This window comes from Acipenser ruthenus, chromosome 3 (assembly GCF_902713425.1).
Source record: "Acipenser ruthenus chromosome 3, fAciRut3.2 maternal haplotype, whole genome shotgun sequence".
Classification (NCBI taxonomy): domain Eukaryota; kingdom Metazoa; phylum Chordata; class Actinopteri; order Acipenseriformes; family Acipenseridae; genus Acipenser; species Acipenser ruthenus.
Window position 1 is genome coordinate 10,630,135 of NC_081191.1, and position 144,179 is coordinate 10,774,313.

At 38.1% G+C, this 144,179-nt stretch overlaps 3 protein-coding genes and 1 pseudogene across 6 annotated transcripts; 2 read left to right on the plus strand and 2 right to left on the minus strand.

Moving 5' to 3' along the window:
* The first annotated feature begins 14,833 nt into the window (after window positions 1-14,833).
* LOC117435630 (collagen alpha-1(XXVIII) chain-like) lies at window positions 14,834-85,870 on the plus strand. Of its 4 annotated transcripts, none has more exons than XM_034058951.3 (36): window positions 14,834-14,950; window positions 16,592-16,746; window positions 18,013-18,581; window positions 20,439-20,459; window positions 20,579-20,641; window positions 24,524-24,568; window positions 36,095-36,139; window positions 36,697-36,723; window positions 37,057-37,101; window positions 37,784-37,828; window positions 39,841-39,894; window positions 43,389-43,457; window positions 43,884-43,952; window positions 48,965-49,033; window positions 49,314-49,382; window positions 49,480-49,548; window positions 50,294-50,362; window positions 54,435-54,503; window positions 55,200-55,271; window positions 68,397-68,465; window positions 70,580-70,651; window positions 73,504-73,572; window positions 73,783-73,851; window positions 74,125-74,193; window positions 74,666-74,734; window positions 75,162-75,230; window positions 75,999-76,067; window positions 77,012-77,080; window positions 77,507-77,587; window positions 77,683-77,718; window positions 77,848-77,884; window positions 78,422-78,976; window positions 79,274-79,452; window positions 80,535-80,679; window positions 80,931-81,106; window positions 83,071-85,870. In XM_034058951.3, the coding sequence occupies exons 2-36, from the start codon at window positions 16,620-16,622 to the stop codon at window positions 83,074-83,076; spliced, it is 3,435 nt and encodes a 1,144-aa protein (XP_033914842.3). In that variant the 5' UTR covers window positions 14,834-14,950; window positions 16,592-16,619; the 3' UTR covers window positions 83,077-85,870. The 4 variants fall into 4 exon arrangements, with proteins under 4 accessions (XP_033914842.3, XP_033914841.3, XP_058868170.1 ...); XM_034058950.3 differs by having other exon boundaries at window positions 14,834-14,938; XM_059012187.1 differs by lacking the exon at window positions 77,683-77,718.
* Window positions 85,871-90,754: 4,884 nt separating this feature from the next.
* Window positions 90,755-102,539, minus strand: c1galt1a (core 1 synthase, glycoprotein-N-acetylgalactosamine 3-beta-galactosyltransferase 1a). Its single transcript, XM_034059173.3, has 4 exons — window positions 102,032-102,539; window positions 100,548-100,780; window positions 92,934-93,598; window positions 90,755-91,456 (listed from the first exon to the last, which is right to left on the minus strand). The coding sequence occupies exons 1-4, from the start codon at window positions 102,061-102,063 to the stop codon at window positions 91,322-91,324; spliced, it is 1,065 nt and encodes a 354-aa protein (XP_033915064.1). The 5' UTR covers window positions 102,064-102,539; the 3' UTR covers window positions 90,755-91,321.
* Window positions 102,540-110,059: 7,520 nt separating this feature from the next.
* On the plus strand, window positions 110,060-125,235 carry LOC117435649 (asparagine synthetase [glutamine-hydrolyzing]-like; annotated as a pseudogene).
* Window positions 125,236-130,473: 5,238 nt separating this feature from the next.
* On the minus strand, window positions 130,474-138,528 carry LOC117435650 (protachykinin). Its single transcript, XM_034058987.3, has 5 exons — window positions 137,993-138,528; window positions 136,320-136,422; window positions 135,872-135,895; window positions 134,682-134,735; window positions 130,474-132,988 (listed from the first exon to the last, which is right to left on the minus strand). The coding sequence occupies exons 1-5, from the start codon at window positions 138,104-138,106 to the stop codon at window positions 132,942-132,944; spliced, it is 342 nt and encodes a 113-aa protein (XP_033914878.1). The 5' UTR covers window positions 138,107-138,528; the 3' UTR covers window positions 130,474-132,941.
* Between the last annotated feature and the right edge of the window lie 5,651 nt (window positions 138,529-144,179).

Consider the following 144,179-nt stretch of genomic DNA (forward strand, 5'->3'; position numbering starts at 1 on the left):
GGGGCCGGCACGCTGACTGCTTGTTAACAACCTAGGACTATATAAAGAAGGATAGGACATTCAATCCCGTGATGCAGTTCGGTACTCAATTACAGGCGCCATTTGTGGAGCCCACTGAGTACTGAATGCATTGCGGCGAAGCTCTGTTGTAGCGCCAGGATATACCGGTATTTTTTTTAATAACAGTACAAAATATCGTCAATATAAAGTGACTGACTGTTATTTATGCGAATTAATGCTTAATTTTGTCAAGAAACATTTTGCCAGGGCAAGCGCAAATACGTTAAATGCATTGCGAGTGCGCTGTTAAAGAGCTCTACGGGCTCCAGAAATGGCTCCACTGTTTACTAACTCCGCCCACTTGTGACATCATTTTCCTATCCTTCTTTATATAGTCCTAGGGGGTGTTCCATTTCAAAACCTAACCCCTACACCCTAGTACTTCCCTTCAAAGTGATCACTTCCAGGAGTGATCACTTCGAAGGGGAATAGGGCGCAGTGGTCGCAAAAGTGTTTAAGTTGAAACACACTTTAGCGTCATCATTCATAGCCAGGATAAGGCGTCATCATTAATCAGCACTGGAAATGTGTACAGACAAAAAGAAGATGTGAACTCGGGAGGTCATTGTCATTTTTGTTTGTTTATATATGTGTAAGAGATTAGCTGTTAGATATTGCTATGCTTAAAGTAGCTATCCATTTTAAAGCGCATGCTAATAAAACATTGACTTTTTGTGTTGTCTATAATATACCTGCATGTGTCTTTTTCTGGGGATGGCAAAGTGTGTGTGTGTTGTTTTTTTTTTGGGGGGGGGGGGGGGGGGGGTACTTGATTATTAGCAGAACTACAATAAAAAAAACGTTAGCTAGTTATTTATCAATTAAGTTATTTTTATTTTAATGTCCTCTGATCTCCAGAGTCTTGGCGCTCAAAATGAAATGCGAGCGTCGAGACACTAGAGTAGAGAAAAATTGAGATAATTGCTGTAGCCGCAATAGCCATCGCTATATTTTTAATAATAAATGAAAATCGGAATATGGGATCTGCAATCAGAAGGACAGCCCATCATCGTCGCCGTGCAGGGGCATTAATGAGGTTGGCCAGAGAAGTAAGTTGTAAAGTTAATAAATTAATTAAGTGTGATTTTATGAAGTGTTTATTATTATTATTATTATTATTATTATTTATGAACTTGAGGCAGCCCTATATACAAATGTACCATGGCTTGGTACTTGTGTACCACTGGATTTTGAAAACAAGCTAATACGATATAATGTTATCCGAGTGAAAGTACAATGGCACGGTATAATATATGTATATATCCTATACCATCAATGTACAATGCTGTATTGGTACTATCATTCAGTAGCACCATAATACATTAGCATTGTAGCCTACTTTTTATTTCTAAGATAAGATGGTATCAAGTACCATGGCACATGTTTCATAGGGGAGATAGTATCTATCCATCTAGTTTGGATCTTCACTACAAAAAAAGATACCAATAAATCATAAAGTAATATCATAATAATGAGTATTGTTATATGGTAAATAAATTCTCTGTATAATACTGTCTATTAAACCAGTCAGACGATATACATAATAAAAGAGAAATTCCAGGTGGAATTAACCCGCGTATAAAGAGTTAAAAATGTAATTCCGATAAGTATTCCTTTTTTGGGAGACTCAGCCAAGAAGGAGTCAATACAAACATACATGCTGAACAAAATACTAATTACTAATATTAACCAATACAACTGAGATATGTAAATATACATGTTGTCATTTAAGATAAACATAATAAAGTGAAAACAGTAAAACCAGGCGGAGTTAACCGACGTCGAGTGAAAAATGTAATTCCAATTCAAATTATTCAAATTATTCCTTTTCTTAAGGGAGACTCGGACAAGGCGGCAGTTACCGTCTGCATTCAATAACAGCAAAGTATGCATAAATACTAACCAATACAACTGACATATGTAAATATACAAATCAAATAATTAAAAGTGAATATAAATATTTTAAAAAATGTATTTAAAATTAAAACTAGAAGACAATTTAACCTAGAACATTAATTTATTTATATAATAAGAGTTATTTATATGACACAATAAACATTATAATATTGTTATATATTATATGATTGATAATTACATTTGTAAATATATTCGCTGACAAGCTCCATCTTCCTGCTCTGTCTTTAAACACGCAATGCTTGGTGGGTATTTTCTAAAAATAGAAAATCTCTTCCGCAGAAGTGTACACTTCGGGAACGCCCACTTGAAGGCCCCTTCGAAGGGAGCATTTTATGTTCACTAGGGATTGGAACACCCCTTAACACTTAACACTTCCGCCCTTCGATCTTCACTTCGTAGGGCGCATTTTCATGAATTCGAACACAGCCCTAGTTAACAACCCGGAAGAGTGCACACCCACGGGTGGGGGCGTGGTCAGCGCGCTGGAGTGAACGGGAGAGCTCAGGTACTTTTCCATCCAGCGAGGTTACCCGTGGTCAGCCTTTCACCTAGAGTATTCCGATCCCCAGAGTGAGGCACCTGGGCTGTATTTCCATACAGCTGTCATTCTAGAACCTTCCAGCAGGGTGAGGTATCCGTTCTGGATTGGTTGGAACGGGCACCCCCTCCCTCCAACTCTCCTATAAAAGGAGCTGAGAGCTGGATTCTGGGGTCGGACTGAGCTAAAGAGCTAGCCAACTTGTAGAAGCGTGAGCTGTGGCTGACACCAGCTTTGTTAAAGCGATTATTAAGGCTAAAACAAATACAAAGTTTAGCCTTGAAACCTTGTCTTGCGTCCTTCTTGACACCACCACATTGGTGTGAGAGTGGGATGTCGTGGGTGTTCAAGAAGGAACCAGAGTCGATCTTCTCTCTGCTGGCGGCATGGAGACAGGCGACTGAACGGGAGTTCGAGTGCGGGCTGTCAGGACCAAAAAGTCAGCTAGAGGAGGAAATGGAGGCAGCGGCTGTCCCGACACAACACAGCGGCAAGCAGAGTCGAGTCAAGACCCCCTGCTTCAATGGAAAGGTCAACTAGGACACTTTCCACGCTCAGTTCAACCTGGTGGCCTGACTCGAAGGATGGACTGGGGAGGAAAAAGGCCTCCAACTTGCCGGGTGTCTGGCAGATGACGCACTGCCCTGCCTACTGACCCTCACCCCAAAGCAGCAGGCTGACTACGCGGTGCTGAGTGAGGCCCTCCGGAGTCAGTTTGGGAGCAGCCAACAGCCAGGGCTGCTGCACATTGAACTCCGAGGTTGGACTAGGAGGGAAGGGGAGTCCCTCCGTGAGCTGGCGGCCGCCATAGAGATACCAACCCGGTGCGCATTTGTCCACATGCCTTCTGACGTACAGGAAGAGCTGGCCAGGGAACAGTTTGTGGAGGCTTTTGAGACCGGAGAACAGCAAGCACAGGTGCGTCTACTCTGGCCCCAGAGCCTCCGGGAGGCCGTGGAGCTAGCACATGAGAGGTCTGGGCTACGGAGCAACAGGGCTCGGTGGCATGAAGCTAACCAGTGAGGCGCCAACGGCATGGCTCCCAGATGTCATCACTCTTCTCACAGCGGTAGCAGCCCATGACCTGGGAGCCAGTCCATGGCAGCCTCTCCTTTGCTGCGGCTGTGGATGGCCTGATCTTTGCAGCGCTGAATGCCTGACGAGGTGCAGTCCTGAGGGAGGTAAGGACCCCCACCCGATGACAGAAAATTCCCAGGGGTCTGCTTGAACAGGGGAAAGCGGACCCTACAACATACCCCTGTCGCAGTGGAGCCGGTCAACCGGGTTATGGTGGTTGGGAGGACTTGTTCATGTTCCGATCCCTATCGAAGGGGTGCCCTGCTCCGCCCTGGTTGATACAGGCTCAACGGTCACCCTTGTGCAGCCGGACATCCTACAACAAAGCCAGTGGGGGCCTGCTCCAGTGGAGACAACCACTGCCCAGTTGTGCATGGTGATAGGGGAGCTGGCACCGGTGGGGGGGGGAAGGGGTAATCGGGGGACAGGTGTTGAAACACCCGTGTAGATTGCTCCAGTCCTAGACCCGTGCATTCATGGGCTGGATGAGGTGTCCGTTCTGGATTGGTTGGAACGGGCACCGCCTCCCTCCAACTCTCCTATAAAAGGAGCTGAAAGCTGGACCTCGGGGCCGGACTGAGAAAAGGAGAACAGAGTGAAGAGAGAAAGAGCTAGAGAGAGAATGAACTAAAGAGAAGAGAAAGCCAACTCGTAGAAGCGTAAGCTGTAGCTGACAGCAGCTTTGTTATTATTATTATTATTTTATTTCTTAGCAGACACCCTTATCCAGGGCGACTTACAATTGTTACAAGATATCACATTATTTTTACATATAATTACATTATTTTTACACATTATTTTTTACAAACAATTACCCATTTATACATTTTTTTTTTTTTTTACTGGAGCAATCTAGGTAAAGTACCTTGCTCAAGGGTACAGCAGCAGTGTCTCCCACCTGGGATTAAACCCACGACGAGGTCAAGAGTTCAGAACGCTAACCACTACTCCACACTGCTACCCTGAGAATCATTAGGTTCTCACTTGAGTACCTGTTAAGGCTTAGCTGTGAAAGAATCAGAAACCAATGGGCATATTAAAGTAAATAACTAAATAAATAAATAGTGTGCAGTCTAAAAACAGAATTGCCAGTGCAGGCTGAAGAAAAGTATGTTCCAGCCTGGTTACAGGGAGGTTGTTTTGACCCAATACATTTTTAATCTCCTATCTAAACACAGTGCTTTCTCTCACTGTTGCCCATTCCAGCCTCCTCAGTGCTCTAACAGAAAATACTACTTCAGCAAATGCAATGAATTCTGGAAGCATGCATTTGTTAAAGCGATTATTAAGGCTAAAACAAATACAAAGTTTAGCCTTGAAACCTTGTCTTGCGTCCTTCTTGACAGCGCCATAATATGATCTGATCAGCTGGGGGTTAAGGTTATGGTGAAGGATAAGACTACATCTCCATAAAAAATACTACTGATCTCAAGACTCCATTAGGTGGCGCCCAAATGAAGATTATGGGTATTAACCTCACACTCAGCTACAATGCAGTAATAGAAGTCCCCTTAATGCTATTTTATAAAAACTGTAAAAACTAAACAGGCCTCCTGGAATGCCTCTAAAAACAACCCTTAGCTAAAATATTCAGTCAGGATATTTGAAGTAGTATACTGTACCAAGCCTACCCTTTAGGTTTTCGTGATTAGCAGTATATAAAATTTGTTGTAAGCTGGATTCTTACCTTCAATCCATTGTTATAAATATGGAAATATGGATTCAGTAGATACGTGGCTTAAGATTAATATAGTTTCACTTGCCAAGAAGCTTTTGTCTGTATAAAGTAGTTCAATTATTAACCTGTTAATGCCCACTCACTAGCCTGTGCACTGAACAGGACAATCAATGTTTGTCTGTTTTTGTTTAGCACTTATACGCAGCTGATCTGTCAGCCTGGCCTGGGAAATAGCTCTTAAGTCTCTACATTGAATCCTTTTAGGACCAATAAAGTTACTCTTCTTGTGGTGAGTGGGTCGTTCAATGCCTTGGGTATTGGAATTCATTTATAATTTTAAATGCTTACAAATCATAAATTCTGATTTAAAAGTGTAAGTATGCAAGTAAAATATGTTAAATCAGCACAAGTGCATGTGTGAAGAGAGTGCTATTCTAAATGCCTAGATGTCTGTAATGCACTTCTCTCTGGTATCCCAAAAAACGAGGTGTCTCACTTACAGGTCGTTCAGAATACCACCGTTAGAATTGTGACTATAACCAGGAAAAGTGAACATAGTACCCCTGTTTTAGCCTCCTTACACTGGCTCCCTGTGCAGTATATAATTTTAATATTTTGCTGTTAACCTATAAAGCCCTACATGGAATAGCACCTAATTATTTGCAGGAGTTACTGACCCTGTATCATCCTGAACCGCACTCCTAGATCACAGGATGAGGGGCTACTGGTTATCCCTAGGGTCAACATATTTAACACAGGAGAGCCCCTAAATGATGGAATGCCCTCCCTTCTTTCATCAGGGAAGCTGAGACTGTTACAATGTAACTTTTAAATTGCTTTTTAACATGTTTTTATATATCACAATTCAGTGTTTTCAGTGTCTGAAACAATCCAGACCAGAAAAGTTTGGAACAGTTCCACAGAATTGTACTGTAAAGCAGATTAGGTCCTGAACCAATCCTTATTTTATAATTTCCATGTGAAAAAAAAGAAGTGGGTTGAACACTTGGTAGTTGCTTTGTTGCTTTTCTCCAGTGTGTTTATTGACTTCTAGTCCACAGTAATAGCACAGACCCAAAAAACAATGCAGAACAGGAATTTCACCAGGGCCTAGATTAAATCAAAATAATGGGTCTGCCATAATCATGGGTCTGCCATAACAATTCAAAAGTATAAATGTGGCAGGTTTATACGTGCTCTGTTTTAACTATTAAAATGCACAAGAATAAATAATGAGTTGTGATGAACAGATAATGAACTGCTAACATTTCAAAGCAGGGTACTGATTTTCATCCAAAGGTCATCAACACAGACAACATGTCACTTAAAAAAGTGACTGATTGTGGCAATGTGCCCCGCCCCTGTGTGCATTTGTGTGTTATATGTTGTATGTTGCGTGCGTGTGTTAATGTTGGTGTATAGAGATTGGTACACGGGATATAAACGGGTCTGTGTTTCACGTGTATTTAAAAAGTGTAGATTTATATTTAGGCACGAGGAGGGCACAAATCACTTCACGTGCTGGTTAAATGTAATATGTGAGCACGGGGTTGCACAGAATTAATTCACGTGCTGGGATTCAAGTGAATAATTAATTAGTAATCCGGGGTTAGGTGTTCGGTGAGTGGAGAACGGGAGAGAGAGAAGGAGCAAAGTAAATATAAAAGAACGTAAATATTAGTGTTATCTGCTCACCGTGTTTTGTTCGTCTGTTTATTTTGGCGCAAGTGCCGTGTCCAGTGTTTTTGTCTGTTCCAACCTTTTATTTTCTGTTCTGTTTATTAAATTCTGAGCGCGATCACACGCTCAGCCTCACCAAAACCCCAAGTCTCTGTTGTTTATTTCCTGCATCTGGTCTGACGCCACCCACTCCGGCCGTCTTTGTGACACTGATATACATAAAAATTGCTGAAAATCTGCCAAGCAACTCTTGAAATCTATTTATGAGTAGGGATTCTACTTTTTTTGGCATCCACCGCACTTGTCTAGGGAGTCTGAAGGCTCAAAATCCCTCTTCACTGCTAAGAGCATAATGGAATGAATTCATCACCCTTTGGCAAAGCACCTGGTGATCAAAAACCGAGGTCAGCAGGTGAAGTAGTCATTATTACTCTGGATACGATCAAGAAAGCTGTTAATGGAGACACACTTTATAACTAATCCCTTTTTTTCTATTCAGGTCCATATCACATTGGATACATGCACTGGATACAACATACAGTACATACATTCTTAAATAAGGTAACAATATTTTGCTTCAAGCAACACAGCTGCAATATTGTGACATGTCCAGACACATGATTTATAAATGCATATGTATTTACAAAGTACCAAAAATTTCCAAAATTCATTGGTTACAATGCTGTAATTGTATTGTGGATTGCAACACAACATACTCAGTACGTTTACTGGTCACTAGACAAAGCTACTACTGTCAACCGTCTATCAAAGACTGTCTGGTGACTGTCCTACCCATAGTAACTGAAACATACTTGCCTCAGGGAAATGCAGCTTTTATTGTATAATACATGTGAGGTGTTCCATTTTCAGTAGTCAGTCAAGCAAGGAACAGCCCACTTCAATACAACAGTGAGCTACATATGGTATGTATAATGCTATTTTAGAGAGTGGACTGAAGCAAAACACTGTGCAGAATGCTTTGTTTTTTTCAATAAGTAAGGTACCAGTATAAAATCATCCTGGTGTTCTCAGGACTGTCAATCTTTGCTGTTTTCTGTGATATAAAGTATAAACCATGTAAGAGAAACCAACCAATCACCATTATTAATTTGTCAAAATACCAGTATGTCTTATCATGTGTATAGATGCCACCCCTTCACAGAACAATTCTAAAGGGAATAAAGTAGCAGTTCCTGAGTACAGTCTTTGTTTGTGTGACTTAAAATAAGCTAATTGGTTGTGTGTAATGTGTATTGAAATAACAGAAATCCTTTTGCACTATCATAACAAGTATGCCAGTAACATACATGCCACAGCTGTCAATTCAGAATTAGAGCTAGCAGTATGGTTAAATAGTTGATGACCATGACTTATATCAACAGTTCATGAGATACTCCAGACAGATACAAAATGGTATTGTTACATACAGATGGATGAATGGACAGACAGACACCTCCCGATATCCCCAGAATATTCTCAATAACTTGAACTAAAAAATATTAATACCAAGTTTCATGACATTGGATAAGCGGTTCTCCAGAAATATGTGTGAAGTGTGACATGTTTCTGTGTGGATCACCTAAATATGAAGCCCTAAGGAACCATGTTTTCTATGACTGTTCTATTTAAACAATCAAATGACATACGTTCCTTTATAATTGGGTATGTACGACCGCCTCTACCATATCCCCTTCGCAGGGGGGTTCATTTCCGGTGGATATAACAGAAGACACCTTACACAATGTATTAACTTATATAGGCCTACAGATATAAATCGTCTTATATAATAAACTTATAATATTCTTTGTACAACCCCCCCCCCCCCCCCCCCCCAAAAAAAACCCCATAAAGACATAAAACTACAATAGCAAAGCTATTGTTGACTTAAACATCTATGCCGGACCAAGAGTCAGACAGAATTTCTCATTGCATCAGCTTTTATTATGCTTTGTACACAAGCCAAAAACAGAGTTGCTTTTAGATCAAAATTAGGACAACTCTGGCTTTTTGTGGTATCTTTTGTGGTCCAATTTCTTATGGTTTGTACAGAATACAAGAGTGACTTCAGCTTATAGTAAAATACATATACAGTGTATATATACTGTATATATCTCTCTTCTCTTGTTTATCAGATCAGCAGCTACAATGGGGACAATATATACATGTGAGTCTATTTTACTGACAAAGATCCAGATAGATTATCTTTTATTTTATAACAATCGAATCACTAAAACATATCATAACCTTATGCACATATTCTGGCATGCTTGTATTTTAAATATCAAATACAAATGTTCCACTACAGTTTTTTATTTTTTTATTTTTTTTAAAGCTGAATTCAATAAAGGCTTCAGAATACTCCACTTCCAGTTAATGTCAAGGGATGCAAATCCAGCAGTGGCATTCCATAAATCCTTTCTGGTAAGTCTGTCAAACAGGAGAATGTCTTGTTCGCCGCGGGGGGAAATAATTTGTGCTGTCTGTTGACATTTAACAAATGATCTTCACATATTGGGTTCTAAAAGATTTGAATATATCTTAAAGCTGTATGAGCTATAAGGCAAACACCATGACAACCCACACAGGAGTACCAGTCTGTTTGGTTCTCAGCTCAAGAACTGTAACATTACAAAACAAGTATTGCTTGTAAAATGTTCTCTGTTTCATAAATTCTGATTCTACTTTGGTACTTTTTTTGTCTGGATAATTTGATTATGAATTACGTGTGAAATTTACACAAGCAAAATTATTATATTTTAAATTGTGATAATTGTTCAAACATGTACCCACAATTACCATGGCTAGAATTACACATTGGAGCCAGTTAAACGTCAAATGAACCAAATGAGCTAACCAATTATCCAACTAATTTGCCAGTTGATCAGATCATTAACTATGTCATCAAATAATCAATAAATATTTCAAATAAAGACTACTCGATACATGTGAACAAAATGTCTGATTAATGACCTATTACAGTATAGGAAGCTGTGTGGTCCAGTGGTTAAAGAAAAGGGCGTAACCAGGAGATCCCTGGTTCAAATCCCACCTCAGCCACTGACTCATTGCGTGACTCTGAGCAAGTCACTTAACCTCCTTGTGCTCTGTCTTTCGGGTGAGACATAGTTGTAAGTGACTCTGCAGCTGATGCATAGTTCACACACCCTAGTCTCTGTAAGTCGCCTTGGATAAAGGCGTCTGCTAAATAAACAAATAATAATAATAATAATAATTCAAATGTGTTTTGTAATTTTTACACCAATGGAATTGCTCTATTTTATGGGATCAAAAATCCTACCCATCCTGGGTAAACAAGTATTTATGGGAGCTCCCTATAAAAGCTGAATCTCAAAACAATAATGGCGGGGCAGTTGAGCCTAAAGACTCAAGGACCCTGGGGAAGGGTGGAAGTACGCATGTAAATTATAAATGTTACCTTTGTTAATGTGTGTTGATTGGCCTGCATTAATGGAGTGTTCTGTGTTATAACAGGTAAAGCTCCACCCGTCGATCAGTATCCTGGACCCAAGCTGTGTCGAGAGGAGAGAGAGCATAAGAAAGAGACCAGAGTACTCCCCACTGCTAAGAGCAGAGTGCCAACCAGTGAGAGAGGTCACGAAATGGATAGGATCTGCTGGCGCTGCAGAGAGCCCGGTCATGTGATGACTGATTGCTGCCAGCTAGAAGCAAAACTGACCACACGCCAGCCATCGGGAAACGGAAGTGGTCCGTGTAGAAAGGGAGACACAGACCCTCTCACCCAATTCCCCCAACACAATGTCCACACCAACGCTTGCCATCGTGTACACCACCATCAAGACTGAAGGAGAACCGTGCCCAGCCCTTATCGGCACCAGCTCGTCCATTACGATCGTCTGCCCTTATGTAATAGGCGATGACAGAGTCCTCGCCTATTACAGCCGCACATTCAGTAATCTCGAACGCTGGTACTATGTTACCAGGAGGGAACTGCTTGCTGTCGTTGGTGCTTTGCGGCAATTCAAGGTTTACCTCTCCAGATGGCACTTCAACTTGAGAACCGACCACGCCTCTCTCCAGTGCTGGTCAGCTTCAAAGAGCCTAAGAGATAACTTGCATGCTGGCTGGAGCAGCTGTAAGGGTTCGACTTTGAAATACAGCACAGAGCCGGAAGGAAACACGGAAATGCAGATGCCCTGTCCCACCACCCTTGCACCCCGAAAGGATGCAGTTAATGTCTGCGGAGAAAGCAGCGAGACCAGCAGGAGGAAGATTGCGGTGAGTGCCTCATTCCCCTCCCCCGCTTGCGCCAAAATCTCCACTATGTCCCCCGCTGACTGGCGAGCGCAATAAGAACGGGACCCCGACTTGCAGCCCCTGTTTGTGTGGCTCCTTCAAGGCAACCAACTCCGCTGGGAGGACATTTCTGCATGCTCCCCCGCCACCAAGGTGCTATGGTCTCGCGCCAGGACTCTCCCTCTGAGACAGCGTTCTACAACGACGCTGGCTGGAGCCGGCTACACGAGCTGAGAGATGGCAGCTGGTGGTCCCCCGCTCCCTACAGCCCAACGTCCTGGCCGCTGTCCATGGGACGCCTGGCACTGGGCATTTTGGAGTGCACAAGACCCTTTGGCGGTTGCAGCAAAGCTACTACTGGGGACGTTGTAGACGTGGCACTGAAGACTATTGTCTGCGTTGTGATCACTGCGCAGCCCAGAAAGGTCCCCCAGGTCATGCAACAACGGCAAGCCAGGGCCCCCATGGAGCGGGTGGCCATTGATGTGTTGGGTCCCCTTCCCCTTACTGATTATGGGAATAAATATGTGCTGGTGGCGATAGACTACTTCAGCAAGTGGCCTGAAGCTTATACGCTCCCCAATCAGGATGCCACCACCATCGCCAATGCCCTACTTGAAGGTTTCTTTGCCCGATTTGGAATCCCCCAAGAGCTTGAGTGTTCACTGAGGTTTGTCAACGCTTCACCCACAGAGTGACGGCTTAGTGGAGCGTTTTAGTCGAACATTGGCTGTCCAACTTGCCATCACCACCAGCACACATCAAAAACACTGGGACCTCCAGCTGCCCCTCATCCTGCTTGCTTACTGGAGCGCAGTCCAGGAGTCGACGGGCTGCACTCCGGCCTTCCTTATGCTGGGGAGAGAGCTCCAGGCCCCTGCAGAGCTACTGTTTGGACGACCCCTTACTCGGCCCAGAGTATGCCCGCCAACTGCAAGACCGGCTGGACATGGCTCATCAGTTCGCCCATAGCCAGTTAGAGGCGGTAGGCATTAAACAAAAGAGGAACTACGATGTGCGAGAGAAGGGGCGACCTTTTGAACCAGGAGAGCAAGTATAGGTCTTTGGACCGAAGAGAAGAAGGGGACGCTCCCCCTAGAGAGCCCGTGGATGGGTCCTTGTTTAGTGTTAGAGTGAATGGGGGAGGTTGTGTATAGAGTGTAGCTGCCACCCCCTGGCCGCCGTGTTGTGTTACACCATGATTGCCTATCTCCCTATCAAGGCTGCCGTCAGACTGGTGAGTTCGGTCCCCCTTGACCGCCCCACCCTGCATCTCCCTCTACCGCTTTCTCTTCCTTATCGGAGCAGCACCATCACCGCCACCGCCGCCCATGGAATCCTGAGCCTGCTTTTAGTACACCACCAAACCCTCCATCTGGTTCCGCCACCAGGAACCGATCTCGCCTCCATCCTGTTGACTTGCCAGAGAGTTTCCCTGCACCCTTGATCCCTGTTTCCCCTTCACCTATTGCCATGCACCCCATCAACGTAAACGGACCCCGCATTGCGTTGCCCTCAAGCTCCATGCCAATACAACGGGACATCTGACCCAGTTCTGCTGGTAGGACTTGTCCATGCCGTCAGCATCAACTGCCACTGCAATACCAGACTCAAGTCAGTTCTTCCCAGGCCGGGAAGTGTTTAAGAGGGGGGGCATTTTAATGGCGTGGCAGTTGAGCTTGAAGATTATGGGGCTCTGGACTTTATGTTGGACTGTGGGGAAGGGTGGGAGTACTCATGTAAATTATAAATGTTTCCTTTGTTAATATGTGTTGATTGGCCTGCATGAATGGAGTGTCTCTCTTGAGCAGCATGCTCTGCATAGCTGTGCTGCTAATTCTCTCTCTTTTTAGTGTGTGTGGCGACTTTCCCTGCTAGTTCTCTCTCTCTCGTCTCTCTTGATTTACCCGCTCGGTGAGACTGTGTTGTGTTCCGATTGGTTGTTTGATTATTCATATTTGTAACCGTAAAAATGGTCCAATCAAGAGTGAGTGAGGGCTATAAAAAGCCACTGTGAGTAGAACACAAATGTGAGTGGAGTTCCAAGCTAAAAGAGTGTCCAGCAAATAAAACAACAGCCATTAAAAGAAAGATCCTGTTGTAGCATCTTCATTTCTTCCACTGCTGAGAACCCTCCGCGCCCCATTACAATAATACACTACAGTAATTGTTCCAGCTGTGTATAATGGTATTTAAAACAGGATTCATTTATCCACCTTTTTAAATATTCGCCCTTACTCTGGTCCCACCGCAGTCGGATACGCAACGGATTACTGTACTTTTTACGAGCCATCTTCATCTGATTAACTAGCTGCAAATGCTTTTATCGAATAATTCACCAACTCCACCTCAGACTGACATTACATTAAAAAAAGCTTTCTCAAGCAAAACATATTACCTTAATACTGATTCAGACCTGTATGAATGACAAACTGTGTTTAAATAGGTTTTTGTAGTGTTGCAACTAACAAAGTAATTTGTGTACATTTAATTTGAGTCCTACAACATGTGCAAAATCAATCTTAGGCTGCAGCAGACAAAATAACTCCCAATACAGCCATTGTCACATGTGATGCTTAGTGAACCCACGCTGTTTTTCCAGACCACATTCTGGTAAATATATATATGTGTGTGTGTGTGTGTGTGTGTGTGTGTGTGATGACTGATTGGTTTTATGTACATTATAAATTACATATCTTTAAGTGTTCTGACACAGAACTGACTAAATATACCCATGTTCATTTTAGATATCATTTCAGCCACATACTTAGAATTGGGTGTTCTTTATGTTTGTTGTAGAATTATATTAGTTCATATGTATTGTATTTAGGAGTAGAATGGTGTAAACACCAAACCAGTCAGTTTAACTTTAGGAAAAAAACAAACAAAAAAAAAAACACAGCCAGAAGCCTGCTGAACAAAGAAACACACTACAGCCACACCAAATTACATTATTAGAATTTATTTTAACATTTATCTTGTAGTCATAATACCAGCTCTGTAAGACCTCAAATAACATTGTTTCATTGAACCTGATAAGCACAAATATTGGACATTATAGTCTCAAAGCATACAAAATTATTGCCGGGAGATATAAATTGTTTCCTATATAATTTTGGTAACAAGAAAGGTATGAGAAAATAATGACAGAAAATATATTACAAGGATTGTCTTGCTAAATATTTGTTCAGCTTAATGACTTTTATAAAGGCCTGTGTTGTTTTTGTGCAGACATTATGTAGGTTAACATACTATTGTGTTTTTATCCTAATAGACTTAAGAGTTAAGACATCAGGTGTTTTTTTTTTTTTTAATATCTCGCTGTTAAACATGAATCAGTTTTAATAAACATACTACTTTATTGTGGGGGATTTTTAGGGACTTTCATTGGAAATAATATCACTTTTAATTTTAATTAAAATAAATTCATAGTTTACATTACAATATTATTTATTTGTTTATTAATTTGTAGCTAATCTAACGGGATGCATTTTTTTTTTTTTTAAATTCAGTAAGCATTTGACAATGAATATTCAGAGTGCAGTCCACCCCTTTTCTGGGGCGGCACTGATTAGAGCACTCTACAGTACAGTTCCACTTCTTTCAGTACGACAGGAACACATTTCTTGACACTGACATCAGAAAACTTTATCCTGATGAAAACAGAAGCATCGGAGTTTGACAGATCTTTTGAATAAATGAAATAAAATCCGGTAAGACTGAATGTATGTATCGATTTATAAAGCTTGTTTTTACAATAATAAGTTTATATAAACATTTTATGTAATTTATTATACAAAGAGCATAACGCTAATTATTATTATTATTATTATTATTATTATTATTATTATTATTATTATTATTATTATTATTAATTAGTTAATTAAATTACAACACAAGAAAGAAAAACACAAAAACACATAACAGATGGTGTTAGGATTTATTTATTTATAGTTATTTAAGATAGTAAGCCCTACTGCATTGTTTCGAATAAATAAAATGGTAATTAATTTAGATTCTTAATACGTTTTTGTGGATCATTTACATCACTAAAGCAGTGATGCAACCGAATAATGCTTTACATCGAAAGGAAAGAATTGCCAGTTATTAGCTACCACTTTATTAATAGGCATTTTTAATGTCTTATTTATAACGTGACACCCCATTTATCAAATTATACATATTGGGAACTGACAAATGCATGGGTGCTTGAAAATCACACATGAAGTAGCAGAAACGAAAGGTTCTGGAAATGATGTTGAGATTATTATACCGTAATTCAAATTAACACACAAGCATTTAGTAAAAATAATATTTTTTTTTTATAAAAACAAAAAGCAAAATGCACAATTTACAGTATTTTAACAAATAATATTTATCCAAAAAAACAACTTATTTAATTTAAAGTATTTGTTCATGACAAGGATTGGCACCCCTGCTTTAGTATTTCGTGTGTCCTCCTTTTGCTTTTATTACTGCTTTCAGACGTTGTGCACATTCTGTCTTACATATTTCCTTCAGCTCGAGTCCAATAAAGCAGAGCTTACCAGTAGTATCAGGTGGATACAGTAAAAAGAAAGCCCCATTCCTTTAACTTTTTGTTCCTATTCAAGAGGTTAAAAGGAAGAGACTCTTTCTGAGTGTTGCACCGCAATACTGCAAGTAAGGTCTCACGTGAACTGCTGTCAATTTCACTATTGACCCATCACTAATTAAATGAAAATATTTTATAAACTATATTTTCTTCTTCTTCTTCTTCTTCTTCTTCTTCTTCTTCTTCTTCTTCTTCTTCTTCTTCTTCTTATTATTATTATTATTATTATTATTATTATTATTATTATTAATTTGTCTTAACCTATACCAGGAAAAATGCTTTAGTATTACATTTTTAGATTGTTGTAACAGCCCATTTACCCAGGACACAAAACTACCAGATTCATATGTATCCCCCACTTTAGAAGGACCTTCTATATATCTAGAGAACTGCCTGTCCAATTGGGATGAAGCTTTCTTTATTACAAATTATTGAGAGGTGAGAATATTTTAGGGATATATTGTGTTTTTGGATGTTACTATAGTATTTTTTAATGGGTTTCTAGGACATTATTTAGCTATTAGGTTATTGAGTCTAGTCCTAATCATATATGCTCCACCTGTCTGTATGTGAAGCTTACTTTTTCACATTTGCACACAGTGAAGTGGGTCGTCATGGTGATCTTCTTTTTCATGTTGCTGTCACTGCAGCTCTCATTTTGTAATTCCAGGTGTGCTGGGAATGAATGCCACTGGCATGATTGATTACATATACAGTTGTGGTTCTGGCAGTAACAGAGACATTAATAATGACTTTGTTTTTCTTTTTGAAGGGAAATAGCTGTTGGATAAAAGGACAAAATGTGGAAAAGAGCTGCTGTTCTTTGGCTTTTGCTGTTGGCAGCGAACCCAGATGTAGCCCACGGACAGAACAGAAGAAAGACGGGTCGGAAACCAAGTAACCTTATACTAAGAGATGAAGGAAAGGGTATGGGTCTGTTTGTTACATTTTAAAGGAAGTCTAAAACAATTTACTTTATGAATTACAATCTCTAAAACAAATATGTTTCCCATATATGATGGAAGATAGTCACCTCTCACCATTAACATCTTGAAACTAGCAGTGTACTACACTTTATGATCAACAGGTGTTTATAAAATAGAATCCTTATGCTGTTTTGGCTGAAATCCCTAACAAGCTGCTACTTGTCTTTCCCATGACTTTTTTTTTGAGGAAAGAAAACGTGTGTTAATCAGACAACATATTAAAATGATAAGTGGTCTTTTGTTTACTTTTCTGTTTTGTTCTTTCTGTGTGCTCCTCCTACTCTGATCCTCATGGCCAGCTTCTGTAGGTTTTCCACACTGGTGATTGAACTTGATCTTTACATAGAGAAAAGCAACACTAAACAGCAGAGGCATCACTCTTTGTCACAAAAAGGGGCTTTTCTTCTTGTGTATACTGTAGAGTACCCCCCTGGTGGCTAGCTCTGAAAATTGCATGATTGATCATCACCATCTGCCGCATGGACTGACTTGAAAGCAGTTTAAAGTCAGTTAGTTTACAGATAGGATTACAGGGTGGCAGAACCTGATCTCTCCAACCTGCACTGATACAGGAAGTTACCAACGTGAAGGGATTTAAACCTTGAACTACAGAAATAATTTTAAAAAAAACTTGTAGGCAAAAATAGAAGGGTTGTGAATTATTATCAGGGAAATATTTGTATTAGGGGAAATAATTGTCATTATAAACAATGTGAAATGTATGTGTAATATTACAGATTAGATTGTAAAATGTAGAAAACAGTGGCAGCCCCAATTTGATATTGGAACGAGATGAGGTTTTTACAGACTAGTTTTAGGTTACAGATTGAAACATGGCACAATGAATTTCATTTTATTTATATAACCTTTAATTATCCAGAAAATCATTTAGTTAAAAAAAAAAAAATCATGTAATTTACCGGTCAAAAACAGTGACAGTGATGTTTTACACATTCTCACCTTAATAAAAACAGATAAATATATCCAAGAATTCAGCTATGGCGTATGGCTGGTTTCAGACCCCGTGGTACTCATTTCAGGATTTGATACCAAGTTCTTTTCTTATCTTTGACTCTTTGAAAGGATGCCTCAAACTGCCTTGTATGCAAATACTTAGAATTGTTTTCATCAACAGGACTTCGAGGACGTTGTCCATTTTATACAAAGTGATTTTCTGTTTTTAATGTATTTTTTGCCCTGTTTCCAGTGATGTCCTGTCCTTTAGACATTGCCTTCATCATGGATAGCTCTGAAAGTGCCAAAAATATCATGTTTGAGAGGGAGAAGGCTTTTGTTCAGGATTTCGGTGAAAGAGTAATGCAGATGACGTCACCTTCTGGCATAAAATTAAACATCAGTTTGGCAGCCCTACAGTACAGCAGCACTGTCAAGAAAGAGCACCCCTTCCGAGACTGGCAAAACATTGAAGTCTTCAAAAGCCGGGTCCGCTCAATGTCTTATATAGGGCATGGTACATATTCGTCCTATGCAATCACTAACACCACCCAGCTCTTTGAAGAGGAAACAAAGCCTGACGGTGTCAAAGTGGCATTACTGATGACTGATGGAGTGGACCACCCAAGGAACCCAGACATCTTGGGGGCAGCAACTATTGCTAAGAACTATGGCATCAAGCTCTTTACCATTGGGTTATCAGCCCTTGCTAATGAAAGCATCAATATTATCAAACTGCGCTCCATAGCTAGTGCCCCATCCGAACAATATGTGCATAGCCTGACTGATCCATACCTTGGAGATAAACTCCTTAATGAATTGGTGAGTAGCAGTTTATGTCAAATGTTTTGTTCTAGATTCACAAAAAGGTAAGTAAGCGGAGAACATATTGGTAAGAATCTGTTCAATACAGAGGGGAAACTATAAGAAAGAGAAGTAGTCAAACATTTTCATCCAGTGCAAGAATTCCTTAAATCTGTTACTGGCAGTAATCAAATGTAATTAAGCACACTCAGAACTCCACTGCATTCTTGCTGTTTTCCATTTTGCTGTCTGAAAGGAGCTACAAAAAACAAGTTGTGTGCCTCAGCTTCACAAACGATTGATAATGCGGCAGAGAAACACAGTGGTCATTTAAATGAGTATTGAGAACAGGCATTTCATCTAGATTTAATTGTGTACAGGCATGCTTTTTTCATAAGAATGTCATTAGAGTGATATTTTGCAAAATTATTGTAAACTAAAAAAATTACTTAATCATAGGAGTGTTACTTAAAATGAGGAACAAACATCTTCCCAGAACTGCATAACACTGTAGTAACATATCATACAAATAGACTGGAGTTGAGGTGTATAGTGGAAAACTGTTGTCCCTATAGTGTCTTGATCATCGACAGGCAAAAACAATTCTAAAGCTTGCATTATACTCATACTAGTACTCATGAATTAACACTGTTTATTTTTTAAAGAAATGTTTACACAAATTTGATGGCTGTTGAATCCTACATTTAGGACTCTTTCAAACATATTTTTGAATCTATCAGTACATAAGTCACTTATGGTTTGCATCACATATAATCACATACAAGTTCATATACATGTCTGGCAATTCATATTTTCATATGTTCATATATTCACATGTTATTTCATGTATGATGTTGGGCGAAAAATGTACAAGCTCCCAAAGGGGGAGAATTGGTTGTTTATAGCCACCCTTATGAGTGAATTGTTTGAGGAGTTTTTTTCCAATACGTTGCTTGTCAATTTTTGCTCAGGTGAGAATTGTATAAGTCACATAATCATAAAAGAAAGAATTTTGAAGAGCTACTGCAGGCATTGTGGACCAGCCAGCTTTAAAAAATTGGTCAGTGATTTACCTGTGGAAAAATATGCAGTTAAACAGTGACGCTAATGTGGAAAAACATGCAATGAAAAAACATGATTTTATAGCAACTTACAAAAACGTATCCCCAGTGTGAATAACTGGTGTATACATATCTGAATAATTCTCATGGAATCGAAAGTATGAGATGTGGATGTGTGCACAATCACTCAGTCGCAGCACCCAATTGAATTTTTCTTCCAGTAACTGAACCGTAGTCTGTGCTACCCTAAAGATGAACACATTTCTGAATCCCCAATTGTATTCAGTGTCAAGGCTTTATCAGTGCTTGCATTGCAAATTCCATTGCTCCCCTCCCCATTTGTTTCCATAACTACCCATCAAAGTCTAGACAGCAGAGGTCAGAGTACTGTAGAAGTATCAGAAGGCCCTGACAAAAAATGGAATCGGTTTCTGCAAATTTGAATGCTGGTACAATCCCCGAATTGTTTTGATGTTTGAACACCACTTCTTTATATTCTTGACTTTGAAAGTTTTAACTGACATTTCGATAGTATGTGAACTGCCTACTGAAGTTATTGAAATGCTTATATTATTCATGTATAAAAAACAGAGCATAAAAATGTCAAATAGGAAAATCATAAAATGTATCCATCTCCAGTCATCCAATAGCACGCCTTTCCCATGTATTGCTATTAGTCTTGAGATGGAACTTAAAGCTTGTTTTTTTAACATTATCGGGTGTTGTTGGTAGCTCCATGTCTATAACTGCTCAATTGAAGAAATACACCAATATGTTAATATTATAATTAATATAATATTTTTTTCTATTTCAGAGGAGAATTGCTGTTGACGGGGTAAGTATGTTATTGTACTCATTATTTATCTCTTGAGGTTACATTTCTCTAAAGCATGTACCTTTTATTGGATGTAAAGGTTCTTGGCATGCTTTTAACTTTTTTTATTCTAATTTCAGTGTCAGCTGCCAAAGCCATCGTGTGTTTGTGAAGCAGGAGAGAGGGGCCCTCCAGGAAGTCCGGTAAGAGCAGCACATTGCCTGTCCATCACTTTGAATCACTGGACACTAATTTAATGAAGAGGAATGTGTGTACATGGACTCTTCAGCACCATTACATTACTTTGTTTGTACCCTAAGCAACCCAATGCATTCTGGTACGTTTTACTTCTTTGGTACCACTCTTACCTTTAAGAGAAGCAGGACTACGCTTACCAGAATGCATTGGGTTGTGAGTTGAAAAGCCTGAACTATCCCAGGCTGTCCCGTTGAACACAGAGCCATATGGTTACATTACCTAAGCATGATTGGCCTATAAACACAAGCGATTGTGACTGGCCAGAGCCTTGTAGATGTGAAATGTATATACTGTGTGGTTTTGACAGGGATGGGGATAAAAGCCTGTCCCTGTACGGTCCATTGATGTGTACTTCCCCTCCAATTGGGGAGGGCAACCAAACATGTGAAAATGTGTGTGTTTGAATCCGGGCCTGAAAAATGTGGTCTGGTAAAACGGGATGATTTGATGTCAATCTAAGTTGCCATGTACAGTAATAAAAAATAAAAAAAAGTGAGCTTTTATACAGTTAGTCAGTTCTGGGAAGGAACAGTTCTGGGGAGGACAAGTGTTGGGGTCTGCATGTAGTGCTGTTACAAAGAGTTTGCCTGCTTGTAAGGGGGCTTCTGTTTCGGATTTTAATAAAAGTGTGCAAATCCTGCTTCCCTGCCTGACCACTGGCAATCTGACACCGCAATTGCTGCAAATGATTGTCTTAGAATTGAAGTACCATTATATTCCAAACTTTTCTGTATGCAACCCAAATTGCATGGACATTTAATGAGCCAATTTTGATGCTCTTTACTAGCTTAGTTTCATACTTTACATAGTGTTTAGAGGGTCTAATAAATGTAATATTTGGCAAGCACTGTTTCCCAGAAAATCCAGGGGAATCTTCGTCAACTTTTGCTGCAACAGGGCCCACATGTACTGTAGGTTTTCTGGCTTTGCCTTGGCCACCTGAGACTTCAAATACTGCCAAAGATTTTCAGTGAGCTTAGAGGTCATCCAAAACTTCCATCAAATACAGGAAGTGTACACAGCAAGTGCTAAACCCCTCTCCTGCAAAAGAAAATACACATGCTCACATACTGTTGAGCTACAATAGTCATGCGGTCACAATGTGTGATCATTATATTATCATTTTTTACAGTGCAGTCTAGTAAGTGAAAGCCTTTCTGGGATCAGACTTCTCAAAGCAAATACACCAGAAATGCCTACATTTTCATTATCAAAATATCAATACAAAAAAAAAAAACTTTTGATATGTCTTTGCTTTTTGGCATACAGTTGTACTTTCACCATATGATTGTGTTCGTATTACCCAGAGGGTAGTTAACACACATATTCCACTGCGTCTTAAACATCCGGCAGTGAATCATTGTGCACCTGCAAAACAGCCTGAGGTCATATCTGGATATCTGGCAATTTGAATCCTATAGAGTTTTAGATAAGTCTGTGAAATGGAAATAGGTCAAGACAGATATTAAAGTGATCCCATCTGGTGTTTACATCTTTCACATAGGAACATAGCCGTTGCTTCCAATTTGGATACAAATTAGCGATGGGCATGTGTAAACATTTATTTGAGTAATCAATTGGATAATTGTTAATAGTTAAAAAAAAATGAATAGTATACTCTATATAAATGATCTGAACAGACCCATTAACCATGCAAAGTCTGCCACTGCAGCTCCATGTATTACTATGAATAAATATCTTTAAAAAATCAGTATTTCTTACTATGGCTTAAAATGACTCAAGCTCCTGACATAAAATAACAGGCATGCTTTAAGTGCAGAGTGAAACCAATACTATATGGCTAGCAGAGGTTGTTGGAATGCACCATTGCACGTATTAAAAGTATATTGAATTATTAAATTTAATTAATACAAGAGACAACAAAATAGAGGTATTTTACAAAAAAAAGACATCTTACAATTTAGTATTGTCTGCAGTCATGGTATAATTATTTATACTTAAACAACCTGAAGAAAACCTTTTGAAAATAAATACACCAGCAGCAAAATCTGAATTGGTCAAAAACATTATTTTAATATGACTGTGAAGAAGACAGTAATCAATCAAGTAACAATACATCCAAACATTAATAAACAATTATGTAACAAGATTAATCAATTTGATTAATAACCCAATTTAGTTAATATTGAAACATATGAATAGCTTCAAATTAGTCACAAAACGTATTAATCATAGGCATCAATTCGATTTTTAAATTAATGTTATCAAGTACAAAAGTTAGTATGAAAATGTTTCTATAAAAAAAAAAAAAAAACATGTGCATCTCAAAACCTAGCCCACAGAACAAATAAATTTGTTACAACTCATAAGTGAAAACATAATTCTATGAACACACTAACAAATTAACAGCCCAAAAGCATGTATTTTTTAAATACTGAATTTTGACCATCCGTTAGTTAAGGCAGAATTTCATGAGGCAGACATATGCGACACGTTCAGCTTGTTCGATGTGGAACAGGAACAGGTTTTTGCCTTTTTGCCAAATCATTTAATTCCATGCCTTTTCTAACATCATGGCTGACAGCGATTTGGTGACGCTGTTTGTGCATTGTGATTATTATTATTTTTTTTGACAGAAATTGCCAAGCAGTGATTACATCATAGGTAATAAACTATAACATTAATATTATGGGTCAAATATATAAAACAATCTCGCTATACAGTACAGATTATCGTAAATCAAGGCTACGTTTATTATATTTTGCCAGTATTGCATGTGCAGTTGTAATTTATCTAATAGAATACAGTATATTAGCAGTACAGCTACGGCCAAAGGTTTTGCATCTCCCTATATAATAAAATCATTTTGCTTAGGGTCGAATGAAGTCTGCTGAATAATGCTACGTTAACATATTGAATTACATACCGCTTTGTAGTTTTCCATACTTAATGGAAAACTGACAATTAAAAAATGTGTTCGAAATCCTTCGGGTACATCGCTCTGTAGTTTATTTGATTACATGACGTTAAATAAAACATCTAAATTATGTTAATCTATTTTTATTTTATTTTTTTAATTATGTAAAAAAAAAAATTAAAAAATTAAAAAATACTTAAAACTTTTGCCCATAGCTGTACGTGTGGGACACCACCATGTTCCACCGTGTGGAACTGCTCCTCAAGCACACGGGGCTGTTCGACCGAACAAGCAGAACATGTTCCACGGCAGGAAGCTGGAACGGTTTCGACAACTCAGATTGTCCAGTTCTGTTCGGTCTGTTTGTCTCATGAAATTACGCATTTAGTATCACAACTCCCAGCAGAGCAATCGCATGATTAACACTGACCTATTGCCAGAGCGCTTGCTGCGTCCCGCCTCCAGATAGACAATCTGTCATTTGTGAATTTGTGTTTTGATTGACAGTCGCCAATACTACCTTGCTACGTTTTTTTTTTCTAATCACAATGGAGTAGACAACGGGTAGTGAAAAATATATAGAGTGGGCTCAGAAAAAAAAAAAAAGAATTGGACTCGGGGCTTGTCCCCCACCCCCTCCCCCAAGGTTTGGCCCAAGTGCAGTTGCGTGTTTTTAAGGAGAGGCAACATTTGTATATTCAACGCTTCAATACACTGTTTGTAATCTTTGTTATGCATGGATTGTTGGAATCTGGATCTCTTTACAAAGACACTAAAAATACATATAAACTTCCCACGCTGCAGGAGATGCACATTACTGACCTAGTATACACTTAACTGTGTGCGTACTGCATACATAGCCTCTATAAGATAATTAGTTTGTGAGATACTGCAGCAAGCATCTTTTCTATCCAGCTGTACCAGTATCTTTTCTATCTTTTCATTTCAGGGCAACAATGGTCGTGATGGCCCTAAAGGTAACAAAGGATCCAAGGTACAGATCTTCCATTTCAATTTCTGATTTAGAAGTGTTTTAAATTGTTTAATTCTACTGGATTTACTATGTTACTTCCACAATTTATATATATATATATATATATATATATATATATATATATATATATATATATATATATATATATATATATATAAACAAACAGGTTAATATACATGGAATGTGTTTTAAATAATATTCATTTTAATTATTTGGTAAATTATAAAACTTAGATTTTTAATACTGTTTTAATAAACAAAAATAGTAAAATGTACTGCAAAAGTAAACATCAGGACTATTACTAATAATGTGCCTGTGTCCAGTCAATGTATATATATCAAACATGAATGTATATAAATCAAACATTGATATATCAAAATGATTGTACATATATCATAGTTCAATGTTTGTGTGTGTATATTTATAAATAAACAGGCTCCAGGGCCAAAACAATCGTTCCACGAAGAAACAAAACAACATCTCTTTGCCGAGCGTAAAGACAACCAGGCTTGGGTCTCCTTACCAAATGTACAGTCCAGTACAAAAACTGAACAGAACAAGAAAAAACTTATCAGTTGGTCCCAGGTCCCAGGTCCCAGGTCCCAGGTCCCAGGTCCCAGGTCCCAGGTCCCAGGTCCCAGGTCCCAGGTCCCAGGTCCCACCAAACAAAAGAAAAGCACTCTGTTTTATATAGGATTTCCTTTCCAGGTGCCAACAGGGAACAGGTGTCTGCCAAACTAGGCACTAATTAGCTAATTACTTAAAAATTAACCCTTTCCTAGGCAACTGTTACCTCCCTATTAGCTCCTGGAAATCATGGCAGACTGGTTCCAAGCGCACCAATAATCTTCCCAGCGGTTATCCGAATTCCTCCTAGGCTTGGTGCCAGCCTGCCACAATTGGCATTAATTCTGTGAGCTGGCTCACATTCCCTCCCCCTTTGCGTTAGCATATTCCTGCAGGAGAGAGAAGAGGTAAGTTCAGGCAGCCTTGATAACACATCTGCATTTATGTGATCCTTACCGGCCTGGTGTTTCACCCTGAAACAGTAAGGTTGCAGGGTCAGGAACCAACATGTAAGGTGAGAATTTGTAGCTGCTTGTATTTGTAAAGCAGCATCCCCACAAATAATATCTAAGGCTTTCTGTAGCCCATCTGACTGCTAAGCACTCCTTTTCTATGGTGGCATAGTTTCTTTCCCTCTGTAAAAGTTTTTGACTAAGGAACATCACTGGATGTTCTTAGCCGTCGCCTTCCTGGGAGAGAACTGCTCCTAAGCCCACCTAAGCTGACAAATGGTTTTTGATTAAAAAACACTTTATGTACAAGAAAGGTATACCTCCAATACAATCATATAAGCATGAGATTTAGACAAGGCCTCAGTACAGCTCAGTGCATATGTTTGTATCAGAAAGCACGGATCCATGGAGTCAATTCGAAAGAGATGAAAAGACTGACAAAACTTTACAATGTTTGGTGAAAAATAGAAAGTTTCTAAAACTTTATAGCTCTGTTTATTTCATACAAATAAAAGAAAGATAGTTTGGGGTTTAAATTTAAATTTTACTTTAACCACGGTGGAATTTAACTGTCAAAATAATCAAATTAATAAAATAATAGCTTTAATTAAATTTATGAACAGTAAGCCTTATTAATATTACTTACCATAATCCAAGCCACGTCTGGTTTGCACCATAGCAACAACACAATAACACTTGAATATAAAGTCTTATGTATGTTATTTTCAATACATTAAACCACGTCTGGTTTACATTATTGCCACAACACAATAATACTTGTACGTAGAGTTTAACAACTACATGTAATCACGAGAATATTTTTTTAATAAAAATACTCCCGGTAACTTAGTTTGTGACAGATTTAACAATCTCCAAGAATTGGCTTCCATTCTCAAACTGTAAACAGTCTGTCTCTATCTTAGAGTCTAATTGCCGACTAACGCTCTGCTAATTCGTAAACACAGTTTACACATTCACACACACACATAGGCCTACTCAAGATTCACACACAGTTAAACACACAAAGACAAACAAACAAAATGACGTACTTCAACATAAAGGCAGTTTGATGCTGGTAACATAACTTGGTACTTTATAGTACTGAGTTTCTGTTTCATTATTATTTGTTTTTATTATTTGTTTTCCATTCAAAGAAAATGTTATCTCCCTGCTCAGCTCAGGCATGAACCAAACAATCATTAATAAACACATTCTCAAAATTCCTTTTTTTTTCCTAAGATGTTGCTTTATTTCCTTGCTTAAGCAAAACCAGTCTGACCCAAACAATCATAAATAAACAACTTCTTAATTACCATTACTCTGCTTTGGAAACTACCTATTTTAGCTCTTATCTATTCTATGTGTTGTTATCATTCTTTTTGCTGCCAGATTCCTTCCACCATGTGTTTAATTCCTGTAATTCCGGTTTTACACTTGAATGGATACAATCTTTTTTTCTTTTAGTTTTTGGTTCACTTTGATTAGCGCTTGTTCTACATATGATATATCCTTGGCCATTTTAATTTGATTATTTTCACCCTCAGCGACCGAATCTTGTATATCAATCTGGGAAACACAGTCTGGAGAGGTGATTGCAAAGGCCTACCTGCCCATCGGTCTCACTCACCAGGACTTTTGTTTGCCGCTGCGGGACTTATGATTAGAGATTTTTAACGTTACCATGGCTCTTCACCAAGATTTTAAATGACGTAACTCAGTTTGCCTCAGCGGGTCTTACAGTCAAGATTTTGACGTCACCTGGCTCTTCACCAGGATTTACAGTTTCCCGCTATTTTTCTTCACATTTTTTATTTTGTCCGTGAATTTCTGTAAGTCCCTTACACTTCAAAAATATTTGATTCTCTCTCTACCATGGGATCTCTCCGCTGAGAGATTCTACCCCGAGTATCTCGACTCACTGATTCTTTGCCTTTCTCTTTCCCTTCACTATGTGTGATTTATTCAAAAATGGACTCACCGGATGATATAATACCGCTGACGAATCTGAAACCGCACATCGTGAAACGTCATTAAGGGTTGCTTTTCAGGAATCCCGGGTTTTCGGCACCAATCTGTGGTGAAGAAATTAAGCTGACAAATGGTTTTTGATTCAAAAACACTATGTACAAGAAAGGTATACCTCCAATACAATCCTAATACCTCCAATACATTCCTAATCTACATTAATGATTTAGACTCTGATATAGTAAGCAAACTCGTTAAATTTGCAGACGACACAAAAATAGGAGGAGTGGCAGACACTGTTGAAGCAGCAAAGGTCATTCAAAATGATCTAGACAGCATTCAAAATTGGGCAGACACATGGCAAATGAAATTTAATAGAGAAAAGTGTAAAGTATTGCATGCGGGCAATAAAAATGTGCATTATAAATATCATATGGGAGATAGTGAAATTGAAGAAGGGAACTATGAAAAAGACCTAGGAGTTTATGTTGACTCAGAAATGTCTTCATCTAGACAATGTGGGGAAGCTATAAAAAAGGCTAACAAGATGCTCGGATATATTGTGAGAAGTGTTGAATTTAAATCAAGGGAAGTAATGTTAAAACTCTACAATGCATTAGTAAGACCTCACCTAGAATATTGTGTTCAGTTCTGGTCACCTCGTTACAAAAAGGATATTGCTGCTCTAGAAAGAGTGCAAAGAAGAGCAACCAGAATTATCCCGGGTTTAAAAGGCATGTCGTATGCAGACAGGCTAAAAGAATTGAATCTATTCAGTCTTGAACAAAGAAGACTACGCGGCGATCTGATTCAAACATACAAAATCCTAAAAGGTATAGACAATGTCAACCCGGGGGACTTCTTTGACTTGAAAAAAGAAAAAAGGACCAGGGGTCATAAATGGAGATTAGATAAAGGGGCATTCAGAACAGAAAATAGGAGGCACTTTTTTACACAGAGAATTGTGAGGGTCTGGAACCAACTCCCCAGTAATGTTGTTGAAGCTGACACCCTGGGATCCTTCAAGAAGCTGCTTGATGAGATTCTGGGATCAATAAGCTACTAACAACCAAACGAGCAAGATGGGCTGAATGGCCTCCTCTCGTTTGTAAACTTTCTTATGTTCTTAATCATATAAGCACAAGATTTAAACTGACTTTGGACAAGGCCTCAGTACAGCTCAGTGCATATGTTTGTATCAGAAAGCACGGATCCATGGAGTCAATTCGAAAGAGATGAAAAGACTGACAAAACTTTACAATGTTTGGCATTTATACCTTTGTGACTCCACTCCCATTTGTCTTCTGTCCAGTGCTAGGGGTTTCCACTCTATCACTGCACATTCCCACTGCGGGGGAAAGGGGGGGAGGGGGTTACATACCATGTGGTACCTAGCAGGGTGTATCCATCTTGTCTTTCAGTTCCCCTCCCCCATCTCACATTATCTCTGCTAATATCCTGCCTTTTGGCTTTTAGCTCAGACACTTATCTGTGACTTTCAGTCGTGTTAGGGTATGCAAAACTGCACATAGCTGGTTTTGCCGATGGGAAATGAAAGAACTCGAAACTTACACAATATTGTATAGAAACTTAATATAAAAACATATTAAAGCAACTGAATTAGTAAAACTTATAATTAATAACATAATTAATACCACATGCAGAAAGCCATCACTACACATCTGTTTGTAAAATGAACTCTATTAAAATCCGGATTTCACAAGACGGGCTTTGATGACAAGGCTGCCTTCAAATCCTGGAAATCTGTTTCACATTGCTCGGACCATACTATGGGCCTATTTCTTCTACTGTTGATTAAGTCAGTCAGTGGGGCGGCTCTGGTGGAAAACTGCGAAATAATGAGCTGGTAATACACTATTAACCCTAGGAAAGCCCTCATTTGCTTCTGGGTGGTTGGTCGGGGATAGTGTTTGACAGCCTGCACTTTCTGGTCCTGTGGTTTAACCAACCCTTGCCCCATGGTATACCCCAGGTATTCTGTTTCTGAAAACGCTATTTTATATTTTTTGGGTTGGCTGTGAGCCCTGCTTCTCTGATGGACCTTAGTACAGCCTTGAGCCGTTGTAAGTGGGTTACCCAATCATTACTGAAGACAACCACGTCATCTAAATACACCCCTGCATGGGCTGCATGTGGTTTAAGGACCATGTCCATTAGATGTTGGAAGGTCGCTGACGCTCCATGGGGGCCAAACGGGAGGACCACAAACTCATACAGGCCATCAGGGGTAGCAAACGCTGTTTTCTCCTGAGAGTCCGGAGATAAAGGGACCTGCTAGTATCCTTTGGTTAAGTCTAGGGTGGAGATAAATTAGTGGTTCCCAGATGCTCTATGAGCTCGTCTACTCTAGGCATCAGATAGGTGTCAAACTTTGAGACAAAGTTTAGCTTCCGGAAGTCAATACAAAATCTGATGGACCTATTGGGCTTGGGTGCCATCACCAATGGACTACACCAGTCACTATGCGATTCCTGTATTACACCCAGCTCCAGCATTTTTCTCACCTCATGTCACATTGCTTCCCTCTTCGTCTCCGTGACCCTTATATGTCTACCCCGATATTCCGGCCCTATCCGTTTCTTCCTCCCTAAAAAATAAACACTCTCTTGCCTAAAAAAGGTTTTAGCAAGTTAATGTGGTACACCTGGTATGGTTTCCTTTTACCCGGTTGATGAACCCTGTAATTCACCTCCCTGACTTTCTCCACTATTTCTATGGGACTCTACCATTTAGCAAAAAATTTGTGGGAGTCAGTGGGGACCAAAACAAGCACCCGATTCCCTACCTTAAACTCCCGGGCCCAAGTCTCCTGGGTTTCTTGTTCTTTTTGCAGGTTCTCTTTAACAAGTTGAGACATTATTTCTAGTTTGTCCCTGATTCCTGGCACATATTCAGTTACATTCTGTCCTGACACTGGCTCTGTCTCCCAAGCCTCTTTTAACACATTTAAGAGAGCCCTTGGTTGCCTCCCGAACATTAGTTAGAACGGGGAAAACGCAGTCGATGCTTGAGGCACCTCCCTAACTGCAAACATAAGATAAGGCAATACTGTTTCCTACTCCCGAGGATTGTCTTGCACTACCCTGTGAAGCATTTGTTTTAGAGTGCGGTTAAACCGCTCTACTAATCCATCGGTCTGGGGATGGTAGACCCAAGCCCTAATTGTCTATACTTTTAACATTTCATATAATTCCTGGAGTGCCCTGGTCTGTTAAGACTTCCTTCGGGAGGCCCACTCTACAAAAGATGCCTATTAAAGACTTTGGTATTTGTTTCCTTGCCATTGTATGAAGTGGCACCACCTCAGGGTACCAGGTGGCATAATCTACCACTACCATCATATATTCAAAGCCATTTTTACTCTTGGGGAGGGGTCCTACCAGATCTAGACCTAGCCTATCGAATGGGTTATTAATAATTGTTAAGGGAACCAAGAGAGTACAAGCTGGTTTGTTCCCTGATGCTAGCTGACACTCCGGGCAGGACTAACAAAACTCAGGAACATCACGCCAAACTCCTTGCCAGTAAAACCTCTGTAACACCCACTCCCTTGTCTTGTCTGTGCCGAAATGACCGCCCATTAAGTGCGTATGTGCAACATTGAGCACATTCGTCCGCTGTGAGGGGGGTACCAGCAACTGGTGTATATGTTCTCCTGGCACTGTCCCTCTAATTACCCGGTACAACAAACCTCGATTTGAAAGGAAATGCGGTGTAGGCCTATCCAGACAGTCCCGCCAGTACTCCTCCCCAGCCTGAACAGCTTGGTCCCATGCTGATTTAAGGTTAGCGTCAGCCAGTTGTTCCTGTCTGAACATCCCATGATTTAGTCTAATGGCCTGGCTCAAAAATTCTTCCGGACTTACTGTTCGCGAAGTACCGGGAAGCACCAGAACAGCCTCACCAGGTTTTCTCTGCTCTAAAAACCTTCTCCCTTCCCTCTGTTTTTTGGCATGTGTGGGATTTGAAACTATAACCTTCAGTTTGCAAGCGTGTTGTGTTATGTGTTATACTGTCAGTGCTATTACACGATACACGATTAGTTGAGAAAACAAGCAGTATTTTGAAAGATTAAGCCAGCAAGCTGAGAATTCTCTCGAGAATATTTTGGAGATTTTGAGTCATCATTCATCTTCATCATCTTCATCACAATCATCATTCTGAGATTCTGATCTTGAGCTCTGAAAAAATTTGGTTTCCTGTCAGTGAAACGCTCATTGTGGTCCCTATTGGCACAAGGAAGTATGGTTCTTCTCTATACTGGTTGATGAGAGTAATGTTATTTTTCTGGAAATTAGCTGTGCTGAAGGATAGCCTATATATTTGGTAAAAGTAAAACATTAATAAATATTGAAATAAATTAATACATAAATCAATACATAGATATTTCTTTCTTTCTTTATCTATCTTGATATTTATTTATTTTTCACTATCAGATATAAACACTGCCATTTAATACTGTTTGAAAGAAAATAAATACTCGACAGTTCTTATTAAATTGTATATTAGTGAAGATTTTTGTACATAAAGGTCGTCATGCTTTCATATATTTTTACTTTCAAATTAAAAAAATATGTCTGTTCAGTTTGTCTCGTCTGTCTTTTATGTTACATGTACTGTAAAGGGAACAGGTCACACCGTTACTTAACATGGGAAGGGGTAGTGAGTGAATGAATGAGTGGGGAGAATATGTGTTGCTGTTTTCAGGGGTTGCAGAGCATGAATGTGACTGGTTGGTGAGCCGGACAGCGGTGGGAAACAACGGGAGGTTATAGACCCTTTTCTGTATGACAGCATAAACAAAGAGTACTGTGCATGAACCAGTGTTGTGTGTCCATGGAAACTTCCGGTTGACTGTAAACACAGCAGTGGTTTAATGTAAATCAGCGCAAAAATGACCAGCAAATATTTTCTAAATTTACCAAACTTAGAAAGAAATCGTTACAGGAAAAAGTTAACGATTAATAGAACCACACTACCTGATCCCTTTGATGTTGATATTAGGGCAAGGTTGTTTTCAAGTGATTTTAAAAGGCTTCCAGAGAGAACATACCCAGTCGTGTATCATCACTTGGTAGATACGGAGCGCTGTTACATCCGAGAAGCTGTAAAGGCCTATAGAAGTCTCGATGCTTACAATTACTTTTCAAGTACACAAAATTAGTACATATTGATTAGAGGAAAATGGTGTGTGTGAAGTGTACGGAGAAGTAGGGGCTGACTTGAGGACAAGTCAGGTTATCCTTAAGTCATACTGTGCCAGAATTGTGACTACAATTGGCGGTGAGGTGCGCAGTGGTCATTATACAACAAGAAAACATCATACCCATGAGTCTTTATCACATGTTAGGCTTGGAGGGGTTTGCAGTCATGTTGCTGCAGTGCTGGTTGCACTTGAGCAAAGTGTAAAAGGTTTACACACGCCACCAGCAACATCAGAGCCAAGTGTGTGGTCCCGCGTTAAAAAGCAGGTGAATAAATAGTTTGTGTCAGGAAAAAAAATGAATGACAAATATCTTCATATTTGCTTTTTTTAACCCTTTACTCTGACTGAAATAAAATGTGTTGTTCAGAATTACAATCAATCAATCAATCAAATTTATTTTGTATAGCGCCTTTAATGCCAAGGCATCTCAAAGTGCTTCACATGACAAATAAATATACTATATAATAAAAAATCAAAAAACAAATGTGAAAAAATAAATAAATAAATAAAATACATATTAACAAAATTCTAAAATAGGCCATATATATACACATACATATAAAAAATAAACAGGGCGTCACACGCACCCAAAAAACCCAGGTACCCATTGGGTTTTAAATGACCCGATGCTACCATGGCCTATTTTTACTACCTGGGTATCAATTTATTAATTTGAGAATTTAAAGAAAATATGACAATACAGTTGTAAGCGCGGGTCACTGACATCTATTTCTTGTAACTTTTTCCTCGTCCACAAAAGCAAAACTTTTGCTGCAAAAGATTTTCCCTTTAATTATTTGTTTTCAAAAAATTTCTAGAAATTATACATTTTCATTGGGGTATGTAAATTTTTGACTACAAATTGTGTGTGTGTGTGTGTGTGTGTGTGTGTGTGTGTGTGTGTGTGTGTATATATATATATATATATAATCCAGGGCTGGCAATGGAATGTGAAACAAGCAAGGTTCGCGCTGTCCGTATATTGGATGGATATGGTCAGTTGGAGCCTTGTCACATAATCGAAATCACTGCGCTGCCTCACAGGATTTAAAGTTACAGGTGTACAGTAAAGCTATAAAATTGAGTGACCAATTACCAGCAAAAAAACAAAATCCCAAAAGTAGTAAGTAGACATGCCAATTTGGATGAAGAACAATTAAAGCAAAACAGAAAATAATACCAAAAAAAAATGGACTCTACAAGGTGTCGAAAGCGTTCCACAGGGATGCTGGCCCGTGTTGACTCCAATGCTTCCCACAGTTGTTTCAAGTTGGTTGGTAGTGGATCTCTACTCCGAATAGCTTGTTCCATCTCATCCCACAGATGCTCAATTCTGGTGACTGGGCAGGCCACTGCAGTAAGCTGAATTCACTGTCATGTTCGTGGAACCATTCCTGCACAATCCTAGCCTTGTGGCATGGGGCATTATCCTGCTGAAAAAATCCATTAGCAGATGGATACACTGCTGCCATGAAGGGATGCACCTGATTGGCAATGATGTTTAGATATCCTGTGGCATTCAAACGTTGCTCAACTTTTATCAAGGGGCCCAATGTGTGCCATGAAAACACACCCCACACCATCACACCACCACCACCAGCCTGTAATGTTGACACGGCATGATGGATGCATGTACTCATGTGGTTTTCTCCATACCCTAATCCTCCCATCAGCGTGAAACAGCAGCAACTGGGATTCATCAGACCAGGCAATGTTTTTCCAATCCTCCAGTGTCCAGTGTTTTCGTTCCTTAACCGCAGTTTCTTGTGTTTTGCTGAAAGAAGTGGAACTCTGTCAGGTCGTCGGCTGCCATACCCCATTCGTGTCAAGGTACGACGAGTGATGTGCATTCTTTTATGGGTCTTTCGGCACCAGTGTTGTACTGGTCTGTCAGTTGACTAACTGTAGCCCGTCTGTTGCTCTGCACAATTCGTGTCAGCCTCCTTTGGCTGTTTTCGACCAGTGGCCTGCCGTTGACTGGATGTCCTTTGGGTGGTGGACCATCCTTGATACACACGGGAAACTATTGAGCATGAAAAACCCAGCAGCGTTGCAGTTCTTGACACACTCAAACCTGCGTGCCTGGCACCTACTACCATACCCCGTTCAAAGGAACTTAAATCTTATGTCTTGCCCATTTACCCTCTGAATGGCACACATACACAATCCATGTCTCAATTGTGTCAAGGCTTAAAAATCATAGCTTTCACCTGGATTCACCTTGTCAGTCTATTTCATGGAAAGAGCAGGTGTTCCTAATGTTTTGTACACTCAGTGTATATATATATATATATATATATATATATATATATATATATATATATATTTATTTTTCTTAGTAGACACCCTTATCCAGGGTGACTTACAAGATATCACATTATTTTTACAAAGAATTACACATTTATACAGTTGGTTTTTTACTGGAGCAATTTAGGTAAAGTACCTTGCTCAAAGGTATAGCAGCAGTGTCCCCCATCTGGGATTGAACCCAGGACTCTCCAGTCAAGAGTCCAGAGCCCTAACCACTACTCCACACTGCTTTTTACTCACTCACCTTGACTTAAAATAATGCATTTTCCGTTACAGTGAAAAAAAAATAACTCAGTGTCGTCTCAACTCCACCCCCTGGTGTATCTTTTCAATGGCAATGTACACAATATCAAAAATAAAGATGAACTTTCGTTTACATGTTTTAATTAAATTTAATGTACTCAAGTTAACTAAGTGTGTAGTTCAGAGTTAGAAGTAGTTCTACTTTATTGACGTACAACGCCCGGAGGCGTACAACGTCCGTATATATTCGACGTATATGGACACCCTGTTGGGCCTTATTACATTATATATATATATATATATATATATATATATATATATATATATATATACACACACACACACACATATTTATTGTGTCTCCACACTACTTCCTATGAAGTAAATCTATTGTGTTGTGAAATGATAAATGGAGCCTTTCGGGTGCACACAAATCTGTTCTGTGGTTTATTGAACACTAGCATCAATCCAGTTGTAGAACCTATAAGAAAACAAGCTCTAATATTTTCTTAATATCTATTGAGACCTGAGAGTAAAAATGACCAGACATGACATTATACAGAGAAATTCACTATTACTAGAGTTTATGAATTAGCCCTGATACAGAGTGAGTGATAAAGTAAAATACTTAGCTTTTAGCTATGGACAGTTGGCACGTGTTAGCCGATCTCTTACATTTTCCAACTGTGTTGAGTTTCCCATTGTAAGGAACACATGTTACAAACCAGTAACCATTATTTATTTTTCTTTTTTTATTGAAAGGGTGAGTCTGGCATCAATGGACCTCCTGGAAATCAAGGCCCTGAGGTAAATTGCCATTGACTCATTGTGTGACCCTGAGCAAGTCACTTAACCTCCTTGTGCTCCGTCTTTCGGGTGAGACGTAATTGTAAGTGACTCTGCAGCTGATGCATACTTCACACATCCTAGTCTCTGTAAGTCGCCTTGGATAAAGGCATCTGCTAAAAAAACAAATAATAATAATAATAATAATTCAAATGTGTTTTGTAATTTTTACACCAGTGGAATTGCTCTATTTTATGGGATCAAAAATCCTTGTGATATCGGGCCCAATTCTCAAAACTGTAAGGAATTTTATAAGAGTTGTGCTTTGACTAATGATCTTACGATCTCTTAAATAGTGGCAGATTTTATGAACCACTACCTTGATTTAATTAATCAAAATGGGCTTTCAAAAAACAGGCCTTAAGAGAAACAGCCCTAATGTTGTCCATGTTTCAGATTTATAATCTATATAAATATTTGTTGCCCCCAAGTCTTGTCCTGCTCATTAAGAATCTGTATCCATTTGACAAATATTATATTTAAATCAGTTTAAAATATCATGTTTTAATTTCTTACAGGGCAGATCTGGTTTTAAGGGTAATAAGGTAAGTTGCATACCAGGTGCAGAAAACACACTGTACAATATTTGTAGTTACGTGTAAAAAACATCCAGTTCATACAAATATGGTACAGCATGATGTTTAAAATGATCCTTGATGAATCACCCATTGATAAAGTTCCTTTCTTTAATTGATTTTTTTTACCCTCTGGAGGGGGTAGGTCAGCACCAGTTTGGTGCGATTAACATCTTTTCATGGTATTGAATTTTGATTATCACTCCACATTCAAAAATCAGTTCTTGCCTCATTAATGAGTTTGTTCACTACTATGCTCTTTAATTACTGATGTGCTGATGAGAGTGATGTGTTGTTTTTTAGGGTGAAAGAGGTGAATGTGGGGTCCCTGGAACAAAAGGAGATAGGGTAAGTCTTAACATTTTTCTAAATATATTTATTTTTAAAATGTGTTTAAGTTCTACACTATATAGTAATGTTCTGAGGCTTAATTTAGAAATAAATATTCACAACACTTCCATATGCTAAATGTTTTGTGGTAATTGGGGTTCAAGTGGTAATAAAAAAAAATATTGTCCCCCAGGAATGTCTCTCAATTTGGAATGCCCAATCTCTTCTCCCCTCACGGCAGCAATTCCCCACATGGCTCAGGAGACCCAGTTCAGTTGGTGTCCTCTGATCCCACGACCAAGCCTTTTTCACCCAGAAACTCTCGAGCGGATCTCAGCTAGTTACCGACCTCTGGAGGACAAAGGCCAGCCCTGCAGGTGTCTGCCTTTGAGCTCACTGGGCACCTGGCCAGCAGGGTTCACTGTAGCACGATGCGAAGAAACAGTCCCCGTTGGTTTTGCCTCCCTAAACCACGGGAACGCCAGAGCCAATGCAACGCTCCCTTCAGAGTCCCCAGCAAAGACCGACCTACATTGCTAAGCCAGGATGTGAATCTGTGCTGTATGAGTCACCCTGCACACCATGCGGCTGTGCTTCTACAAAGTGATCCACTCGGGGACAATTATTTTACTTTTAACCACTGAAATTTGTATCACATATGAATACGATCTCTTAATCAATATATATTGACTTTATACAGGGGCCTGAAGGACCACCTGCACCAAGGGGACCCAGAGGAGAGAAAGTATGTTTTTCATTGCTTAGAAAATATGACAACATTTTACATTCATAGCATGTTTAATTTCGTACCTACTTCGTATGCTAGCATGTGTAATCACAAGTGGTGTTTCTGCATAGACTGAGCACATGTATCATGCTTTCTAACTATTCCAGCAAAAATGTCCAGGTATGAGATGAACTAATATAACAATGTAGATGAACTGAAGTATGCCTTTAAGTCTACTTTCCTAAAATCGATGTGAAGATTCAAGTAGCACTTGCCTTGGGTTTTGAGAACCTGCATGGTGTGGGCGTGTGCATTCTCCCTGTGGTGCAGGAGTATACTGTACACCTCATGACTACACCAGAGCAAAACAAACCCTTTTTATACAATTCTCTGTAGCCATGGGGCTTAGTTACTGCAGCCATTTTTTAAAATAATCATACTGTACTTTTTCATAGCTGGGCCTTATGCAGACATAACATTTTTTTTTAGTGACTATAAAATGTTGTGACATCGTTCACATAAAAAACTAGCAACTCAAAATGGTGTTTTTTACAACGTATTGTTGTTCTACTGTTTATGTAATGTATTCAGTTGCACAATTTTTCAATACAGTAGTATTGTGAATTTCCCATTATTTTTAGTTCAAACTATGAATAGTTTATCAGTCACGCCATGTTTAAAAGCCGATTGTTGCAGTACAATATCTTTCTTCTACCAGCTTGTATATAATCTTGTTCTACCCTAAATAATTATTAAACCTTCACACCTCAGAACCATCAGGTTTATATGAAAAATGTCACACAAATGTAGGGATAATTCAGCGAAAAGTAATAAGATATGCACAGTAAGTATTCATAACATTACACGCAACTTTCAAGCAGACAGCAGAAATAATTAAAAGCTTAATTAAACAGGTGGCTGACCTAATAGAGAGTTTACATTTTAAGTAAGCAGACAAGAAAAATCCTGTTAAAATGCATACTGAGTTTGAACAGTGTCACAAAGATGCACTTCTGGAATGTGAAACCAGACTTGGATGTAATTCTTCTCTAATGTGCAGATCAAATGCCCTGAATGGAAGCTTGCAATACAGGATTCTTTTTTTTAAAGGCAGACTTTGTCCTATAGGATTAGTGCTGGAACAGAACTGCTTAATCGTTCTTTACTTCTTGAGTTGAATGCCCAAAGCGCTGGCATAGTGACAGTATTTCCTTTTTTTAATGAAAGGGCTATAATTCAATGAGCATGCTGTGCTATTCACATGCTGCCCTATATATAAAAAAGAACTATAAGATGACAGTATGCAGAGATTATATTATTTCTTTTTGTATTTGTTACAACCATAAAGTCAATATGCTTTTTATTATTTATTTCTTAGCAGACGCCCTTATCCAGGGCGACTTACAATTGTTACAAGATATCACATTATTTTTACATACAATTACATTATTTTTTACACATTATTTTTTACGTACAATTACCCATTTATACAGTTGGGTTTTTATTTTAGCAATCTAGGTAAAGTACCTTGTTCAAGGGTATAGCAGCAGTGTCCCCTCCGGTCAAGAGTCCAGAGCTCTAACCACTACTCCACACCTGCTGCTTATGTACTGTAAAAGAGATTCCTATTCATTATTTACGATTGTAATACATGTTTTGCTTGCTGTTTCTATTGCCTTAAAAGTCAAATGTATAATACAGACTACTAGACCCACTTCGTATTTAATTATTTTATATGTATCAAAGCACATGCCTCTTAATAACATGCTAGTTGCTGTTGATTTTAGAATTTACTTTCAGTTTAATAGTTGTCACAATAATGTATGTCTTATCCTCATTTGAAATGTAATTAAACATGTTTAACTACTTGGGTGTATTCAAATATGTAACATTATGAACTGCCGAACAAGCATAGTGTTGGATTTGGTGGTTGAGGGGTATTATAATGCAACTTGTCATGCCAAAGATATGTACAAAGTAACAATCAAAACAAGATATTGCTCTGATTTGAGCTGCTGTTTTGTTCACAGGGTTTAATTGGAGCAACAGGGGACCAAGGCCCTCAAGGAAACCCTGGACCTAAAGTAAGGAATAATTATAATTCATTTCCATTCAATAGGAAAATCTATCAGTTTATATGCCAATTTGTTGACACTTCTTTACCACATTGATTTGGGTAGCTGTACTTCTATGCCTGTTCTCACTCTTTGGTTCTGTATACTGTACATACTCTAACTTGCATGGGGACTAAAGGTTTCTTTAATACTTCATATTCATTTTCAAAGTAAAACTTCTGTAACATTTGTTGTTGTTAGCATTTTTTGTTTTGGATAGTTTGCATCACTTACAAATATTTGGTCATCTTTTTTTATGGAGTCTGTATTTGACTGTTGCCATTGTTTTCTGGAGGATTGTGTCTTTGTTGTCATTCTTTTCTGGAGGATTGTGTCTTTGTTGCCATTCTTTTCTGGAGGATTGTGTCTTTGTTGTCATTCTTTTCTGGAGGATTGTGTCTTTGTTGTCATTCTTTTCTGGAGGATTGTGTCTTTGTTGTCATTCTTTTCTGGAGGATTGTGTCTGTTGTCATTCTTTTCTGGAGGATTGTGTCTTTGTTGTCATTCTTTTCTGGAGGATTGTGTCTTTGTTGTCATTCTTTTCTGGAGGATTCTGTCTTTGTTGTCATTCTTTTCTGGAGGATTGTGTCTTTGTTGTCATTCTTTTCTGGAGGATTGTGTCTTTGTTGTCATTCTTTTCTGGAGGATTGTGTCTGTTGTCATTCTTTTCTGGAGGATTGTGTCTTTGTTGTCATTCTTTTCTGGAGGATTGTGTCTTTGTTGCCATTGTTTTCTGGAGGATTGTGTCTTTGTTGCCATTGTTTTCTGGAGGATTGTGTCTTTGTTGTCATTGTTTTCTGGAGGATTGTGTCTTTGTTGTCATTCTTTTCTGGAGGATTCTGTCTTTCTTTTTTGCCTTTTTAAATTAAGTGTTTTTATTGTTTGTGGTTTGCACAATGCATCATTTCAACAGAAATAAAACTATATTATTTATTTTTAACTTGGAAATAAGTGATGTAAAGGTGAAATCGTCTTTAAGAGAATTTTAAGTCTTGGTTAGAACTGGGACTTTTCAAAAGCAGAATAATTCTTGATTTATAGCTTGTGGGTTGGCATGCTGTTTGACCTCAATGAACTGCTGCTCCCCCAGCTGTTCTGGACACAAGCTAAATCACTGTAAACAAAATGCAGCCTCTCATGTGAGCAGGGCAATCCTGGACTAATATATTTAAATAAGGAACTCCCATGAAAAGGTGACAGATTTATGTGAAATTTTACAGAGGCTTCTCAAGTATAATTGAGGTTGGGGGAACAAAGAACACATAACTATTATCGCATTCCCTCATACAGTACAGTACTACACCATTCATCTATCCATGGCCGAACTAAAAACCTTTTTGTGTCGGTAAGCCTAATAATAAAATAAAAGTATACAGAAAAAAAGACAAAAAGTCTCTTTGTTTTACATACTGTACAGCAAGGCTGTGGATAGTTAGAAAACCATAATCTTTTCCAGTGTACTGCGTTTTACGACTTCCTGATACATTCAGATCTGTTTCCATAGCCAGAACATTAGGAAGTGCAGACCATGGGATAATCAACACAAGTAGTATTGTTAAGAACATGATTAACAACACAAGTAGTACTGTTAAAAGTGCAGGCGAATGCCCAGCCTGACTTTAGAGTGTGTTGGGTTTTTTATTTCACTGCACTTCCACTCTGAGTCTCTTTCCCACTTTTGAAAGGAGACTGAGAGTCAGGAAGCTGCAGTGAAAGCGCTGGTTGCACATGTTTATTAACAACAAAACACAAACAAACAGGGACCAAAACAAATGGTTTACACAAACACAAGTCTGACACCAAAAAAAAACATATTCCACCGTCAGGCTAGGCATTCACCTTCACTTACGGTTCTCTCTCCTTAACACCACCACTAAACAAAGGACTTGGCTTCCTTTATATAGCAGGTGGCTGAGACTTGACTGATTATTAATCAAGACCCAGCCACATTACCACATGTATTCTGGCAGGGAGGGTTTTAACCCCCTACCTGCCAACCCTATATTCAAACACACACACACACACACACACACAACAATATTTACAGTTAGGGCATTCACCCTACCACAAGGATAATATACTATTTTTAACAGAATGTATAACGAAACAGTAGTTTCTTTGTGTGCAAAAAATAGCATGCTAAAATGCTTATGAGATGTACTGTATGTACATTAGAAACCACATCTCACAACCAAACAAAAACACTGAGATACACGATTGTATAACATTTGCCATTCAAATTATCGGCCATGATAATAGCAAAACCCTAACCGTCGTAGCGAGTTGTGTTATGGGAATTTGGAAGCACATAGAATTGGAGCTCTCTTGCTTAAATATGTAAAGAGCATATTTTGCTACTTGTATGATCTCCTGCCAAAAAAGAAATACAAAGATGACTGTAAAACAATTTTAAGATGTTAATTATTCATACAGAGATGCCAACTTCTGAAAGGAGAAAATAGTAGCTAGTGCGGAGCGAAGCAAGGCGGACATCTTCTCTATGTTCTCTATTCAAATCACGGAATTCGTGACCACCGTGACTTAATCCCATTTTACTGACAAGCAACCAAGTAAATATGCAATTGATAATGATAGCAAGGCGACATTTGTGCAGCAGTTTCTGAAGGACCCCTAAACTGGTTATTAAGCAGCCTGGCTCAGAGCTTTTAGTATGTCAGTTAAAATGCCACAATAAACTGTCAAGAAATACAGTATTATTTAAAAAACATTAATTCATAAAAAAATTAAAACAGGAAAACACACACATGGTATTGAAATAATATTTCATAAACATTCAGGGAGTATTCGTCATTTATTTATTTATTTATTTATTTATTTAATGAAAATCATAGTATTATACCACTTCGCTGTAGCAGAACCTCCAGAATAGTAGCTGCTACGGCCAAATCGTTGCAGTTGGCATTTCTGTTCATGATGTCTACTTTTTGGTGTGATTATATGAAGCCATGTGAAGTGAGGAGTTGTATTCTAAAGCAATGCTATTGCATGACAGCAAACCCATCCTCAAGATTCACGTTTCTCAAAGAAGTATAATCATTGATACGACTTGGATTTAATTTTGTACTGTCAGGCCATGTAGTTTTCAGGACGTTTTGTGTCGCAGGGATCTGGTTCTGCACTATAAAGTGCCTGCTTGTAACAAGAATATATAACAAGCCAAGTTTTTGAAATGCAAAATACTTTATTGTATTAAAACAATACCTTGCCACTAAGACTGTGTCTTTTAGAAATCTACAGATGGTTTCACAAGCCCTGATTAGAACTGGTTTTGGACTGCCTTACCTTACCACTCAGGTGAGATAGTCCAAGATTAGTGCTAATGAGGGTCTTGAAACAATACAATGAGTGCATCCTGTTCAGTAGGACATACTGAGGTGGAACGATTCCAGTAAGTGGTATTGGAAAACACTGAGAGGTACAAAACATCTTTCTTTTCTTTCTAGGGGGATCGTGGTCCAACTGGTGCCTCTGGTCCCCCAGGCGATAATGGTATTGGATTTCCTGGGCCGAAGGTGAGTAGTTGAAATACTGTGAAAGCCTGAGACAGCGAGTGAGGGGTTGAACATTTAGGGAGAAACTCTCAGATGTGCTTGACACAATTCAACACAATCTTCTGGTGTACTGAACCCCTTTTCAGTTACCTTTGTAGCTGGAAGTACATTTTCAGCAAGAAAAAAGAAACTGGCACATTTGTGCAATATGAAGCAGCTAGGCTATGCAGTTAACAAAAATACTAGTATCATCCAGTTTTACATCATTTTAAAATAATTTGCACCATTATTATTTGTTGTTCAGCAATGTACTAAAGTACTGGGTCATTTTAGCTTTTCAGAAGGATTATTCTGTAAACTTAGTTTTTATCAAATATGTTCCATGTTTCTTTCCCCTACTTATTGTATTAACTTTATATTCCTGTTCGGCACTGCTTGTACTTGCAGGGGGACAAAGGTTCACAGGGCAGACCTGGGCCTGCTGGTCCAATAGGCATTGGGGAGCCAGGACTACCAGTAAGTATACATCTTGACCCAAGAGGCTCGGAAGACCGCTTCTCTTTGGGTAAACATGTTCAAGACATCATCTTAATATTAGGGGATGAAAAGATGTCGAGGCAAAACACACATTTCAACAATGAAGATGAAGAGATTCCGGTTGAATTCCGGGCCATAGCCCCCTCACTTTTTAACAAAAGAAACATGTGGACGGTGGAAAAAAGGCACTTGTATAGTACACAGTGTTTAATTGTGGTTCTACTCTGTGTCCTACGTAAAAAGAAGGCGCTGATCGTATCCTATAAGAACCAGTGCCATCACTAGGGTTTACTGGGCCCTGGTGCAAGACTGTGAAGTAGACCCCCCCCCCCCCCCAAAAAAAAACAAAAAACGCACAGCACTGCTGCAGCACAACCTAATGAAACCCTTTTGAAAATAAATATATCAGAGCAGCAAAATGTGAATCGGTCAAAAACGTTGTTTTTTTTCTTCAACAAAACATATTTTAATAAGACAGTAATCAATCAAGTATCAGTATATCCAAACATTTTAATAAACAATTATGTAACAATTTTTAAAGCACAACAGTTAGTATGAAAAGGTTTCTTAAAAAAAACATAGGCCACAGTACAAATGCATTTGTTACAACTCATAAGCGAAAACATAATTCAATGAACACACTTAACAAATTAATATCCCAAAACGCAAGTAATTGTTTTAAATACTGAGTTTTTACCAACCGTTAGTTAAGGCAGAATTTCGTGAGGCGGACAGACTCAGACATGTTCAGCTTTTAGCCTTTTTGCGAAATAATTTACTTCCATTTCTGTTCTAGTATCATGGCTGACAGTGACAGCAATTTCGGGACAATGTGCATTGTGGTGATTTTTTTCAGACAGAAAGTTCTAAGCAGTATTTATATCATATGTAATAAACTATAACATTAATATTATGGTTCAAATATTTATTTATAAATATTTGAATATAATATTTATTGAATCAGATCACCGCGTAGTCTTCTTTGTTCAAGACTGAATAGATTCAGTTCTTTTAGCCTGTCTGCATACGACATGAATTTTAAACTCGGGATAATTCTGGTCACTCTTCTTTGCACTCTTTCTAGAGCAGCAATATCCTTTTTGTAATGAGGTGACCAGAACTGAACACAGTATTCTAGATGAGGTCTTACTAATGCATTGTAAAGTTTTAACATTACTTCCCTTGATTTAAATTCAGCACTTTTCACAATATATCTGAGCATCTTGTTGGCATTTTTTATAGCTTCCCCACATTGTCTAGATGAAGACATTTCTGAATCAACATAAACTCCTAGGTCTTTTTCATAGATTCCTTCTTCAATTTCAGTATCTCCCATATGATATTTATAATGCACATTTTTATTGCCTGCGTGCAGTATCTTACACTTTTCTCTTTTTGTTATCTCCTCATTAACTGGTCATTTGGGAGTTTGAAGTGATACACAAAAGTTTTAGTAATGTAAAAATTTACAGACAGGTCTGGTCTGCCCCAAAAGCATGTTAGCCTAGCCTTCCCCATAGGAACTGGCATTTTGTCAGCGTAAAACATGGATTTCTGCACTGGTGTTGTGACATGTATGAGTAGTGCTGCCACTGCACTACGCAAACAATGAAATGTTAGACGACATTTGCGAGATATAATTTAAAGGACACTCATAAATATATTAAATCTGCCTGACGAGAACATCACACAATGCTTCATATTAAATCGAGCAACAATATTAGATTTGTGCGAGATACTAAAAAACGACTTGGAATGCCTGACAGCCAGAAGCTACGCATTACCTGTGCATATGAAAATATGGTATTATGGCATTGGGATTTTATGCAGCCTGGTCTTTTCAACAGGCCATGCATCAGGTAACCAATGCGTTAGTTCGTAATGCAGCCAAGTACATTATTTTTCCCACTGACCAACAACAGCAGCGTCAAAACAAATATGCATTTTATAATATTATTGGAGTTCCATCAGTGCTGGGGGCAATTGACTGCACACATGTGGCACTGCGGACACCTTCTGATGGGGCTGCAGTGTATGTGAACAGAAAGGGATACTGCTCGATAAACACACAGATGGTTTGTCGTGCAAACTACATAATCCTAAATGTGTGTGCTAATTTCCCCGGATCCTGCCATGACTCCTATATCCTCAGAAAATCACATATGTGGCACTTGTTTGAATACAACATCTGTTCACATGTGTGTCATGTTAATGCAATTAATGCATGAAGGAAATGCTGAACCACAGTAATTTAAAAACATCTCTCTCAAGAATGTACAGTATATGCAGCCTATATTTACCTTATATGTATATTAATAGGAGGTTGTGTGGTCTAGTGGTTAAAGAAAAGGGCTTGTAACCACGCTTGTAACCAGGAGGTCCCCGGTTCAAATCCCACCTCAGCCACTGACTCACTGTGTGACTCTGAGCAAGTCACTTAACCCCCTTGTGCTCCGACTTTCGGGTGAGACGTAGTTGTAAGTGACTCTGCAGCTGATGCATAGTTCACACACCCTAGTTTCTGTAAGTCGCCTTGGATAAAGGCGTCTGCTAAATAAACAAATAATAATAATAATAATATTAAGGTATGAATAAAATAGCTCGAAGGATTGTATTCATAAAATTAAAATAAAAACTTTGCAGTAGTTGTGTTGTAAAACGCAAACAAGTTCATTTATCACAGAGGTTATATAACATGGGATGTGTAAATCAGCAAATTGCTCATTCACATGTGGTGTCTCAGTAGACAAAATAACAAGATTATTTTTTTATTTTTTGGAAAAAAAATACAGTGCATGACATGCTTGCCTCTGTTATACTTAAGATAAACAACATCTGGAACAAAATGACAACTCTTCCTCTAGTGACTTAAAGATTTTGTGAATTATTGCACTAGTGAGGATGGGGGAAAAGGTGCTCAATGAATAATAAGGAATCATAGGAATTGCAGCATATTTTAGAAACATATGTATGCAGGATTAATGGTTAGAAGACAAATATTCAACTTTGCTTTTTAAATAAATGTTTCCCCAGAGCCTGACGCATGCAAAAAATAGGTGGTTTTCAGCGGGTTCCTGTCATTAGTAAAACCTGGCATAAGTTATCTTTTGAAACTGTTGTGTCCTCGTAGTTCATGATGATAGTCGATCGGTTTTCGTTTGCTTTTCCCTGGGAGGAACATCATCTGCCTGTTACTCCCTGCCAATTATACATTTTCTTTTCACTGATTGAATCCTAAATTGACTGCTTGTACCGACGGATTTAAGGATGTGCTCACCGAATTTCTGTATTTTAGGGAATTTTTTTTGTGTATCTCTTTGATTTTCCGACAAAATGTAAAAAAAATAATTGTTCGGTGAAATGTTTACCACAACATTGATATAGAGTATAGAGGCCAATGTCACCTAACGGTAGCATATATAATGAAAACAGCAAGGGACCTAGAATGGAGCCCTGTGGAACACCACAGACAATTTCCAATAATGCCGATTTACCTCCCCAATAGAGCTTAACTGAAACCTATCAGAAAGATAAGATTTGAACCAGGATAGGACAAGGCCAGATGTGCTTTCAAGACGATTCAGTAGGACGGAATGGTCTACAGTATCAAAAGCAGCACTTAGATCAAGAAGAATTAATACTGATGGAAAGCCCGAGTCAGAGCTTATCAGCAGATCATTCACAACTCTGACAAGGGCTGTCTCGGTGCAATGTGCAGCACGAAAATCAGACAGAAACTTCTCAAATATAAGTTTAAATTTGGAATCGGCAATTATTTTTTCCCAATTTGGAAAGCCCAATTATTATTATTTTTTTTATTTCAACCCAGCTCACCGTTGCCACCCCCGCGCTGACTCGGAAGAGACAAAGACAAACACATGCGTCCTCCGAAATGTGTGCCATCATCCGTTTGCTTCTTTTCACTCTGCAGGCCTGCCATAGCTGTACCTGGAACTCCCCAAGCAGACCGGACTGTTCGACCAAACAAACAGAACACGTTCCACGGCAGGAAGGTGGAACTGTTTCGCCAAATCTGATTGTCCAGTTCTGTTCGGTCTGTTAGGGCTCTCGAAACTACGCCTTTAGTATCGCGTCTCCCAGCAGAGCAATCACATGACCTATTGCCAGAGCGCTAGCTCTGCGTCCCGCCTCCAGATAGACAGTCTGTCATGTGATTTGTGAATTTGTGTTTTGACAGTTGCCAATACTACCTTGCTTTTCTTTTCTAATCCTAATGGAGTAGACGGCACCTATATATTTTTTGTATGTCTAGTCATTAAAGTGGGCTCAGAAAAATAAAAAATGGACTCAGGGCTGGGCCTGGATGCAGTTGCTTCCCTTGCACTCCCTCTGATGCTGGCCCTAATAAGAACCTACCTTACTACCCTGGTGCCTAATGCTACTGCTGAGTGCAGCTTTTTGTGCCTTTGATGGCTGAAAACATACCTACGATCATCCATGACTGAACAGCGTTTAAACAATCTCTTCCTCCATATTCAGAAACATCTGACTGATTCTATAGATCTTAGAAATGTTTTACATAACTTTTGTGTTGCCAGTGACACACGCTTTTTGTATTTATTTTTTTGGAAAGATTTCAAAATGTACAATCTAGTGTTAACGTTAAATTATACATAAAGGCTTTATGTACAAGTGGCATTGTCAAAGCCTGTATACTGCTGTTTACCAATAGCTTGTGCTTCTGTCTGTATCAACCAGCTGTGTCTTTTTTGTTTCAAGAGCAAAGCAACACTCCAAGGTGCTTGCTATTTTGTCTTTTTTTTTGGACAAAATAATAAGTTTAAGTATGCTATGACTTAATTTTAGAATGTGGTTATTTACTTTCCAGTTTTACTTCATGAGATGTTTGGTCGAAGTAAAAGTGCATTCTTAAAATATTATTTTCATTTATTCCTGAAAATCGTTATCTTATTGTTGCATGCGTATCTGATTAAATACTGGCTGTATTTTAATGTACACATGTTAATTAGGGTCCTCCAGCTCCTTCAGGGATACAGGGGAGCATAGGACCTCCAGGAGAAGGACTTCCTGGTGCAAAGGTCAGATATTGTTTTATACTATTTGATATAGAACCTGGGCACAAGAGTTACATGATTTTTAAATAAAATAAAAAGTATAATACAAGACTCCCAACACTTGCACAAACTTGCACTTGCACAAAAATACACAGCTGTCAGGGATTATCTCTAATATGTGGGGGCTTAGTTTGAAATTCTAAGAGGATACACTATATCCATACAAACTACCCTTTGCATATATGTTGTACTTTATAGAACTGACTTTGTTCTGCATTTGGTGTTTTTATTTTTTTGTTTTCAGGGGGACAGAGGGTACGAAGGACCCAGAGGAACGCGTGGTTTACCAGGATTGGGGATTAAGGGTGAGAAGGTAAAAATATAGACTTTTTAAAATCCAAAGTTGTTTTTAATTGTTCTTTCTGGTGTCATTACAAGTTGTTTTTCTTTGCTGGTCTGTTTCTCTGCAGGGTGATATTGGACCTTCTGGGCATCCTGGACCAGTTGGCTTTCCAGGAAGTGGGATTCAGGGAGAGAAGGTGAACTACACTGTGACGTCGGAACCAGTGTTTTGAGCTGTTGATTAGCAAAGTTTACAAGGGTGCTCATTAACTGACAAGCTTTTCATCTGTTAAAATGATTTGTAATGTTTGGTGTGACGCTTGCTTCTTTCATGATATCCCAACATCTAAACAGTGGCAGATCTAAATGCCACCACAGTTTGAATATTAAACTGATAATATGACTTACTTTTAAAGACAAAAATACACTTGAGACTCAAACACTGTTAGTTTTGTTTAGTCTGTTTTTTTATTTTTTATTTCTAATGGCAGAATTCACATTTGCTACCATTTAGTTCAATTGAATAGACCCCTTTGTCTAAGCAAATGTTGTGATTTATCAACCTGATTAAAATGGCTTTTTGCTGGGGAACAACATTTCTGGAAAATATTCTAATAAGCACTTAATTGGTCCAATTAATTAATTTAGTCTACAGTTAGAGAAAAAACCAGGAGGGACACCAGCCCTCCAGGACCAGGATTGGAGACCCCTGCTTTAGAAGGACACAGACAGCTCCTCCCCAACCCTCAATTCTCAAACTGAATTATCTTAATATACAGGTGGCCAGGTTAGATTGGCAGTCAATTATATTATTTAACCTGGACACGGTCTCACATATTTTTGGTTCTCCTTTGAAATAAGAGAACCAAAAATAAAACAACATGTTAAAAGGGACTTTTCACAGTATGTTGCTAATGTTTTCTTTTATTTATTTTTTTATAGGGTGACCAAGGTCTGGTAGGCCCAATTGGTCCTAGAGGGCCACCAGGGATAGGATTTCTTGGCCCAAAGGTAAGTTCTGGTACCATACTGTTCTTTACTATGCTTGCGTATGCTTTACATTTCATTCACTAAAATTAATTACACTTTGCAATATTTTTAACATGGTATAAATAATGAATGGTTTTGTGCATAAGGCATATTTGGTTAAAAAAGTTATAACATTAGTAATATTATCACATGTCAGTGTAGATAACAGTATTCTTACATCATCACATGCTTGTTTTTTTCTGTCAAGGAGCACTTGTCAAAGGCTAAGGTTACTTAGAATTCTGTAAGTACCTCTGTCTGATTGGCTAAATACATTACATGATTTATAGTAATCTCAGTAGGAGTGGATCCACTGCCATTAATAATGTGTTTACATAAAAGCCGCCTTCTGACCTATATGTGCGCAGAGTGTAACATGATGCATTGTATTAAATAGTAAATAGATAGTGTGTGACCTATCTATTTAATATTTAATACAATGCATCATGTTAAAATACAGTTAACCCTGTATTAACAGTTAAGCTTGTATTAACAGTATACAATGTAAGTGCCCCTTAAAGTAAAAAACCTTTAATTAAAAACAGTGTACAGAAGAGTAGGTGGTTAATAAATGAAAATCAGAAAAATTAAAACATCTTTAACATTTTTTTTCTGCTGCTTATCCTCATTACAGTGTATTGCCAGTAAAAGTGAAACTTGAGGGTTCAATTTGTATTACTTTGACACTTCCTTGACTGGCAGACAAACAAGGAAGATATTCCTGCTCCCACTGTGTATGTAAAATCCTGCAATACCTTGGGAAGGCTTGACAGTGATGCTGGAGTCCCAGGCCCACTCTCTTCTATCCCCCACCCAATCCAGCCCAGTTTACTTACCTTAGCCATTCATTTCTTTTTATTGATGGTAACTTCCTCCATCACTTGCCTTAGCCATCCATTCCATTCCTCTATTGAGGTCCCCAATTGGCCTCTTTCTTCCTCACCCAGAGCCAGTTGCTACTTCTCTCTACCTCCTCAGATACAGCCTTCAGTATACGCCATAATTCCTGTCCACTGAATCCAGTATCTCTGAGAAGCCAGGTCATGTAGTGTTTGCAACAAATCCCCGACAACCCACCTCTACTGGATAAACCTGGACTCCTCACCCCGTGGCTAACAGCATACTGGACTCGCCATTAATATAGATAGGGCTTCTGTTTTTCAGTTTTTATTAATTTAATTCTTCGGTACTTATTTTTAGCTATTTTTGAGTTATATGAAAATGTTTTTTTTTTTTTTTGGTGCTTTCGCTTTTTATATATTGTATGAAATTATTGTTTTCGGTTACTTTTGTTTTTTTTCTGTCACAATATGTATAGTAACTCGACAGTACTTGCCCACTTCAATTGTACCTTCTTTCCTTTGCTATCTTCCCCAACAAAATCCTTATGACCACGGGAACATTCTTTTGGGGTTTTTGTGTGCTTAGTCATTGTTTTACATTTCGCCACAATTTGCAATTCTGTTTTAAATTCTAGGAGCATGATTTTCATTACATGAGAGTAGGTGTTAAAACTTCATGCTGATATTGGACTTGACTCTCGCCAAGAAAAGCACCAACTAAGACATAGCTTCTTTTACTGTAAACTAATGTGATCCATCTGTGTTTCCTTTCATCTGATGATGTAGCTATCCTTCTGCCTGGTGTTGATGGCTGAAGTGTAATGCTGGCTCCAGGGATCAGCTTATTTTGCCGCCCTGGCACATCAGCACATACAACAGCTGCAATGCTGGCTCCAGGGATCAGCCTGGAGCATCAGCATGACAACCATCTGGACTGAGCTGCGGGTCTCACAACACCTTAAGAGGGCTTGACAGTGATTCTCGCATCCCAGCATCACCCCCCTCCGTCCCCCACTCAGCTAAGCCCAGCTTACTTACCTTCCTTTACATCGACGTTGCTTTCTTTCTACAATGCTTTAGGTCCCCAACCAGAATCTTTTCGTCTGAACCAGAGCCAGTTGCTGCCCCTCTCTTCAGATAAGTTCTTCACTATGCGTTACAACTCTTGACCAATGAATGCAATGTCTCTGAGAAACCGGGTTGTGGAGTGTGCCACAAATGCAGACAACCCACCTCCACTGGGTAAACCTGCACTCTCCATCCTTGCTGTTCCGCTTCAGCAGCCAGTTGAGTGTACCGAATACTCCCCATCGAATTGTCCTCCATTTATTTACTGTCTTGTTTTAAATCTCGCAAGTGTGTTACAATCCTCCAATAGAAATGTAGGAATTTGTTGCCACTCAGTAGTTGGGGTGGGTTTAAAGTATTCAGAAAGAATCAATGCGAGATACAAATCAGGAAAGAGGGACATTGCCAACTGCACTTTTTTATTTATTATAATTGTCAAATAATGGTCTACAAAATTAATCTTTGATAAAAAAGGTAACCACTACTAATATTATGTTCAACCACAGAGAACATGCACACCCTATTTGCATCAATAAAAAATCCAAGAACATGAAATAAATCCATTTAAAAGGCAAATGAGGATACAGATCAATACATTTAAACAAAGTCATTGAAAACATGAATACAAGTCATTTATTTAAAAATATCAATATCACATAACTTTGTAAATACAGTAGAAGCCAAACAGCTTGGAGGACCTAGAAATAGTTTGTATGAATATACATTCTGATGAACGCAGGTTTACAAAAAAAACAGCAATACACGTACATATATTGTACTCTAAAGGTTTATTTAAACTTTAGCATTCTTCTCACATCCCCAAACACTGTGTTTCCTTAGTGTCACACTGAAGCATTTTCTGATGACACGGTTCTAACTCTGTTGTATCCGTGCTGAGTTTTTCCCCTGCTAAGCAAAGCTGCCCAATGCTGTGTCTTTTTAAAAGATCTGTACAGCCATCCATCACTAACTTTAAAACGTGTTCTCTGGATGTAGTTGACTATGGAATAACAATGCTTTCTCTTCTAGTACTGGTCCTGAAATCGGAGTGCCTTTTCACTTTCTTGCATGAACCACATGTACAAGCTTTTGCTCTCGCGTTGTTTTGACAAAGTCGCAAAGTTCTTCGCAGTGCTGTGGCAGTGCTTGAGTCCATGGTACTTTTTGTTTTGCAGTTTTTGTGTCAGTAATTGTTGTAATCCCACACCATACTCTTTAGCAAGTTGAACAGCACGTTCAGCCTTTTCCAACCATTCAGTCATTTTTCAGCTAGAGTGAGTAGGCCTGTCCTTTTTTCGTTTGTCAGCCATTTTGAATTTATCGGGGACACGCTTGTAGTGCGGTTAATAAGGGGATTCGGATCAAAGGGGTTTGAAGTAACAGGCTTCTACTGTACTTTAAAGCATAACTAAATAACTAACTAAATAAATCAATAAATACATTAATAAATGAAGTAAGATTTACAGTACAATGTTAATAGTTATCCAGTCATTGTTTTTTAGTTGAATCTTCCTGAAAAGGAGATGAACTGTTGTTAAAAAAAAACAAAAAAACGTTTAATAGAAATTTTGAAATAAAGAACTGAGTAAAATGGCTCTGCAAAGTGACTGACAGAACTAGAATTATGAAGTACAGAATTTTTTAATTTTTTTATTATTCTAGTGTTTTTTTCATAACATTACTATTATGAAAAAAGAACAGAGAAATTAGTTTAGCTTTCAAAATCCCTGAATAAAACAGAATTCCTTTTAAACTATAGAGTGATTATTATTATTATTATTATTATTATTATTATTATTATTATGTTTTTTATGGCAGATGGCTTTATCCAAGGGAAGTACATGGTTACAATGCAAAATCAATATTTAAATACAATATAGTTATTATGCTTATACAATTATGCTTATAAAATGTCTGTATGCTGTCAACTAAAAATAATTAAAATGTTGTAAGATATACATACAGTACACAGATCTCAGTGGCAGTGAAGGTCAAAAGTGAAAGCTGGGCGGTAGGTGATTGCTAAAACAAGCGCTTGGAAGTCTTGTTGAAATGGGAAATGTAAAAACTGCAACAAACCCGCTGGCTAACTTTAGAGTTTTATGCACATTTCTGGAAAATTAACAGTGAATGTAATTCCACAGGGAGACCAGGGTTTTCCTGGAGAATCTGGGTTGCCAGGTGACAGGGGAGTTGGTGAAACAGGACCTAAAGTAAGCAAGCTATCTCTAATTGTATTACAGTTCACTTCGAGTATACAGTATACCTTTCTCATGTTGTCTAATAATGAAATTATTTTAATGCCGGCAAAGGATAAGCCTTCGACTATTTCAGTCTCTGGTTTTGGACTTTATTTTAGACGCGCTGTTTAAAAGTATTTTTTTTTCACAGTAAAACAGGTTTAAAAGGCACTGCATATCAACAGGACACTCAGTACTGCATCTCCAGCCCCGCCCCACCCCTTGTTCGCTGTATTTTTCACATACCTCTTCATAGTCGTGCATACTGATAAATCATCTCCTGATCACTTGTTTTATCACCAAACTCCTCAATAATGCGATCCAATTCATTATTTTATTACTATAACATCTCTCAAAGCTCTGCAAATGTCTGTGATATTCTTTGAGTGCTGGATGCAGAAGCAGCTATCTTGTTTGTTTATGTCCGTGTTATCTCTGTGGTGCCAGGGCTATGTGTATTGCTCAGATCCACCCCCCTTTTTTTTTTGGCTTCTCTCGGTTCCTATCAGTCACACTCGGCCATTAAATGGTTTTCTCGGCTTTTTCCAGAGAAAAAACGAGTAGAGACCTGTGTTTTACGTCTTTTTGATGATGTCGGACAGGGTCCAACATCGGACTGGAAAGGGTTAATAATGTCCTAAACACTAACCATGTGCCTTTGTGTTATAGGGGGATGCAGGGCCACCAGGGCTGCCTGGAATGCAGGGTATTTCAGGGGAGGACGGGGCTGTGGGACCAAAGGTAAAGGGGAGATTGTGCACCTGAAACAGGGAAGAGGCTGGGTGTGAACTGGTAACATCAAAAGAGCCAGGCTTGTCTGCATGCAGCATCTTTTAACCTCCCTTCCCAGAGAGGAGTCAGAACCCATAATGGCAGTTCATAAAACAACACTGCCCATTGCACACTGCAATAGCCAGATTGACTTGCAAAGACATACATGTGTCTCTTCAGGTGTAATGGAGTGTCCCTTATATTGTTGCATTTCTACTTTTAGGATTTTATTTATAGGGAGCATTTGCGATTCAGGACTGTTGGGCAATTTTCAGAATGGTACACACTGTATGATTAGGGCTGCTGTGATTAACAGATTAATCGGACCGATCAATCAACTAAAGAGTTGAATGCAGATCATTTTTTTACATTGTATATAAAATAAAATCAACCAATAAAAGATCTGCATTTTCTCCGCGGCAGTCCAGTCATAAGTGAGCGGTGGCGGGACATAAACAGCTGACGGTCTTGAGTAGGTTTAACCAGTGGGAGAGTCAAAGATCTGCCCCTTGTTATGGATGTGTCCAATCATGAGTAGGCAGAGGCAGGACATACACCGGTGAAGGTATTCTCCATTTCAATTGAAGGTCTTGTGAGTTTATCCAATGGGAAAGTCAAAGATCTGCCCTGGTTTTGCAGCTGTCTAATCATTAGTGAGCAGAGGCGGGACATAAATATGCTAGGGTGCGCGGTGTAAGAATAGCTGAAGTTCGCGCAATATTGCTAATATTATGGAGACTGTTATTGAGAATTATATTGAGTAATATTTAGAATTGCTTTTTACAAATTTTAAAAAAAATGTCATCAGACAACAGAGACATCGTAGTCGATTTGGTTATCAATTTTCAAGAAGAACTCTTAGAAAAATTATAGATTGTTGATGTAGTTAAAAAAGGGAGGTATGCAATACACCACAAATACCCGAACTGACACAGGAAGGGAAGGGATATACTCACCACTTCCAACATTCAAATTATGAAAGGTATCTGTAGCTGTCAATTAAAAAAAATGATAGACGGCAGGAACTTTTGCTCAGTACAAAAAAGGCAATATGAAACAGCACTGGCTACAGCAATCTAGGATGTCTATCGAAGTCAGCACAAAAACATGAGCGTTCCCAAAGTCACTTGCGAGCAGGGTTGCTGGAACCGGTGGGGCTAGAGGGCCATGGCCCACCCACTTTTTAACAAAAGAAACATATGCGCTGTGGGAAAACATGATCTCATATTCTCAGAATATCTTTGGATCAACTCTGCCTTTACTTCCGCCACGCTGTGCTCAAAAGATCCCGATATGCAGAGTTCACCTGAGCTCTCGTATACTGTGATCCTTTGCGCACAGTGTAGGAAATTGAAAATTCGTTTTCCGTTTTAGTGACCGTTACAATTTGTTTTTGAGCATAAATCATGAATAGATAGGGAGACAAATCTGTTGGACCACCCATTAAACAACAAAAGCTGACACTGTCATCAGCAAGCAATGCAAGCTCCAACACGGCTGTTCAACATCAACCACATGCTCAGCGTCTGCCAGTGCGAGTGATCAGTCAACCATAACAAGGCCGACATCTCTGCAAGATTTTCAGGGAGCACCTAACGTGGACAGCGGGATAGAATGTAATGAAGTGTGCTGTGTCAACATCGGCGACTCCGGTAAGGGCATTCAACTAATACTCCCTAAGAAAGATACTGCTAGAGTGTATGGAAAAGGAGAAAAGGCTCGAGAAAGACATTTTCATTTTGAGTGGTACAAAAACAGAGAGTGGCTTGTTTTATGTAAAAATCAATTTGAAGATTATTGCGCAGTTTGTCAGTTTGCAGTAACAAAACAGCTTGTTAACTTCTCAAAGTGTGGAGATGAAGGATTTGTGAAAGTCGGCAAAAATAACTGGAAGAATTGTCCTGAAAAATTAACATTTTCACAGGGAGTGGTTTGCTAAAACGCAGAGCTTACTTGAAACAAGTACCTGTTCATGCACAGCTCCTCCATCAAAAGCTTGCTGATCAGGAAAAGAACCAGCGATGCCTGTTAGAACAACTGCACTGTTTGCCATTTCTTGTAATGCAGGGTCTCGCTGTTAGAGGTCTGTGGTGGAGTGCCCCGCCCCTTTTTTGTTATTTATATTATGATTGATATGTTTATATGACGGTGAAAGCCGATTTATTATTTGTTATTGTTTTGTGTATATATTTTAAAAACCTCATGAGGATGCGTGACTGATCAGCTAGTGATTTATTTAACTAGCTGACAGTCACGCATCCTTATTAAACTCATGGAGACGGTGACTATCTCCCGAGTTAATTCATTGATTAATTGTTGCTAATTGGGAGATGGTCACCTGGATATAAACCTGCAGCTCTCTACCCTCGGGGTGGAGTGTACATAGGAGAGTACGGGAGAGCGAGCAAGGTGGGAGAGAGATTTAAAAACCTAAACAACTGCTAAGCGTGCTGGTTTTACCCAAGCACGAAACTTATTTGTTTATTTTTGTTTGTTTGGCCAACGTGCCCTTTTGTTTGTTTAGTGTGTTGTTAGTTTAAATCTTTTGTTTGTTTATTATTTAATAAAATGCTGAGCGCCATAGCGCTGCAGTTTCACCCGGCATTCATTGTTTTGGTTTCTGTTCCTGGTCCGTGACGTCACCACCCACACGCCACTCAACGGCTCGGTCACAAGGTCACACAGATGAAGAAAGTAACTTCTGAAAAATTAGTCGAGCTAGTGTCGCAAAATGACCCAGAGTTACACACCTTTATGAAGAATGGAAAGTATGCATCACACAATATTGTGAATGAACTAATCAAGGAAATGTATAGAGAGTGTCTCAACAATCTTCTGTCACAGATTAGGTCTGCCGAAATCTATTCAATTATAGTTGACGAAACACAAGATGTAGCTGGACATGAGCATTTATCTTTATCAGTACAGTGGGTGTTGCAGGATTATGTCGTGCTTAAAGACTTTATTGGAATGCACAACTGCCCAAAAACAGACGCAGAATCAATTTTCTTGACAATAATAGACATTTTAGTACATTGCGTATTGGATATGGATTGCATGAGAGGACAAACTTACGATGGTGCATCGGTCCACCAGGTCCAGATGTCAGGCGTAGCTAAACGAATCAAAAATGTTAATCCAAAAGCCGTTTCAGTTCATTGTATGAACCACAGTTTGAATCTTTTTTTTTTTTTTTTTTTAATTTAGTCGTCGCCAATTATTTTACCCCGATTTTCACCCCAATTTAGCATGCCCAATTATTATCTGTATCCCCGGCTCACCGCTCACAACCCCAGCGCCGACTCGGGAAATGGAGGCTGGAACACGCGTCCTCCGAAACGTGCTCCTGCCAAGCCGTCATTTTTCGCACTGCAGATCCACAGCAATGCCACCAGACCTATAGTGCCGGAGGACAACACAGATCTGGCGGCTCCGCTGCAGAGCCACAGGCGCCCTATCGGCCACAGGGGTCGCTGATGCGCGGTGAGCCGTGGATTCCCCTGCCGACCTAAGCCCTCCCTACCCGGGCAGCGCTCAGCCAATTGTGTGCCGCCCCCTAGGAACTCCCGGTCACGGTCAGCTGTGACATAGCCTAGATTCGAACCTGCGATCTCCAGGCTATAGGGCACATCCTGCACTCCGCGCGGAGCGCCTTTACTGGATGCGCCACTTGGGAGCCCCTCACAGTTTGAATCTTATTCTGCAGGAAGCTGGTAGCAAGTGTGCTATGATTCGAAGTGCTTTGAGTTTGCTGCACGATCTTCATGAAATTCTTAATTAATCGCCAAAAACAAGCCCTTTTTGAGAGCGTCCTACTCCTGCCCACCTGATGGTTTTCATTTGCTGAAGCCTCTCTGTCCCACTCGCTGGACAGCAAGGAGTCGGGCAATTGAATCAGTATTGTACAATTATGAAGCTATTTATGACACTTTAGAGGAACTAATTTCCGCTGGGGGTAACACAGAAGCAACGAAGAAAGCACCTGGACTTCGAACACTGATGACACGCTTTGATTTCTTTCTTGGTCTTAAAGTGTCTTTCAAGATTCTCAGCAGCTGAAGAAGTGGCTAGGGTGCTGCAGTCAAAAGCTATCATATCAGAGACTGTTAATTCTGCTGTTGAATTGCTGCACACTCATCTGACCAAAATGAGAGGGTCAGAAGAATTTCACACAGTCTTTGAGGATGCACAGCAAAGTGGAACTGGACTTATAGAGGCTCCTGCCATTCCCCCGAGAAGAAGAGCGCCACGTTGCTATGACAATGGAATATATCCTCAAAAGTGGACAGCTCCTGAGGACTACTTCAGAAACCAGTTTTTGAGCTGATTGACTTGCTCACTACTGAACTGAACCCCATAACTGGTCAGCCAAGTAGTCAAATCCCAGAAAAGATTGTGGATACGTACTCTAGATATCCTTTTAGGGCTCTACCTTACTATCCCAATGCCTAGTGCTACTGCTGAGCGCAGTTTTTCATGTCTCCGACCGATGAAAACGTACCTATGATCATCCATGACCACCTGCTCCTCCTTCACATTTGACGGATTCTGTGAATCTAAAAAAAAATTTACACAACTTTTGCTTCAGCAGTGACAGACGCAGTCAGTTTTTTGGAAACAGCTGAAAAGATAAGCAAATTATTTAATGAATTAAATAAACTTGCATTAAGTTTACATTTTTTGCTTAATATATAACGTTTTGCTTCTATCTGCTACAGCCTGTTGATGGTGTTTGTTAGATTTTCTTATATATATATATATATATATATATATATATATATATATATATATATATATATATATATATACATTTGAAAAAAAATCATTATATTGTGGCTCTTATGGGACACTGTTGTCTGCTAGTTTGTGTTGCTATGGTAAACTGTGGGTGGCATTGTTGCCTGTTACTATTCTTGCTATACATATTGTAGTTTTGGTTGTTCGTACTATAATTATACGTTACATTTTGTAACGTGGTTACATTTTGTATTCTGGTTATTTATGCTACAGTATTTAAGTAGCATGTTAAAATATTTCTGAGAACTGTATGACCTCAAACGGACTCTACTCTCCCCCACCTCCTCCCCCTCTTTGGCCTTGGCCCCCCCACTTCTACAAAGGTTCTGGCGCCCTTGCTTGCGAATCATTGTAACACTCAAAACTTTTGGACAAACTCAAATTAATGTTCAACTGGATGAGCAGAAGCCTAGGGATACAATGCATCACAATGAGCAAGTAAGAAAAAATTGCAAGCAATAACTGGCATTCAGAGGGCACGATGAAGGCAAGGCACCAATTCCTCAAATAAAGGTAATTATGTGGAATTGCTTTATCTGATTTCTGACTACAACAGCATGTTAAACAATTGCTTGTCAATAGCTACAGTATTCTCGAGTACCTCTAATAAGGTTCAGAATGAATAAAAGCAGAAGTACAGGAAGCCAAGTAAGTAGCTTTAATGGGAGATTAAACAACTGACGATGAAAACGCAGGTCAGCTGTCTTGTGTTTTCAGGTATGTTTCAGGACTGTATTCTGTGAAAATGTGTTACATTTACTAAAATAAAAACAATAATAAAAATGCTTTTAAAAAGAACAAATTCCCCTTTTTTAGATTATATTATCACAACCCAGGCAGTGGCATCGTGTGTATTGTAAAGGAATGCGTCACGCCGAGTAGGGAAAGGGAGAGAGCTGCTGCAGCAGTCCGAATCATTCTTCGCCACTGTCCAGAATTGGTGGGAGCCAGAGGGTCGCAGGGAATGGATCTGACTGGTCAATCCAGGTGGTAGGTGGGGCCCCTCTGCAGCTGTATATATAGGGAACAAGCCTCCTCAGCGAGAGACCGCACCAAGATTGGAACCTGAAGGGATGCAGTGAGAGACCATGAGGGACAGAGAGAGACTTGAGAGAAAAGAGACCTGCACTGTGAAGTGGTCGAGAGAATCCTGAAGAGTCTGAGAAAAAAAGAGAGTGGGATTCGTTGTTTCCACTGGTTTCCTTAAATTATTATTTGTTTATTTAGCAGACACCTTCATCCAAGGCTACTTACAGAGACTAGAGTGTGTGAACTATGCATCAGCTACAGAGTCACTTACAACTACATCTCACCCGAAAGACGGAAGACAAGGAGGTTAAGTGACTTGCTCAGGGTCACACAATGAGTCAGTGGCTGAGGTGGGATTTGAACCGGGGACCTCCTGGTTACAAGTCAGTTTCTTTAACGACTGGACCACACAGCCTCCAATTAACAAACCGGTACTATTGCAATGCCACCTTGTCTCTGGAGGCCTGCTTCCCTCAAACCTGACAAACTATGCAGGACAGCCGCTATAAAATCATTACATTTATTAAAATTGTGCATGGATTAATCTACCGATTAATCAACTAATGCCCATAAGTGAACCGATCAAAATTGAGTGACAGCCCTAATATATATATATATATATATATATATATATATATATATTGTGATGAGGTGTGGGGCACTGTGGTCGAGGGCCGGTATTTTGGGCCTCGGATTTTGCGCAGTCTGTACCCTTTTTAAGGAAATGTAGTCCTGTTGGTCTGGCGCAACAGGACTTCAATTCCCAGGAGGCCATGGGACTGATGGGCAGCCATTTTAGATGGCCCAATTATAATAGGTGATTGGGTAATTGATTCAACAGCTGCCTTCAATTTAACAATTGGGAACCTTTTAAAAAGGGCAGGGTCAACCTGTTGAAAGAGGGAGAGAAGGAGAGTTGAAGGATGAGCTGTGAGCTGTTTTGAAAAGGGGGAACAAGAACCAAATCTTTTGTGAAAAGGGGGACTTAACCCTTTGCGGTCCATTTATTAATCGCGCGTCAGGCACGCCAGGAATAATTAATTTTCACACGCGCAGTTAATTTTATACGCGCTGTTTAAAAGTATTTTTTTTCACAGTCAAACGGGTTTAAATGGCCCTGCATATCAACAAAGCACACACTAGGCATCTCCAGCCCCTCCCCAGCCTTTTGTTTGCTATAGCGTTCAGCTGTGTAAGAAATAAATAATAATAATAATAATAGTCGTACATACCGATCGATCATCTCCAGATCACTCGTTTTATCACCAAACTCCTCAATAATGCGATCAAAGTCATTATTTTATTACTATAACATCTGAAAAAAGCTCTGCAAATGTCCATGATAGTCTCAGTGCGCTGACGCACTTAGCCAGCTTGTTTATTATGGACGCCCATTATCTGATACCTGATACCATGTATGACTATTCATGAAATACGCCTTTTTTTTTTTTTTTTTTTTTTTTTTCCGACTTGTCTCGGCTCCTGTCGCTACCACTCGGCAATTGAATGGTTTTCTCGGCTTTTTCCGGAGAAAAAACGACTAAACACCCGTTTATTGCGTTGCTATAATGATGTCGGACCCAGTCCGACAAAGGACCTGTGAGGAATAATTGCAATGTCGGACCCAGTCCGACAATGGACCGCAAAGGGTTAAAAGTCCTGGTGTTTTGGGGCCGGTAAGCAGCTTAGCTGCCCGGACTGTTAGATAGGGATACTTGCTGTTGAGTTAGAAATCCATAAAGGAGTTAGGCTTTTGTTTGTTTTGGATATTTTGTTTTATTAAGCACTGTAAATAATAAACGCACAGGTGCCGACCTGTTTGAACCACATTCCTGGAAGTTTGACTTTCTTTAATGCTAGAGGACAGTGTAAAAGGTCCGGAGGAAGTGACAACCATAACACACATTTCCAGAGTTGTCACACATGGTGGGGAATGCGGGCAACACCTTAACTTGTCTGTGCATAAAAGAAAAACTTTCGGAATATGGAGGAGTGCCTCAAGGCCCTGCTGCAAGGCACGGCAGCGCTGCAACAAATGGCTGCAGCACAACAAGATGCAAACCGATTACTTCGGGAGGAGCAGCAACGTACTGCACTTCAGACCCAACAGGAACTACAAATGCTGACCCAGAAGCTGGATGAGATGACCAGGGAGGCGCCGCGTCCCTCTGCATCTATCAGGGCCAGTCATTATATACAGAAAATGACTAACACCGATGATGTGGAGGCATTTTTAAGGGCTTTTGAGCGGACGGCAGAGAGGGAACGATGGCCGGCAGGACAGTGGGCTGGATTGCTGGCCCCATTTCTGAGTGGGGAGTCTCAGAAGGCGTATTACGACCTAGACCAAGCCCAAGCTAATGACTACAGTAAACTCAAGGCAGAGATACTGGCTCGGTTAGGAGTTACCACTGCTGTCCGAGCTCAACGGTTCCATGACTGGGCATATCAACCAGAGAAACCTACAAGGTCACAGATGTTTGATCTAATACATTTGGCAAAAAAATGGCTACAACCCGAGGTCCGCACTGCTGCAGAAATCGTCGAAAGGATCGTGATGGATCACTTCCTGAGAGGTCTACCACCACCTTTGCGAAGGTGGGTTGGACAAGGGGACCCCTCAACTGCTGAGCAGCTGGTTGCACTTGTAGAGCGATACACTGCAACGGGCGAACTACTCCGAACCACCGGACCAGAGCGACCCCAGAACCCGAAGGCCCGGAGTGTCAACAAGTCCGGTAAGACTGTTCTTGGGTCAGGGGGAGCCGAAGAGCAGCCCAGGGCTGTGAAGGGACTTGGGGACTATGGGGAAATGAACCAGGGGAACTGGTATAAATATGATAAACCCGACCGGGTTAAACCGTGGTTTGTTGGAAAACATGTGAAATGTTTTAGATGCCAGGAAATAGGGCATATAGCCAGTAATTGTCCATTAGCGGATGAGCCCATGCAATGTAATATGGGGAAAAGGGAGCGGAAGTATTCTTTGTTGACTTGCACAGATGTTACTGTTTTAATGGGGGTACAGTATGGTACTAAATATCTCTGTCAGATAACTGTGGAAGGAAACACGGCCAGGGCTCTACTTGATTCGGGAAGCATGGTAACATTGGTGGCCGAACATTTGGTAGACCACACTAAATTGGATCAGTCCCGTAAACTCAGCATTACGTGTGTGCATGGTGATACCCGCCCATATCCGACTGCTGTAGTCCACATACAAACCAACGCCGGGTCGGTAGATTATCGAGTGGGCGTGGTACCAACTTTACCCTATCACGTAATACTGGGGCGGGATTTCCCCAACTTTTTGGAGTTATGGGACAAAAAGGGTGAATTGGAACCGCCCAATGTAAATGACGTGGCCGAGTTGGAGCTACAGAGAGGTGAGCTAGGGGAGTTGTTTCCTTTTGATGTGTTTGAGAAAACCCAGCTAGTGAAGGTTTTAGTAGGAGAAGAACATGGTCAAGAGGTCCCAGGTACCTCCCATGATAATGACACTGACAGTGTCGCTGAAATAGTCTTACCAGAGGTTAACTCAGAGAATTTTGCTACTGCCCAGTTAAGGGACCCCACTTTGAACAGTGCAAGGAAAGGTGTAAGCATAATAAACGGAACTCCTGTTAACCCGGAGATTCCCTTGACCTACCCTCATTTTATACAAAAAAATGATTTGTTATATCGTGTAGAAAAAACCGGGCAAGATATAACAGAACAGTTACTGGTGCCGCTTTCATATAAACGTACAGTACTGGATCTTGCCCATGGTCATGTTCTTGGAGGTCATTTGGGTATCAAGAAAACAAAGGACAGAATTCTGAGAAGGTTTTATTGGATAGGCGTACACGCCGATATAGAACGACACTGCACGTCTTGCCCTGAATGTCAACAGACAGCCCCGTTTAAAGCTTTCCGAAGTCCTTTAGTGCCACTGCCAATAATTGAGGTGCCGTTTGAGCGAATAGCAATGGATTTCATAGGACCCCTGGGGAAATCCGCTAGGGGCCACCAACACATTTTAGTCATTTTAGACTATGCCACTCGGTATCCCGAAGCAATACCTCTTCGCAACACTAGTGCTAAGACGGTTGCTAAAGAGCTCATGCTCATGTTTAGCCGTGTCGGTATCCCGAAGGAAATACTGACTGACCAGGGGACCCCATTCATGTCCAAGGTCACGAGTGAGTTGTGCAAGTTGTTAAAAATTAAACACTTAAAAACTTCTGTTTACCATCCCCAGAGTGACGGTCTTGTGGAGAGGTTCAACAAGACTTTAAAATCTATGCTACGTAAAGTAATAGATAAAGACGGGAAAAACTGGGATTTTTTGTTACCCTACTTAATGTTCGCTGTCCGAGAGGTACCGCAAGCTTCGACCGGGTTTTCTCCCTTTGAGCTTTTATATGGGAGACATCCCAGAGGTCTCTTGGATATTGCCAAGGAGACATGGGAACGTGAGCCTACCCCCTTACGTAGTGTAATAGAGCATGTGTCGCAAATGCAGGATCGCATTGCCACAGTGATGCCCATTGTACGTGAACATATGCGTCAAGCACAGGAGGCCCAGAGAAGTGCGTACAATCGCACCGCTCAAGTACGGGTTTTTCAACCAGGGGACAAGGTCTTAGTTTTGGTGCCCACTGTAGAAAGCAAGTTTTTGGCCACCTGGAGGGGTCCGTATGAAGTTATTGAGCGTGTCGGTGAAGTCAATTATAAAGTACGGCAGCCAGGCAGAAGGAAGCCGGAACAGATATATCACGTAAACCTTTTAAAGGCGTGGAAAGACAGAGAGGTACTGGTTGCAGTTAATGATAACTTACCTCCCAAACCTAAGAACCCTGAACCCACGGTAAGGATTGCAGAAGGTTTGTCTAGTTCTCAGAAGCAGGAAGTTAGGGCCCTAGTTCTGAGAAATAGTGATATATTTTCAACTAAGCCGGGCAAAACAGATGTTATTCAACATGATATTGTAACAGAGCCCGGGAAAAGGGTAACCCTAAAACCCTACCGTGTCCCAGAAGCCCGTAGGAAGGCCATAGGGGAGGAAGTAAAAAAAATGCTAGATTTGAGGGTAATTGAAGAATCGGACAGTGAGTGGGCCAGTCCCATTGTGTTGGTGCCAAAACCAGATGGGTCGCTCAGGTTTTGCAATGATTATCGGGCTCTAAATAAGGTTTCAAAGTTTGATGCTTACCCTATGCCCAGGGTTGATGAGTTATTAGACCGGTTAGGAAATGCACGGTATCTCACCACTTTAGATTTAACTAAAGGCTACTGGCAAGTACCACTTACTGAACAGGCCAAAGCCAAAACGGCATTCTCCACTCCTGAGGGCCTATTCCAGTATAATGTACTACCCTTCGGTCTTCATGGGGCTCCCGCAACGTTCCAGCGTTTAATGGATAAGATTTTAAAACCTCATAGGGAGTATGCCGCCGCCTATATAGATGATGTGGTAGTGCATAGTACTAGTTGGGACACACATTTAGAGAAGGTTCAGGCTGTTTTAAACTCCATAAGAGTGGCTGGGCTAACTGCGAATCCAACCAAATGTATCATTGGTCTGGAGGAGGCAAAGTATTTGGGGTACACAATTGGACGTGGGGTCATAAAACCCCAAATAGACAAGCTGGAGGCCATTAGGAATTGGCCCAGACCTGTCAATAAAAAACAGGTGAGGGCCTTCCTCGGTTTGGCTGGGTATTACAGGCGATTCATCGCAGGGTTTGCCACAATTGCTGCTCCCCTTACAGATCTGACCAAAGCAAAAGGGCCATTAATGGTAAAGTGGAGTGCGGAGGCTGAATCCGCATTCCAAATTCTTAAAAATGCTCTGTGTGCACAGCCCGTGTTAATCACACCTGATTTTAACAAACGGTTTATTGTGCAAACTGATGCCTCTGAGGTTGGGCTAGGGGCAGTATTATCACAAGAGGTGGAAGGCGAAGAACACCCTGTTATGTTCTTGAGCAGGAAACTTAATCCACAGGAACGAAACTATGCAGTGGTAGAAAAAGAATGCCTAGCCATTAAGTGGGCACTGGAAACGTTAAGATACTATCTCTTAGGGAGGCAGTTTACATTGATTACTGACCATGCCCCTCTTACTTGGATGCACCAAAGCAAGGAAAAGAATGCAAGGGTCACAAGGTGGTTCTTGAGTTTACAGACATTCAACTTTGTAATTGAGCATAGAGCTGGGGCAAAACAGGGGAATGCAGACGGGTTATCCAGAGTTCATTGTTTGTTGTCCGGTGTCGCTCAACCCCTCGAGTCTGAGCTGGGGAGGGGGATGTGTGATGAGGTGTGGGGCACTGTGGTCGAGGGCCGGTATTTTGGGCCTCGGATTTTGCGCAGTCTGTACCCTTTTTAAGGAAATGTAGTCCTGTTGGTCTGGCGCAACAGGACTTCAATTCCCAGGAGGCCATGGGACTGATGGGCAGCCATTTTAGATGGCCCAATTATAATAGGTGATTGGGTAATTGATTCAACAGCTGCCTTCAATTTAACAATTGGGAACCTTTTAAAAAGGGCAGGGTCAACCTGTTGAAAGAGGGAGAGAAGGAGAGTTGAAGGATGAGCTGTGAGCTGTTTTGAAAAGGGGAAACAAGAACCAAATCTTTTGTGAAAAGGGGGACTTAAAAGTCCTGGTGTTTTGGGGCCGGTAAGCAGCTTAGCTGCCCGGACTGTTAGATAGGGATACTTGCTGTTGAGTTAGAAATCCATAAAGGAGTTAGGCTTTTGTTTGTTTTGGATATTTTGTTTTATTAAGCACTGTAAATAATAAACGCACAGGTGCCGACCTGTTTGAACCACATTCCTGGAAGTTTGACTTTCTTTAATGCTAGAGGACAGTGTAAAAGGTCCGGAGGAAGTGACAACCATAACACACATTTCCAGAGTTGTCACAATATATATATATATATATATATATATATATATATATATATATATATATATATATATATATATATTAGCAAATGTGGGAAATGGATTGATGTAAAATGCTTGGTGGTTATCCACAGGTCCTTATATTAAAATGTCCTCAAGACCCCAAAGCAAGTTTTTAAAAAGTGTAGCAGTTAACTTTGTATACTGTGCTGTAGTCATTCAATTTGATTCTGAACACTGGTTTTGAATCCATGATTTTTGTACAAAGTCAGTACCTTAAACTGTCAGAATAAACTACTGTATGAAAACTATTGCAGACCACCATAACCTGCAGTGTTGTGTATTATGTATAATATTTATTTTTCTTTTTGAAACTAGGGTGAATCAGGTTCTCCAGGACTGAGGGGACCTGAGGGGGCTCCTGGAAAAGGAATATCTGGAGAAAAGGTATCTAGAGTTCCTACTGGAGCCAAAATCTCAACAATCTAGATAATTGTTAACTATGGATGCGTCAGAGACAGGTCTCGGGGCAGTGTTGTCTCAGGAGGTGCGGGGAAGCGAGCACCCGGTCCTGTATATCAGCAGGAAGCTCCTTCCCTGCGAGATAAACTATATTACCATCGAGAAGGAGTGTCTCGCAGTAAAATGGGCAGTCGAGTCACTCCGGTACTACCTCCTGGGGCGACACTTCACCCTGATTACAGATCATGCCCCCTTAGCATGGCTTCACCAGATGAAGGATAACAACACCAGAATCACGCAGTGGTACTTGGCCCTGCAGCCCTATGCCTTCAGGGTTGTCCACCGAGCAGGAAAGCTGCATCAAAATGCAGATTTTTTTCTCTCGGGAAAGCTGGCCCTATAAGTTAACATTCTGCTGTTCCCTCAGGTCTGCACTCTGAGACGTAAAAGGTGTGCGGAAGCGCTGGAGAAAAAGCTGCGGGGACGGAAATCCCAACAAGAAAAATAAATAAATAAATAAATAAATAAATAAATAAAAGAATTAGCGGTAGCGGGGAAAAACCTTGGGCAGCCCCGGTAAACAGTGTATAGCAGGCTGAGGGAGCTGCTAGTGTAGGACGGAGACCCGGGCCGTGCGGGTAGCGACGGTTGGGGTCGTTTTGTTTACTGTGTTTTATTTTCCCTGTTCCTTTCGCCTTTTGATTATTGTTTTGTTTGAACCTCTGTATCCTGTACCGCCTCCCGGTATAGTTGTGGCTCTGTCGCTACCATAGTTGGTACGGCAGACCACAGACAACAGCGCCCTCTGCGGGCTGAAAAGAAATTAAGCTCCCATAATAAAACTGGGCACCTATGCAGTGTTCCTAAATTACTTCTCTGTGTCCTGTGTGTCAGTGAATTACCAACCACCCTTCCACAAGTACATAGTTAAAAAAAAGAAACTGTTAGCTTTTTGGCATAATTTTAGGACAGCACATTGACAAGTCTCTTTTGTGCTACAAGGGAGTCTTAATGGAAACATTTAACAAATAATTACATTTAACCATGCTCAGAAAAAAAAAAAACCAGAGATGACAAGTAGAACATTCCAGTTACTTCTATAAACCCTGATGGCCTCGATTAGTAAGTAAAATTGGAACATTTGTGTAATATCATTCAAAAAATCTCACAAAGTCATTGTAACACCCTTTTTTTAAAAATTTAGTCTTTGCCAATTATTTTTATTATTTTCTTCCAAGTTGGTATCGCCAATTATTTTATTATGCTCCGCTCAACGCTACCACCCCTGCGCTGACTCGGGAGGGCGAAGACGAACACACGCTGTCCTCCGAAGCGTGTACCGTCAGCCGACCGCTTTTTTTCACACTGCGGACTCGCCGTGCAGCCACCCAAGAGCTACAGCGTCGGAGGACAACGCAGCTCTCGGGCAGCTTACAGGCAAGCCCGCAGGCACCCGGCCAGACTACAGGGGTCGCTGGTGCACGGTGAGCCGAAGACACCCTGGCCGACCTAACCCTCCCTCCCCCCGGGCGGCGCTCGGCCAATTGAGCGCCACCCTCTGGAAGCTCCCGTCCTTGGTCGGCAAAGGAATAGCTTGCACTCCACGTGGAGCGCCATTACTGGATGCGCCACTCGGGAGCCCCAGTAACACCCTTTTTAATGCAATGCATATTTAATTAATCCAAAATATTAGCAAAGCCCAAAATTACCATAAAATGACACCCACTGACAAGTTTATTGTTTGAAAAAAGGGTAGAGAAGATTTTTCTCAGGAATAAAACCGCTACAATTAAAAGCATTGTTTGATATTAAGCACATACTTACCTCTCATGAATTTTATAGTAGACTCAGACTTTGCAATTATAACAATTCTGTGATAAGTTTGTTTCTGTATTGGGTTATTTTTTATGATTTGTATAATATGCATTTTTAGATGGTACCCCAAAGAAATCGCAGATATGAACAGGGACTGGTTTGGATTAGCATCTACTGTGCCTGCTGTACATTGAGGAGAGCACAGATGCACTTCATTGATTTCATTTTGATATGTACAGTATAATTACTGTTCTGGTCTTTGTTTATTGTTTTTCCTTATTTAGGGAGACAAAGGGGACAGAGGTCCTAGAGGACTACCTGGATTACAAGGACAAGTTGGAGCAATGGGGCCTAAGGTAGTTTGACATTCCTGCTTGTTTTCCACAATGTAGATTCTCATTATATTTACTTCACATTTACTCAGAATTACATGTTGACACAGGAACACATTTAAAATGATGGGAAGCACAGACAAGTACAGTGTCACAACTATAGTATTTAAGTATTACATCACTAAATGTCAATCATAAATGTTGTAGGGGGCAGTAACATACCGTATAACGGGACATTTTGGCTGGTATTAAATTCGGTGGATTTACTACCTTGGTGGAGTTTGATGGTTTTGGCCTAGCTAAAACAGTATCTGGTTTACTAGCATCTACTATGTCACTACAGAAACCTGGAGAACAACAAAAAAGGCTAATCAGTTAGACTAGCAAGCACTGGTAAAATCAGCTCTGTTTTATACAGTGCAGAACTAATTTATTTTAACGTTTTGTTTTGTTTATGGAATTTGTAATACCTACACGATAGGTGTCTTTAGTAATATCTACAATATACAATGTATCGACAATAGCAATCAACCATTTTGTTACAGGCTTTCTAACAAGTGTGACATAAACAATTGTGGTTGTTACTTAATTAAACCCTTGTAAAAGAAAAAAAAAACACTAAAAATGCTAAACATAAAAAATAACAATCCAGGGCTCTCGAGTGGCGCATCCAGTAAAGCCACTCCGTGTGGAGTGCAGGATGCACCCTATAGTCTGGAGATCGCGAGTTCAAATCCAGGCTATGTCATTGCCGACTGTGACCGGGAGTTCCCAGGGGGCGGTGCACAATTGGCTGAGCATCGCCCGGGTAGGGAGAGCTTAGGTCGGCAGGGCAATCCACAGTTCACCGTGCACCAGCGACTCATGTGGCTGATAGGGCACCTGCGGGTCTGCTGTGGAGCCATTCAGATCTGTGTTGTCTCCAGCACTATAGGTCTGATGGCTTCGCTGTGGATCCACAGTGCGAAAAAAGACGGCTTGGCAGGGACACGTTTCGAGGGACGCGTGTGTCAGACGCCGTTTCCAGAGTCGCCACGGGGTTGCAGCGGTGAACACAATTGGCACAATTGGCGATTCCAAATTGCGGAGAAAAATGGGATAAAAATCATTGTCAACGAAATTTAAAAAAAGAAAAAAAAGAACAGTCCTACTACAGTAGCAGGCACAGTTTACAGTGACTCTGGGTTTCTGATCGCATCAGATCAATTCCAAATTTTTTAAATCCTTGGAAATGTTTGATCTACTTTTAATGATGGAAATGTCTGATCTACTTTTAAGGTTTTCAAGCAAATTGGCTTCATCACTGCCATTCTCATATCCACTTTGACATATTACACATTATTTCCCTTGTCCAGCGCTTCTTTCCCTGTTCTGCATACCAGTCTACCAGAGGTATATGTACTGCTTGAAACAAATGCGAAAGAATATCTAGATGGATTTATCTTTTAAATCATTGACAATTTGACTGTAATACCATCTGCACTGAATGCACGTCTTGACCTTTAACTCAAGTATTTCCTGCCCAACTCACATGATAACTCGGGTAACTCAGAAAAGCATGGAAATGCCTCCATTTTCCCCAACTCAAGTTGTCCTTCAACTTGAGTTATGGGAGAATTCAGACCAGTTTGAGTGTACTCGACTCAAGTTGGCTGTCCATGGAAACAAGGTAATATTGTATCCCGGTTTTTCAGAATGGTTAACAAAGTGTTTGTGGGAATGTTGAAATCTGTTGAAATCTGGTGTAATGCACATTGTTCGCACTGGTCACTCATTTCTTCCTTCATGGAAATGGCTTTGATGCGTGAGCACTATGGCAACTCGAAAACTGTGTCTATGGCAACTCGAAATGCATCATAGGATCAGTAGTCACAAAACAGCACTAAAATACAGTACAGCAGTGTAAATCTGAATGCAAGTTAATACATTTCCCAACACCCTTTACACTCAGCTGCTTGAACTAGGGCAATTCATTCAATTAAAATTTTTCTTCCTTGGAGGGGGGCCCTAAAATAATGTGCACAAACAGGAAACTCGTGTTAAGTGAATTTGTATTATAAGAATAATTTACAATAAGCAACTGCTAAATTTGGCCAGGACCATGTAGAAAAGAAGCTGCATTGCTTCTCGCTTGTGTAGCTGTCTTACCTCAAGCTACCCCTTAGGGTTTAACTATATTTAGTGAGGTATTTTTTAATTATATGAATGCATCTTCTTGCTTGTTCACATCCACACCCAGAATTGTTCCAGGTTTCAAATATTTTCTCAATCTTCCTCATAAACAGCCTGACTCATAAATATTATTATTTATTTCTTAGCAGACGCCCTTATCCAGGGCGACTTACAATTGTTACAAGATATCACATTATTTTTACATACAATTACATTATTTTTTACACATTATTTTTTACATACAATTACCCATTTATACAGTTGGGTTTTTTACTGGAGCAATCTAGGTAAAGTACCTTGCTCAAGGGTACAGCAGCAGTGTCTCCCACCTGAGATTGAACCCACGACCCTCCGGTCAAGAGTCCAAAGTCCTAACCACTACTCCACACTGCTGCCCTGAAATATATTATACAAAACAATTTCTACTGTTTTCTCTGCACTATACTGCTAAATTAGCTCACAATAAAAAAGTTACGCAATATGTTTGATCTTTTATGTGTTTCAAATGAATATTTGTTTTCTATATTTCAAAAGATTATGTTTCAAATTTTAGAACAAATTTTGTGTAACAAAAAAAAGGAAAGATCTAACCAACATGAGTCCTACTGCTATTTGTATTTATGTGAAGTCTTGAAATGTAGTAACTTGTTTTCAGTATATTTATTGTAGATTTTCACGTAGGTATGTTTTTTTTCTCATTTTAGGGTGTGACAGGAAATACTGGCCAAACTGGGTTGACAGGCCCACCTGGTCGGGGAATTCAAGGGCCAAAAGTAAGTGATTCTGTAATTCCTTTCTTACTGTCTGTATGTATCTGTTCCCAGCTCAACTGACAAGCCAGCACATATATACGCAGAGAGAAAAATTGATTACATATGAAAGGGATCCAGGTGGTTGCAGTACAGTACTTGGAATAATGTTTCAGACTGCACAAGAAAAAGCATGTGTGTTTATTTTAAGTTTTGTCTCTTTTTAAATGACAGGGTGACCCAGGTCAGGTAGGACCACCTGGACCAGTCGGGGACCCAGGAATTGCAATAACTGGACCAAAGGTATATAGACAGCAGTATAGTGAGTAGCAGCACTGTGATCACTCCCAACAAATGTTAGTAATAGAAACTGTATCTGCATGGCCCATATTCCCTTTTCAAATCAAAGGAACCAATTTTACTATCCTCCTAAATTACAAAACACAAACATTTTTCAGAAGTTGTGATACAGCATGAAGAATGTGTACAAACGGTTTTTTATAGTGGTATTTTATTCTACAGTATGCTGAAGTGTGTGTCTCTGCGTTCAGTTTAATCTGTTTAATTTGTTTCTAGGGTGAAAGAGGATTGCCTGGACCTTCAGGACCAATTGGACCAAAAGGGGACGGCTATCCTGGCCCTCCGGTATGATTTACACATTTCAAATCTGAATTACAAACAGAATTCTTGTACTTCATGTTTATTAGTTAACTTTTCTAAAAAGACTAGTACTGTAATAACTATGCCACACGTTTTACATCGGTTTTATTTATTTATCCAATTAAAAAAAAAACAAAAAAAACATTGTTTTCTCATAATCTTGCCAGGCAAAACATTTTTCTGTTGTAGTACCTTTTGCCTGAATGAAGTGTTGGTGAAATGACTGACTTTACAGCATTACAAAACATATATACACATCTTGCTGTATCTCATACACCACAATGTATCAATGCTGCTTCTCCTGATAACCCAGCGACATGGACTGGATTCATGTTCTTCTTGCTTATCTGCCTCTAAAGTCCACTGTGTGAAACTCAAACACAAGCTTGTGGAACCTGTTCCTTGTAAATAACTTCTGTCTCTTGTTAAGATGTTCTTGTGCACCCACCTTTACTAGGGACCATCTGGATTACCAGGGCTTCCAGGAGAAGCAGGCCCTGAAGGAAAGGGGTTGCCTGGTTCTAAGGTTAATTATGCTGAAATTCATCCTTATGAAATTACTGGTTTGTGTTATACTGCAAGGCCTGTTTTTTAATGTTTACTGAAGGTTTTATTACATTTTTTTAATTTGGAAAAAGTCATGTCAATGGTTTATTTTTTGTGTGTATTTTGAAAGCCCCCTCAGGAAAGATCAAGGTTTCTTATAAAAAGATGTTATTGCAGCGGAAAACAAATCCAGAATAAGCTTTGACGGACAGGTCCACAATGTTTTTGATGGCACCAAAAAGCACAAAAGAGCAGTTTAATTTACAATATAAATGACCCGTTAAAGTAAACCTGGAAACTGTACTGTAGGTTAATGCCTCAATTCCAGTTGATTAGATAGTTGATATATTGGCCCACTGTCAACTCACACCTTTAGTTGTTGTTTAATATTCTCATTGTTGTTTCAGGGAGACCGAGGATTACCAGGCTTTCCAGGATTACCTGGACTCCATGGAACTGGAGACGTCGGACCCAAGGTTTGAAATAATTGAGATAATCACAGTTACTTCTTGCTGTTAACAATGTTCTAATGATGTGTTTTGTAGTGTGTAACAGGGCAAGGACCCCTGTACATGTATGTATGTATGTATTTATTTATTTATTTATAGAATAGGGTACCCCTCCACCCCTGTGTCACCATCTCTCGGGTTAATTAATTGTTAAATTGTTGCTAATCGGGAGATGGTCACCTGTATATAAGCCTGCAGTTCTCTGTGCTCTAGGTGGGTGTTCAAGAGGAGTGAACGAGAGCGAGCAAGAGAGAGTGAGAGAGAAACAAGCAAAAAAAAAAAAAAAAGAAACTTAAACCCTATAGGAACAGTGAAGGCGATTGCCCAGCCTGACCTGTAGTAAGTTTTTGTGTTCGTGATTTGTTTTTGTTTATCTTTGTTTCGCTCTGTGAGCGAGTGTTTTTGTTTAAATATTTGGTTTGTTTTTGTTATTTAAATAAACGGCGCACGGCGTGTCTTTTAGCACCGCAGTATTTTTGAGTTTGTTTTTCTTCCTGCATTCTGGCCTGTATTCTCACCACTTAGCCATCCTGTCACGTAGTGTTATTGTGCTTTCTGCATGTATTATGCATACCAAGACAAAGTTATTGAGAGCATAATGTTGTGGTTAGTACCCAGATTGGTCACAGAGCATTGAGGGTGAAGGCCGAACTAGATTTCATTTTACAGCTTGAGAGAGTTCCTGTTAAATACTGCTTGCTTGGTATGCTGATTCTTTTTTCTTTTCTTATTCAGGGATCTGTTGGTCCAGCTGGTCCACCAGGGCCCCCAGGTTTACCTGGAGAGGATATCCAAGGACCCAAGGTAACAACTGTTAAATCAAACAACTCAAACTGTTCTACTGTTCTTTTTTAGCGTGGATTTGTTACTCTACTTATTGGTTTACTATCAAGCATTCCAGTAAAGGCATCGTATAGGGGTTTTCTATGGGTTTGTTTAACAGATTGTATTGAATAAATCATTTCCGATCTGACAGATCCGATAGATTTCCATCATATTTCACATCTGACAGATCAGATAGATTTCCATCATATTTCACATCTGACAGATCCGATAGATTTCCATCATATTTCACATCTGACAGATCAGATAGATTTCCATCATATTTCACATCTGACAGATCAGATAGATTTCCATCATATTTCACATCTGACAGATCAGATAGATTTCCATCATATTTCACATCTGACATATCAGATAGATTTCCATCATATTTCACATCTGACAGATCAGATAGATTTCCATCATATTTCACATCTGACATATCAGATAGATTTCCATCATATTTCACATCTGACAGATCAGATAGATTTCCATCATATTTCAGAAACTAACGAATCGTTAAATGTACAGCCAGGGAGGAAGTTGCGCTTTGCTGCTCTGCAAATGGTGCATAGCTTGTTTACCTCTTCATCAAGGTGTTGGGTTTACAGTCAACTCAGCCCAAAACCATTTCTGACCAAGCACTGTAAGTAGGACGTAAATCAAATAGGACGTAAGTCATCTTGGACCTCTGTGAAATCAGATGTAAATCAACTGGGATTATAGTGAAATCAGAGGTAAATCCGATCGGACTAATGATGAATAATAATCACAATCAGAATCCTAAGTCAAAGACAGCAAGCAAATTATATGTGGACTTTACAATACTTGCCTATGCTTTAAGATGCTTTCACTGTGCTTTAATACACATCACTATGCTTTTACTTTTGGAAATGTATAAGCGTTGTGTTGTTTTTGGTTCATAGGGAGAGCCTGGATTTCAGGGAGTGCCTGGGCCAAGGGGCCCACCAGGGGAAGGCTTCCCTGGAGAGAAGGTGTGTTTTATATATTGGGAGACCTGAACCACAAAGTGTCTCCATCATTTAAAAACATATGGGGTTTACTGTATCGTAAGTTGTCTGTAAAGAGGTTTTACTGTGTAATTTATAAAGTCACTTGGTCAAATATGGCCTTATATATTCCTTTATGTTTAACTCTGTGGCTTAAAAGTTATCTCATTAATTGACTGTGTATTATGATTATGATATACACAGTGTTACCAACTTCATGGTCACTTGTAATTTGATTCTGAAATAAAGATTTAACAAAATACTGTAACCAACAATAAGATGCTAATGTGACTCAATACAATAAGGACTGAAAAGAGAAAATTTAAATTGGGTGCAGGTTATCTTATTTCTAAGCACCATACAGACACGTTCAGGGTTTTTTTTGACAGATTTGCTTTTTTAAAATGGCAGGGTGACCGTGGATTTTCAGGAGCTCGAGGGAGGCATGGTGACAAAGGAGAACTTGGAGAGCCTGGGCCAACTGGAACACCAGTAAGTTATTACATATTGCAGAAATATACTAGATAAGTACTGCAAAGGAAATGATAAGTAAGTCTGTATGTTGTGATTGTGCCTGTATGTTGTAGGGGATGCCTGGACAGAAAGGGGATATTGGCCTTACTGTAAGTAAGAATCATTGTAATCAGACCAAGAAATAGCTGTTGTAAAAATTATTTTAAATAAACAAATTAAATGAAAGTGGTTGATAGTATATTTCAATTGTATTTCCATCCTGTTTCATTTTAATTTAGAGAGAAGAAATCATCAAAATAATCAGAGAAATCTGTGGTAAGATGATTGTACTTAAAATGAAAAACTGATTTATCATGAAATTGTTTGCATGTAATTAAATCTATTTTTTTTTATAAATAAAGGGATGCCAGGATATTTAATAATGAAGGACAAAATAGGCAATATATGCCCCACCATAGCCATTCTGCATTCATCTGTCTCAATAATGGTACTGAATGACTGTAAAAATGAAAAATGCTAAAGTAAAACCACTGTGTTTCTTGTATTTAGTAAGGTTGTGCAAGATTCAGATTCAGAAATGTGCAGAGCCAGACCAGAAGTGAACATGGAAGTGTCCAAAGTGGACAAGTCTGTTTTTGGGTCCCATGCTGACCACACCCATCCCCATTTCACCCCACCCATTTTAGAGCCCTGTGCACCCATAGTACTATTAGTGATGTCAATAAGAACAAGGACAGCAGCTGAGTTAGAAACAAGACTTATTTTTCTGTAATTCAATTATTTGTAGGACTATATATTATATATTTTTTTTTTCTGGAACCTGAATTATATCATTTTTTTTTCACTTTGTAGGTTGTGGTGTAAAATGTAGAGAAAGTCCTCTTGAACTGGTGTTTGTGATTGACAGTTCGGAAAGTGTCGGACCAGAAAACTTTGATGTTGTCAAAGACTTTGTCAATGCCCTGATAGACAGAGTTTCTGTGAGTCGCGAAGGCACCCGTATTGGCGTTGTGCTGTACAGCCACATTAATGTTGTTGTGGTCAACCTCCAGCAGCACTCAAACCAAGACGACGTGAAGGCAGCGGTTCGCTCAATGACATATCTCGGGGAGGGCACCTACACAGGCAGCGCCATACAGAAAGCTAACCAGATCTTCCAGGCCTCCAGGCCAGGGGTTAGGAAAGTGGCAATAGTTATAACAGATGGACAGGCAGACAGGCGTGACTCTGTGAAACTGGAGGCAGTGGTGAGGGAAGCCCATTCAGCCAGCATTGAAATGTTTGTTATTGGAGTAGTGAACTGGAGTGACCCCTTTTATCTCGACTTCAAGAACGAAATGAATATGATTGCCTCGGATCCAGATGAGGAGCATATTTATCTAATTGATGACTTTATGACACTTCCAGGTATGTTTAAAATGTATCTTATTAGTAGATAAACTCCCTTGAGGATCCTTCATAATTGATATAGTTTAGATTTAAAGTACTTGAATACTTGGGCATTAGTAATTGAGTATTTGAGTATACATACAACCAAATAATATATATTAAATACTGAATACAACATTTGCCTTATTTACATAAACTATCGTAGGGATTTCTGTTTCTAGAAAGCTTTGGGCATGCTGCTATTCTGCAACATGATTGAAGTTATCTCTAGTGGTTAATCATGTCTAACTCTTGATTTCTGCATATAACTTGCAGCACTTGAGAGCAAACTACTCAGCAGAATCTGTGAAAGTGAAGATGGCGCCTTGTTTAGTTTAGGGCCTAACTCTATATTGCCACCTAGTATTGCCACCACTTCAGACCTTGTCAAAGATAAACTGGAAAGAACAGACACAACTTTTGTCAACGGAGATTACAGTACGCTGTCTAGAGAGGTAAATAAATCAAATACTCTATACATGCATGGCAGCTTAAACTGAATACAAAAAATTGGGAAAACATAGTTGGTGTATTAGATTTTATTTTCATTTATTATTAGAACATTACAGAAATATAATGTTTGGCTAATGTCTTCTTGTTATTTGGAATTGGAGATTTTCAGCACATATTGATGGGAAATATTTTAGGTAGTATGAAAAAGATGTTGAAAATGCAAGCTCAAAAGCCTATTTAGTTACTGATCTAAATATTATAAATGTATTTATTCAGATTCAGATGTTGGCATTGATGGAAACAGCTTTGCCGTTTCAGTTTTCAATCATATCAAAATTGTGAATGTGTTCTTGACTTATAAAGATTTGCTTTATTAAACCAAGAACTTTGATCAATTACAGTATGAAAAAAAAGAAATACAAAATATCTTGTAGTCAATACCAGCTACTAAACAAGAACTATGCTCCATTGGAGCAATTCTTACCTGTTATTCAGATAGATGTTGAGATAAAACATCTTGTTCACAAGATGCAAGAAAGCCAGTCATCATACAATGGTTTACAGAAAAGTACAATCACAATCAGTGCAAATGCAGGCAGAGTGCAAATATCACATACATAATAACATATAGAAATAATAGAAACATTAAACAGTGTCTTAAGATACATATGTGTTATCCCTTTTAAAAAAATGTTTTGGCCTGTCATTGTTGAGATTATTATTTTTTTTAACTACATAAAAAAATGAGATTTCTGAAACAAAAATATGTAAGGCTGAATGCCCCAGTCTACCGCAATTTGCACCTATCTGCCATTTAAAGTTTAAAGGGTTAACATTTCTCTACTGGTAGATGATGAAAATTAGGAAAATATATATTTTCCCTTGATGTAGCCTAGTTTCTGTATGTTGGCTTGGTGTAAATGCTTACTAATTTATAATTATTTCAAAATAAAATGACAAGTTTTCAAGAACACATAGGCCCCTAGCTGAAAGTATATCAGAAGAAGCTTGTATATGTTTGAATATGTTTGAAACTCGTAGCTATGTATGACTGGAGACAGCCATTCTTTATTTCTTTTCACAGCCAACCCCATCAGGTGAATCAGTCACTCCATCAGGACCCCGGGGGACCAGGATCGGTATTGAAAATGACAGAATTGCTCCTTCATCGAACAGAACTTCCATCGCCCCTGTAGCAGCCCCACCAACTCAGGAAACCTTTTTTGCAGGTAATCAGATCATCTCAGGCCACAACTTTCCAAGAACATGTGTGCCTCTGGAAAGAAGACTCACAGTATTTTCCAAACGCTCGTGTACATTCAACTTTAAATGTGTTCAATATTAAGATTTTCACATCCATTGTCCTACCACCCCTGCAAACAAAGTGAAATCAAGAGGAAGCAAACAAAAACTACTGTTTTTTTTAAGAACCAACTGATTTAATTCTACTTGTAGATTTTTTTATTTATTTTTATTTCAGGTCTAAGATGTGAAGAGACTTTGGAACCAGGAACATGCACGGAGTATGTTGTTAAATGGTACTATGACTCCACAGCAAATGCATGTGCCAAATTCTGGTATGGAGGGTGTAATGGTAATGGGAACCGGTTTGATACAGAGGATGATTGTAAACACTATTGTGTTAGAGAAAAAAAGGTAAGTGTTTTGTGGCAGAAGCTCTTGGGGTATGCTATTGCATGTTATGCCATGTCACTGCTATGATATTTTAAGGTTAGTATCCTGGATTTAGCAGGATGTGTAACTGTCATGTTTATAGGAATGTAATTTAAAAAGGTCGTTAGAATCCTGTGGTATTCTGAGTAGTTATTTTGGTGACATCATGATCACATATGGCGGAAGGAAATGGCTTCAAAGAAAAAAATGTAACCCCAAAATGTAAGGGGAATAATGTTGATGTCAATGGCAGTAAAATCAAAACAATAAGACACAACAGTTTTACAAACATGAATTCATTAAGGACATTCCGGTGAATAAAAGTATATGCAGCACAAGATATTCTATTATAGGGTGCCATAATAAACATTAATGTTTTTCGATTACAAAGTTTACTCATGTTAAAAAAAAAAAAAAAAAAAATCATATTTACTAAACTATACACTTCAGTTAACTCTAAACATGTTCTCGAAGTAGCAGCACACTTGGAGCAACAATCAATCATTAATATTTTCTAGTGTTAATCTTCTTTTGTATACAAGCTGTGCCTGAAAATAAAATTGGGCTGTCTGTTTGCTCTGGTGTTACACAGCAGCTCCATTTCTGTGCCAATGAGAAGCAATTACAGCCCGATCCAGCAATAAAGTTTTTTTTTAAAAAAAAGACACTACTGTCAATGTCTGCAACAGCACTGAATACAAACATACAAAAACAAAAAAAGATGTGTTTCATTAGCTCAAAGTGAACTAAATGATTTTATTTTTTTAAATCTCTTAATACTTGATTGCTGATGTATTACCTTATTTCTTTGAATTTAAAATGCCCTCAAATTTAAGATGCAGCTCAAATTTCCCACCCTCAATTTGAGGAAAAAAGTAAAACATCAAATAAAGATGCATTTACAAAGATACAACCTCAGTTATGCAGATAAGAAAACGTATGGAGGCGTTTGTGGCTGTCTGCTGTCACACAGAGCATTGCAGTTATGTGCTGCTTCTCATTTCCAGTCGGGATTACTCACACCTGTTTTTCTCCCTTTTTGAACTGTGGTATTGCTTGGCATGCACAAAATGTGACTCTGTATAGCATTTCTGCTATGTTCAAGCTGGTACTGCTTGTTAGAACAGAAACCTACTGAAACACTGAAATTGTTAAAGCTTATCTTCAAATTTCTCAGGAAGCTAATAAAGCTTCTTTGAAAACGGCTGCCTGTATGTCATGGATGGTTCGAGATCGGGCAGTGACCTTTTTATTCGTCTTTTCTCGGCAGTCACGTTGCTGTTTGTGTACTCAGGCAGTCACGTCTTTTTTGAAAGAGGCCCTCTTGTTTACAGTGAGATTAAAATAATGTGAAATTATGAAAATAGACATTTCATTTTATTCATAAAACGTTAAGTCTCCAACATTGGTTCATAAGACTAAATCCAATATACTAACCTTAAGTAATAGAAAAACTTTAATATGCCTTTAGGTCAATTATGGGGCAGTTGGGTTTTTGAGTTACCTCTGGTCCTGAACAGGAAATAATTATTTGTTTCTGTCATGATTTTGTTATCCTTCCTCAGCAAACAAAACAACAGTGACTATGATTTCCCTGTGTTATAGTGCTACTTGCATTGTTCCAGACAAAGAAGGACCTTTGAATACTCTCTTGAGTGATAGAAAACAATGCTATGTACATTTTCAGCAATCCCTAAAACACCTGTATTGTTTGACTCATTGGAAAATAACCGCAGAACAAATAACTTTCATAAAACATCCACTGGATTCAATTTAAATCCCAACCTTGAAATACAATACAGACATTCTCTTCCAACTTCGTGATTGATTTAATATACGAAATTTGAATCTGTTTTAAAATTGCATGTTTCCGATAATAGGATTATCTTTTATATGGGATTATTTCTGTTTCAATTTTATCCACTTATGATCTTTTTTTTTCACAGAAATAAAATCTGAGCCTGGCACATGTCATAAGAATGCAAGAAAATGAAGTATTGCTACGTGTACACACATAATAATTTAACATCCATTGTGAAAAGCAAAGCTAATTAAGGTTCAATTACAAAATACTTTTTCCTGCTTAGTGGTGCTATTCAATCAAACCAGACATGAGTACACAAAACGTGTGCTTTCTGTACATTCTAAACGTTATTTTATAAGTTCTTAATTAATTTAACATGAATTATCATGAATTCTAACAGTTGAACCCCAAAGTATTATGTTTAAAGCACATTTTTACAAAAGTCCAGATTAATAATAGTAGCATGATTACGCAAAATGTCTGATGACTAATATTTCAAATATAATTGAATTCAGTTACTTGACACTTAACATTGACTAACTTTGTTTTATATTTTGGTGATGTATAATTGAATACAGATATCCCAATTTACTGTATACTGTAATACAAGACATACAGTGTCTTTTTTTTAATTTGGTTTCTTGTAGCATAAACATGCAAAACATTTTTATTTGGAAACCTTTTTGTGATTTCATCTTTTGGTCAAACAGTAATATACTGTATATACTCTTTCCTGTTTTTTTAATAATAAAATGTAATTTGTTCAGTTAGATCTTGCTTAGAGAAGTTTACATTGCACAAGGATTCATTCGAAGCATGTGAAGGAAAACTTGTTGGATAGCTTGTCATTATAATCACAACAATGACCTTACTCTACAGAGTGTTCAGGAACTAATGTCAAATAATTCATAAGAACAGTATCAAGTTTCAAGGCAGATGAAAGGTATGCCTCTCCAAACGTTTTTGGTTGTTGAGAAAGAGCTGCACCATTTCACAGATGGAACAGGTGGAACTGCTGAGCCTCCCCGAGGAATGAAGAGCTGCTGAAGACAATAGGCAGTAACAAACAAACTGAGATTGGAAGTCCTTTTTTCAGGTTAAAAAGTTGAAAGGAGCACAATAACCTATAGTACTTACTCTCTGATGACCAATAGGCTACTTTGATTTCAGCTCCCTCATGGCCAATGGAAGAATTGAGCATTATTCTGTAATGCACTAGTGTATTGGTAAACAATGGTAAAGAGCTAAACTGATGGATTGTACATTGCAGGCACAGCCCAAATGAAGCCATTACAAGAATGCATGGGGAAAGTACTCACATTTTTTTTTCTTCTAATAAGTATTAAATACTTGTATTGGAAACTGAACATTGAAAGTTACTGACTAATTTAAAACTGCTGGATCTAGTGGGGTACATATGCAATGTTCCGAAGTCTGGAGGAAGGTTAAACTATATGTGTTGAGCCTTGAAATATAGGAAAGTGACTCAAGTGTACAGTAAGAGTAAATTGATTGCAGTAATCGAGATACAGCATTGTTGTGAACTCGACAAATGGTGAGGTTGCTTCAAAAGCCAGGTTAGGCATGTTTAGATACATTCATGGTGCAGATTACACTGCTTCAAACAATGGGGGATATTCAGAGATATCTGTCGTAATACCCTATTCACAATACTGGTACTTAAATAATGTACAATTGTGAACAGGATAGCTTGTAGGTGAAATCAGACCAGAAAATGCAAATAACCTGTTTGGTGAGGTGAAGGTGCTTTATAAAATAAACAAATAAAAACAAAACAATGAACAAACAAAAATAGACAAACAAACAAAATGGCATGAGGGCCAGAAATAGACAAACAAACAAAACATGGCGAACACTAAACACACAAGAATTGTGATGAGCTATGTCAGTCTGAGTAGCTGTTGCTTTACTTTCAGTTCTTACTGTCTCGCTCTCTCGTTCCACCTCTGAGTTCTTACTGTCTCGCTCTCTCGTTCCACCTCTGAGTTCTTACTGTCTCGCTCTCTCGTTTCACCTGAGTTCTTACTGTCTCGCTCTCTCGTTCCACCTCTGAACACCCAGCCCTGAGTGAGAAATGTGTGCCTCTTTTATGCAGCTGTGCCGGGACTCGATTGCTAATCAATCATTCAATTGAGTCCAGGCACAGTCTGCATGTGAACTATTTGTGACTGCCCCATGCCCACATGCGAACATATATTTTAAATCACCTGTGCTACATAACCCACACTCTATGCCATGCACCAATACATACATACATATAATAACACACCACACTAAACATAAAATACACACAGGGGCGGGGCTACCCCACCACAACAATCAACGTGATTGATTTTATATAATTCACCAACAGGTAACTTGTGAAGTGACACACCCTAAGGATTATTCTTCCTCTCAATTTAGAAGTAGCTTTTTTTCACATTCTTTGTTTAAGTCCGGAATGTAATACATCATTTTAAAGTAATAAGGAAGTACATTTTTACAGACTTGAAAACAGGAAAAAATTTAATTGCTGAAATAGTGAAACCCCTCCATAGACACACACCGCACCCTTTGCAAATATAGATAAGACGCTTCCTGTTGGTTTAAATTTTCAAACTACAGTAATGGGAGATTACAAGAATAATGCAGATCCTATTATCTTGTAGCCTGTGTTCTGTTCCTCCGCATTACACCCTTGTTCAGTAGATAAAATGGATCAGGTTGTGTACTCTTACTCAGGTGCATGGTCTAAAAAATGAAACGCTTGAAAATATGAAAGAAAATGTGCATTACTTTTGTTGGCACTACAGATGAACCTCATCCTCATTGTGTTGTCTTTGGTGATGTACTGGCTAATGACAGATGATTTATTAAAAAACAGAAGTTCAGCTGAAGAAACCAGAGGTGCCAACATTTGAAAATGAAAACCCTACCACCAATAGTGCGGGTGGGGGTGGGGTGGGGGTAGTGCCCAAAACTCTGAATAAAAAAGGATTTGTTAAATATCATTTATTTAACATATTTAACATAATGATGCGACTACCAGCATAGACATATTATGGTGGTACTTATATCTCAAATGGTATTCTAAAATAAATGTTACAGATTTACAAAAAAAAAAAAAAAACCTCTACATGCCACATCTGTAACAAACAGATTACCAAGGAATGTCTCTAATTGGGGTTCAGCATGCCCCTGATTATTCACATATGCAACTTAGTGTAGGTGGCACTCTTGCAATTCATCAGTACAGTCTTACTGTATGTAGCTCCAAAGCATTTCTTATTACTAGTCAGGAGTTTCAGCTTCTGAACACACAGAGCTTCTAGAGTTTTCCTGGACAATGTTGGACAGGATGGAATTCTGTGTGCAATTTACGCACAATACTGAACATCTGCTCCATATCAGTGTTAGTGTGGTATAATCAGTATGGTTAGCATCACCTTAGTGAGCAGAGCAAACTTTGGCTGGCCTGTAGCTGCAAATGTGATCTTTCCAATCATGTACCATGCAGTATCTACCCTGTCTGACATGAATATCCGATGGAAAGTTCAACACCTGATATGCAGCAAACTCATTTTCCAACTGATCTAATCTGTCATATGACAACGGGTCAAATCTTACAAAATACAGCACAGATGCAAATTTGGCACTTGTTCTCTGACTAATGTCAGCCACTTCCACATGTTTCAAAACCTTATCATGCACTGGCAATTTTCTGGCATTATAAGTACTTGCCTCTGCATAGTATTTTCTGACAGAATCAAAGAAGACATTCGCCTCATCCCTTGCTAATTTTCTACTCTCCCTGGGTTCCTCTAAATATTGCCCTGTTTTCACATCAATTACCAGGTCATCTCTGTCCTTTTGGTTTGCTCTAACTTTTACATCTACATCGTATGCGGATCTGCTGCCAGTGATTACTGATGGCTTGATAAACTTGCTAAGAAGGACTAAGTGCAAGAAATCTAATTCCCGCTTGAGAATATGAATACATGTCTCATCTCTCTGCAAGAGAGTATTCAACCCATCAAAACATGGCAATAAGGCTAAGAGAAACAGGCAAGACAGCATCACAAGAGGGTTATCTAGGCTGTGCTGTATTCTACTGAATCTGGGGTCTGGCTTCCTAGCTGCTGCTGCTTTTGGCATTACACCACTCTTCTGGCCTCTCTCTGTAAAGCAAGCAATATGTGCTACACTTAAGTCTCTGGACATTTTTCTTAAACATATTCTTTTTTCCATAACATATTCATTTTCCATCTTATGCAAAGCCTGTGCTAACTTGAAAAAATAAGGGTAATTACACTAAAACAAATGCATCTAGTGGGTTTACACCACTTTGTACTCTAAACATTTATACTTACTAATAATGAACCAATAAAATTTTGCAAAGACAGAGTTAGAGGGCTACTTTCCCCCTCAGAATAGTGCATTACAGTATTGCTTTGTAACAGGCTATTGTTATATCTTGTAATAACAGGTATTCTGGTAAACAGATGGTACCTTTGCCACTTGCAGAAGAAATTTCAACAGCCTTAGGTTTCACACTGCCTGTGTCAGTGGACACCTCACTTGACATCATAGCTGAGCCTAAATTCCAATAAAGCAATCCACATAAGGTCAGTCTTGCATAATTTAAGTCAGAAGTATATCAACGTAAGAACTTATTGTTTAAATAAAAAGTAAAGAGAAGATTATAATCAGAGGCATACACATGTCCTAATTCAATTAACTACAACAATTTTACAAATTTCCTTAACATCAAGTCAACATATTTTAAAACGCTTTGACAAATTTAAATAGTGCTTACACATATTTTTGGTAGGTTCTGCCACCGTAAACGGTTGCTTGCTTGGCATTTTTTTGGTTGGTGTCTCACTAGTGTTCAGAACTACCTTGCTCTGACCTACTACTAGAAAAAAATACATACAAAACATGAATCAACAAACTTGGGTTTCACACTGCATGTGTCAAGGGACATTTCTATTGACATCATAGCTAAGCCTAAACTAAAGTAGGTCACATAGTATAAGTTTTACTGTTTAATATTTTAAGTATTTGAGGTTGACGATTTCTGAAAAAAAGGTATAAATGAAAATGTATATTTAAAGAATTGCATACCAATCAATCAATAACAAACTTAATCAATCAATAATAAACAAAGTCAATAACTAGTTTTCTTTCTTTAGTGTGGATTTATGCTCAAGTTATGTCAACAATTGCTTGGCTGTTGTTTTTTTTTTTTTTAGCTGTGGTTGGTGTCTCACTACACGTGGCTTTCTGAACTATCTTGCCTGGACCTAATAGAAAAAAAAACGACGTTCTGAAGTGAAACTAGCTGGGGTAGGAGAGTCGTTTTAAAACCAATGTATAAAAGTGTCCTATAGCTACCTTTGTTTACATTACAGAACTCCATGAGTGTGGGTCATTGCTGCAGAAATCTATCGATGCATGAGCCTAAACTCAGCCACCTTAAATACAAATTACAATTGCTGTTGCTGGTTTAAGAATGAAACAACTGAATACAGTTTTTAAAAACAATGATTTAAATTCTATTAATATGAATGGTTTCTAGCTTAAACTAAGTACGGTATAAAACCGTACAATTTATTTTATGACATGATCCGTCAAATATTATACAGGATTTATTTGTTAAAAAAACAAAAATCGAATATCTTAATGCACAAACCTGGTGTTCACATAAGAACATAAGAAAGTTTACAAACGAGAGGAGGCCATTCGGCTCATCTTGCTTGTTTGGTTGTTAGTAGCTTATTGATCCCAGAATCTCATCAAGCAGCTTCTTGAAGGATCCCAGGGTGTCAGCTTCAACAACATTACTGGGGAGTTGGTTCCAGACCCTCACAATTCTCTGTGTAAAAAAGTGCCTCCTATTTTCTGTTCTGAATGCCCCTTTATCTAATCTCCATTTGTGACCTCTGGTCCTTGTTTCTTTTTTCAGGTCGAAAAAGTCCCCTGGGTCGACATTGTCAATACCTTTTAGAATTTGGAATGCTTGAATCAGATCACCGTGTAGTCTTCTTTGTTCAGTATCTTCCTTGTCTCAGTACCACAAAGGTCTTGACATCGTTTGAGCTGTTTCTGGTGTTTACCACTTTTGTCTAAGTGATAGTATATGTCAATGAGTAACTCATCGACTCTTGCTGGCAACATTTTTGAAGCTGACTGTGCTGCTATGTGAATTAAATGGCAAGGGCAGCCCTGAATGTGGATCGCCTTGTTCTCTTTCTTCACGTAGGCAGCTACCCCTTTATGTGCACCCATCATAACAGAAGCATTGTCTGCTCCAAACGATATGCAAGTTTTCCATGGTATGTTAAATAACTCTAACACAGTGTTTAGAGTCTTGAAGATGTTTTCTCTTGTTGCTGATATGTCATTGCATGACGGTAAAGCAAGAAGTTCGGTCATGACTCTGCCCGTCTGTACTGGAATACCTTACAACAACAGGGTACAACTGTGTCTCCATATCACTGCTGCCATCAGTTGCAAGTGTGAAAACATTTGTTTTCATGACTGAGGCCAGATCGGTAGATGAAGTAGATGTTAAGGTTTCAATGATAGCAGTAGTTTTTGTTCTTGCACACCCATAACTAGATGCTATTTTGCTGTCAGGAAAGGCAGCTTTCACCAGTGGACCTACATGATCTGCAATGGCGATAGGTGAGGTCCTCTAAAATAAAATTGGTGAAAAGGGCCTCTGCTTTCAGAACATCGGTTTCGCTGTCTGGTCTAAAAAACAAGTTGATCGACCTATAATCTTGGGCTGCCTTTGCATTTCTTTCGTGTTTCATTGTTTTTACGTGGTCATTTACATTGTTTATTCCACAGTGTTTCAAGAGCAAATCGCATCTACAATACCCGCAGTAAGCATGAAACTCCAATATTTTACTTTGCTTAATAAAGGACAACTTTCTTGTGTAGTCATCCTTGAATTTTTGGAAGTTGCTGCCATTGTTCAGACATGTGCAATAATTCGTAGTTGGAATCAATGCCGTGAATCGGAGAGGCAGGCAGTAACTGCAAGTACAGTATTTTGTAATCTTCAACCCAACTCTTCTGACTTCTGATTCAACGCATTGACTGAACTAAATCACATGCTCAGTAATGTCACGAACACACAGGCACAGCCCCTCCCCACTTCCATTGAAAATAAATTTGAGAACCCCTGTTTTATAACATCTTCAGAATTACTAAAAAGTAGCTCATGTATTCTCTCTATCAGTATCAATGTATAATTAGAATAAAGAAAGATGCCCAATGCTGATTAATAACACAATTCATATGGAACAATAAAGAATCACGTGACACAAGTCTTTCAATTCTCTCATTATCTCTGCTGCTTACACTGTACAAGATATATCTGTCGTAATATCCCATTTGCAATACTGGTACCTAAATAATGTACAATCAACGTGAGTGATGGTAAGTAAATATCCAACTTTACAGTCTATGCTGAAAAAGGGGTTCCGATTATCGGTCCTCCATATGTCAATATGGTGTGTGGTCACCACAAACAATAGGCCTTCTCTGATTTTCCCTTTATTGTTTGGTGCAGACAGTGTAGATTAGGTGTAGTTTGTGTAGCTCAAGAGATGTCCTGCTAACAAGGATTTATAGTGGACATATATACTTCCTGAGAATTAAAAAGAAAAAAACTAACCACATTACAAAACAAAAATACAAAACTCCTCCATGATAACCAGTAAGCTAAATGCTATATTAACCCTCGTGAATTTCAATTTCTTACTCAAAAGCCGTTAAGAAGACTATAGTGATATTACTCATGATTACAGCCATACATTTATGGTCACCTTGGTGGTGCCTGTTTAACTCAAATTGTAAACACACACAAATCATTTTAGGATTGCATTATAACACACATCTCAAAGCCTGATATACATAATGAAGGGTGCAAAGGTAGAATACAGTTTTTTAGTCCCTCCATTTAATTGCATTGGTATTTCCTTTAAAAGTAAAAACATATGATCCCTCATCTGCACTTATTTAAACTGCTGATAAACGCCTTCTGAAAATGGTAACATTCAGATTCCAGTTTTAAATGTGACAAAAATTACATTCTGAGGTTATTTTGTCACACACCCTCAAATACAGCATTGTAAACATTATTATCCTTGACAACAAGAGACTGCATATAGAGGACACAATATATAAATGACAACATTGTATTTAGGACATAGTTTATACCTCAATTAACAATCCTCCCACCAGCACCTCCTTCCCTACCCCTTTAAATAACTAAAACATACAAACAGCAGTGCATTGCATCCATTGATTTCAAAATCATTTGAGTTCTTCTAATTAATCCCATATTTCCTTTTATCGATTCTGTATCTTCTTTTTTATTACTCTGTATCTGTATTGTATCTGTACTTGTACCCATAGGCCCGCAAATGATGAACTAAGTATTCCAACTCATACATGTGGATTGAATCAACATAGTGGAATGATATTGCGAGATCAGAACAACATCCTGGACCCTGGAAGAAAAAACAAACAATTACCAGACTGGAGCAAACATTTATTCTCTTAAACAAGCAAGGCTTCTATACTTGAGCAAATTTGGTGACACACACAAGCACCTAATGTAATCAGTTTCCGGATCCTTGTGGATTAAATCATCAGCTCTATTTTATGATGGCCCAATAAAATATGGTATTTTGCATCTTTCTCTCTTGCTGTTTCTGCTTAGAGATAATCATTTACCAGGTGTACTCATCAGTATGCCTTTTCAACCACTGAAGTAAGGTAGTTTCAGAAATACCACTGGTAATGTGCAACTATAATATTGTATCTACCCCCACTGCAACAGAGTCATTACATGGAAAATCTCTAACGAAAATAGGGAACAGAAATTACAGATGCACACCCCTAGTTGTCATTTTCCAAGCCTCCTAACTTTAGAAATTCCACTTTTTAAAGCGGGCTCAGTGGTTGACATGTTTATTGTTTTAGAATATTTTTGTGAATAATTAAATCCCCTAGATCATTGTTTTATTACTAAGCAGCATTCGATAATTCTGCTTCAACCAAGCTTGATTTTTCACTTCACTTAGTTTCACAAAACTGAATTATGCATCAGTGACTATTAGATGAAAGCAACTAACCCTAACTGCCAAAACACTCCCCTTAAATCCTGACAGACAAAAAAAGATAGCTTTTCCTTTGTAATCGTTCTGAATTCAATTTAACAAGGTATAAGGGCATTTAGTATCAGTGAATCATACTGTACACAAGTTGGAATGTGTATTATTTGTACGTGTAACATAGAAAGATAGAGACAGCATCAATATACTCCAGATTACAATACTATCAATCACTGTGCTAAAAAAGTTATATATATATATATATATATATATATATATATATATATATATATATATATATATATATATATATACATATACAGTACTGTGCAAAAGTTTTAGGCAGGTGTGAAAAAATGCTGTAAAGTAAGAATACTTTCAAAAATAGACATGTTAATAGTTTATATTTATCAATTAACAAAATGCAAAGTGAGTGAACAGAAGAAAAATCTACATCAAATCAATATTTGGTGTGACCACCCTTTGCCTTCAAAACAGCATTTGTTTTTTTTACATTACTTGTTCTTTCTAGGAATGTGTGTGGCAGTGTGGCAGAGTGAAAGCTCTGCCGAAGCACGCACATGGTGTGTGTGTATTGGCTGGCAGGGAGGGAGTTAAAATCCTCCCTGCAAACAAACGTGGGAATGTGGCCGAAGCCGACAATTGAATAAATTGGGTCAAACCTTCTAGTGAGCTTTCTAATACAGTACAGTAATTCTGAAATTATGATACCAGTACTTATTTAGTCTGGAATTCTACAATTAGAATAAAGAAAGATGCCTAATGCTAGTTAATAACACAATTTATATGGAAGAATAAATAATAATGTGGCACACTATACAACTCACTAAAGACACAACTGTTAACCTACCTCTTCAGTGGGATAGAAGTTATAGCTCCAGTACCAGAAAGTTTTGGCCCCATAGGATTTAACCAGGTGCGATTCTGGTATAAAGGGGTGAAAGGATTCTCTTTTATTTTTATCCCTGGCGTCTCCGGCTGTTACATTCATAGCCTCCAAACACCTTCCCAATGCCAGATCTTCAACAGAAGTAAAATGAGTGCATTGTTTTGTTTTGAAACCCTCAATAAACCTCCTCAGTGCTTCTTTGCTTAGCACATATCCAGCTCCTCCACTCATATACCCCTGTTTTGAAAACGGTTTGAAGCGACGTCCGAAGTATAGTGGTTGGTCTGGTTTATATTTTGACAGCAGCATGCGCAGATTTTCTAGGACAACAAAAGTGTCATCATCTGCTTTCAAGAACCAGTCAGCTTCGTCAAAGTAATGCTCATAAACGTAGTGAAAGGCTTTGATAGTTTTCCAGTAGAGTTGGTCCCTGCCCTCTTTAACATCTAGCCCCACAGCATTGAGTTCCTTGTCCTCTATTGAGCTCATATAGAGTACTTTGTTGCAGTGCTTGGTCCAAGTGGCATTCACATGCTTGGCTTTAGTTTTCAGGTTCTGTGGTCCAGTCATCACCCAACACAAGACTCGAACCTTCTTATAAAGATCCTCTGCAACCGTTTTGTCTTCTGTCAAATAATAAAAAATATATATATAAAATTCAATAAGCATAAGTTTAAAAAATTCTCAGATTTTGAAAAAATTCAGTCCTTTATAATATCAATTCAAAAGAACATACCATTATCTATGTTAAAAAAAAGTACCCTTTATGAATACTTTCACAGGGTTTCATGATGAATCATGAAGAAACCTGAGTCAAAATAATAATAATAAAAAAGTAAATCGGTCATAAAGCATTGATAAATTTCAAGGCTACACTGTTGCAGTATATACAGGGCCCTTCAAAATATAATCTGTACTGCTGGTCATATTGTATACACTTAAAAACCACATCTGTTTTTTTTTTTTTTTTTTCTTTTTTTAACTATTTATTCAAATTATGGTCTAAATAATTCAATAAGCATAAGTTAAAAAATGCACCAATTTTAAATGTCACTTCAAAAGAGATGATAACCGAAGGCTTAATAATGAGTTAAATAAGAAAATGACAATATAAGCATTGTAACACAAATTAAAGCGATTCTGTACCATCAGTCAATCAGCTTCCAGCTCTAGCGTGCTTCTATCAGACAGTAGAGATGCCCGCTGTAACATCACGGCAGTAACTGTGAATCAAACTCAAAATCAATCTGCGCAAGTGCCAGCTTTTCATTTTGACTTGAAAAATGAAAGCTCAGTTCACATCTATGGGACAGCAGATACTAAACCAAAAAAAAACAATTGGTCAAAATGTATTATCCACCAAAACCAGCCAATCAAGTCTTTAAACCAACGAAAGCAACCAGTCCTGTACCCGCAACTGCCGAATCAGCCAATCACAATCTGTCAGCTCAGCATATTTCAACAGCAACAAACCGAGACAATTTAATAATATTGCTCCATTCAGATATCAGGCACTGTCTACATTAACTAAAAGCAACTATTTCAAGTAAAAAGTTATTTGTTATGTAATCCTTATAAACATTTTCGGGACTATTTTTACTAAAACTGTTCTTAGCAGAAGGGTACCCAACGAATCATTACAAAGGTCAAGGTAAATTAGGTTTTAAAGTGTTTTTTTTTCTGAAAGAAAATAATGAGAAAAATTATTTTTTTAATAGTGATAGTGCCCTCTCAACGAAGGCTCTACCATGTGATAATTGGCTTGGGACGCATAACTCCAGTTGCACTCCGCTACCACACGATGCAGCCTTCAAAGACGTGTCACAAGTGACCCTAAAACCCATCTCTGTTGTACAAGGTGGTATAGGAGGCTGGGTGGTCCAGTGGTTAAAGAAAAGGGCTTGTAACCAGGAGGTCCCCGGTTCAAATCCCACCTAAGCCACTGACTCAGTGTGACCCTGAGCAAGTCACTTAACCTCCTTGTGCTCCGTCTTTCGGGTGAGACGTAGTTGTAAGTGACTCTGCAGCTGATGTATAGTTCACACACCCTAGTCTCTGTAAGTTGCCTTGGATAAAGGCGTCTGCTAAAATAAAAAAATAATAATAACAAGGTGCTAGCTTTGATACTTGAATGTATTTGTATTTGCTTGTGATTGTAAGTCGCCCTGGATAAGGGCGTCTGCTAAGAAATAAATAATAATAATAATAATAATAATAGCTCCTTTTGAATGGAAGGGTTATGCTGCAGAAGTATGCGGCTCCTCAAAAGAACCAACTTCATTTCGTGGGGGGTTCCCCACTAATGATGTAGATGATAATGAGGCTGGGGAACCCATTGATATGAAAAAGTGAATTCTGGCCAACTCAGATATTTTGGATGGAAGGAATACCTAATAAAATAGCTCTCTGTGATCAAACTGAAATGCATGAACATAAGTTATCAGTTCAGAATCATTGCTCCCTGTGGGAGACTTTGAACAAGGGAAAAGGCAGGCACATACCCAGCTTAAAGTGTGGATGTCAGAAGTGTAGAACTGGGCTGCCACAAGCAGAACCAAAACATGCCCTGCCTGCACTCATATGGTAAAGCATTGCAAAATCATGTTTGAATGCAATGCTGTACAAGGTTTATCATTTTCTCATTTGAATGTTGAACCACACAATGTGAAGAGAATTGAATGTATGGGGTGTAAAGTAGATCGCCCAGTTAAGTGGGCTCATCTGTTGAAAATTAGAATGCTAAGATGGGAGCCTGGTTAGCAGGGTTCCAGCCTTTTGCAGATATCAGGTGTTTAAAACTGTTGCCCACACTTGTGATGCTCAGTGCTGGATATACCAGACCCTGTAGTGACGTTTACAGACCCACTGAGAGCAGAACTGGACAAAGACTTTCAATTGTGCTAGTAGCAGTCTGATATCCTGGATGCAAACTGAACACTGTGATAAGAAGACCATTGTTAAAAGTAACTGTCCAGGGCAATAATATTATAATGTTGTAAAACTCTGTACTGGTTTAGAAACTGTTAAAACAAGCATAAATCTGTGTTAGCCTATATGAAAAGATTCAACAAGAATACTGACCTAATGTAATAACCCTGATGGTGCCCCTTGGAATGTGCTTGTAGCTAAAGTCCCTCATCCGCAGAAACAGCTTAACCCCTCACTTGTACTTCATATCTAAGAATGTACCAAGATCTTCTTTGTACCAGAAGGATGTGTTTTAGTAAGCAAAGCATGACTCACTGACAGAACAGGTTATTTAACTCTGGGACACTTTGTTTTTATAATCCTTATAATAACAATTTCTGTTCCGGTTCTTCTCCGAACTGAACTGGAATTTCCGGCTCCTCTCCAAGTTATCAATTACGTATCTACACTCTATAAGCACTAAGGAGAACATTGTTGTCATCGGTATGCACATTTTACAGTAAGACAACAATAATCTAACATGTACACACATGCAACTTCATACTTCTTGAAAAATATAACAATGAAAATGAAACACTGAACAATTAAATCATGAATCTTTAAATGATTGAGAAAACAACTAAATAAATTAGTTATACAATAAACACTGCTTTTTTCTCAAGTCAACGGTACAATGTCTTAACCCTTAATATCCAGGAATATAACTGGGAAACCTCCGATTATTAACAAAAAGCTTCACTTGTCACACATACTTTTACAGCTTGTTTTCTGTGTACATAACTTTATAAGTTAATAACAGTACCTGTTTATTTTGAGCGAATACAAGACTGATCACGTAACGTGGATCTAGCATGTAGCCGACCACAAGGTGGAAGCCTGAATTGAAGGCAAATATAGTGCTATTTGATTCGCTGGCTGCTCCAAAAAAGCAAGCTAAATCTGTAATGTTGAATTTCATTAGGTGTCTGTGATGTAATGCTTTGTCGTTGACCACAAAGGTGTAAGACCATGGGAAGAGCACTCTTTTCAAATGATTGTATGTTTGAAAACAATGGAAAGAAACAGAGAGAACAGGCTGAAAGGGAACGAAAATAACGTTATTAACCGATAAATAAAATCTTGAATATCGTTTTTGTTCAAGAACATAATAAATTAATTTAGTTTAGTTTGTTGTTTCTGATCCATGAAAAATGTCGTTTTTTTTTTTCGTTTATCGTTCCGGTTCTGTTTCGAATACCTACCTACCTTCGTTTGGTAAAACAGACTCCGCTGGTCCACCTACTAGAGATCTTCCTGCGAAGCCGACTGCTGGTGTTGTATTTATAGCCTTGAGTTTGGACGACTGTCCTTTCTTTGTTCTATTTTATATTTCAAGACACACCTCTAAAAAGAGGGTAAGCATAATGTTGAATTTATATCTCATCGAATTTATAAGGATAGGATTATTATATTTAGCTTTAGATAGGTTATTATATTGTATGCTTTAGGATAGTTTTGGGTGCTTTTAGACTGAGTAAAAATATGCATTGTAACCATATGGCTTTATAGTATTAATGCTGTTAGTTTGCAAAAGACACCAGACTGCCTGCATTATCTACAAGCTAGGATTTGACGCTGCTCTACGATCACTCAATCCATTTAAGCGTTAATAAACCAAAGTAGTAAATATATACTCTGATTTGTTAAACTGTGAATAAATTGAGTCTGTGTGATTATTCTTGATTGAAGGTTGTCTGGGTATGTGAAAATCTGTAAGCCAGTACACAAACTATCCACTGTAGGAGTTTAAAATGATCTTTTGGTCCTCCTGTAGCCTCCCCTGGTTCTCTCAGACTGGGTTCACACTTGCAATTTAAGGCGGCCCAGGGACGCCATTTCTCAAATGTGAACGCTCTGTCACAGACGGTTCTAGTACTTCCCTTTTGTGCTATAAGTCATTAGATCCTTTTGCATTGATGGCCTCAGTTGCAAGGGTGTGCGGTTCTTTGTTGGACCCAGATTCAGTTAAAATGTGTTTGCCCACTGACGATGGGAATGAGAATGTAGAGATGGGAGCCCAACTAACAAGATTTAAGTTTTTGCAGGTATGAGGCTTTTAAAGACTGTCACCCACAACTGTGAGCAGAAACTGACTCACTGAGAGCAGAAACTGACCCAAGACTGTCACAGCTACTGGAAGCAGGCTGATCTTTGGGATACAAATTGAACAGCAAAAAATATTGTAATGACTGGAATGTGTTTTAGAAAATATTTTTAGCAGGTCTGTCGTGGTGTTCGCAGAACCAGTCCGAGCTGAGCCTGGCGCAGAGTTCGTATCCTGTTGGGAAAGTGCTGAGTTATTAGACATGAATTGGATGATTTGAACTAACCTGTATTGATTGAAATAATATGATATACTCTTTGTCAATAATTATAATAATACTGTATATGTTCCTTTCAAAAAGATCTGTATGCTCAGTAGAAAACAATGGATAGATGTTGTTTGCAGTCTATGAAAGCATCTGCTGGAAGGAGTCAAACTTGGCAGGCTCTTATCATAAGGCCTTGTTAACATATTCCAGTTTTATGAGAAAAAGTGGCTTATTTTGTTACTTTACTTTCATTACTTCATGTCTCATATTAATCAACACCAAAAAATTGGCAAAAGGTTAGGATGTCTTAAAACCTGCTTCAACTGAATTTTGTATGAACAGAGAAAGGGGTCAGACTTAATTCAGTAAAATAATATTACCATTTCTAGGAGCAACTGTTATTCTGAAGTAACTGAATTAGAAATACATGTTGTAAAATAATTTAAAGTTAAACAATTACACAAATAACATTATTATTGTTGAAAGAACATATGACAGTTAAAAACGAAAAGTTCAATACTAACTGACACTGTCATAATATTGTAATAATTGTACTGTGTTTTAAAGAATATAAAACCAGCATAAATAATACAGCAGCAAATTATGAAGAGGTTACAATGATTTGAACTAACAAAACTGAACAAGTGTTAATGTTGGGAAAAAAGCTTGTCACTTAAGTCACTTAACCTCTTGTGCTCCGTCTTTCGGGTGAGACGTAATTGTAAGTGACTCTGCAGCTGATGCATAGTTCACACACCCTAGTCTCTGTAAGTCGCCTTGGATAAAGGCGTCTGCTAAATAAACAAATAAATAAATAATAATGACAATGATAATAACAACAAGTAAATAATAGAATACTTTAATGATCGTGTTTGTAATCAAAGACAGTATTCATACAGGTTAAACAAATACGTATAAATGAGATGAAACATGTGTAATGTATTTAATGTTGTGTCTTTCCTTAGGAGGGAGCAGTAGTTCTATTAGGTGGTGTAACAGAGCAGGGGGGGGGGGGGGGGGGCACACACATGTATTTGTTAATTGAAATTATTGTAAATTTGAGCCAGCTGCCCACAATTGTTACTGTGGGGCATATAAGCCTCAAAGTTTGATGAATTTGAGACTGCTGAGTAGAAGGAAGCAGGAAGGTGTGTGCCCTGCTACTGAGCAGTCAAACAAAAGGTACTGTATGTACGATCGTGTTAACCGTGTGTTTTGTTTTTTGTTGGGCAAACAGCTTAGCTGCCCTGGGCTAGACAGGGCTGTTACTGTTTTTAGTTAGTGCTAGAAAAGAGCTAGGTTTTTGTTTGTTTATTTTCATTTTTTGTATTATTAAAAGTGTGCATAAGCGCTAAACTCCATATCTGTGTGCTGGGTCTCAGTTTTTAAAGGACAAACGAATGTGAGTGAGAGCTGCTTTCTCACAGTTGTCAGTCGTGAGCTTGTCTTGTGAATGTCAGTCATTTGTACGTACAACCTGATAGTCATTTGCAATCCGAGTGAAGTATCTGTTACAAAAATAAATATTTATACCTGTCGAAAAACTGTTTTGAGAGAATAATGTGATTGTGGGTGGGGTTAAGCTTGGACCGTCACCCTGTTACACACCATAACATTGCCAAAATAGTCAATAATATATATGTTTGTCTTAATATATACCATAAAATTGCTACTGTGCTGCATTGAAAAAAAAAGATATATTAATAAGAAACATTCTGAGTGCAGGCTATCATCCCATAAAAAAACAAGCAATTTGCAACATTTTAAGGCCTGCTTTTCAGTCACATATGTGAACACGCAAGAGGCGCCTTAAACCGCAAATGTGAACGGGGTTGCAGACCAAAATATTCGGCGGCCCTGGGCCACTGTGAACAGGGTGTTAGAAAATAAAAGAAGTGCTCAAACATGACAGGCGGGCATTATTCCCTAACTGGAATACAGTACTTAAAATTCATAAAAAGAGGCCAATTTGTTGTGTTTTTTTTTTTAAAGGATAACATGAATTGCCATCACTTAAATACAAAATATACCACATAAAAAAAAAACGCATTAGGTAAAATACACATTTACAATAAATTATAGTAATACAGTACATATAATACAGGATTTATTGCAATTATTTTGTTAGCTCTGTCATTTAATTAACTGTGAAATGATAATATTACAGTTATTTACATTACAAAATGTGCTTCATTGCCTCATCATAAGCCAGATAGTGTGTTTTAAATTTAATAACGGAAGACTATTTTTGACCCAATAAAATACATTTTAAAAAATTATAATACAAAAAAAGTACCTGCATAATGCCCATGGTCAGCATTGAAGTTCATTTGTCCCTGCAGCACTTGACTGTCAGAATCATCTGGAAGGTGTCCATGAGGATCATTCGGTATCATACTGTAATGTTCTTGCCTTTTCTCCTCAAACACAATACGTAATAAGAAACTGCTTAAACCAAAGCCAATTCCTAGTCCAAAGGCAAAAACTAACAATGACTGAAGAGAGCACTGCCAGAGGGAAAGAAATGTTCTAAAGAAACATAAAATAAACAATATGTTAGTAAAAAAAATATCATGTGCCATGACTGGAAATACACAATGAGACCCTGTAGCAGCATCATCATGAAGCATTTCACCATCACCATGGACCATGCCCATCATAAACAAGGACATTGTAATATTAATACTTTTACCCATATTCAGATTATGTCTATGAATTTCCAATAGTGTGTTAAACATTTTTAGTTTTATGGGAAATCAGTCCAGAGGGGTTCAAAATATTCAAAGATTTGAATTGGCTTGATGGGCAGATGCTGCAATTTAAAACCCACAAGTGTTACTCCAGTCACTGGACTAATATTCAAGTACTCCAATGCTCAAAATATGTCATGCTCGAGTTTTGAAAATAAAACAAAGCAATCATATCAGTGACATTTTTCACACACCAGGACTATATATAAAAAACATATCTAGATGACTTCACTAATATTAAAAGATTTATCACAATGACCTACAACTACTATATGTGCATGTAAAAATGTAAATTTGAAAAACAGTCTGATGTCAGCCCTATAGATTCTTATACCTCGTTTCCATAGTCAAGCCAACTCGAGTACACGCCATAATTTTTTTTCTTCCAGAAATAGACTTACTAGGTTTGATAAAAGTGCATTTGTTATTTTAGAACCGTGAGCTACAACAGCGATATATTATTTTAACGTCCTACTGGCTTAAGAAATAACTTTTCAATGATTTTGGAAGCTTGTGTTCTTGCTGATAAACTACAGAAAGTGGGAACGTATCCTAACAAATGGTTAATTATAGTTTGCATTATTATAGTTTGCATTAATTTTACCCTTGTTTGTAAATAACCAACAAATAAAAAACAAATCTGAACGTCCTGTAGAACCACCCAGTATTCCGTGGTGATTATACATACATTGTATTGATTACTAACGTAACGTGGAAATATAATACAGTAGTATACGGTGTATATTCTGTTAAAATTAAACAATTATTTTAAATTCCATTTGAGCTAGAGAGCCAAGCAGTGTGAAGTACCAAACAAAACTTCAGCTATGGGTTTTATTTCTTTCAGTCCCCGCAACACTCACAGTCTTGCTTGAGGCTTCACAACAGAGTAGCTAAAAATTACAATACAATAATTTCCGGGTAACTACGCTAGACTTAACTATCCAAGAGCTGTACTATACGACTGTTGAAACCCCATTTACAAACGTTATTATTATTATTATTATTATTATAATAAGTAATTTCCTACCTTTTACTTTTCCACTTCTGTAGGGGTATCATTGTTAAAACTGTACAACAAGCCGAGAATCCTCAAAGCAGAGAAACTTTAATATATACTGCAGCCTGTTCGTCAAACAAGGAAATGTCCAAAGTCTTTCTTTACATCCGACAGGGGTGTTCAATCACGGTCGTGGAGGGCCACTCCTACAGGTTTAACAGGTACAGTGAGATCGTAAACTACTTAGGAGGTTTAACTGGTTGAATGAAACAATTCAGAACAGGGTGGAGCAAAGACCAGGAGAGAAACACCCCTGGGTTAAATAATTACACCACTCCTCCGACCGGACTTTTGTTGTTATCTACCACTGACGTCACGTACAGTATTGTGTCAGTAGATTAGAGTATCCGCTCAGCTGTAACACAAGCGAGGCGGCGTGATCAAAAGAAACACACAGGCACGCTTTTCAGTCCAACATAATACGCCAATAATGTCCTGCTGCAGCACAAGCGGCCAATCGTGATGGTTGCCAGATGAGCCAGCTGGAGTCCAAACTGTTCCGTTTGTTGCGCCAAGTGTCTCCATCACAATTAATAAAGTAATAATGTGCACGTTATTGTACAACGTACTGATTTGATATTTTAATTGTTTTACATTATTACTTTTTGAAGAGCAGAGAACATTGTACTGCAAAGTGGTTCAATACTACTGTAGCGGAGCACAATACTGTTTCCATTTACCAAAGTGTGTAATCGTGTGCTGAAGAAGCAAAAATAGATCTAGAATTTTGTTTTTCTATGAAGCAGGGGCGTAGTTAGAAATGGAAACTTCGGTGGGCCCCAAGTTCGGGTGGACGGGCAAGCACCAAAGGTCTGACGTCACAGGAAATAGTTTACATTATAAACATAATTTAAATCAATTAAAACTGTGAATACATCAAATATCTCCCCGGGGTTTGAGCAGAGCAAAGCAGCCAAGACTGAAAATGTATGGTGCCGAGTGAAGCAAGGCAAACATTTTTTGCAGTTTATAACAGTAGTTGTACGTACAAACACATATGCATACATACAACCTACAGAAACAGACAATAAAACACTGTGCACAATAACTGCAAAAGCCGTTTCATTTGACAAAAAAAGTGCAAACAGAAACTAAAAAAAATCCCCAAACAAAAAAGCTGTATTGCTTTTTTTCTTCGCTGTATTGTAATCTATTAGCTATATTGTAATAACTTGTTACCTATATAGGTCGCCCTGCATAAGGGCGTCTGTCAAACAAATTAAAAATCATGCTAAGCTCCTACTGCCTTCAAACCAAAACTAAAATCTTAGCTGTGCTGAGAATACCCTGCTAAAAATTTATGCTTTCGTTTTCACTGCATTTTTGCGCTAATACTGCGTTGGCTGCAAAAAACGTAACAAGCTGCGAACAATATATATATATTTTTTAAAACAGCCTTGAGTGGCAAATTCAGTAACATTTTTCAAGTTTTGTAAACGTTGTAAAATTTGAAAAGGAACGTGCATATTTTGATGGCTTTAAAATAAATCTTACAGGAGAAAAGTTAACGGCAAACCTTAAAGACAAAACCCAAGTTTTTGTATTTCTTTACATTTCTAATACTACGTAGAAATAATTATGAAGTTTTAAAACCACCGACACTTTCAAAGTATTAATAAATTGTAACATCATACATGGCACTGACTCGCTAGGTCACTGTAGTATGACTCGAGCACCAATCATGAAGTCGGTATTGGTTAGACCGCGTTGCCATATTAACCAAATTCACGGCGCTGATAAAAGTATGAATTCACAGTGTGAAATACTGTAAGGCAAATAAAATGGTTTTTTTTTCACGGTAAATTGCAAGAAGCTGAAAGCAACTTTTAATTTTTGCTTACGAAACGCCAATGCCCGCCATTGCTACAGTACACATTCCAAACACACACTAATTAATTGTTCAGTTCCCAAAATATTTTTAAGACAGAAAACTGGCTGTAGACGGAACACTCCCAACCACTATATCTCCCATGAAAACCATTACAAATGTTTTAAGTAGACAGAAAAATAAATGTACTTACATATAGCCTATTCGCAGTGAATGGACTTTAAAAAGTAAAACAGGCAGCCTCACCAAACCAGCGAGAACACAGTATTACATTTTAAGCAAGAAATACAACGAAAGTCAGTTAGTTACTTACCATTGCCTAGTTAGTATCCTCTCGTCTCCGCTCCACGGGACAAAGCGTCGGGGCTTGCGGTATAGTCATGACACTCCAGAACATCGCACATACAGACGTGCTCAAATTTGTTGGTACCCCTCCACAAAAAACGAAGAATGCACAATTTTCTCTGAAATAACTTGAAACTGACAAAAGTAATTGGCATCCACCATTGTTTATTCCATATTTAAAAGAAATCAGACTTTGCTTTTGATTTTTTATTCAACATAATATTGTAAATAATAAAACAAATGAAAATGGCATGGACAAAAATGATGGGACCGCTAACCTAATATTTTGTTGCACAACCTTTAGAGGCAATCACTGCAATCAAACGTTTTCTGTAGCTCTCAATGAGACTTCTGCACCTGTTAACAGGTAGTTTGGCCCACTCTTCCTGAGCAAACTGCTCCAGCTGTCTCAGGTTTGATGGATGCCTTCTCCAGACTGCAAGTTTCAGCTCTTTCCATAGATGTTCGATAGGATTCAGATCAGGACTCACAGAAGGCCACTTCAGAATAGTCCAATGTTTTGTTCTTATCCATTCTTGGGTGCTTTTAGCTGTGTGTTTGGGGTCATTATCCTGTTGGAGGACCCATGACCTGCTACTGAGACAGAGCTTTCTGACACTGGCCAGTATGTTTCGCTCCAGAATGACTTGATAGTCTTGAGATTTCATTGTGCCCTGCACAGATTCAAGGCACCCTGTGCCAGGCGCAGCAAAGCAGCCCCAAAACATAACCGAGCCTCCTCCATGTTTCACTTTAGGTATGGTGTTCTTTTCTTTGAAAGCTTCATTTTTTCATCTGTGAACATAGAGCTGATGTGACTTGCCAAAAAGCTCGAGTTTTGACTCATCTGTCCAAAGGACATTCTCCCAGAAGGATTGTGGCTTGTCAATATGCATTTTAGCAAATTCCAGTCTGGCTTTTTTATGTTTTTCTGTCAAAAGTGGAGTCATCCTGGGTCTTCTTCCATGGAGCCCACTTTTGCTCAAAAAGCGACGGATGGTGCGATCAGAAACTGACGTACCTTCACCTTGGAGTTCAGCTTGTATCTCTTTGGCAGTTATCCTTGGTTCTTTTTCTACCATTCGCACTATCCTTCTGTTCAATCTGGGGTCGATTTTCCTCTTGCGGCCGCGCCCAGGGAGGTTGGCTACAGTTCCATGGACCTTAAACTTCTTAATAATATTTTGCAACTGTTGTCACAGGAACATCAAGCTGCCTGGAGATGGTCTTGTAGCCTTTACCTTTACCATGCTTGTCTATTATTTTCTTTCTGATCTCCTCAGACAACTCTCTCCTTTGCTTTCTCTGGTCCATGTTCAGTGTGGTGCACACAATGATACCAAACAGCACAGTGACTACTTTTCTCCATTTAAATAGGCTCAATGACTGATTACAAGATTGGAGACATGTGTGATACTAATTAAAGAAACTAATTAGTTTGAAATATCACTATAATCCAATTATTTATTATCTTTTCTAAGGGGTACCAACAAATGTGTCCAGGCCATTTTAGAATATCTTTGTAGAATAAGCAATAATTCATCTCTTTTCACAGCTTCTTTGCTTTATTCTATGACATACCAAAGGCATGCAAGTATACATGATAAAATAGCTTTTAATTTCATCACTTTTCAGGAGGAATGAAGCATTATTTCAATGAGCTGTAAGGGTACCAACAAATTTGAGCACGTCTGTATATATATATATATATATATATATATATATATATATATATATATATATATACATTCCAAACGCCTTTATCATGTGCCTCCTGTATGGAAAAAGAGAAACGAAAGAAAAAAAGAAAAATAATAGTAAAATCAAAAACAAACAGTTTAACGTGACTGTGACTGTGACTGTAATATGTGATTTCGACTGTGCTTATACTTCATGTCACTGTGATAAGGTTAATGTTTATACATTATTACAAAGTACGTTTATTTTCCATTTTTTCTAAAGAATATGTTCTTTATAAAAACTCTTGTTTGCAGAAAACAGACTGAAGCTCATTGCTAAAATGGACAGATTATATGCAAGGAGAGGGAAGTTCAAGCCCAGAGTTAGGTAAAGGAAAAAGAAAACAAATGTTTCATCTTCTGAGATCTCTGACACTGAAGAGGTTTGTTCTTTTTGTGCCTATCAACATATTAAAAAAAAAAGTATATTTAAAAATGTAATATTAGAAAACCTTTGTTTTAATTATGAATGTTGGGCATGCCATGTTTTTTTAAGCTGCTAACTTTCTATTTCCAACCAGGAGGCACAAACTTCTAAGGCAAGGAAAAAAAAAAAAAAACACAATGGAAATTCTGGAATAACACATTTTGGGTAGTTTAAGCAAACAATGTGTTTTTTCTCTAAAGCTATTTTTGTGTTGAATCCCTGAGTTATAATATGTTACTATGTATATTGTGTCTCTTTGCATTCCTAATACTTACACTGCATGAGATGACACACTGTAAGTGCAATGTTTTAGGAGCATATGAAGGCACCCCTTGGTGAAGACTCTGAAAAAATTATTAGCGACTTAACAAAAGAAAACAGATGACTCCTTCAGGAAAATTCACAATTGTGAGAAGCAATAAGTGTTTTTTTAAAGGTACATGACATTCTTTCTGTCTAATTATGTGTAAGTAAGCTTTGCTTAATGGGATAAAAGATGACGGAAGGGATAAAGATTTGTATCAGGAGAATTAAATGTTAGCACCTGAAATTGGTTGTTCCCTAGAATTAACCCAGAATTTGATTACATTTTAGAGCATAGCTATTTTTTGGGAACAATTAACAGTTTGAAAACTTAATAAACCACTTTTTAAATTGAAGAAATACCAATTCTATTTAAGAAAGTCATACTTAAGATGTTACCTAACACCCAGTGACCTAATACTGAGATTCAAATAGACATTGCCAATACTTAAGTATGTAGTTGTATAATAATGACATTAATTATTTTAATCTTTACAGTGGTTCCAGACTTAGTTAAAACACTAGAACGGCTGCTCAGCCATGCAAATCAGCCTGAACCTCATATGGAATGTGTGCCGGCTGCTGCACCTGTTTCTGTGCTGAATGGAGTAGAGCGCACAACAGTAAGTATTGTGTGCAACCACACAGTCCTTGCTGATCTATTCTTGTCAAAGCCATCTGTGAATAGGTGCTCTTCTCAGAATTCTCAGAATGTAGTTTTTAACTACCCTTGCTTTAGAATCTGAAAAGTCCCAGAATTACTGCATCTCTTGTCCATTTTCTTTGGGTTTTTCATTTGTACTATTTATTCATATATGTCATGTCCAAAACATGTGAAGTGAAAGGCATATTTTTGTTCCCTTAGTTTATAAAGCAAGAACTTGTGACCTGTTGTGCTAAACACAAATGATCTTCTTCATGGCCTCTACACAGCTGAATTCATGACAAGACACAGCATGGTGGGGTCTAAATCTTCAGTCTTCTAGGGCAGCAGTGTGGAGTAGTGGTTAGGGCTCTGGACTCTTGACTGGAGGGTCGTGGGTTCAATCCCTGGTAGGGGACACTGCTGCTGTACCCTTGAGCAAGGTACTTTACCTAGATTGCTCCAGTAAAAACCCAACTGTATAAATGGGTAATTGTATGTAAAGAATAATGTGATATCTTGTAACAAATGTAAGTCGCCCTGGATAAGGGCGTCTGCTAAGAAATAAATAATAGTAATTATTGAAGTTTTAACATGTTCACTGAGTTGAAGAATTTCATATTAAAATATAAGAAATCAGGGCTGGATTTAGGTATCATGGGCCCCACGACCAGAACAGAACCCCCCCTTTCATTTTTTTCTCTTGGGGGCAACAATCGCTCCAATTCTCCGATCGCAGCAATCCCTAGCAGCACATTGGGCACCATTACCATTAGTATACAGTCAGCACTCACGTATCCGACCCTATAACATTTTGACTTCAGTGATGGTTAAGAGTGTAACGCTATCTGATTTTTTCAGTCTGGCCCGGTCTAACCCTTGTCCGTTTTTCAGGGAACACAAAAAAGATACAATGCCAAAAATACATAGCTGAAAGAACTGTGTTTTAAAATAAGTATGTTTCCATTTAGATGTACTGTAGTTAGTTTTGTTGGTACAGTACTATATTTTCAACAAAAGTATTTTAATTCAGAACGACGATATTCTGAAAATATCACTTGCCAAAAGAGACGACACGTGGACTATAATACAGTACATACTTTTAAATCCGGTACGTATTGTAGCAGTATGTAAAATTCCCCATTAACGACCCAACAGCAAAATTAAATCAAAATGTTACCCATGCACAGTATTCAAAATTGCAGAATACAGTGCTCGATAAGGCCCTAATGTCACAGTTCACTTGCAAATGAAAATGCTCAAAATCAGGTAAAGATCACAGATTTAAAAAAAAAATACATCACAGTATCTAAAACTGTTTAATGATTAACTGTTTTACTTTACAGTAGCTGGTCTCGTTCACTTTGTTGTTGCTGCATTTTCATCAGGTGAAACTGGACAATAAGAAAGACTGATTTGTGCATGCGAGATGAAGATAAAGTGCGTTTAATTTATTACATATATAATGGGAACTGATTTTATTTTTAATACATGGACGGTAAAATGCGACTGACGTGTATCTGGGTATCCTATATCCGAGTGGTGACTGTACAGTCACACAGTAAAGTGATCAATTTCCTTCAAGGAATGCATAGCTAGAAAAATACCTTTGAGCTCATTTTTTCATTGTCGGATAATATAATTTAATTAAGAAGTGGCCATGGTTTAACATTGCTAATTATAACTTTATTAAAGGCAGGCAGGGTGGAAATAAATAATTAAATACTTTGTGAAAGCCTGTCCTTGAGTGCGTATAGAAGAATGCAGTACTTTGCTTTCTTGTTCTCTACGTGTTTATGACTGGCAATATGATCTTTTAATGGTAATGACTTGTACATGATCAATTGAATGACAGAAAAACCTGGAGAATGGTGTCCCACCATCCTCAGAGATAATCAGATTTTTTTTTAGCTCTGTCTTTTACTGAAACACATTTTTTTTCTTCGTTGGTGCAGCCCTCCATGTTGAGTTTCTGCAGAGACACGTGAGTGAAGGCACATGATGAATTAACAACTTGAATGGGTGTAGTGCAAAAACAAAAAAAAAAACAACAAAAAAAAAATCGCACAAAACTGGAAATGCGAGGAGAAAAAAAAAATCCCCAAATGCCTAATACCGTTGTTTGCTTCGTGTCATCTTTATTTCCCATTGAAACGCATGGGTACTTAAGTTTCAAATAATTAAGCATTGTTCCAGTGGTTGTTGAATAAGTTCTGCATTATATATTTACATTGAACACACGATTCTTTAACTTTTTCGAAACAATTCCACACCTAGCTTCTTTTTTGAACGATCCGTGTAGTGTAGCTGGATTCTCCTTCTCGCACTATAGTATAATGCAATCAACCATAGAGTTATTTTCCCTCTGGCACTACGCAGCACGCAAACTAGTATTTAGTCACATTTTAAGGATGTATGTGAGACGTATTTATGTTGTTGTTTTTTACTCTAGTTTTAAACTACTTAAATATATACTAAATGTTGTAGTTTAAACTCTAACACATTTAAACTATTACATCCCTAGTCCAAGGCTTTATATATTGCAATTGTGTATGATTTTATGGCACCGTCATTTATTGCCTTAAATTTGCTAATGCCATTCTGTTTGTGTGTGTGTGTGTGTGTGTGTGTGTGTGTGTGTGTGTGTGTGTGTGTGTTCTGGGGTTAGTTGTTTACTATAGAATATTAACTACAACGAGCTAGCTGTAACAGATGCGATTTTCAAATGCTGTACATGTTGAAAATGATTGACAATAAATTCAAGGGAGTGTAATTTTATAATTTTTGTTTTCTTCACAGATAATTAAATTTCTGAGATCTGAATAATCTTGTGTGACCATGTGTGGGATTTGGGCCCTCTTTGGCTGTGATAAGAGGTTTGATGTCCAGTGCTTAAACGGTATGAAGATTGCACATAAGGGGCCTGATGCGTTTCGTTTTGGAAATGTCGATGGCTTTACCAAGTTCTGGTTTGGATTCCACCGACTCGCAATTATTGACCAGTTGTATGGCATGCAACCTTTGCGTCTAAAGAAATACCCTCATCTTTGGCTGTGTTATAATGGAGAAATTTATAACTTTCAGCGGGTAAGGAATTTGATTTGTCAATTCAAAATTATAGCATGTAAGAATTTATAAAGAAAAAACTCTTAATAACAACATTTACTTATAAGTAATATTGTTATGATAAAGACTAACCATTGTTTGAGTTTGAGGTAAAAAAACATCAATAAAAGTACATTTATTTCTTTAAATTAAATATCTCAATTTGAAGACAGTTTAATTAAAGGTTGAAATGTTATTGCATTGACGCCAACAAGCTATGAGAAAATAGTTTACAAGTTGCCTCTGCTACACCTGACTGCGGACTCGTACTCGAGTCACAGCCGCAGAAGACTGACTTGACTTGACCTTGTGTGACTTGGACTGGTACATTTGGGATTTGTGACTCGGGCATATTAACGACGAGTCCTTTTTTATTTTCTGTTATACAAGAAATTCTACCTTTCCAGTCTCGCTTCCCCTAAAACGTCCACCAAGAACTACGTCTTTCAGAATACAATGTCTTCAGTTACTAGGAAATCGCAGAGACCAGTTTTTTTCTCTTTTGCATTAAGTTTTATAAGAAATAACTAATGTCAGCATGGTTAACATGTAAATATTTATTTGGCTTTTAACAAGCCTTTCTCTTTACTACTTTAAACCGTGTTCTAAGTTTAATCACTGTAGAAATACTGTAGCCAGCACAGGGATTAACGGAGACAGGCAGACAATAGCTCTTTTAGGTCATGCAGCTTAATAAGCAGCTAACAGCACGTCAGCGCCCTCCTCGAACACACACACACACACACAGCCCTTCCCCACCCCAGAGCACTACTCTGCCTCTCAGGGTGACATTCACATATTTAACAAATAACACAGGAAGGGTAATAACAATTACAGGGAAATGCATGAAACAATACTGGAACTTTTACAGGGACAACAAATAAACACAACAACAATAATTCGGTTTCTCCCCTACCATAGTTCGTACTCCCAGCATCCTCTGCTGCACATTAACCAAATGTAGGGGACTGGCTCCGGGCACAGCGCCTTATTCGCCGACAGGTGGCAACGGCGAGTCAGTCCAGCCGTGCCCGTTACAATACATTTCTTAAGCTCTCTGAATCTCTGAAAACAAATAGAACATTGGTCACGTTTTGTAATTGAGAGTTTACTGAATAATCAGTAAAAGAATAATCATATAAGTTATAATCATACTTTGAGTTTCTTAATTCATATCAGAAAGTTGCTGTGTGATTAAACATTGTGTGCTTTGCTTCAAATCTTTCCCAACACACGTAATCACTGTTTGCAAGCAACGTCAATGAATTCACCTGTCAAATTCAGTGTAAAACTAGGCACTAAAGCCTCAAATCGAAACTTGCCTACCATCAAACATGCAGATATATCAGACTGATATGACAGAAGGACTGATTGATGACAAAAAACGACAGAATAACTTAACACTCATTTACCAAAATGAAAATAATTTATTATGGATGAGAGGAAAAACACACAACAATACGCTGTGCATAAATGCAGAGAAAGTACAACCCCGTAGAAAGCCTCCTTTCACCATCATTAAACTCCAAAAATCCTAATGGAATACAAGATAATACGAAGAATATAGCAACAGAATCTGAGAGAAAGCAAGCGAGCACAGAAAACAGGACACACTGGACAATGATAATAAAGATAGTCAAAAATAACGTCCAAGTCCATGAAGTAGAGGTCTTCACGGGTCTAAAATAATAAACCTGACCCGAAGAACGAGTCATCCACTTTATTCCTTTCCCCAGCTCTAGCAAATACTGGCTGCCCTATACAGTATTATAAAGCAATGTAAACCTAGAAATCTCCTGTCTGTGTGAACTTCATTTTTTGTTCAATTATGAACCTATACAAAGGGGAAATACATAACTACTGTAGAGTCAATTATCCGATCTTTGATAAACTGTATTGTCTAATAAACCGAATGCACCTGTAACCACATGATGAATTACGGTGGTGTTTTACGCACACAGCTTCTGCTATTAAAATGGCTACGAGATTTAGCTGCTAAAAAAAGGACCAGCAGACTGAGGCAAATGAAAGTTACAGAATTATTCAGACCACCAAAACCTTAGATGGAGTATTGTGTGCTTTTTTCGTCAGTAAGGGCTGGAGATCTTGTCTATGTTATTGAGCAGCAAATGCATATTATTACAATGCCTTAACAGCAAGTATCATCAAAGTAGAGAAACATTTTACTGAATTTTTGAAGTTCAGTGATTTCTAAAGTTCTGTAATGTGTCAAAGTTGTACTGAGTTGTATTCTTTGATTTTCATAGTTTGGTATATGGTACATTTAATTACAGTATTTCATTACTTTAACTGTAGATGTTAAAGTCTTACTGAATTTAATTAATTTAATGATTTGTAAAGCTTTGTAATTTTGTATGCTTAATATGATAGAATAGGTTACTAGCTATATATGATCAGTAGATACTTGTGTACTAAGTATTTGTGTGTGTGTGTGTGTGTGTGTGTGTGTGTGTAAACTTTATACATTATTAAAGGTACAGTAATTGTTATTAATAACTGCTGGTGTACCACAGGGATCAGTATTAGGTCATCTGCTATTCCTAATCTACATTAAAGATTTAGATTCTGGTATGGTAAGCAAACTTGTTAAATTTGCAGACAACATAAAAACAGGAGGAGTGGGAAACACTGTTGCAGCAGCAAAGGTCATTCAAAATGATCTAGGCAGCATTCAGAACTGGGCAGACACACGGCAAATTACATTTAATAGAGAAAAGTGTAAGGTACTGCACGCAGGCAATAAAAATGTGCATTATAAATATCATATGGGAGATACTGAAATTTAAGAAGAAATCTATCAAAAAGACCTAGGAGTTTATGTTGACTCAGAAATGTCTTCATCTAGACAATGTGGGGAAGCTATAAAAAAAAAGGCCAACAAGATGCTCGGATAAATTGTGAAAAGTGTTGAATTTAAATCAAGGGAAGTAATGTTAAAACTTTACAATACATTAGTAATACCTCATCTAGAATATTGTGTTCAGTTCTGGTCAACCTTGTTACAAAAAGGATATTGCTTCTCAAGAAAGAGTGCAAAGAAGAGCAACCAGAATTATCCCGGGTTTAAAAGGCATGTTGTATGCAGACAGGCTAAAATAATTGAATCTATTCAGTCTTGAACAAAGAAGACTACGCTGTGATCTGATTCAAGCATTCAAAATTCTAAAAGGTATTGACAATGTCGACCCAGGGGACTTTTTCAACCTGAAAAAAGAAACAAGGACCAGGGGTCACAAATGGAGATTAGATAAAGGGGCATTCAGAACAGAAAATAGGAGGCACTTTTTTACACAGAGAATTGTGAGGGTCTGGAACCAACTCCCCAGTAAATGTTGTTGAAGCTGACACCCTGGGATACTTCAAGAAGCTGCTTGATGAGATTCTGGGATCAATAAGCTACTAACAACCAAATGAGCAAGATGGGCCAAATGGCCTCCTCTCGTTTGGAAACTTTCTTATGTTCTATCAAAGTGAAAAACAACATCCACAAACTTGAAAATGAAGCTTATCTATAAGCTTCAGGAACATTCAAACAGTATTCTAATTCCAAAAGAAATGAAGATAATGACAGACGTTCAAAAGGCATGCGAATAGAATAATCTAGCCAGAAAAAAGAAATCAATTTTAAATTTTATTAGTTGTGCATTTTTCCAAAGGGATATCGTCCGTTAGGTAAACTGTTCCCCCACTACTACCACTAGTTTTAATGAAAATTTAAGTTTGTTTCAATGACTCAGACTCCTCGAGCCTCGAAGTCAAGGATTCGGGACTCAGACTTGGACTCACATGATAGTGACTCTGACTCGGACTCGATACTCTGGGCTTGGACTTGAGGTTTGAGGACTCGACTACAAGTCTGCCTTACATACAATTATTTTAATTAATTTAGAAACAACAGTGGTACAAAATGCATGCTATTGAAGGCTAATAAACATGTGAGGTAGCATATTTAACCAAGGTGACTTTTAAAATAAAAACGCTTACAGAAATACAACCCCTACTGTGTGCCCCATGCTTTCAGAGTTCTAGCATTAAGTCCAAGTATACAACATATACTTGTGTGATACAGTATTGATAGAGGCCAGGTGTTTTTGTATCCAAGACTTCGCAAATTACTGTTTCAGCTAAAGAGTACATGTTATAGGAGACCACATTGATCTGGAAAGGTTGCCTTTCAAAATAGTTATGCAGAGCACAGAAATCTCTCATTTTAATTTTTATTTTTTATAAAGGCTTTGTTGCCATGGCATACATTTGTCAATGTATTTATTCCAGTGTAATTAATTAAAGTTCTGTGAATGAAAAATATTTCCGTTTGATAGCTAATTGTAAGTCTCAAAGATGTTAAGTGTTTTGTTACTAGTTTTGTAACTAACAGTTTGCCATAAAGACCTTAAGATCTGGGTCATTGTGTCTATTGTATAATAAACTATTTGTTGTTCCATCCTTGTGCAGCCAATTTTTTATTTTTTTTTAATTATAGCTTGTCTTTGGAAACAGTCCAGAAAGGTTTCAAGAATAGCAAACCTTACTTAACTAACCAAACCAGTTTTATTGTTTTTTAATAATTAAGCACAAGTTCAAGTATTTTGTATCATTTTCCTTTTTTTAAGATGAAGAAGGAATTTGAATTTGATTTTCAAACCGAAGTCGATGGAGAGATTATTATCCATCTCTACCAGATGTGTGGAATAGAGCAAATGTCTCGCATGTTGGACGGGGTATTTGCCTTCATCATCCTGGACACAGCCAATCGGAAAGTGTTTTTGGGAAGAGATACTTACGGCGTCCACCCCATGTTTAAACTGCACACAGATGATGGCGTTCTCGCTGTGTGCTCTGAGGCAAAAGGTAAATGTTTTTGTTTTTTTCTTTGTTTTTAAATGCAAACAATTTGGTAAAACGTTATCTTAATGTAAATGATGCATTTGAAGAATGCAGTGTGGTGTGACGAGGATAAAGCTCTCTGTAAGAATCAAGCAATCAAATAATTTTGGGGTAAACTGACTGCATGTAATACAATACTGTATCAAGTGCAATGATGTATACAGCCAATAAAGCTGTTTTTGAATTTGATCACATCTCGCGTGATTAGGCATGTACACAGCATGTATACCGTATAATCCCTGTTCCACAGCGACTCCCAGTAGAAGAAAAGCAAGTCATGCAATTTGTGTGTCGACATGGCAGGTATTTTTTTTTTGTTCTCCTGTTAGTGAAATTTGTTTTAATAAAGTGAATACACATTAATTGAATACATACTGAGTACAGCACTGTTATTGTGTGATATGCATGTAGAGGAGGGGGATTGCTTAGCGGCGTGATGAGGAGGGGGCGGGGGATGTGGAGCATTGCATCTTCGCTTAGTGAAAAACTGAGATTTGCATCGCAGCTGAAAAAAAGCAAGCCACAGATGCTTAAATGCAGTGGTAGTCCTGACAATAAAATACTATACTGTAATGCCATTTTAATTCAAAGGCCATTACATGTAACACCGCAGGGCAGTTAAACTAGGCACCCTCATGAGACAATCACTTTTCAAGTATACTGTAGTAATGTAGGATTCTGCAGCCTTGAGTAAACATAATCGTGATCATATAACAAGTTGGTTATCCATGAGAACTTGTTTTGATGTATTGTCCTCAGTGACTGAGCACCATTGACATTTGCATACTGTATTTAAACTGATGATGCACGGAGGCACGCTTTTGCTTATTGTAATCATATCTGCTTTTAAGAACCAATCGCTTATAAGAATCAAATCTTCCGGGACTGATGTGATTCTAATAAACAGAGTGCATTGTATTTTGACTGGATACTTTTTATATCCTTAATGTGATGGATTTTAGCTCAGTTCGTAGACTACCATAAGGATCGGAATTTGTGTATATATTATATATGTATGTGTATAACAGGTTTATAATGTATATGCAGTCAAAAATGTTTAGCCAATAATACAGCACTGTCTTACGGAATGTTGGAATAAAAAAAAGATTTGTATTTAACGCTGTCAGTTTTGTTTTGTTTGACTTACTTTTTTTATTATATATTTTTTTGGTGGCCAAATGAGGCAGTCTGCACTTGCGGTTCTTCAACACAAACTAAAACTTTGTGTAAACCCAGTTTAAGAAAACTGAACAATATCAGTAGTTGTGTAAGGCCAAATTGGAACACAGACAAACATTTAAATATACCCTCCCGTATTTTAATTTGAATTACGTCATTTGTGTTTGGAAGGAGAATTTCTCTCCCTAAAAGAAAACTACATAGAAACCCAAATCACCCGAAAGGTACTAAGATGACACTTGTTTTTATTTTTCCATGGAGACCCCGCTAATTAAGACTTTAATTCTGCTCTCTTTCTAGGGCTTGTTAATGTTGTTCATTCAATGACTACGACCCCTCGAATAACCCTGTTTCCCCTGGGCCACTATGAAGTGTTTGATTTAAAAGAGAACCAGAAAGTGGAATCTGTGGAGCTGTCCAGATTTCATAGCTGTAAAGACGTACCACTGCATACCGTGTATGATGGCTTACCCCAGCTTCCAACAGGTATTCATTAGTAATGTTGATATATGGTAATGGTAACAATACATCTCCTTCATTTAGTTACAAGTACCTTACCTGAATTAGGGTTTTACCAGAATCATTTAACTTTCCTCTAAAACCATTTATTTAAGCAATGGAAATTACTCTAGATACTATAGTTGAATGATCAGATAGCTGAAGTCATTTTAGCTGCATGGTAATTTAACACTTTTTTTATGTAAATATGCAACATTATAAACAAAGTGTGAATTTCCATTATGAATATAAAGACACATCACATCAGAATGCACTTATCTGTATTGATATGTTTGTTTTTTCTCCTTTTAATACAAATAATTTGGCAAACCAATATCTTCAATGCACTAAAATAAAAGGCACATGCTTTAAGTTCAAGTTCTTATTATTTTTTTATATGTAGGTTTTCAACTGGAGACTGTTACAAACAATATCCTTATCCTGTTCGAAAATGCAGTAAGAAAGCGCTTGATGGCGCATAGGAGAATCGGCTGTCTTTTGTCAGGTATAACTTTTTGGAAACCTATAATAAATATTTTAACAGAATTTTCTTATCTGCTTTTGTTAGTTTTTCAAATGCTTCTACAGGTGGAATATATGGTCTGTATGCCCTTTTATGTGAAACCTGTTGGTGAGTAACGCTTGTTTTCTAAGGCAGCGTGATCATTGCACAATTGTACCGTAACTTATGCCTGCCAATGTAAATTATCAGATTACACCCTACACACCCACTCGGTTGCTCTGCTCCTCCATTCTCTAACTACTTTTCAATTTCTAAGTGTGCATTGTTAACATATAACATTGTTGATTATGAATTGGAAAGCCAGTTCCTTTTTAATACAAGCTTGAGGTAAATGTGAGACGGATCGGCTGTGAATCTCCGAGAATTAATCAGGATGGGAAAACATTTTACCCCCAATTTGCTCCCCAATTTAGAGTGTCCAATTATTTTTTCCTCAACGCAGTGATTCCCCACACAGCTCAGGAGAACTGAAGGTTCAGTGGGTATCCTCCGATCCCACGACCAAGCCAGCTTCCTCTTTTACACCCAGGATCTCGAGAATGGATGTCGGTGAGCTACCTTCTTCTGTCTGGAGGACAAAGGCCAGCCCTACAGGTGTCCACCTGAGCTCACTAGGTGCCTGGCCAGCAGGAATCGCTGTAGCGCAGTGAGGAGAAACAGTCCCTGCTGGTTTTGCCTTCCTAATCCACTGGAGCGCCAGAGCCAATGCAACGCTTCCTTCTGAATTCCCAGCGAAGACCGGTAACTTAGCACAGCCAGGACGCGAACCCGTGCTTCCCTGATTGTATTACTCGCCCTGCACACCACGTGTGCTGTGCTTTTAGCAAGTGAGTTCATTGTCTTACACTGTATTTGGTGTATGTTGCCCGATGTGTTATTTACCATTGTTTATATACCAAATGTGTGTTACCAGAGCAATCCCTGACACCATCGCTGCCTGAGTTGTGGGCCCCTACCACTGCAACTGAGCCGGTGCAACGTTTACAATCCCTCTGTCTCTCTCTGTCTCACACAGTGGATTCCCACCCATTTTACAACTACTACACAGCACCTGGATTCAGTGTCTGAGTTGTTATTTCCAGCTTGGTAGCTTTACTGATGCATTCTTCCTTTCTTAAAAATCATGCTAATGAAGACTCATCTGTCCCACAGTTCTCACTTGACACATTTTACCATTCTTAAGAGCCCTTGCATTTTAAACATAAACAACAATAATCCTTCTTGTTGCACTGATTTTAATTCAGAACTGCATGATAAAGATACGATTTTGTTGATCAAATGAACATCTTAGTGTTGTATAATTTACAAACTAATGCATAGGTGCTGTACAAATATAATACTCAAATTCAACTCAATAATCTTGTTAAGTAAGCAGTTAAAATTAGAAAGCAAACCAAATGTATGTTCTTACTGAAACTAGAAAAAGTGTTTAAAAAAAACACTCATTCAAAACATGCATGACAAGATTTGTTTTTTATGTTATTGAAAAAGTGACAATTATTGTGGTGATAATAAATACATAAAAATATTTCTTACATTTCTTGCAACATACAACATACCTGTGATCAGATTATGATAGAACAGTGAAGAACACTGAAATTTCTTTCTTTTTTTTAACAATAGGGGGCTTAGGCTCTAGCCTTGTTGCTGCACTTCTGCTGAAACTTTCTCATGAAAATAATATCCACTATCCAGTCCAGACATTTGCAATAGGAACAGCAGACAGTCCTGACGTATGTGCGGCTCGAAAGGTCAGTTGGATTTCAAATGGATAAGTAACAAACTTTGGGAGTCTCACCTAAAATTAAACATTTGTGTTCTATTTTTACAATTTAGGTTCCAGATGTCAGATGTCTCTGACTTTGTTTTAGAGCTGTTCTTTATCTGTTTACCACACTTCTAGAGAATAATTACACCATGCATTAGTCAGGCGATGTTTATACTACTTGGTTTGCCAACTTCAGGCATGACCAAACTCAGTGTGATGCTATTCATCCATAAATGTAAACACTAATCATATGATATTATGTGGTAGAAAATTATTGATTTATATTAGTCAAAATTTCAATGGTACTTTTTGGTACTATTGGTGCAAATCCGACTCACTACTTCATTTGGCCACGCAACCTAAAGCAAATGTTCCAGAATGCTGTATGTTGAGCATTGTATTTTAAACATTGTATTTTTGTGGATCCTGAATTAACAAACGAAGAAAAAAGATTAAGGACAATAACATCCACCAGATCCTTTCCAAACTAAACAGGGTGAGCTTTGGGAGATGCATTCAAAACAGATCTGTACATCCTGTCACCTGCTTTGCATGTGGAGATGAATTCCGTTGTGTCTTTAATGCTTGTAAGACCTTAGGGTTTCAAGCTTGCAATAGGGTTTCAAGCTTGCAATAGGATTGCATGGTGTACTTTAATGAGGACACTCCCAGTTTTTCAGAAGTTAAACACAAATTATCATTAAGCAGAAGACAAAACTAAAACATTGAAGAGACTTTGCACTATTCACACAAAAATGGCAACCACAAAAAAACATGGTTATGCTTTTTATAATAAATTGATACTTCAATAATAAAATAAGACTTGGCGATAACAGCTCTTGGTGAAGAATGTGTTGGCAGGAACGCTTTTATGAAAAGCAAAAAACTTTTTTGACTAAACAGGATTTTAGTTAATACGCCATATATAAAACATTCTATAAAGTGACGGTGTCTTACAGTACATAAAAAAAAATAATTTATTGTAATGTATTCAAAAAGCTGCCATGTAAGCCCAACCGTAGTTGTTTTCTGTATTTATGTTATGCATTTTGTAATATAGGTAAATAGTAACTACAGTACAGTGAGATTATTGAACTTCAATATCATTTTCTAAATTAAATATTTAGCATGTAGTTTGCAAATATCTATATGAGATCTATTTGATGTAAAGCAATCATTTTATTTGTTATGTATTGTAAAAAGGATTTGGTAAAATTTGCAAGTTGCAAAATGGAAAAAAGTTCTGGAAACGTGCACCTTTCATTCGTTTTGTCATTTACGCCAGCTGAGCCGGTATTTACACCTTCCACATTCATCACCTTTTGCAGATAGCTGTGCAGTAGTTGTATATTTATTGTTGTCTGTTACAGGTTGCAGCTCACATTGGCAGCGAGCATTATGAAGTGCTTTTTACACCTGAAGAAGGCATTAAGGCCATAGAAGAGGTCATTTTTTCTTTAGAGACTTACGGCATCACAACTGTGAGAGCATCTGTTGGTAAGTTGTTTATTTAAATTAGGCTATGTGAGAATACATTATTTAGATTTTTTGTGGAGGAAGTTGCTTTACTGACATATTTCTAAACACCACTTCTTAACTTCTAACGGTTATCTACAACTGTTTGTTCTCGTCAGCCATGTATCTGGTGTCCAAGTACATTAAAGAGAAAACTGATTCTGTGGTTATTTTCTCTGGGGAAGGCTCAGACGAGCTCACACAGGGTTATATTTATTTCCACAAAGAAAGTAATGTGACATTTTTATTACCCCAAAATACCTTCAGTATACATTGACAAATGCTAGATTCTAAAAGCTAGTTACTCTTGGCTTTAGGGCACTATTTTTCTGAAAGGAAAAAACATTATATTATAATTCTAAAAGGAAGAGAAACTACCTAGGGATGTTTAAAAGCCTCAAAGTATATGTTTCAGATGTTTATTTCTTGTTTGGTAACTATACTGGGGGTGATTTTCCTTTACTGAAAAACAAATAAATAGCAAATGCTGATTTGAAGTAAAGAACTTTGAGAATCTAGCCCATTGTCTTGTATCCTTGGTCTCCAGAGAAGCCATTTTGATTTGATTGATGTTTTCCCAGGCACCATCTCCCAAAGAAGCTGCAGAGGACAGCTAGCGCCTTCTTAACGAGCTGTACTTGTTTGATGTCCTCCGTGCAGACAGAACCACAGCTGCTCATGGGTATGATGTTTGTCAAATTAACCGAACCAGATCTATTGTTTACTAACAGATGCTGTCTCAATCATGGAGCCTGAATGGCTTCAGATTCAGAATTAATTTTAGGATTATTTGTCGCACAATTTTGAACATTATTATTATTATTATTATTATTATTATTATTATTATTATTATTATTATTAATAAATATGTTTTTTAATGCTTGTTTCTCATGGCAGACTTGAACTGAGGGTGCCATTTTTGGATCATCGATTTACTGCATATTACCTGTCATTGCCTGAAGAGCTGAGGGTCCCAAAGGTATTACTTTTATTTTTTCTAAAAACATAAAAGTATTTTACATTAATTATTTACTTGATACAAAAAATATTTTTATTTTAAACAGAATGGGATTGAAAAGCACCTTCTGAGGGAAGCTTTTCAAGACACTAACCTCCTTCCTCAAGAGATTCTGTGGCGAAGGAAGGAAGCGTTCAGTGACGGTGTCTGTTCAGATAAGAAGTCTTGGTATTCTATGTTACAGGAGCACATTGAATCTCAGGTATGATCCAAACCAACATTCTCCATATCATGGGTGTGATTCAATATCTGGTAACAATTGTCAATTACATCTCCCTTAATGAAATTAGGAAGCTAAAAATCTTGCAAACATAAATTTGAGTTGAAGTACAAAAATATCTCCGCCAATATTAACACTGAGGTCCTCCCACATATGTCCGGTGATTAACTATAAGGAGTAAACACACATGGTTTATAATGACTTTAATATACCTAATGTATGTTGTCAGAACACTTAATACACTTTTAACACAATTCTAACAATTCTGTTCATTCCATATTTATATTTGCTTGATTTTTTTTGAGGATGCAACATTGACAAGTGATAATTGCAAAGCATATGACATGGTTTGTTTAGATTTCCAGAAAGCTTTTGACAAAGTCCCCCATAAAAGATTAATTCTCAAACTGAATGCCGTAGGGATCCAAGGAAATGCATGCACATGGATTGCACATGGTTAACATGTAGAAAACAAAGTACTGATTAGAGGAGAAACCTCAAAATAGAGCAAGGTAACCATTGGAGTACCACAGGGATCAGTATTAGGTCCTCTGCGCTTCCTTATCTACATCAATGACTTAGATTCTGGCATAGTAAGCAAACTTGTTAAATTTGCAGATAACACAAAAATAGGAGGAGTGGCAAACACTGTTGCAGCAGCAAAGGTCATTCAAAATGATCTAGACAGCATTCAGAACTGGGCAGACACATGGCGAATGACATTTGAATATAGAAAAGTTTAAAGTACTGCACACAGGCAGTAAAATGTGCATTCATATGGGAGATACTGAAATTGAAGAAGGAATCTATGAAAAAGATCTAGCAGTTTATGTTGACTCAGAAATGTCTTCATCTAGACAAAGTGGGGAAGCTATAAAAAAGCCAACAAAATGCTTGGATATATAGTGAAAAGTGTTGAATTTAAAACAAGGGAAGTAATGTTAAAACTTTACAATGCATTAGTAAGACCTCATCTAGAATATTGTGTTCAGTTCTGGTCACCTCGCTACAAAAAGGATATTGCTTCTCCAGAAAGAGTGCAAAGAAGAGCGGCCAGAATTATTCCGGGTTTAAAAGGCATGTCGTATGCAGACAGGCTAAAAGAATTGAATCTAGTCAGTCTTGAACAAAGAAGACTACGCTGTGATCTGATTCAAGCATTCAAAATTCTAAAAGGTATTGACAGTGTCGACCCAGGGGACTTTTTCGACCTGAAAAAAGAAACAAGGACCAGGGTTCACAAATGGAGATTAGATAAAGGGGTATTCAGAACAGAAAATAGGAGGCACTTTTTTACACAGAATTGTGGGAGTCTGGAACCAACTCCCCAGTAATGTTGTTTAAGCTGCACGGTTTGAATTTCATTTTTGTGTGCTGGGGGGATTTCCTCTCTATGCTGCAGCCAATGGGGGGGATTCCAAAATTTGGTGTTGCTTTAAAATAAGCTGCTTTCAGGAGACCTAACAGCTGTTCATCACTGTGAGACAGAGCACTCTCCAGTGCTTGACGTGGAGTTTCTACTTCGCATTTCTTTTTTTAAAGCTGCGTTGTGTGTACTGCCACTAGAATGTCTCAATAATGTAGACGTTTTGTAACAATGGCTAGTAAACTTTACAGTTGCATAGAGACTGCAGAGTGAAAAGCTCATTTCACCATTATTAAACTCCAGCCATGGGTAAATCGTCAGCCAGTTTGGCTGAAATGTATCTTTTTTGCCTTTCCCTTCACTGCTATCCTTTGTACATTCTGCACCGTTTCATTTAACGGCTTGCCTGTGCACGGTGCATTTCTTTAACTAGCGCTCCATTTCTTTTTTTTATTTTTATTTTTTTTAAAGTGAAAGTCACCGCTTGCAAAGCAACACCTAGATAGATTTAATATTCAAAACTGTTTACTTACTGCAGGGTACTGAGTTTCTATAATGTTTAAAGATGGTGGCCGAGAATCACGTACGAGAGAATAAAGTCTCACGGCATTTAAAACATCCAGCACTACTTTTATCCAGCACTACTTAGAATGCGGCTCATAGTGCTTTCGTCACTGACACCCACTTCCTTAGAGATTGTTGTAGCGTTTTAAATTGGGCCGAATGGCCTCCTCTCATTTAGTAAGCTTTCTTCTGTCATTTCTGTATCTTGCCCACTGATAAGCATTATTTTGGGACTTTTGCATCTATCACACTGTACATATGATGGTTTTCAGCTGTCATTATCTATCAATAACATGTTAAAAAGGCATGCTGTACAGGAAACCAATAAATATGTTATTTTTCACAAATTCACAGCTTTAAAACAACAGGGTTACAAATAAATCCCAAGAAATTCAAATGCTAAAGGACTGATCTTGAAACAATGTATCTTATTAGATGCAGCTTTACCTCCTTTATCACTTTTCTTTTGTTTCTAAAGGTAAATGATGTCCAAATTGAAGAGGCAGCAGAGAGATTTCCATTCAATGAGCCAAAAACAAAAGAAGGATATTTCTACCGGCAGGTGTTTGAAAAGTTTTACCCTGGCAGAGAAAAGTGGCTGACTCATTATTGGATGCCCAAATGGGTCAATGCCACGGATCCTTCTGCACGCACACTGCCAATTTACAAACTGGAAAATTAGGCACATAATGATTGGGTGCTCTAAATCATCATATAAAGTGGGCAGCTTTATGTGATGATCTATCTTCATAAAAGGCAAAAAGTAACCAATTTAGCTTTAAATTATATTTTCATAGTTTTTTTTTTCTTATGATGTTTACAGTTTCTGAATCATTCTTATGGCAATTATTAAAATGTGTCAGTGTTTTTGGGTGCTTTGGCAAGAATTCAGAAGCAGTTCTAGAATTCTAGATTCCAGCCATAAAAATATGTAAGACAGGCTAGATACCTTTATGTTAGTAACTGCAAGCACTAGTAACAAGCACCTGCTGTGGAATTTCGCTTCTGTTCGGCCCTAAGCACTATAAAGACACCATGAATCTGATCTGGCCTTTACTACTTGGCAACTAGTCTTTGTCTATGACAACTAGAGCCAGTATTTGAGTAACTGAAATGTGAACCACTCCGTATGATTGCAAACACCATAAGAAGGTAGGAAAAGGCAAAATATGTGCTTTTTCTTTAATGCAGTAGTTATGTTCGTGATGACACAATAAAACCTGAACTGCCCCAATCAAAGTTGCATTTATTTAATGATAACATATCTATAACACAGTGATGATTAAAGAGTTCTGCAAATCGCAGCACTCTAACATAAGCATTTTAACCATTTACAATAAGAGGTGCTGCAACAATTTTTCTCTTTTTGTTAGGTGAGCAGAAATTGATGAATTTGGTATGAAAAATGACATGATGTGTTCTGTGGTATATAATCAATCAATCAATACTTTATTTATGACTGCCTTTCATACAAATAGTATATCAAAGTGGTGTACAGGACAAAACAGAAGAAAAACAAAATGCAATTCATGTGTATAGAAATAAAAGAAAAACAATTTAGAATTCAGTTTAAAAAAGCAAATCTAAAAAAAATAAGCTCAGTTTTGACTTAGTCATCATCTGATGTAGCACTTCTGATATAAGGTGGCAGTGCATTCCACAATCTGGGAGCACAGGGACTAAAAGCTCTGTTTGTGAACACGTAGGCCTGCATCAGCTGATCTTAAATCATGAGAAGGTATATATGTGACTAGGAGCGCCTTTATATAATCTGGTGCCTACCTTTAAGTGCTTTATAACTCAGTTGATTTTGCAGTGAAGCCAGCACAGGAGTTATATGGGCTCTTTTTTTTTCATTCTGCTGAGAAACCTAGCAGCATTCTGTATAAGAGCCGGAAGCTCAGCGAATAGAGCATTACAATAGTCAAGTCGTGAAAACACAAAAGCATGAATTAGTTTCTCAGCATCAAATATTGACAGAAATTACCACACTTTTGCAATGTTTCGGAAATGGTAAAAAGAGATTTTAGTGACATTGTGAATATGTGATAAATCGGAGTCAAGAAGACCCCTAGATTTTTCACTTCTGTTTTTGTTTTTGGTCAAATTGCCCAGATCTATTTTTTAGAAGTTTTGTTGCTTCTAGTTGCTGCTGAGAACCGAAGGCCTTGTACACACACACACACACACACACACTGTAGTTAGCACGACAACCGTATTATCAAACTGCACTCGCTGCAGGTGTTTGTTTTACACACACGCCTTTCATTACTGAAGTGAGTGCACTCTCTGTTTAAACAAACCACTGAACTCGGAGCAGCATTACACGACATTCGGTAGGTTTGTGTGGTGGCAGCATGGAGACTGTGTTTTTGTTTATGCTTTTGGAAGAAAGTACCGTATGTAATCGATCGAGAGCTCATCAAACGCAGATATGCTCTTTTCTGCAAAACCAGTGGAGATGCCGTTTTGCTTTTTCTGCACTGCTGAATACATTTATAAATACACTGCTAAATGCAAAATATATGTTTGCTGACATCTACTTTAGCCTGGACCCCTTCCTCAGACCAAACATTTATACATTTTTTGGTCTCTTTGGACCAAGTGAGTCCACGGTCGGTAGCCATGTTTATCACACAGGAATATCTGATAAATGATGACATCATTCCGCAGAAATCCACCAAGCACCTACTGTGGTTTTTTTTAGTTCAGTTTTAATACACACACAGCTGCTGCGCATTAACTAACCAAACTGAATTAATAACCGAAGTCGCTACTTGTTCCGAACAGGATTAAATAGTACAGTTGTTGCTGCCTTTTGCAACCAAACTGTGTGTACTTAAACCGTATTAAGAGCAAAAGGTGAACTCGCAACTGCATTTAGGCTGTGTTTATCGGAGGCCTAACAGAACATGTTTCTTATCAGTTTAACTGCAAAACATTTTGGAACATCCACCTCTTCACATCAGCTAAGGCTGATACAGCCCCGGGATCATCAGATTTTACAGACATGTAGAGCTGTGTGTCATTGGCATAGCAGTGAAAGTTAACACCATTTTTATGGATTATTTCACCCAGTGGTAACATGTACAAAGAGAAAAGAATGGGTCCCAGTATAGAGCCTTGGGGAATGCCACAGGCAACCGGTTAAAATCCAGTCTCCTAATGAAACAAATTGCTGAGATATGACTTGACAATACCGGACAAGCCAACCCAACTTCTGAGACGATAAATTAAAGCGGTATGGTCCACTGTATCAAATGCAGCACTTACATCTAAAAGAACAAGAATAGAGACACAGCTAGAGTCTGCACTTAACAGAGCATCATTCACCACTCTGATGAGCGCAGTCTCTGTACTGTGCCCAGAACAGAAAGGGGTCATCTCTCTTTTGCAAGTAAGTGTTTAAAGAGTAAGTAACAGGGTTCTGAAAAACAGCAGTATACGTCCCCACATGTTGCTACAACTATTTAAATAATGTACCTGTCATTTTTCTTTTCATTGTTCACAGCCTGACAACTGTTTTAAAAAAATTTCCACTTTAGTGCACTGCGGTTTGAGATTTTTTTTATTTATTTATTTATTTTTTTAATTCAGGGACCCCTTAACTTAAAAAGACAAACCTGCAGACCCCTGCCCCAACCATATATTTTTACCATCTTGTTCATAAACGGGTTCTTACATGTTTCATTCCTTTAATAGTTTGGAGAAATGTTTTTGAGAACAGAAAAAATAACTTTAAAAACAGATCAACAAAGAAGCACAGGCAATTTAAATACTGACAATATGCCTTGGTATTCAGCTGGTACAGTTGAGGAGGAATTATAGTTTGGCAAATGAAAGGTCATCTTCAACATTCATGAATGGTGTTTTTAATGCTGAGAATCCACTTTCACAAAGGTATGTAATTACAAATGCAACATGTTGTTAGCCAGTCTCAGAAATTCAGCAGAGGCATGCAACCAGAATTCAATGACAGTCATCTTTTCATGGGGGGGGGGGGGGGTTCTCATCTCAATACATTGATCCTCCTCTCTGGGGGTCATTTCAAGCAATTCCACATCAGCCGGTAATGAGGGATTTGTGATACACATCCTTATAGAAGTGCTTACCATGTCACTGAACTGAAGTAGGTTCTAAATTGGTACAGAATGGAATCTATGTGTTCCCCCCATTACAGAAGAAGCAAAACCATGCTCATGTTCCCTTTGACGCCCTTGGATGCTAATATTAAGTTGATTCAAGGGATCAAAAATGTCAGCAAGATAAGCAAGCCGTGCAAACCAATTTTCATCTGAGAATTTACCAGCCAATCCGCATTTTCTCTGCCAAAAATAACTTAACAGATTCCCAAAGTTTAAAAACTCAAATTCAGATATTTTCCCTTGGAAAGCCATCTGATTTCTGTGTGAAAAAGAAGGCTATAGCCTCTTTCACACTGGCACTGGGTTCGGACCCGGGTCCTTGCTACCCGGGTGCCAATCCTGAGTAGTGTGAAACCACGTATCTGGGTCGTACCTGGGTTTACCCGGGTCCCAGAAACCCACCTCAGGATGTGGGTCTACATGCTTTGACACAGGTTGAGCGAGACAAAATGCATGACGGCCGTTTGTGAGCCGATGCAATAAGGTGAAGGTTTCACTTCCAGCAAGGAACATTTCTGTTTATTCTGTTTAGCAATATCTTTGTTGATTGAGACACAGCATGAGCCAGATTGCAGCAGGGATGTAGAAACCTTTGCTCTATGTGGGTCGATGGTTCAATTCAGAGAAACTTGGATGGAAGCGTCTGTAACAAGCTGCTTCTGGGACATTTGATACACGCATTGTGCACGTGTGTCTGTCACCCAGGTCAACCTTGCTTTATCAAAAGAAGTGTGAAATCCTGTCCTGGGTAGAGCATGCCAGCGTGAAAAGGGCTTGTGATGCATCTCCTTCATTTCTGCACACAATACCAAAAAAATGCATGCATTCAAAAGGTGTGCGTTGATAAAGTTGACAACTTTCATTGTCTCGTCAAGTACACCTTTAAGGTCATCTGGCAACTTTTTCACGACTAGGTTTTCCCTATGAAGCATGCAATTTGTAAGTTTTGCGAAAGGTGCTACATCTTTAATTTTCTTTGCGACCCCATTATGCCTCCGTGTCATTGTAGCTGCAGCGTCTGTGCACACACCATAACACTGACCCCAGTCCAGTTTGTTCGACATACAATTATCCAGACATTTAAAAATTTCAACACATTGTTTTTGTTGTCAGTGATTTGCAAAACAGCAGTTCTTTTTTCTCATAACAGATGTATAGTATGTAAACCAAAAGCGGAACCTCACTTGACATCCAAAGATTTGTTCAGTTGCAAACTGTATATTCAACATCTGTAACCCGTCTTCAATTTATTAGCAGCTTCTAACATTTCGTGGCAAATTTCAATTGCAGCCGGCATCAACAACGTTTCTGCGATTGTATGTGACTTCCTGTTTTCAGCATTTCTAACAGCAAGCTTGTAGGATGCTGTGAGAGCTTTCTATTGTATTTGGACACAGATTTATTTTTTTCTTTGTTTTGTTTTAGCAAACAACCCGCTTCCTTTCAAAATATTCCACCAGCTTCTTAAGTGCATCTCAGGTGTCTTGTAAATTTGGCCGGCTTAAGGGCCTCATTGGAAAGCACTTCACAAATCACAGACTGCGGTCTTGCTTCTCCATCAACATTTACACACATAAAACCATGTTTTAGGTAACTGTCATCATGTTTTTTTCAGTTTTAGTTATTTTTTTTTTAAGGGGGTTTGATTTCGCTTATTTCTTTCTCTTCCTTCCTATTTGACAGATTTTCTTCTTCCTGAATTACCGAAGTAGACTGATGCGTTTTCCGAATAAAAAATGTATCCATTATCAAACTAAAACCAATTAATAACATATGCTGGTGAAATGATCCGCCACGGTGCCTGCGTTCAACTGCAACTAGGCCCACATCAACGCAACTGGCTACAGATGCATGATTAGCACATGATCATATGAAAACAAAACACAGGAGCTGAACATTTGTTCATTTCAACCGCATCAGACTGGCATTTCTGTGTGTTATTATTATATATTTGCTGTCACTGTTGTGGACCCCAGGAACCACTGCTCTAAATCACTGCAGGAAGAGCGATTTAAAAAAATAATAAACATAAGTGCTCTGGCTTTTCTGTTCTGTACCACATCATGGACCGTCATTGCTGTGTTACCTGTTTGACATTGTGCAATAATCCTTACACTATCAGTGCACTAGAGCAGACATTTTGAAAAGAGCTTTGAAACAGACTTTAATTTGTCAGGATGTTAACAATGAAAAGAAAAATTACAGGTACGTTATTTAAACAGTTGTAGCAACACGTGGGGACGGGTAACACTATATTATTCGGAACCCTGCTACTTACTCTTTGACTCAGGAGTAGAGATCTGACATTCTTTAATAGAAGGCCGGTAAATCCACTGTTCTTTTCTAGCACAGTCATTATACATTTTAGGGGTTGTAGGTTGTCAGTAGTTGATCCTGAAGCATAGCAGGACATATACAACATGAGTAGGACAATTGGCAGGCCTTTTACACTGTTCAGTCTTATTTCAGCAGCTAACTAAGGTAAGTGAAGTGATGCCAGTTTTAATACTTTTTATTGTTTCATGATTAATGGGTGTATTGTCAATCATTGTGCCAGCCAATCTGATTCATTGTTTATATCCATTGTCATAACCAGGGGAAATACAATCATTTTAATTACTATGTGACATAGTATTTCATTTACAAACTTAATCTAAAGAGATCTTCAATGGCCTTTTAAAAAGAACCAATTGGATCTGCTTTTATTATCTTTACTGCTGTGGAATACACGTATTGTATTGATTAAACTACAGGTGCATTATTTTACCCAGTTCACGTGGTTTGCAGTACAGTAGACTTTGGCTTATCCAGATCCAGTAGTCTGAACCGATCTACAGTCTAAATTGATAGCGACTGTACAATCTGAATTTTCACACAGGTGAATTAAAATATTCCTGCAGAGACCTGCATTTAATTTATTGCAGCACAGTGAAGGTAATCACATACAAATAAGTTTAGATCCTTAAATAAGAAATAGCTATGAGGCATTTTTAGTGTGGTACAGATTATGACCAGTACGCAGAACTATTTACAGTAGTCATATAGGGACTGGTCCCAAATGGTTAAGACGAGTAAGTCTACTGTACTGTACTGTACATACCATAAAACAGTATGTATAGCTAAGAGGTATTTTAGTATGGCACAGATTATGATCAGTATGCAGAAATAATTAATCCTAACAAGGTCTGGTCCCAGCTGGTTCTTGACAAATCTACTGTATTGTACTGTACATGTACATACCGTTGAACAGTTGTTTTATGGTCAATAGATGGCGCTGGTTGTCAATGATGGAGACAGTTATGTCATGGACTGAATTCACAATAATCATTGGTTTTGTAATTCAATCACATTTTGGCATGGATTTTATGTTTGTCCTTTTTTTCTTTTGTTCTATCACAACATAAATCATGTGTTTATTCACTGTAAATAAATATTGCTTCATAGTCACAATATTGTGAATATGAAACAATAATATCATATTGCTTTAATCAGTGTATGGGTGTGAATAATGGATTAATAATATAATACAAATTATAACTGGGACTGCAGAAAAGGGGTCGCATTCCTTGCAGAAAGCTTTAGTCCCAGTGTAGGTAATGATAATTAACCAGGAGCTTATCCTCATGAGTACAGATCCCGGGTACTTTTGTCTTTTACGCTACCATTAAAAAAAAGTAATTAATTTTATTTTACGTACCAAATTAATATTATGCAAATTCATCAAATACAGCAAATACCGTGGCCTACAGTACATATTAATATGTAATCTAACAATTGGTTTATTTTTAAGAATGTTTCCTACTAGATATTTAGTATTAACAGCAATAGTTTTGTATCATTCATAATTCTGATATATTTTGCATATGAGCTAACAGAATTTAATATCTGACTACCTAACTTCTTGTATTTCTTGTTTCATGGCCAAGATTAGATCATATACTTTAAATTGAAGTTGTTGGTGTTTATCTTTATTGTAATCGATTTTTTAAATAAATATTATATAGATATACACACATATTTGAGTATTTCTTTGCAAAAGTAAAGTCAAAACTGGATTTTCACTTTTAAAAAAAAATTCAACAAAATTAAACTGTAAAAACAATCGGTTCCTGTGTAGTGATAAATTAACATTACATTTTAAAAAAATGCTTTGTGGATGTAAATAATTCTATAAACATTTAGATATTTAAGGAAAGTACTGTCATTAATTTAAAAATATTTTTACATTTATTCTGCCACTATCACAGAATGTACATTACAACTTATATTTCTATACTATGAACACCTTGGTTTAGAAATAAAAACGATATACAGTCACAGACATGCTGTAATAGTACAAATATATTTGAATGCACAAACCACATTACAAGTTATGGAAATAGAGTGAGGCACGATGTCCGACAATTTTGCTGTTCATAACTCCTAGGAAAAAGGCATGACTGATAATGAATAACCAAAAAGGTTTCATTTTAGTTTTAGTCAGCAAATACTGGATATGGTTCATTTGAATACAAACAATTAAATGACATATATTGTTGTTGAAATCCATATTTCCCTCCATTGGGTCAGCTGAATTGTAAAACTGGTATTCAACATGTAGCACTGCCACAATATGAAAATAATAGCTTTATTAAAAGGTACAACTTTAATGAACAATCATTTAAAAAAAAAAAAAAAAAACTTTGATAAAATGAAAGTATATATCACCCTCCTCTGGCAATTTCAAGGAATGACATTCAGTAAAATTGCCATTTTTTTCTTATTTATTCTTTTTTTTAGGGCTCCACTAACGTCTTTCTTCATAGTTTTGTATTGTGCTCCATTCAAAATAATCTGTAAAACACAAAAGTAAATTGTATTATGAAATAAGTGGAAACAATCTGGCTCACCTCAGAGAGACAGAGTTTAAAAGTTACTAATCTATAATTGTAATACTTAAAACACAACTTACAATAATGAAGCAATGATCTTGGTTGTAAGCATCCATACTGCATGCACAAAATATCCAAATTATTTAAAATTTTAGTTCAGGTGTCCAAATAACCTGGATTCGGTTTGGTCGTCTTTTTGTAAGTGGGCTACAGGACAGTGTCTCTTATATTGCCAGGCGCTGTCTACTGAATGTGTTGGGAGCTGATTTTATGTGAGGTGTGCTGGATTCCTTCCAAACCCAAGTTCCCTATGTCATACAAATATGAGGATTGGGGGCACATAGGCACCACTAACACTCACAGCCTGTCAAATAAACTAAGACTAATATCACTTGTGTGAGAAACAGCCATGAACTAGTGTGATGAGGCAAGGACATTTCTGCTTGTCTCCAACCATATGTTATTAAACAACCACGCCTCTAGAAAATACAGGTATGATTTAAAAGTAGCAGAAAACTGTTTAAACAAAATATATTATTAGATATTTTACAGCACTGGATTGCATTAACCACCTATCCATGGTTATCAGTGGAACAGGGAATACACATAATAGGAAGCTCAACAGGAATTTTACTCTCACAGTAAATATCGGAAAAGGAGGCTCACTTCTCTTCCAGTGGAGGACAATATATTAGGTGGTTGCCACTAGGGCCAACTGAACAAATCTAATTTCACAATCAACTGCGTTCTGTAATTTGGTACTCTTTAGGCTGTTAAGCAACAAGGGCATGGACATAGGAATTTTTTTTTACAGTATATAATTGGTCAGTTTACCTCCTCTTAGATGCAAGTAAGTTGTTTCTTGCTAGTTTTCCCTTTAAAAAATCGAACCCTTTTTTCTATATGGCCCCTGGCGTCTTGTCCCTTGAACAACAGCCTGTTTATTGGTAATGGCATCCTGCTTGAAGGACTCCCAACCTGCTGTGTAGCAATGAAGGGTTCTCTCATTATGTAAATAGCTTTGCACATGAATTTGTTTTAGGAACCAGGTCCTAATTACACCATCCCTCAGAGTATTTTAATTACTTAGCATATTGTCAACAGACATACATACACATCTGTTTTGCTGTTTATGCTTTGAAACATGGCCAGATCAGGTGCCAATTGTTATTATTTACAGGCTGTTTGCCTGCTCTTTTTATTGTGGGAATGTATTAAGCTGTTTGGCTGTTCTTTTGTATAGTGGGTATGTGGGCAGCAGTGTGGAGTAGTGGTTAGGGCTCTGGACTCTTGACCAGAGGGTCGTGGGTTCAATCCCAGGTGGGGGTCACTGCTGCTGTACCCTTGAGCAAGGTACTTTACCTAGATTACTCCAGTAAAAACCCAACTGTATAAATGGGTAATTGTATGTAAAAATAATGTAATTGTATGTAAAAATAATGTGATATCTTGTAACAATTGTAAGTTGCCCTGGATAAGGACGTCCGCTAAGAAATAAATAATAATGTATTAAGCTGGTTGAAACACATATGTTAATTCTGGGTTTCATTAATAACAGTACATTTATATGGTAGCCCTATACAGTAGCGCTATGCCTTTTGAAAAACGACTCTTTCTAATGATTCTTGCTGACTTGGTTCCAATGTGCAGCTCACCAGGCTCTTCAGATCTTTTGCCCATCAGTCCAACGAAGGAGTTCAATTTTTGCCCTACAAAGAAATAATATATATTGTTATGAAAATACTGAATCAATATCAGTTCATAACTGCAACAATGTAGTGATTTATTTGGCCAATATTAGATGCATATTATATATTAAGTACAGTCACTGTTGTAAAGACATACATGAAATCAGCTCTGCATTTTGGGCAGACTATTATAGCAGAAACCATGGTGAGGTTCAAAAGGCAGATCAAAGTCTACCCCTTTGTCAGCAAGCGGTTCCCCTTTTTAACTTCCAGGACCTGCCTGAGGTAACCCTCTTTGAGGGACCCCTATAAGCATACAAGAGCATCCCTTAGAAATATGACATGCTCTAGTCTAGGCCAGCAGTCACACATCAGTAATGTTCTATTGTTCCAAGGCAGACATGTTCTGTTACACTCTAACCTGGACAAAGCTAAAGAACTGAAGGGTCCTCTAGATAGGACAGCATCATTATTAATGTGCTGTCAGTGCCGAAAGCTGTGCATTTCAAAGCCAACTTCAATGGCAAATCATGCAAATAAAAACTATTCTGAAAAATAAGCCTCCTCCTTGAAAACAACAACATCTTTCTTATTCATTTTTTAAAAATAAGGGTTCATTAATAATACATCTAGTCAGGCTTTATTTAAGGTACAAATAAGTAGCGAATAGCTTTTTGCTTTAAGTTGGCATATCTTCATTTTTGTTAATTTATTTTTTTATGTAGCTTAATACTGTTTATGGGCCTTTTGGTTTTGTATTGTTCCTTGGCAAGTCTTCACTGGTAAGGTGGTAAGATATATATATATATATATATATATATATGTGTGTGTGTGTGTGTGTGTGTGAATTCACTGTAGCAATGCTGAGACTGAACTTTTGATGTGTTGCACAACACAGATCTACTGTATTTGTAAAGTCTGGGCTAGGGTACATCGAACAGTGCCCAGAATGTATTTATTTATTTATATATTTATTTTTACTTGGCTCATTATACATTTGGATAAAGTACACATTTCCTAAAATAGCACCCGTTTTATTAATGGCATTTAGAATTCCTGTACCATGCAGGTTTCTAAGATGTATGTATTATTTAATGTTGCTGCATTGTACTGTGTATACCAGGTAGATAACGGGTGAAATCAAAAGCAGTACTTACTTTTACCGGTGATCTGTCTGTTCGCTGAAAGAAAAGGTTGAAAACTGAGTCAGTAAAATGAATCAAGATACACATATTGCTATGCGTATATGAGGAAGTATTTTGCAAAACAAGTAGGGTAACCATGAAACATACATGTATTCAAATCACACATGCTGCTGTATGTTCCAGTGTACAGCAATGTTTCCTCATGCAGATGTAGGGCTTAGTTTATTTAAGAAAAAAAAACTAATTAACATTCAGTTAATATGCATGTCTGAAGGAACTGTAAACGACTCCACTGCGCTACTGTATTTTGTAACAATATTCCAGCTAGAACGAGAAATGGAATGAGAGAGATGGGGCATGCCGTGGGAGACCTGGTTTTCATCGCTGAAGTTAAATTATAGACTATCCGTAGCACATTTCACTGTACTTCAACAATGTGAATAAATGGGCAAATTTTTACCAGAAGATCGTTTCCCCATCAAACCGAAGAACTGATGTGGTTTTGGTTTTCTTGTGATTCGTCTTAAGATTTCTTTAAATGAATCCGGTGCCAGCCATTCATCCTGATAAAGAAAACGTTCAGGTTAGATTAACACAAGTGTAGACAGTACTATGAGAAGGTATGATAGTCAACGAAACGAATGGTAAAGTGCTGTTACACGTAGAATAATTGCCCTAAATAAACTGCTGCGATAAAATGTCAATATGTATCTATTGTTGAATGTTTTATGCTTCAAAATAAGTGTCATTGATTTGAAATAGTTATGTATGAACAAACATATTTCCTGTTGAATTCAATGCAGTAACCATCAATTTACTCTTTACTTCCCACAGTGGTGCACATAAGATGCTTTGTGGTGTTAGTATCATGCATTATTGTTTACTTAATTTTTTGCATTTAACATATAGACCTTTCTTATAAAGTGTTCCTTTTGATAGAAATCTTGTAACATTACTATCTGTCTGAACTCTGTAGTGGGAGTAACCGTTACTTTGTTACTAATGCGCTTTTTACTGTTGAAATAATAACTGTTAACGACAAGTTTACTGAAATCATTTGAAATAATTTTGTTTCTCTCGATATTTTGTTAATGGTAAGTTGTTAATTTATTTACAAAAACGTAGGCTACAATTTTATACATCCTGATCTTACTAGAAAAACCTTAAAACAGAACACATTCCATCTTTAAGGGCTTGTTACATTACTGTTTGCCCACAAATACAGTTAATATGCATGGAAATGTACGGTTTTATTTGTATATTTGAAAACCGAAAAAATACATTATTTGTATAGGAAATGCTACTCCACAGGGAAAAGAAAGAAACGATCGGTAAAACCTTTCAGATGCCTTACTGAAACTCAGCGTCATTGGAGACAGTTCTGTCGACTGAAGATATTTATCGAACCCTCTAATCTAATGCTATGCTAACAGCTTAGCTTGTGTCGTGGAACGTCATAAAGTTTGGTCGTATTTTTTAGGATCCCCTTAGGGATATCTCTTGACATCTAGTCTTGAATTGGTATGTATGCATACTATTAAAATGCCGGTAGATTTATTTATTTATTTATTTATTTATTTATAGATCGTTAAAATATTTGGCTGTCATCCAGCCGTCAATGTCAAATGGAAAACACGCGCTTCATTCAGAAAATGGACAACGGGGGCAAAAGTAATCTGATTTAGTGGAAAGTAAGGCAGCATACAGCATACACAAGTAGAATATTGATCTATAAAGCAAGGATTTGCATTAGTCAATTTTATTATTTCTTTCTCGTGTGTGTATATATATATATATATATATATATATATATATATATATATATATATATATATATATAAGGATGTTGGTACCTTAATAGTATAAACATTATGAAAAAAAAGTGCAACTCTTATTTGTTTGCTACATGGTGAAATTACATCAAACACCTCCTGTTGTTACTGCACTGGCAAAAGGATATAGCTACATTAGTTAGCTTTTAGAATTGTGGTTAGAATTGTAGCCTATTTAAATAGCCTATACTCTGACTCTTGGACATTGCGCAAATGTGCATGACACACAGGTGTGCTAGATGCATACCCGTGTATTAACAGTTACTTAGTTGTTTGTACATACTGTAAAACATTGACTAACCTGTATTTGGTTGCTGTCTGTCCAATAATTTAGATCTTCGCCGGTACCCGCTTCTTCGCAGAAGAGTTCCGCTAAAACAAGAAACACTACCAGAAAGGCTAGTAGCAGTTTCATCGTGCAGACTGGGAAGTATACGACCGCTTATCTGTCCAGTTGGTATTCTTTGCTTCTTGATGAGAGAGAGAGAGAGAGAGAGAGAGAGAGAGAGAGAGAGAGAGAGAGAGAGAGAGAGAGAGAGAGAGAGAGAGAGCGTGAGTGTGTGTGTGTTTGTGTGTGTGTGTTTGTGTGAGTGAGAGATTGGAAGAAATGCTGTTGCAGATCAATTGCTGTAACGTGAAGTGACAGAAAGACTATTGTTTCCTGACGTGAAGAAATCCAGAGGTTTTCAGCCTGTCCAGCCAATGCTAAACCTGCAAACAAAATATCCTTTGAATAAATACACTTTTATATGTTAAAAAATGAAGGTTGCTTAAAGCAGCATTGGCACCGAGCTTTGCAATGTGTTCACTCAGCGGGCTTGTCTTGGATACGACACTGGAGTACTCACCACCATTTATATTATGAGACTGGGAGGTGTCAGGTACACTCATTTGGCTAAAAACGATTATTTGGCACGTGATAGCAAAGCCCCTTGTGACTAAAAGTAATGGTTTGTATTTTTTTATGTTAGACTCAAATGTCGTCTTCTAAAACCACGTCTTCCTAAAGTAAGGATTTACTGTCATTTACGAGACAGAATGACGCACACCGGTTGAATGGTGACGATTTAATTTCCTCAAATACTCTCTGCTAGTGCAGGTCATGCCTACATTGTAAATGGTTGAAATGGAGATTTATATTCCTACTTTTATCTCAAGCCTATTAATTGATTTGTAATTAATTGTGATTTGAATGTTTCCTATATATATATATATATATATATATATATATATATATATATATATATATATATATAGTGCCGTGAAAAAGTATTTGCCCCTGTCTGATTTTCTACATTTTTCACGTTGTATTTGTTCAGATTTTTTGTGGGTTGTAGTAGAATATAGAGGGAGTCTGAGGGAAAAAATGACACCAATGTTTGGTGCTTCTTTCATTTGTTTGGTGTGCAAGGTAATCAATCATGCAATCTTCAGGTGTGAAAAAGTTATTGCCCCCCTAGTTAACTCAACCCAATTAAAGAGATAATTAGGGTCAGCTGTTTGAGTACTTTGGTTAACAACCAGGCCTGATTTGGGCCAGCCCTGCCCAATATAAATCTGACTAACTTTGGCCCTTACCATCAGAGTGAAGTTGTCAGCACACAGGTTCTAGAGGCACATCATGCCACGAACAAAAGAAATTCCTGAAGACCTCTGGAAAAAAGTTGTTGATGCCTATCAGTCTGGAAAGGGTTGTTGAAGCTGACACCCTGGGATCCTTCAAGAAGCTGCTTGATGAGATTCTGGGATCAATAAGCTACTAACACCCAAACGAGCAAGATGGGCTGAATGGCCTCCTCTCGTTTGTAAACTTTCTTATATTCTTATGTTCTTAAAGCCATTTCTAAGGCTCTGGGGCTCTAACAAACCAAGTCAGAGCCATATTGTCCAAATGGAGAAAGTTTGGGACAGTAGTGAATCTTCCCAGGAGTGGCCATCCTGCCAAAATCTCTCCAAGAGCAAGGCATAAATCATCCAGGAAGTCACAAAGAACTCTAGAACAACATCCAGGGATCTGCAGGCCTCTCGCCTCGGCTAAGGTCAGTGTTCATGACTCCACCATCAGAAAGACACTGGGCAAAAATGGGATTCATGGCAGAGTAGCAAAGCGGAAACCATTGCTCACTAAGAAGAACATGAATGCTCGTCTCAAGTTTGCCAAAAAGCACCTGGATGATCCTCGAGAGTTCTGGAACAATGTTCTATGGACACCACAGATGATTCAAAAGTGGAACTTTTTGGCCGACATGGGCCCCGTTAGGTCTGGCGAAAACCAAACACTGCATTCCACAGTAAGAACCTCATACCAACAGTCAAGCATGGTGGTAGTAGTGTCATGGTTTGGGGATGCTTTGCTGCATCAGGACCTGGACACCTTGCCATCATGGAAGGAACCATGAATTCTGCTCTGTATCAGAGAATTCTAAAGGAGAATGTCAGGCCATCCGTCCGTGAGCTGACGCTGAAGCGCAGCTGGGTCATGCTGCAAGACAATGATCCGAAACACACAAGCAAGTCTACATCAGAATGGTTGAAGAACAAGAAATTAAAAGTTTTGGAATGGCCTAGTCAAAGTCCAGACCTAAACCCCATTGAGATGTTGTGGCAGGACCTGAAACGAGAAGTTCATGCTCGAAAACCCACAAATGTCACTGAGTTGAAGCAGTTCTGCATGGAGGAGTGGGCCAAAAATTCTCCACAGCGCTGTGAGAGACTAAACAATAACTACAGGAAGTGTTTGGTTGCAGTTATTGCTGCTAAAGGTGGCGTAACCAGTTATTGAGTCTAAGGGGGCGATTACTTTTTCACACGGGGGCATTGGGTGTTGTATAACTTTCTTTAATAAATAAATTAAATATGTATCAAATTGTTGTGTTATTTGTTCACTCAGGGTCCTTTTTATCTAATATTAGGTTTTGGTTGAAGATCTGATAAGATTCAGTGTCAAAAATATGCAAAAATGCAGAAAATCAGACAGGGGACAAAAACTTTTTCACTGCACGTATATATAGCCACACACACGCACATACACATAACAGAAGAGTGGGGGGTCCTCAGAAATGTTTGGGAACCCCTGTTTTACATAGTTTTTCATGCTTCCCACTATATGCTTGTTTAAATGCAGGTATTAGGATCACACTTGAAATTTTAATCTCACTTTGCTGCACCAAATTGAATTATGGTAGGATAGGGTCATAACACCTGCTGCACACATAGTAAGTCTAAGGTGTACTGGCAGGACAAAAGGGGTTCCACTCTTTGAAAGTCTGGACAACTAAACAATCTACAAAGAAAACATAAGGGAAGACAGTATGACAACAATATGTACGTAAAAATGGAAAGCCTGGGCTGTAATGCATAATGTTAAAAAAGTGATAAATGAGTTCTGTCCTGTGAAATGTGCTGGGATAGCAACATGCCTTGGAAGTAAAACTCAAAGCTGCAGGTGTGCATTGATAAATAAAGGACTCTTAGTTTATTCTATAGGAATGTGTCAATAAAACCAATAGATGTAAACTGCAAAGTGGTTAAAGAGGTATGCAGCTTACTTTGTTATTCTTTTAATATCTGCAGTGACCTGCATTATTTTGATGAATAATACAGTACTATATACAGGTTGGCTTTGATGAAATAATAATTAACATGAAAAGCTGTGCATCTATTGTGTGGTTCTGAAGTAAACACAACTTTTATACTTTAAACATGCAGCAAATTTATAATTCTGAGATTGGATATCGACAGAGAGATAGTAAAGATGAAAGAAAATATAACATTCAGTGCTTTAAGAAAATCTATTTTGTTCAGAGCTTTTTCTTATTGTAAATGCAGAGCCGCAAATATCAAAGGAATACTTGTTAGAATGTAACCTCAAACAAGCAGTTGCTGACCTTTCAATTGGCACATATATTGGGGTTTCAGGACAATACAAGTAGAAAGCAAAAGCAATCTTCGCATGACTGCAGGAGTGATATTGCCAGATTAAATTTGAAATGGGCTATAGAGACAAAGTAAATAACCTTTCATTATCACAGCATGTAATATTTCATTAACTCACTGTTCTGATTTAAACGCTGTTCCATTCACCAGCTTTCTACTGAAATTATCAAACTGTGTGCCACACCATACTGACCTACAGAATGACGTACATAATAGCACAAAGCATTAAAACTGGGTTCCTCCTTTGAGAACACAGATTTTAGAAATCAGAATATCAGATATTAGCTGTGTTAGCATTGTTGACCGCATATTGTTTGGTAGGCTTGGAATATCATTTTCAAATATTCCCAAAAACATTTAGGAGAAATTGCTCAAATGAAAGGGTAACAAGAAATAGCCAAAAATGATTTTTTAAAAAATAAAATCATAATTTACAATAAAGCAATATAATCCTGATTATATGATCTGAGAAATTGTAAACAGTGCTTTTATTGTTATTTAAAACATTTAATTTTTTAAATTAGAGATTAATTTACCATTTTACTGTTTACCTTTCCTTATATGTTTTGATTTATGAAGTGTGGTTGTGTATAAAGTTTTGAGATATGGATTACAAATACACATATATATTGTGTAGTGTGTAAGATATAAGATGGAAAAATAATCAAATATGTTTTTGTTTATCCGATATTAGCCCATATGAACCTCACCAACTGTTGCAAACACACCATGAATTCAGTTTACCATGGAAAGGAGCAGATGCTTTGGGAACGTTTTCAATTATAATAAAGCAACAGCAAAATGAAAAGCAGCATTAAAATGTTAATCCACAGAACAATATTCAATAAAAGATAAGAATGTGTACCACTAAAATAGAAAATATTTTATAATATAAATTAAATTAAATATAATTGTGAAGAGTTGGTTCAAAAAGATACTAATGTTCATGGTCAACAATGAGATAAGGCTTGCATCATGTAGTGAATATACTCTGTTATAATGTCACTCAAAACGGGTATGCTAAAACAAGTTTAACCCTTGTGTTTATAGTAACACAAGAAAAATATGTTTTTCTAAACCCTTCCTGGTTCAAAGTCCACATGGATTAGTGTTCTTTCACATGGCTGCCATTGTGGGGGAGATGAGATCTACTGAAGGATTATATATTACCGATCAGTGAAATGAAAAGGGGCTGGAAGAAAAGCTGTGATTCTAGTTACTCGGGGAAGAATAGAGAGAGATGTGTGAAATACAAATGTGAAGAGAAGTTTCCACAAAACGGTACAATAACAGCAGAAGTCAAGCCTGACTCACCTGATATCTGAAGTGAGTTGAAAGCTTAAAAGCATTTTAAAGTTAGATGCGAGGACCTATAGTCACTTATTGAAACCCAAATAACAATTTCCACATTTAGATTTCAGTTCCAGCACAATACAGTTTTAAAATGTAATCGTTAATAATAGGTTAATTGTGTTAAGGGAATGGTCTCTATGATGGAGTAGTTACAAACATGAAGTATTTATACTTATTTTAAGAAAGGCAGGTTTAGTTTGTGATGCTCAAAACAAAATAGTAATGCCAATGATACATCTGGATATGTGTTTAACTGTCAAAACAAAGTAACCTCACCTCAGAGTTAGTTGGAAAAACAACGACAGTTATGGACCATTCAAACGTACTGACACCCAAGAGGAATGGCCTTTTTAATTAAATAACAGGAAAACATTAAAAAATACACATCTGTTATTGTAATCCAAAAAATGAATTCAGTTAATTTCAGATACGAATCCTATTAACTTATATCTGACTCCTGATCAAATTAACCTCAGAATAATACTTGCAGTCTCTTCAAACGCTTTCCAATACTACTAACCTAAGTGCTGTACCTGGAATCATCTACACATGTTTTATTTTATTTTATTTTATTTTATTTTTTACTGATGCAATGACAGCAGTGAGGAGGAAACAACCTATTTGACGCCTGGCTACAATAAAAGTTTGGGGTTAGCAATTCTACTGAAATCCTATGCTGAAGTACCATTTCTATTTTTTAAAGAAATCCTTAATGTGCCTTGTTTATACTGTTGGCATTAGCTGTTATACAGCATTATTCAGCACTTCTCTGGAGCTGGACAGCATCAAAACTCATTACCTAATTTCTTTGCTGGCTTGACTCAATTCCAGTGTGTCTTCTGCATGAATGCAGCCATATTACCATTAGTGAAACATAAACTTTTAGATAAAGTTTGTTCAACACCACCAGATGGGTCACTGATTTATGCTGCTTTCACAAAATCATGTTCAGTTTTATAATGCAGTATATTTTTCAGGGTTAATGTACCACCCGCGGCACTAACATTTTATGCCACTGGCTCGTTCCAACGTAGTGTGGGTTACTGTAAAGCCATATATATTTGCGACCAAAATATTTGGCGAATCTCACCCATAAAACCTATTTTGTTCCAGAAATGTTGGTGACCTGTTGCAATATACAAAGCATGTATTGTAAGTGGAATTTTATTTCATGCCGTAAATGTTTGCATTTTTTTTTT

What these genes read in the sequence shown, in the direction of transcription:
- LOC117435650 (XM_034058987.3), bottom strand. Translation starts at nt 138,106, where the DNA reads ATGAAACTGCTACTAGCCTTTCTGGTAGTGTTTCTTGTTTTAGCGGAA. An exon ending in CAGACAGCAACCAAATACAG is followed by an intron (nt 136,423 to 137,992) that starts GTTAGTCAATGT and finishes TTTCTTTATCAG; the next exon opens with GATGAATGGCTGGCACCGGA. An exon ending in CAAAAGATCTGAAGAGCCTG is followed by an intron (nt 132,989 to 134,681) that starts GTGAGCTGCACA and finishes TGTGTTTTACAG; the next exon opens with ATTATTTTGAATGGAGCACA.
- LOC117435630 (XM_034058951.3), top strand. Translation starts at nt 16,620, where the DNA reads ATGTGGAAAAGAGCTGCTGTTCTTTGGCTTTTGCTGTTGGCAGCGAAC. An exon ending in TTGGGGAGCCAGGACTACCA is followed by an intron (nt 43,953 to 48,964) that starts GTAAGTATACAT and finishes CATGTTAATTAG; the next exon opens with GGTCCTCCAGCTCCTTCAGG. An exon ending in TGGGGATTAAGGGTGAGAAG is followed by an intron (nt 49,383 to 49,479) that starts GTAAAAATATAG and finishes GTTTCTCTGCAG; the next exon opens with GGTGATATTGGACCTTCTGG.
- c1galt1a (XM_034059173.3), bottom strand. Translation starts at nt 102,063, where the DNA reads ATGATACCCCTACAGAAGTGGAAAAGTAAAAG. An exon ending in CAGAAGTGGAAAAGTAAAAG is followed by an intron (nt 100,781 to 102,031) that starts GTAGGAAATTAC and finishes ATGTTTCTTTAG; the next exon opens with AACATTTCTTTCCCTCTGGC. An exon ending in TGACCATGGGCATTATGCAG is followed by an intron (nt 93,599 to 100,547) that starts GTACTTTTTTTG and finishes ATTATTTGACAG; the next exon opens with AAGACAAAACGGTTGCAGAG.